The sequence below is a fragment of the Podarcis muralis genome, chromosome 17 (assembly GCF_964188315.1).
Source record: "Podarcis muralis chromosome 17, rPodMur119.hap1.1, whole genome shotgun sequence".
NCBI lineage: Eukaryota > Metazoa > Chordata > Lepidosauria > Squamata > Lacertidae > Podarcis > Podarcis muralis.
In genome coordinates this window covers 24,455,959-24,600,137 of record NC_135671.1, presented here as the reverse complement: position 1 = coordinate 24,600,137, position 144,179 = coordinate 24,455,959, and positions in this window count along the sequence as shown.

The following is a 144,179-nucleotide window of genomic DNA, read 5'->3' as shown; positions in this document are numbered from 1 at the left end:
TGATGGAGATGGAGATGTTGGTGGCAGGGATATGGCATATGTTCTTGCAGCACATACTGGGTAACTTCCAAAGAGGACTTAGTTCTTGGTCGATTTAGCCTTCACAACATCAGTGTAGATGATGTAGAGACTCTCCTGTCTTTGTTAAGATTGCAAAACACTTCCCAGTCCCCAAACACCCAATTATCAGGAAGTCTGAGAGTTATTTTCATCCCCCCTAAAGCACTTTCTGATGTTCAGCTTTTATTCTCCTTACTAGTTTCAAATGATTATTATTTCTGAGTGCTGAAAAATCTTTGATCTGATTAAATGAAGTATAAGACCATAATCTACATCAAACCAAGGGTCCCACTTTTTGTCTCTGGCGCACTGAGGAGCAACTTCCTAGATAATGGACTGCAGTTCAGCTTAAAATTGATCTGTGAAAGCATGTCATATTGCAGTATCACCAACCTAGTCAAGCAGCTCCCTAGGGAGAAGCACACTTCATATCCCCCAACGTTCTTACCTTTGGATCTGGGACATCAAAATGCCGGGGGCTGAAGCAATGGGGAGGAGGAATGGTGGTGGTACCACACTCCTCCTCTCCTCTGCAGCTTCCTCAGCACTGACCCAGCGCTGCCCACCCTTCCCACTGATTTCTGCTCAAAAATCTGAAGAGAGGCCTGCATCATTTTGTTGCATTAATGAGAGCAGGAAGACCCCCACAAGCCCAACTCTTGAGCAATATTTGCTTTTTCTCTGCATCTTGGCATTCCCAGTTTATTGGCTTTCATGTGCAGCCGAAATTACACTTGCATGTGACATTTGCAGTGGGGCAAACCACTGTTGCTCATCTGAGATTGGAATCGGGAACGTCATTCCTTGCATACAAACTTGGTTATTAAATTTTCACATGACAGCTAGTAAGTTGGAAAGATCCCACTTATGATTGATGCAGCCGTTCCATGTTCCTCTGCTCGTGGTCCGTTATGGCAGAAAATTAGCACTCAATATCATCCATTATGCGATTTTAAAAAATAGCATATGCTGTCTCTGGATTCTTGGTTTATTCATCACCACACAAACTAGATATTTTCCTTTTTAAGAGCTGGGGAAGATTGGAACAGGACTGTGTCCTTTCATCATTGTGCTGTGTGTCTTTCCTCGAGTGAAAATGGCAGTGCTACCTCGGAGGTCCGTTCTTAACCTGAAACTGTTCTTAATCTGAAGCACCACTTTAGCTAATGGGGCCTCCCACTGCCGCCGCATGATTTCTGTCCTCATCCTGAAGCAAAGTTCTTAACCCGAGGTACTATTTCTGGGTTAGCGGAGTTTGTAACCTGAAGCGTATGTAACCTGAAGCGTATGTAACCCGAGGTACCACTGTAAAGAATACAGTTAGTTATTTGTTGGTTACATTTTACAATTTAGTAGCAGATGCCCAGTATAAGCTCTTTTCTGAGTTGGAGAGTATTAGCAATGGACTCATCATTATGGTGGAACAAGGATGGTGTGCTTCAAGGACCCCTAGAATGGTGAAGTCAGCAGACCCTCCAAGTGTTCCTATTTTCCAGGGATAGGCCTGGATTTACAGAAGCCATCCCAGTTTCTGATTTGTTCCCAGAATGTCCCACTTTTCCTTAGGACATCCCTATTTTCATCGGAGAAATGTTGGAGGGGGACGTCTCTATTTTCATCAGAGAAATGTTGGAAGGTATGGCAGTGCCCTTTATGAGCCCCACTTACAGCCACAGATTGCAATTCTATGCAGAGGAGGCTGGCACATTAGGGCAAATGGGGCACTGTGCCCCATTTGGTCTGTCATCAGCCAGTTCCTACCTGCCTGCCTTCTTGCTTACAACCAGTCAAGGAGGGAAAGCTCTGCCAGTCACCGACTCTGGCTGTTGGTCTCCCTTCCTTCTGCCCTTCCATTGTCATTGGGTGCCAGCCACTGTTGACCATCTGCACATGCTAGCAACCCCTCGAGGACTGCCTCTCCCCATCTGAACTGACCCGGATCCTGCGGTCATCATCTGAGGCCCTTCTTCATGTGCCCCCTTCATGAAAGGTCTGGAGGATGACAACATGAGAACGAGCCTTTTCTGTGATGGCTCCCCACTTGTGGAATGCTCTCTCCAGGGAGGCTCACCTGGCACTTTCGTTACATATCTTTAGGTGCCAGGTGAGAACATTCCTCTTTTCCCATATCATTGGCTAATTAAACAATCTATGGTCTGTTAATCTGTTTGCGGGGTTATTGTTTTGTTTCTTATTGTATTATGAATGTTTGTGTTTTTATATTGTAATCTTCACTGTGATCTCATTGAATGAAGGGTGGTATATAAAGCCAATCAATCAATCAATCAATCAATCCAATCAATCAATAGAACAGAACCACCCAATGTAAATGGCAGGTGGAAATTTTTGTCTTTATTTCGACTGCATTCCCAGATGTGGGACTTTATCTTTCTCCAGAAGAGTTCATGGCAACCATTCACTTCTATGGGAGAAGTAAGACCCTACAAGTAGCAGACTGAGGAGGTCAATTCATACGTAGAATAATAGAAACATAGAGCAGCAGAGTTGGAAGGGACTCTGAGGATCATCTAGTCAAGAAAGGAGATTCCAGCTTAACATCAGGAATAACTTTCTGAAAGTAAGAGCTGTTTGACAGTGGAACGGACTCCCTCAGGAGGTTATGGACTCTCCTTCCTTGAACATTTTTGAGCAGAGGCTGGGTGGCCATCTGTCACGGATGTTTTTGACTCCAGCTCCCATCATCTTTGGTTATTGGCCATGCAGGCTGGAGCTGAAGGGAGTTGTCATTCTGGAAGTCACCAGGTTGAGGAAGGCTGGAGTCAGCAATCTTGGGCTAGATGGAGAAATAGTCCAAAGTATGTTCCTATGTTCTCATAATTGCCACCTGTGTGTGAACCCAGCCAGAAGTGTAGAAGGACAAGATGCCATTCTGAGCTCTCAGCATAGGCACTGTTTGTGCTCAGATACAGTATTTGTTCCAGGGACACCTCACCTCTAGCCTGTTGTTGCAGAGCCACCCAAAGTGTAATAAGCTGGACCCGGCCTCCCAACAGTCAGCTTCAGATCACCTCCACCAAATGACATTGCCTTCCCCTTTCACAGGGATATACAAGGGGGGAAATGGAGAAGTTGGTCAGTGCATATCAGCACCAGCCTACCATTACTAATGCAACTATATAAATAATATGAGGCATGAAGCTCATTTCTATTTTCTTTGCTGCACGGTCGTTTTAATGATTATGTTGTGTACACTGTGGAGGAGAAGCTTCAAAAACTCCCATTTTCTCATGATTTTACTGAGCGTTCAAGTGTATATAATAGCTGTTTCCCCCCCTCAGCATCTGTCTCCTGCACGTTCTCTCTCTCTCTGTGTATATATATGTGTGTGTGTGTGTGTGTGTGTGTGTGTGTATATATATATATATATATATATATTACATTCTCCCCACTTTTCTCAAATTTAATCTTCTTTCAGCATACACAGATCCATCTATTTTCATTGCCTTTCAGCTTTCCCCCAGCTATTCTAATGATTGTAACTAAGAACGTAGTTCTTAGAAGAGTGGAATGAATATTATGCTTGTCTTTGCTTGTGGCCTTGATACCCATGTCTAGCTTTACTTTAATAAAGAGACACAGAATGGAAGGTGAGTAGGAACTAGGTGGTTTTGTAAATGCTGCTGTTTTCCGAGTTGCAAATGCATGCGACCAACAGCTTTCCTAGGCAGTTGTTCATATGTTCTACACTGTTTTACAGGGATGGTGAAGTTGTGCTCCATCGGGTGGCATTGGACTACAACTCCCATCATCCCTGACCACTGGCCACGTTGACGTGGGTTCATAGAAGCGGCACTCCAATAACAGGCATACACTCCAACATTTCCCCAATGAAAATAGGCATGCCCTATTCAATGATGATGCTGATGATGACAACAACAATAACACAACAACAACAACAATTTTTATCATTTATACCCCACCAATCTAACTGAGTTGCCCCAGTCACTCTGGGCGCTGTCCAACATATTGAAAACATAATAAAACATTAAAAACCTTCCCTATACAGGGCTGCTTTCTTTTAAAGGCTGAATGGTTACTTATCTCCTTGGCTCAGGGGTCGCATAACAATGTTAGAATTCCTGCTCCATGATTGCAGTCATGGGATTTTTGTCTATCACATGACGGTGTATATTTTGACTCCACAAAGTGGGAAGTGACGGAGACAGGATGTTTGTGTTACTGTGTTCCATGAAGTGGGACTATTGTCCTTTGTCTTTTTCTCTTTGCTGTCTGATGCTAGAGAGAGAGGGAGCCATGTTGCAGTGCTCTGTGTGTGTTTATATGTAAATAAAGTAGATTAGCCAAAATGCTGAGTTGCTGAGGTCTGTCACACGAGATGTGCAAACTTTGCGGACCCTAAGAGTGCCGGTATCTGTTGGCATCGGTCGCTGTGATGTTCGGGCTGAAAAAAGCCTTTGAAGCTCCCGAACGAATGACCAGGAGGGAGGGAACATGCCAGTCGGGCACATGTCTCTGCCAGGGTCCTACTCGAGTGTAGGACGAGCTCTTAACTCCATATCCTCCAACATTTCTCAAAATAGGGATGTCCTAAGGAACAGTGGAACTTTCTGAGATCAAATCAGAAACTGGGAAGCAGAGGCAGAGCTAGCTGCTCTGGCACTCGGAACGCTGCACATGCTGGGCACATGGGGGTGGGGTGAGCATCCCAGGGGGTGAGACACCCATGGGGGCAGAGCGAGCCACCCATGGACGGTCGAGCGAGCTGCCCATGGTGGGCTGCTTTATGGTGGGAGGGGGGAGGGAGCCGCGCCACTTTGCCAGCAGCCTTCCTCCCTTCCCTCTTCCTTTTGACAGCTCAAAAGGAGGCTCCCCCCCCCCCAGGAAGCAGCCTGGGAGTGGGGTGGCAACGGCGTGCCGCCCGCCCACAACTCCCAAGCCTCCCCTGAGCTGTCAAAATGAAGGGGAAGGCTGCCAGAAAGGCGGCGTAGCTGCACCCCTTCCCCTGACAGCTCACGGTAGGCTTGGGAGTCGCGTGCCAAATGTCACCCCCCTAAGTGATGACACCCGGGGCGGACTGCCCCCTTCCTCCACCCCTGTAAATTCAGGACTGTCCCTGGCAAATAGGGACAATTGGGTGGTACAGGTAATGACTACAGTAAGAATATGCTTCCCTCTGGGCAGTTGTAGGGTTTGGGCCCAGAGGGATAGTGCAAGTGACCAGGCAGCAGTGAGAGTGAAGAGTTTGCTGGAGGAGGGCTCCCGAGAGATGGGTGGGCTTTTTGGCTGGGCTCCAGAGATGCGGGAGGGGAAGCCCTATAGAGCTGGCTCCTATTTTTACAAATTGGGGAAGTAGGGATGATGTATGGCAATTTGTTGTGCTTGTCAACTGAGGCCCATCTCTATGCCCCCCTTCCCAGAGAGGTTCAGAAGGTGGCAACAAGAGAACTGGCCTTTTCTGCGGTGGCTCCCCAATTGTGGAATGCTGTCCCCAGAGAGGCTCACCTGGTGCCATCATAACATGTCTTTAAATGGGAGGAAAAAACATTCCTCTTTACCCAAGCCCATGGCTATTAAATAATCTATGGTCTGTGAAAGTGTGGGGGAGAGGACTATTATTATGGTGGTTATTTTACCATGCTGTCTGTCAATATGCGTTTTACTATGTTTTTATCGTTGATGTTTTATAATGTGTTTCTAATATTGTACACCGCCCTGAGATCTTCTGATAAACTGAATAAATAAACATTTAATGTTACTGTGTTTTATATTGCAAGTCACCTCAGTATTATTTTTGTAGGGGGTGTCTAATAAGTTGTTTAATTATTATTATTAATTATTATTATCAATATCATCAAATGCAGCAAAAAATGTTTTCTACAAATACAGTGGTACCTCAGGTTACAGATGATTCAGGTTACAGATGATTCAGGTTACAGACTCCGCTAACCCAGAAATAGTACCTCGGGTTAAGAACTTTGCTTCAGGATGAGAACAGAAATCGCGCAGTGGCGGCACGGCGGCAGTGGGAGGCCGCATTAGCTAAAGTGGTGCTTCAGGTTAAGAACAGTTTCAGGTTAAGAACAGACCTCTGGAATGAATTAAGTTCTTAACCCGAGGTACCACTGTATCAGAAAAATTGTCATTTAAAAACATTCATATTTGAATCGAAAGCATCAGCCAGAGAACACGATCAATCATGGTTTGACCTTTGTCATTTTTCATTTACTATTCGCCTGATTAAAAAAGTAAAAACAAGAAACAAAAAGTTGTCATCATGCCGTCAAGTTGACCACAGGTGGCGATGGGGGGAGCATTGCCTGGTTACGAATAAAAATGAACCGTTCATGAACTCGAAAGAGCATGAAGGTTGCTTGAGCAGACTTGTTTGAGGAATACCTTCAAATGGCAAATGCATTCATCAAAAGCAAGGGCAGTTTATAAACAACTCACAAAAAGCAGGAGGGGGGCACATTTGTCTGACAACGTTATCGGCGGTGAATAATTGGATTATCTCAAGAGAAAAAAAGGGTATGAACTTGAATCTAGCTTTGCATGCAAACTGTTGCAAACTCCCACCCACCCCCTTGACCAAACAAAAACAAAGAAAGTGATGTCATGCTCTGTTCCTAATACAGAGAAGCATTACAAGATTCATATACTGAACCAGCGAATTGCAAACTTTGGCAACGTTAATTCTGCTTATTCTCAGTTTAACTTTGTATGCATTCACAAGTGGGCCTTTGTGCTTGCTAAGTGAGCTTCTATGTATGGATAGCTTAGAACCAGCCGATTTTGCGGGTAAATGTTAGCCCCTTCATTAGGAAGAACTTCCTGACAGTAAGAGCTGTTCGACAGTGGAATTTGCTGCCAAGGAGTGTGGTGGAGTCTCCGTCTTTGGAGGTCTTTAAGCAGAGGCTTGACAACCATATGTCAGGAGTGCTCTGATGGTGTTTCCTGCTTGGCAGGGGGTTGGACTCGATGGCCCTTGTGGTCTCTTCCAACTCTATGATTCTATGATTCTATGATCTCAAGGAAACTATCTTGCTTGTGAAGTGATTGACTGGATGGCACCAGCATCACAGCTATTGGTTGGGTGAGTGTCTTCTACATTTGGGTCTGTTTACTCTCAGTTGCTTCTTCCAAACATCTAGCAGTTTCCTATCATCCAGATCTAAACCCATCTCTCACCCCTGGGTTAACTGGGCATAGAGGACTGAATTTCATTACAGCACTCTCTGACCATCCAAGTGTCCCCATTTTTCTGTTTTTGTTGGAAGCAACCCAGAGTGGATGGAGAAACCCAGTCGGATGGGTGGGGTATAAGTAGTAAAATAATAAGAATAATAATGGAATAAAGGTAAAGGTAAAGGTACCCCTGCCTGAAGGCCAGTTGTGTCCGACTCTAGGCTTGTGTGTCCATCTCACTCTATAGGCCGGGGGCCAGCGCTGTCCGGAGACACTTCCGGGTCACGTGGCCAGCGTGATGAAGCTGCTCTGGCGAGCCGGCACCAGAGCTGCACACGGAAATGCCGTTTATCTTCCCGCTAAAAAGCGGTACCTATTTATCTACTTGCACTTTATGGGTGCTTTCGAACTGCTAGGTGGGCAGGAGCTGGGACCGAAAGACGGGAGCTCACCCCGCCGCGGGGATTCGAACCGCTGACCATGCGATCGGCAAGCCCTAGGCACTGAGGTTTTACCCACAGCGCCACCCGCGCCCCAAGAATAATGGAATAGGACGTCCTTATTTTCATTGGATAAATGTTGGAAGGTATGCACTCTGCCATGGCTAGTACAGTGGTGTGGATGCAAAACAGGAGTAACTTCCAGGAGAAAATATATTTTTGTACATGCACGTTGCAGAATCATGATGAATGCACCAATGTTATGAGCCTAGAGAGAATCCTTGCAAAACCTGCATATCCACCCTCATCCCCCAAATGTTCACCAAGATGGCTCATCAAAACTCAAGTCAATTCTAAACCTAACCTAAGGAGTCTGCCCACCCCTTAAAAGTGATGTATTTACAAAGAAACACAGGAAACAGGAAGTGTGACCTTGCTTGTACTTCTGCATCCCCCTGTATTATACAATGCCCCAAACTACTATGATCTGGGCATTGTTTTAGGGATTACATGAGGAATTGGCATAGAGAGTAGCTTCCCTCTGTGCATTGGATTGGATGTTCAAAATTATAGGCGTAGGGAGGAGATCAAATAAGACTCGGTCATTAGCACCAATATTTGATCTGCAGCTCTGCCAAGAGAAGACACCAGGAAAAGCCTGTGATTTGAAATGGGGGATTGGTATGCAGTCAAGAAATGGCTCTTGGCAAGGATGGAGAGAAACATCAGATTCTTGGAATATTTCCCTCGGTTGATGGCGATGGCCATTTGGGGTCAGCTGTTGGCAGGCAACAGACTTTTGCTCATCGCTGACAATCTGGCTGTGGTGGCAATTGCTCGTAAACAGGCAGCACGCTCCAGTTCAGTAATGTGCCTGCCGAGGCTCTCTTTGGTTGCCCTGTTTGTTAGATCATATCCAGATTCAGCGTCTCGGAGAAGGTGACAGATTCATTTTTATTTCAACTGACAGTAGTTCAGCTTTCTCACCTTCAAACATGGATATGATGGATGCTGGCTATGTCCCCTTCCTCCTACCAGACTCCTTTTGCCTTCTCACCCATTGCTTCCAAGGCACTATGCTTGCCTCTGAACACTGCAGATTTCTTAGCCTTCAACATTCAAAGGTGTATGAAAAAATGCTATACACACACACACACAGAGAGAGAGAGAGAGAGAGAGAGAGAGAGAGAGAGAGAGAGAGAGAGAGAGAGATATGCTGATGCTGGAGGTTTCTGACAAAAACAAACGGGAGCAGAAATTGCTTATTTGTTCCATGTCTGGACTGGAAATCAGTCTAGCAAATACAATCGGTATTTGCTGTTGTTGCTTTCAGTCTGCAAATGATAACTTAATTGATTCCAGGGGGCTCTCCCCCATTTGAATTCTGTTTCCTTTGCATTGAAATGAATAGGGTGAAATAACATAAAGAGAACTTAACATACAGAAATTAAGTGTCTGTTACATAGTTAATCACATACGTAGAGTATGTTATGTAATTTTGCCACAGCAAGACAGCAAGGGAGGAGATGAAGTGCAGCAGAATGGAATCAGTGTTGCATGCGAAAAATGCAGGGTTGAATGGAAAATGAAGCCTTCTTATGTTTCCAATGACATGCAGTTGGGGGTTGGTTTTTCAGCAGTTATGATTACAAAGAAGGGTTTTCTTTTATAAGGTTTGGAAGGTTTAAAATGACTGTGGAGGTGGCGGGGGCTTTGTCTGTTTTACTTTTCTTTTGCTGCTGAGAAACACCAGTTTCTAATTGTTGTTGGAGCTCTGGCAGCCCATCGCTTCTGCCTCGTTCAGACAATTTCAGAAGTAAAACTCATTGTGTCTGGAGCAGGTTTTCTACAAGAAACACAAAGAGGCAGCAGGGTTGTAATAATAATAATAATAATAATAATAATAATAATAATAATAATAATAATAATTTATTTGTACCCCGCCCATCTGGCTGGGTTTCCCCAGCCACTCTGGGCGGCTTCCAAAAAACAAAGATGAAAAATAAACTAAAATGTCACATATTAAAAACTTCCCTGAACAGGGCTGCCTTCAGATGTCTTCTGAATGTCAGATAGTTGTTTATCGCTTTGACATCTGATGGGAGGGCGTTCCACAGGGCGGGCGCCACTACCGAGAAGGCCCTCTGCCTGGTTCCCTGTAACTTGGCCTCTTGCAGTGAGGGAACCACCAGAAGGCCCTCGGAACTGGACCTCAGTGTCCGGGCAGAACGATGGGGGAGGAGACGCTCCTTCAGATATACTGGACCGAGGCCGTTTACTTTGTAAACTATTCGAAAAAGGGGAAGAGGTCTGTTGCAGGGGGTTTTTTGGCTCCCCATTCAGACAGGTTTCGAATCCTTCCTGTCAGTTTGTCTAATTCTACATAGTCCATTAATTTCAGGAAACACTCTTTCAGGTATACAGGGCCGAAGCCATTCAGGGCTTAAAGGTCAGCACCAACACTTTGAATTGTGCTCGGAAACATACTGGGAGCCAGTGTAGATCTTTTAGGACTGGTGTTATATGGTCCCGGCAGCAGCTCCCAGTCACCAGTCCAGCTGCCACATTTTGGATTAGTTGTAGTTTCTGAGTCACCTTCAAAGATAGCCCTACATAGAGCACATTGCAGTTGTTCATGTGGGAGATAGCAGGGGCATGTATCACTCTGGTGAGACAGTGCACAGGTAGGTAGAGTCTCAGCCTGCATACCAGATGGAGCTGGTAGACAAGCTGCCCTGGACGCATAATTTACCTGCGCCTCCATAGACAGCTGTGAGTCCACAGCTGTGAGACAGCTGTGATGACACAGTGACACCAGGTGGAGAGTAGGTGGGCATAGTTTGGGGGAATATGGCCTTATGGGCCAAACAGGGACCCATGCCAGTCCATTTGTCCATGGCACAAAGGTTTTCACTGCAGATGTAGGAGTCCTAGGAGGGACTTTCTGACCTAGGGAGCAACAACAAGATGAGTAGAATCATTTATCAGAGCAACAGACCTTCAGCCAGATAAAGGTAGTAAAGTTGAAGGAGTCAAGTTCTTGGTCAGAGCCACAAGAAAGATGCAAGGCTTTGGTTTATTTCCTTCACAATATTCTTTTAGCATTGTTTTCTAGAGGGACATGGACAAAATTACTTAGCAGGCCTTACTTTGTTAACGTTAACCACTCGGTCATTTCTCTCTGGCTGTAAAATAGGGATTAACAGCCCTTTCTACTTAAGAGCTACTCTATGAGAATACAGTCATCAAATACATCGCTGGGTGATGTAGAGATACAGCAGTGTGGGAGGGATGCATATAAATACCTTGGAAGGCCTAAAGTAGGTTTTGGCTGCAAAGGACAACTATTTAATTGGGGATTAAGAGCAGACATCTGTTAATCCTCTGCATAATATATCCTGATTTGCCAAGTTAGGCAGAATAAACTTTTATTAATGGCATCTTAAAGCCCTGAGGCCAGTTATAGCATGACTTCACATGTGCCGCATTATCATTCCAATGATGCCTAAATAATCCTTACATAAACAATGCTTTTCCATGCCTCAAATACAAATGAAAGCAATGCTCATATATGCCACCCCCACTTTTCATCCTCCCTTCCTCTTCTTCTTTACTCTGGTGAAACAGCGGATGGCATGAGTCACTGCTGCCTACCAGGTTGGAGAAGGGGAGGGGTGAGATGGTGAGGAGCTCAGCATAACGGAAACATGCCACTTGGCGAGTCCGATTGCAAACTTCTTCTTTGGCGATCCCTCGTAGCCGAGTAAGATTGTCTTCCACAAACATAGTTTTAACAATGAGTCTGTAAGTGACTGTGGAGGCCAATTCTGGATCCACACGTCCTTCCACAGTGGGAACATTGGTTTCTGGGTGGGAGTTCATCACAGTGTGGAGTTCGAGTGTCTTCAAAGTACATGACACCTTTGGTAAAGGCTGTTCTCCAATTGGGGCGCTCGCGGGCAAGTGTTGCCAGCTATTATCTGAATGAGTCTGTAAGTGACTGTGGGGGCCAGTTCTGGATCCACATGTCCTTCCACAGTGGGGACATTGGTTTCCGGGCGGGAGTTGATCACAGTGTGGATTTGCCAAGTGTGCCTTCCTCTTAGCACGTTTCTCCCTTCCGTCCTGAGTTTGAGCATCTTCAAAGCTCATGACACCTTTGGTAAAGGCTGTTCTCCAATTGGAGCGCTCGCAGGCCAGTGTTTCCCAATTGTTGGTGTTTATCAGGCATCCGCACAACATGAACAGTCCAATGAAGTTGATGTTGAAGAATTGTTGCTTCAACACTGGTGATCTTTGCTTTTTCCAGTACAGTGACATTAGTTCGCCTGTCTTCCCAAATGATGTGTAAATTTTTTTGGATTGCAAACACACAGGCAGAGACATTGTGTTGACCTTACCACTGCCTTGCCCCTCCCCCTATCTGTCCTCACATGTAGTGGAAGTTCAGCTGAAGGAAGGTCAGGGGAGCAGTGCAGCCCCACACCATCCATGACTGCTCTGGTGGGATATTGCCAGATTGCTATTCTGTCGCTGAAGTATCCTTCACACTAAGGGCTTAACTTGAGGTTATAAGACAAATATGGCGGTGTCCCTGTCCTTTGCCCCATACTCCCTGCCACATATGAAGAATTGGCACTTCGCATTGCCCCCATTTTGTGGCTGACAGCCAGTGATATGGAATGAGGTAAACAATGTATAGCAGGACACTATCTGATCATATAGGGACGCGGGTGGCGCTGTGGGTTAAACCACAGAGCCTAGGACTTGCCGATCAGAAGGTCGGCGGTTCGAATCCCCGTGATGGGGTGAGCTCCCGTTGCTCGGTCCCAGCTCCTGCCAACCAAGCAGTTCGAAAGCACATCAAAGTGCTAGTAGATAAATAGGTACTGCCCCGGCGGGAAGGTAAACGACATTTCTGTGTGCTGCTCCGGTTTGCCAGAAGCGGCTTAGTCATGCTGGCCACATGATCTGGAAGCTGTATGCCGGCTCCCTCGGCCTATAGAGCGAGATGAGCGTGCAACCCCAGAGTCGGCCATGACTGGACCTAATGGTCAGGGGTCCCTTTACCTTTACCTATCTGATCATATGTAGTGGTTTACCTAGACCAGCCACATCCAACTCCAAAGAGACATTGATCTACTCCCAGCATATAAAAAAACCTGGCAGTGATCTACCCACTGTCATTGCCAAGAGTTGTCAAGCTTTTTGAGGGAGCATTGCCCAGAGAGAATGAGAATGAATGAAACTTTATTTGCGTCAGCCATCGGCCATAGCAACAAAAGAACATCGGGATGTACACAGAACAAAATAAAAAGTCGACAATATAAAACACAGTTTAGGGTTCTGAATCAGCAATCAAAAAGTGGACCTTATTCTGATTGCCTCAGCTAGAAACTGTGCAACCTTTGCAGTCATCTGCTCCTCTTGATCTGCCCGGAGAAAAGACACCGTGGCAGTGGTTGGGCGGCCCAGAATGGACAATAAAAGAGGGGTGACAATCTCGTTCCTCAGGTCTTTGTAAAGAGTGCACATCAGGAGGACATGCGCCACTGATTCAGTGCTGCCATCTCTGCAGGGGGCATTGCCCAGAGTTGTTGAGCTTTCGGGAGGGGGGGGAATCGACCTGCAGCACCCCAGTGATCGACCGGTAGATTGCAATCGACCTGTTGGACATGCCTGACCTAGACTACAGAAGGAGATCCTGTGGCCTTCTAGATGTTGAGCCCCAAAATTGTTGAGCTTTTTTTGTGTGATTGCCTGCTTGCTGCCCAAACCCACACCAGACCCCAATAAAGAGCCACCTGCACACTTTTTTAAAAAATAAAGAAAAGAAAACTTAGGACTTTCAGCTAGAAATGAAAAAACAACAACTTTGGGTGGCCAAGTTGTCCCCCCCCCCCCCGACAAAAAGGGGGAAAGGACATGTCTGGGATTTCCCAGACGTATGGCAATCCTATACTAACTGCAACCATCTCCAAACAATCGTCAGGGACAATGGGAGTTGGGGTTTCAAGAAGAACTCAAGTGCCACACATTCCCCACCCCAACCTAGATCTTAGGAGGAAGAGAGAGGAAGGCAGTGGCTCCATAAATTATTGGAATGTCTTATTAAGCCAACATGGTGCCCTGCCAATGTTGCTGCCCTGGTCATTCCTGACCATTAACCAGCTCTGGCCAGGGCTGTTGGGAATTGGAGTCCAACAACATCTAGAAGGCATCATGTTGGTATGAGGGACACGACTGAGGAAGAATGGTGGAGATCCCCCCCCCCCCGAACCTTCCAGAGAAGAGGAAGGCAGTATAGTGGTACCTCGAGTTACAATGCCTCAGGTTCCAAACACTTCAGGTTACAAACTCTGCTAACCTGGAAGGGTTACCTCCAGTTGAGAACTTTGCCCCAGGATGAGAATGGAAATTGTGAGCCGGCGGCACAGCAGCAGCAAGAGGCCCCATTAGTGAAAGCATGCCTCTAGTTAAGAACAGTTTCAGGTTAAGAACGGACCTCCGGAACGAATTAAGTTTGTAACTAGAGGTACCACTGTATTGATTTACAGCAGTGGTTTGAGGAAGGTCACAGTTCAGAGACAGGTGAACAGAAGAGTTGGAAGGTGATGGGAGAAGAGAAGGGGGAGAAAGAGACAGAGCAGCCAGCTGACATGTTATCACTGGAAAGCATTCCCGACCTCCCTTCTCCCAGAACCCAGCGTGGATTGAAAAAGGGAGAGCAAAGTTATCAGAGACAATTAGTTCCTGGTGGCCACTGTAAGGGGAAGTGCTGTTGCTAGGGAGGGAGAGAGGAGGAACTCAGTTGGAGCAACACCATTAATCTAAGAGGCAGCAATCCTAAGCCTCTCCCTGTGAATATTGAATAAAGACTCGGTAAGAGCTTTGTTGTCTACTTTCCTTAGCAGTCTGCTGTGAGGGGGAAGGATCAGAATTCCCTGAAGCCTGACAGTTGGCCAGCCCTGCTTTAAGTCCCCAGAACTATCCTGTGTGATCCCAAGTATGCCCTCTTTTCCGGGTGCCGAGAGGCAAGCAAGGTGGAAATGTGCAAATCAAAGTCAGTCATTTATGAGGTTCCTCAGAATGACCATCACCTGGGAGGTATGCTTCAATGGAGTCTGCCTCCAGCTGTACAACTGAAATGACATTTTGTCAAAGTTCAGCATTTGAATTTCAAAATACCCATCTTGATGTCAACAATGGAAATCTTGGAGAAACTGGCTGAAGTTCAGTATTAATATAAAGAGTGAGGCGATGTTTACTGATGCAAATATTCATAAGCATCGTTTATCAAGAAGCAGTAACGTGAAAGAGTAAGAAATCGTTACTCTGTGTGGTTTTCTATGTTTTACTGATGTGGCTAACTCAAGGTTTCTGGAGGAAAATGATATTTCATTGATCCATCATTACACATTGGCTTTGCTAATGAACATGCTCTCAACTGACAGTTGCAGCCCTTTACAATCAGATCTCTGTTAATAATAATAATAATAGTAATAATAGTAATAATAGTAATAAAAGTAATAATAAATGCATTTCTTACCCACCCTTTACTATGAGGTCCCAGGGTGGCATGTAAGAATTTTAAAATACAATTAAAACACATTATAGTCACAAGAGCACAGTGGGTCTTAAGATTATGTCCAAGTCCTGGATAAATAGGTAAGTTGTCAGCATAGGAAAAAACTTACACAAAGAAGGTTCCAGCTGCACCTCTGTGGGAAGAGAATTTCACAGCTGAGGGGCTGCCTCAGAAAATGCCCTCATTGGGCTGCAACCTCCCCCCAACCCCCCAACCCCCCTCTAAGGGTGATGGAACAGTTAGAATTCCTGCTCCATGATTCCAGTCATGGGATTGTTGTCTATCTTTTTTTTTTAAAAAAAAAATTTTTTAATAAATTTTCCATTTTAACAATCCAATCAAATCACATTAAGTATTCCAAATTATACAAATATATATCATATAGTCCAAATATTCTGCCAAATTATAAATTTTTGTTGGGGCTTCCCATGCTTCAAGTTCAGTGGGGTTCTAATCATCTTATGTTTCTACTGCCTTGAGTTTCCAATAGTTCCTTCTTTAAATCTTCCTGTTGTTATCCTTTATTCTTTTGTGGCCTCGGAGTTGTTTCCACAGGCGAGTTGAAGTAAACAATAATGTGCTTCTGTGTGGAATTTATATGACTCTCCTTTTTTTTTTTTTTTTTTTGCAGCTGGTAAGTCTATTGTTTGCAGAATGTCCTCACACGTTGGTGTTTATGCCGAATCAATCCAAAAGTCCTTCTCTAGTGGCAGACGCCATCTTTTCTCAGTTCCAATGAAATAAAATCTAGGCATTTGCTCATTAATTTTCTCAGACAGGTTGCATCAAACATTAGTCTTTCCAGGGGAGATTTGCCAAATCAGACTTGAAATACAGATATAATAAGAAATTAAGAGCTCACCTCCCCCATGACTATTTATCTCTGCAACACGGTCTTTCCCATAATGGTGGATCCCGATTAAAAAATGTGTCACATCACCCTTCTCAGAATCCGTCCAAAGTTTTTGGGTGTCTCTCCAGTTTCCATTGAAATGAGGCTGCATTTTAATGTTTTAATGTTGTATTTTAATCTTGTTTTTAAGTTCTATTTCAATCAATTTGTTTTTATATCAGTTGTTAGCCGCCCTGAGCCCGGTCTTGGCTGGGGAGGGCGGGGTATAAATAAAAGTAATTTATTATTATTATTATTATTATTATTATTATTATTATTATTATCTGAAAACAAAGGGGCACCTTGGTTGCCAAAGATGTCCCCACCTCCAGCTTTCCTATCTCATTATGTCTGCTCAAGCCAGCATGGCTAATTGTCAGGGAGGATGAGAGTTGGAGCCCAACAAGATGGGGAGGGCAGCAGGCTGGGGAAGGATGGTATAGATGCTGGTCCAATCTACCTTGATGGTTTATACCCATAAGAAACAAGTCTTCCAAAATCTTACGGCAAAAGACCAAGGCTTCCCAGGGTCATTACTAAATAATGCTAAAGATGGTGGGTGTGTTTCTTGGCGTTTGAGGTGAGGGGAGGAAACAGGTAAGCAAGACTTTGGAGATGTAGCTGTAGACATGAAAGTTCTTGCCTCCACTCTAAAGTTTCCCCAGTGCTGGTGGGGCCAGCCCTGTACTTCTACCATCTCATTCCTACCTACCTCTTCTGCATGGATAGATCCAGCTCTCTTGCCTTTTCTTCTGGCTATCTTCTCACTGAGTCGTCTCTTCAAAGGACTTTACGGGAAAGAAAACAGCAACCCCCCCCCCCCGGCCTTCTTGTGGGAAATGTGGGTCGCACATTTTGGGAGCCACCGTAACAAGTACGGGAGGGGCAGAGGTGGCGAGAGCTGAACTCAGGCTTTTACCTGGAGAGCTGTTTACATGTAAATGTTTGTTAGGAAGAGAACCCCAACAATGTTTCTGCTGATGCGCTGGAGTTCAAAGCTTCCTCTGGGTGTACTTTTAATTCTGCAGCCAGAGTATTAGCAATATTAAACTGAAAATGTCATATAATGTCAAGTCTGAAAATGTCACTGGGAAGAGTGGGGGGGAGGGGGAGGGGGGAGAGGGAAATGCTGGTGACCCTCACCATCAGCAAATGAAATAAATATGCCTCACTGGTACTGTACAGTGGCTTTGGGGTGGGTATAATTTTATACATTTTGCCTCCTATTAATTTTCATGGCGTCGATGGAGAAATATTAGAACAGCAAGAGGGCTAAAGACAAATTAACTCATCAATTACATGGATGGGACGGTGGAGACCGAGTTTATTTCACCATTTCCAATTGCAATAAAACCGTAATTACCAACTCGTGGAATCTTCATGGAAATCTGCATTCATTACCACTTAATTTGAAGTCAGCGACTGCTGTATTTTTAACTTTTCTCTCCCTCCCTGATATTTCATGCAGTGGGGCCAAGATCTTGGCTGGAAAAAAACAGCTGTCCTTTCTGGTCCCCACAGTGTCATTAAAATAATAATAATAAAAAACTTGTCCTAACAAAATGTTGCCCCTGACACCCTGGGTTTGGATATCGACAGCACAGCTAGAGATGAATATGGATACACCGTCTTCAAGGTCATTATGAACTTCTTCTTTTTTACCCAATCGCTGTACACTTGTATCTGTCCCTAGAGCAGTTAAAGGCTGCCATCTCTACAGTCAGAATGACACATTGAGCCAATACTTGGCCACCACCTAAACTTGGCCCATGAATCTCTTCATACTTACTTTCACCACCCATAACACTGAAGTGATGCAATGTGATGGAAGGGTCTGGCAAGATCCCAATGTGAGCTGACTGTGTCGTCTGGAGGATCTCCCTGCCCCCCCCCCCAGAATCCTTTGCAGTATTGCCTCGGTGGTCAGGTCAAAGTAGAAATGGTTCCTTGCAATGCAAGGAAACCACATTTGGAAACCACGGTCCTAGAAATAAATGTGTGAGAATAGGATAGCTTTTGATTCTCCATAAAACCTCACTGAAGCAATGTTTCATTACTGAAACATCCTGCCTCCCCCCATATAAACCATCCTGGACTCTGCTTTCATCGTCTGAGGCCCTTCTTCATATGCCACCTCCATGTGAGGTCCAGAGGGTGGCAACACAAGAAAGGGCCTTTTTTGCAGTGGCTCCCCATTTGCGGAAAACTCTCCCCAGGGAGGTTTGCCTGGTGACTTCATTATATATTTGTAAGCACTCTGTTTCCAGTTCTGTGCGAACATCAGCAACATATACATGAAAATTGTGGTGACACTGTTTTAGACTCTGTAGCTGCTGCGTATCCAAAGCAAGCGTGGCAAGTATCTTGAAAGCATGGTGGAATCTAAAAGGTTTTCCCACTTGGCTTTGATGTGGAATTTCTGCAAAAGGCATTATTTTTATCTGTAAGCCACCTTGAGCCCTGACAGGGATAAAGGCGGGATATAAATAAAGATATCATCTTCATCATCAGCATCAGTGAGTCATCAGTGTCATGTAGAGAGAGACCAGACCACAAAACCAGTAGGAACCTAAGGCTGACTGTTAGAGTGAAAGACAACTCCATAATGTACAAGGAGGGTTCCGATAGGCTCAGTGAAAATGGATTGAGCAAGTTGCATTTCAAGGATTGTGGCTGGGTGAAGAAATGATGAAATGAAGGGTGGCAGAAGGTGACTGGCCAGAGGACATCCCTATTTTGAGAAATGTTGGAGTATATGGAGTTTATGGCATGTTCCCTCCCTCCTGGTCTATCGTTCGGGAGCTTCAAAAGCTTTCTTCAGCCTGAACATCACAGTGACCGATGCCAACAGACACCGGCACACTTAGGGATCCTCAGAGTTTGCACATCTCGCATGACAGACCTCAGCAACTCAGCATTTTGGCTAATCTACTTTATTTACATATAAACACACACAGAGCACTGCAACATGCCCCCCCCCTCTCTAGCATCAGACAGCAAAGAGAAAAAGACAAAGTACAATAGTCCCACTTCATGGAACACAGTAACACAAACATCCTGTCTCCATCACTTCCCACTTTGTGGAGTCAAAACATAGCACATCATGTGAAAGACAAAAATCCCATGACTGCAATCATGACGCAGGAATTCTAACAAGGACAACATGATGTATCTTTTCCCTACATAGAATATGACCTAATGAAATGTTCTCACAGATTCCTGCATTTCAGGGGGTTGGACTAGATGACCCTTACGGTCCCTTCCAACTCTACAATTCTATGGCTCTTTGAATTCTGCCCTGTAATGCACTGCTGAATAAAGTCTGGCCAAGTGGGGATTTGGTGCGAGCCTCCATTCTGGAGCACCCAAGGGAGATTTCTCCCACAGTTTCCTCCTCCTCCTCCTCCTCCTCCTCCTCCTCCTCCTCATATTTAGAGATCATTTTGGAGAACTACTCTCGTTGGAATTGTTGTCTAATTTGCACCGTGGGTAGGTGGGTTTGGAAGGATAAATCACTGAAATGCTGGTTCAGGCACTTTTAGGTCAAGGAGCCGATGGGGTGGGTTCCAGCCCCCTTCCCTTTTATCCCACGTGATCCTGATTCTTTCTATATTTGCATGTGCTAGAAGATGAAAGCATTTATTGGCTCTTTTTGAATTTTTAGTTCTCTGCATCATATATCTCTGTTTCATTGCTTCCAGAAAAGAACAAACCATTCCACTAAATGGAAAAAGAAGGAGGGGGGGCAGCTTTGCCTTTAATGATGTTTTTGGACTGAACCCATGATTGATTTTTGTCTAATCCGCCTTCTTGGAAAGCCCATGTTATTTTGCTAGCATCACAGAATTTGACATCATTGTGGCTCAGTAGTGCCTCATCTATGAGTGATCACTCACATCGGATTCACCAATGAGAGCATGTTTACTGCCTTGTAGCTCCTGGTAGTGGAGACAAATAGTGCGTTGCTCCAGTGAAAAATAATTCAGCCCTTTCAAGCCACCACTATCTGTAAATAACATCTAGGCTTCCCTAAACTTCTTACCACCTCAGCTCAGCACTCTTAATCCGTAGTTCAATCTTGTTATTTCTTTTCCTCGAAAAACAGAAATTACAAGTGGAAGTGATTTGATACCACTAAAGGGTGAAAAGAGAGAGCGAATAATGGATCAAGGACACATATCATACTGCTGCAATGTTAAAGCTCAGCAGTTTTCAGCCTTGTTAGTACCTGGGCAGAAAACTACCTGGGATTTTAAGTAAGCTTCTCTTAAGCCTCCTTAAGGAATAATCAGGCTGGAACTGCTATCAACCCATAAAACAAACATTAAGCCAAACACCTCTGTTTTTTGGATGTGCCATTTAACACATGCGCCTCAATGCAGTCAGGGTATCCTATCTAAGATTCGATTCTATGCCCATTTATTAGGGAGTGAGCTCCATCGAATGCAGTGGCACTAACAACCAATGGGTTGTATATAGGGTTGCAATGGCAGAATGGGTTATGCCAGAGAAGATGGCCTTGTCTGCATGTGCATCAGAATTAGGTGGTAACAAGGAGAGGAAGAACCCTGAGGTAGTAAAACGAGATGCATGATTTTGAGCTTCAAGGGTGAATGTGGTAGCAGTGGCGGGGTCACTATTGAGGGGAAGTGTGTGGAACAGGTCTCGGTGTTTCGATTTCTGGGAATGGAGTTGAGAGATGACCTAACCTGGGGAGAAAACAGTAAAGACCTGCTGAAGAGAGCACAGCAGAGGTTATATTTTCTGAGAATCCTCCAGAAAAATAATCTCTCAAAGGACCTGTTGATGGCATTTCACCATTGTACTATATTACCATTGTACAGTGGTACCTCGGGTTAAGTACTTAATTCGTTCCGGAGGTCCATTCTTAACCTGAAACTGTTCTTAACCTGAAGCACCACTTTAGCTAATGGGGCCTCCTGCTGCCACTGCGCCACCGGAGCATGATTTCTGTTCTTATCCTGAAGCAAAGTTCTTAACCTGAAGCACTATTTCTGGGTTAGCAGAGTGTGTAACCTGAAGCGTATGTAACCTGAAGCGTATGTAACCCGAGGTACCACTGTATTAACTTATGGTCTGTGTGTGTGGTTTGGGAGCTGCACGGTCAAGGAAAAAAACAATGCTGTCCAGAGTTGTAAAAACTGCGGAGAGAATAATTGGGTGCATTCTTCCCACCTTGGATCAAATCTATGCTTCCAGGTATCATAAGAAAGCTGCAGAGATAGCGCAGGATAGTGCGCACCCTGGAAATGATCTCTTTCAGCTTCTGCCTTCTGGAAGAAGGTACAGGGTTATAAAGACGAGGACTAGCTGCCTGAGAAACAGTTTCTATCCAAATGCTATTTTGGTTTTAAACGCAGTGTAAGGTAGACTTTACCTTACCTTAAGGTAGACTCTGTGGGAGTATATTGTATTTAATTATGGGGTATCAGAGTTTTTAGGGGGCTAACCAGGCTGGGATAGCTGGGATAGCAGGCTTGTTGGTTTTTGAATGTCTGGTGTAGATTTTTTTCAATTCCATTGTTCTGTATTGGACAATGACAATAAAGATTATCAAATCATATTGTATCGTATTGTATCGTATTGTATCGGGTTGCAATGGCAGAATGGGTTATGCCAGAAAAGATGGCCTGGTCTGCAGGTGCATCAGGTTTAGGTGGTAACAAGGAGAGGAAGAACCCTGAGGTGGTAAAAAGAGCTGCATGATTTTGAGCTTCAAGGGTGAATGCGGTAGTGGTGGCTAGGTCACATTTTTAAGAACATAAACACACCTGCTGTCCAAAACTAGCATTGTGAGGTATTGCCTCGGATGGAACCTTTCTCCCCTACAAAAAAGTATCCCCAAGTTTTCAAAATGTAGCCTACTTCTGAATGGTGGCCTCGTGACTTTTCCCAGCTCGCTGCAAAGGGAAAGTTTGAGGAATCCAAGGCTTTCCCCCCCTGAAAGGATGCATAAATCTTCCGAAATGTTTTGCATTTGATGTCCTGGGATAAAAAAGGGAAATGGTCGTATAAGGGTCAAAGCTCTGTAATTTCTTTTCTCCATTTACTGGCAGAACATTTTCCTGTCACAAGATCATATCTTTTACAGCACTGAATTATATTCGGAAATCAAACCAGTAGCTGATGCAGTCATGGGGAATCCAGATTAAGATGAGTCAGTGTTTGGAAACACTGTTTCGACAAATATGACTGAATAAAGTGATTGAGTTTAAAAATAATAAAGGGGACTTCGTGAGGCCGGAAGTCAAGGACTAACAGCTAATATCTCTCTCTCTCTCTATCAGATTTAAGCCACAGAGCTTTAAAGAAATAATACATTTTGACAGCAATCCAAGCAGGTCTAAGCCTATTGATGAGAGTTGTGCACTTTAATGCTGGATCATGACCTTTACATTTAATGGCATGATCAATGCACCTATTTTCATACAGTCCCCCCCCCCCAAAAAAATTAACTTTTGTTCAGGGTTTTTTGCAAGCACCTGTAGTTTCCTGGCATTAATTGGCTTCAGATTGTTGTTATTTGCCAGAGTGCATCAACAAAAGGTAGAGAAAAATGGGTTGCATTAAACCGAACATATTTAGCTCCCCCTGCTTCTCTCAAGCAGAAATCTCCAAATGTACTTACTTATTTACTTCCCCAAACCTTTATTAGGCATTACAAGTATAAGCCACTGAAAAACATCCATATATAAATTGTTAAAATATATACAAATGAACAGCCATGTAAAATATGTAATAACAAGGATTTTCATTGGAGTTTCTTCCCACTAAATAGTGCCATTCACCGCTCTAAGAGATACTATTGATAAAAACTCAGCCACCCCTGCAGTTTCTTCCGGGTTAATGTCAGACATATAGAATCTGATATTTTCATTGTGCTGTGATGCTAGACTACCGAAAAAAGGGGGGTAGCACGCTTTTGCATAGCTGGTTGTACAATGCACAGTAGAAAGGGATGTGTTCTACAGTGTCCAGCACATTCAAAGAACTTCTGCAATGTCTGTCATTTAAATATCTGAAATAAAAGTGATCCTGTTATCTGTTGTATTTAAACCATAGTATTTAAACCATTTAAACCATTGTATTTCAACCATAGAATTTTATTTACAGCTGACTTGATGTTTTGTTTTTCAACGTCCCTTAATCTGGTTTGAATATTGCCATAAATATATTGCTCACTTGAGTCCTCAAGTAAGTCAGAAAGCAGACTCAAAGGTTGGCAACGAAAATGGCAATGCAACCAGTATTCTATAGTGCTAGCCCTCACCCAGTATTCCATCGTGTGTAATCTCCAAATGTGCTTCAAATTTTTAATTTTATGTTATCATTTATTAAATTTCTATACCGCCCTTCATCCAAGGTGGTTCTCTCCCCCTCTCTCTCCCTCCTTCTCTCTCTCTAACATACCATAATAACAAATGAAACAATAACCTCCACAGAGTATTATCATTCAGGTGAAAGTTTCTAAGAACTTAGGGATACGCACAACATCTCTGAGAAATGTTGTTAGATATCAGAACTGTTTTTTTGCAGTTGATGCCACCTTCAGAATTCCTTATCTTCCAAATGAGACAGGATTTATTTATTTTTGCTGGAAGGTGATTGGCTGTTAACACTAGGTATGGTTAGGGATCTGTCTCAGATCAGCTGTTCAACCGATACGTGCCCTTCCTTGCCTGCTCAACATCAATGTGAGATGATGGGGGGCATCAGAATAGTGTAGTGAATAGTGAATTTGTAGCTGTGAGTGCTTTCCAGTGAATCCCTCCCCTCCTCACAACACCTGCCAATGGTGACAACAAAAATAAGTCAATTGATACCCAGTCTTCCCTCTTCTCCTGCTCAGTTGTCTTAAGGTGATGCATGCTAAAAACATCAAAAAAGCAGCAGCAACAACAACATCAGTTAAAAACCACGAAAAAGCCAATACATTTGAAACAAAACAAAAACTATACAAAGTCTCACGGGAAAGACCCATTTGTCCAGCTGGGCATACCTCTTGGACCAGTAGTGCCTTCAGCAGTTTCCAGAAGTTGCAGATAGTGGGCATTTGTTGTATCTCAACTGGAACGCTATTCTACCAAACAAGGGCAACCATTCTAAAAGCCATGCTCTGAGTTAGTGCAGAGTGGGCCATCTGTGATCTACGGAACTTGCAGGAGAAAATTTCCTACAAACCACATGTTCTGCAGTATGGAATAGGTTTAAAAAAGGCACAATTCCAGTCAGTCAGAGAACTCAACTCTAATAAGAAACTAGATGATCCCTGGCATTTTATGGCTCCTGTTGGCAGAAACCGAAAATGGAATTGCTGGAAGTGGACAATATCAGGGAAAATATTTCACCAGAATTATGAAGACGAAAGTTTGGACAGGCCAGTGGCTGCAAAGATAAATTAAAATTAAGTAAAGGATTAACATCGGACTGGTTTATTGACTAATTTTTAAAAAAGCAATGTGATATGAGATGATTAGCACTCCACAAAATTTAGAGCATGGGAAGTCACCCAAAGATATATAATTTGGCAATATACTTGCCCCCCCATTGTATAGTAATTCAGAATATTACAGTATGGGATGTGGGTGGCGCTGTGATCTAAACCACAGAGCCTAGGGCTCAGGAGGTCAGTGGTTCGAATCCCTGCGACGGGGTGAGCTCCCATTGCTTGGTCGCCTTTCACTCCCCTTCAGGAGTCTCAAAGCGGCTAACAATCTCCTTTCCCTTCCTCCCCCACAACAAACACTCTGTGAGGTGAGTGGGGCTGAGAGACTTCAGAGAAGTGTGACTGGCCCAAGGTCACCCAGCAGCTGCATGTGGAGGAGCAGAGACGCGAACCCGGTTCCCCAGATTACGTGATTACCGCTCTTAACCACTACACCACACTGGCTCTCGAAAGCAGTTCGAAAGCACGTCAAAGTGCAAGTAGATAAACAGGTACCGCTCCGGCAGAAAGGTAAACAGCGTTTCCGTGTGCTGCTCTGGTTCATGCCGGCCACATGACCCAGAAGCTGTACTCCGGTTCCCTCGGCCAGAGATGAGCGCTGCAACCCAAGAGTCGTCCGCGACTGGACCTAACAGTCAGGGGTCCCTTTACCTTTACCTTTAATTCAGAATATAATGTGGTTCTTATTGGATTATTAAATTGGAAAACTCAATAAAAGGGTTGGAAGGAACCACGAGGGTGATCAAGCCCAACCCCCGGCAGCGAAGGAATCTTTTTGCCCGACATGGGGCTTGAACCTGTGACCTGTGCTCTACCAGCTGACCCCTATCTCACCACATTCTTCCTTCCAGTTGCATGGAAAAGATGGCACCGCAAGTATACAGAGCAACTTGTATAGGAGGGAGGAGGTCTAGCAAGCCCCAGCAGGAATGCAGAGCAGCATTTCAGTGTCAGGAAGAAGAAGAAAAAACATTTTAAGCTGTTGTAAAGAATTAATGGAATACACCTTTGGTGCTATTCACATCCAGTTCAATATTACTAGTGTATGTTGTGATGAACTTTGAATATGTAGATATTTATGGCCGTTGTAAGGTGCATGAGTAGGGCAGAAAGTGTATTGTTTCTGGGACAGATCTCCGAGGAGAGAAAAGTGTAATTTAAGCAATCACTTTGGATCCAAGAGAATTTTGCATGTGAGGCAGGTTTTGTTTGATAGATTTCTTTTGGTGTCAGAAAGCTACCGTTTGCTTTACAGTGTGGAGGCCAGGAAGTGCCATCAGCTCTTAAGTTACAACTGCGAATGGGGCTGAGAATCATGTTTTATTCTTCTCGGAGTTGCTTATAAAGCAAAATCAAGAAGAAATGATCTGGTGTCTTCAGTCAATCACGGACTAGTAGCCAAAATTACTCCATATTTTGACATATGACTTCCCTTCAGCCCCTTCCAGTGTCTTCCAGATGTTACCTTCAAGAGATCATCCCAACAGCTGAGACCCAGTCGGGACATAAAGCTTTCAATGGGTGACACAAATAAACCTAGAATGGCAGGAAGATAAATTCTCCCAATACTTTACTGGCACCTATTAAATGTTCTTCAAGACCACTAACTCGAATGGGACAATGTTTGCTTGATCTGACCACAGAAACTTTTGCGTTAGCATAATTAATTCTGGGATTTTGTAACATTTGAACATCTGCCAGTGTGGTGTAGTGGTTAAGAGCGGTAGTCACGTAATCTGGGTAACCGGGTTCGCGTCTCCGCTCCTCCACATGCAGCTGCTGGGTGACCTTGGGCCAGTCACACTTCTCTGAAGTCTCTCAGCCCCAGTCACCTCACAGACTGTTTGTTGTGGGGGAGGAAGGGAAAGGAGATTGTTAGCTGCTTTGAGACTCCTGAAGGGGAGTGAAAGGCGGGATATCAAATCCAAACTCTTCTTCTTCTTCTTCTTCTGATTTTGTAATGCTACACACACACACTATTTGTTCCATTCACAAAGAAAATTTTCATCCCTGACTCATCTCATACAGCCAAGGGCTGCATACCACAGACAAAAGGAAGTACTTCTTCACACAATGCATGGTTAAATTATCAAATTCACTGCCACAAAGGCAATGACTAGGGTTTCCAGATGTCTGGAATTTCCTGGACATAGCCAGTAATTGGCCCTCATATGAAAAAGAAAGAAAGAAAAAACCTCAGCTCTGAACAAAACTAAAGAAAGCTCAACAATTTTGCCCCCCCAAAAAACAACAACAACAAGATGCTCAGCAACTTTGCAAAGATAAGCACAACATCTTTTGTGTCCAGATTTCCACATTTTGAAATATGTCAACCCTAGCAGTGACAGCTGCCAACTTTGATGACTTTAAAGAAGGATTAGACAAATTTATGGTGGATACTTCAGTTGACAGAGCATAGTACTCTGGTGCTGTGGGTCTGAGCCCCACATTGGCTGAAAGATTCCTGCATTGCAGGTGGTTGATGTAGATGATACTGATGGTCCCTATTCTATGATAAGTGGTTGCTAACCCTGATGACTATGTTGCAGCTAGAGTGCTGGGAGGCTACATCTGCAGCTCCCCCTGCCACCCACTCACTGGGCAAGCCGCTCCTGCATTGCCCCGATCCTTTTAATAGGTGGGTTTCCTTGGCTCAATTCAAGGTGCTGGCTTTGACCCTCAGAAATTCTAAAGCAGCAGATGGGCACTGGTTCTAAACCATGCTTTCGGCAGAATTCAGGTGCATAATGCAGATTTATGAAAAGAAACACACCAATAAATAAATTTTAGAAAGGTGCAAGGTTAGACGCGGATGCACAAAGCCAAAAGAAGAGAAGAGAAGAGAAGAGAAAAGAAAAGAGGCTACTCTAATCAAAAAATTAATAAAGAGTGGGGATGCATTAAGGAATACATGAAAAAAGTCAGTTCTGGAGTTGAAAAATTAATATGCAAAAATTTAAAAGGCGCAAGGAATTAGGATAATAATATATCAAGGATGGAATAACAAATATAGTGAATAATGCAACAACAACAAAAATAATAGTAGGTAAAGAAGATCGCACCCGGGTGGAGGGAAGTACTGGGTTGTGGGGGAGGGAGGTGAAAGGATTAATTGAAATTGTTAAAGATTGGTATAGAATTTAAGAGATTTAATTTTTTATAATGATCCTATAAGGAAAGCAGAAAGCAGCAAGAAATATTAAGTAAAGGTATTGGAGAGGAGATCAGCGTAAATGAAAACATGAGACTTATGGTTTTGTTACATATGATTTTATTTTGGAGTTGTCTAATTATTTTGGAGTTGTTTGTTGTAAAGAATGTATATTATGTGAATAAAATAAAATAAAAATTAAATCAAAAAAAGGGGGGGGGGGAGAAAACCAGGACTCCTGGTGCTCTGCTCTGCTCCCACTTCCTTCCTGCCCAGGGCAGCCCTGCCCTCTGCCTACCCCTCAGAGCCATCATGTCATGTGGGACTGGCCTTCGTCAGCCGCAGTCTCTCCTCTACCCCTACCTCTTCCGCTCTCCAGCAGGCTGCTACTAGCTGCCCAAGGAATGCAGCTGGCACCAGCAGCCATGGAGAGGCCGTGAAGCAGCAATGGGACACCCCCCACTGCTATCGCTCAGGACAAGCACTGGCTCACCCACCTCTGGAAAATAGGGACACTTGTGGGGTATGACAATGGAGTCCCCCATCGAGAATTCCCTAGCCGATCCCAATAAGATTGAAGTCTGTGCCTATCAGCTGATCATGCCAGGCCTAGTTAGGCCACAAACTGGAGGACCCAGATAAGTGGTCTTGGAATACAATATATCAAGAATCACTTCCATCACGATGAATCTGCCCAAGAACTCAGCTTTTGTTGTGGGACCCCCGTCTGGGTTCCCCGCCCCCACCACCAAATAATAATAATAATAATAATAATAATAATTAATATTAAAATTTTATTTATATCCCGCCCTCCCCAGCCAAAGCCAGGCACAGAGTGGCTAACAACAATAAAAGTAACACAGCATTCTAAAATCAATTCATTTTAAAATCAATTCAAAATCAAATTAGCAAATGAGTAGGCAGAAAAGGGCTTGCTCCGTATTCTGTTGGCTGGTTGATCAACTGACTGATTGATCTAGGTAAGCAGTAAAGACACGACACATGCACCTCGTTGAGCCAAGCAGTGATGACTTACAAACAAACAAACAAACAAACAAACAAACAAACAAACAAACAAATCCTTTCCTGTTCAGACTTAGGATTTCTTTCAGCATTTAATTGTTGATGGTGCTGTTTCGATTTGTTTTAATATTCCTATTTGTCTATTGTCATGTAATGTTTTATTAATCACCTTGAATTCCTTTTAGAAAGCAATAATTCTATTTATATATTTCATTTATATACTGTTATCCGTTAAAATCGCGGAACAGCTTGTGCGCTAAAACAGAGCAGTGAGACTGTGGGAAGCCAAAACAAGAAATTATTACAATTTGGAAGACAATTGGACTTTTTTATTTTAGTTTTTTTATTTTTATTGGATTGGATTTGATATGTTAATTGGATGTTCTTATTGGAAAATTAATAAACGCTTTAAAAAAACCAAAACAAAACAACAGAGCAGTGACCAAACAACTTAAAACAGGTCTTCTTTAGAAACAAGAAACAAAAAAACACTCATCGTCTCAGTGCATTTTATTTTATCAACTTGAGAATCTATTGGATCGATTTGTTTTGCAAACCACCCTGGGATTCATTTTAATGAATGGTGGCTTAGAAGTGCAGCAAAAGCTTCGTATGCCCCACACATTTAAAGCATTCTCTGAGGGTCCTAAGAGTTGTGAGGAGACTTCTATTCTTCTCCCAAAGATAATGTTTTCAGAGAGGTTTAACAACAAACCCCTCTTCACATGGAATGATGTAAAGGGAATAGAGGGTCTGCTAATAACTCTCAACACCCTTAACAAACTACAGTTCCCAGGATTTTGGGGGGTTTAAACCATGCCATGCAGTGAAATTTTTCATAAGGGAACAGTTAGGGCCAGAGGTGCCCACTTGCAAGGGCGATGGGGGGAGCACGATGTCACCTGTGTGAACATTGCCCCTCTCTCCCTAAGCTGGGCAGTAGCTTCCTGGGCTTTGGGAAGAAGGTGTCAGGCCCTCTAACAGGATGCTAATGCCCTGCTGCCTCCTCCCCAAAGCTGGGCAGACTTTAGGACCCCGTCAGAGCATCATATATCCCTCCCTAAGCTGGGAATGCCAGGGACTCGGGTGGCACTGTGGGTTAAACCACAGAGCCTAGGACTTACCGATCAGAAGGTCGGTGGTTCGAATCTCCGCGACGGGGTGAGCTCCCGTTGCTCGGTCCCAGCTCCTGCCAACCCAGCAGTTCGAAAGCACATCAAAGTTCAAGTAGATAAATAGGTACCGCTCTGGCGGGAAGATAAAGAGCGTTTCGGTGTGCTGCTCTGGTTTGACAGAAGCGGCTTAGTCATGCTGGCCACATGATCCAGAAGCTGTACGCCGGCTCCCTCGGCCAATAAAGCGAGATGAGCGCTGCAACCCCAGAGTCGGTCACGACTGGACCTAATGGTCAGGGGTCCCTTTACCTTTTTTAAGCTGGGAAGAAACTTCCCTGGCTTTGGGAAGGAGGAGCTAGGTCTCTGACTTCAGAGTGATAAACATCACAATACAGAAATGAATGTGAACGGAACGGGTTGGAGTAAAAGGTACACACTACTCTAATTTACCAGGAACATTTAGGGGGACTAGCCTAGTCTTCCTGGTCCATTGACCACATGCTGCTGGGTTTAAAGTGGTATGCATGGTATGCTTTTATATGCGTAGTGCAGCCAAAGCAAAAGAAGCAATTAAAGGAACAAAACATACCATACATACCAAGGTATGCTGTAGCACTTTGTCCACATGTAATGCAAGGTGCTACAGCATAAAAGGCCTTATCTTGGGTTACGATTCAGCAGGTATTTCCCAATGGCAGGACCATGAGGAGTGCCCTCGCTGGAGCTCTCAGGGGCCAAGGCAGCACACAGAGAGATTCTTCAGGTATTTAGGTCGAAGCCCAAATAATATCAACAATGTGGCTCATTACTGTGTTTGTATCTGATTCTCATTTGTAATGCTACATTCTGCCATTTTGTAATGTTTGGTTTTATCGTTCAGGGCACAATGTTGTAACCCATGTGGAGATTCCTTTGAAAATGTGTAGCAGTATAGAAATGATTGAAACAAGTGAAATAAAATAAAGAAACAAATCTTCGCTGTGATTTATTGCAGAGATAAGCTATTTTACATAGTGAACAAGACCACTTGTCTCCCTCATAATGTCTGCTCTGATTGAGAGCTGCTCTTCGAGGTCCCAGGATCGGATCCTGCTCTCTCCTGAATACTAAAATTGCGAGACTAAATTTGGGGCCACAACAAAGTATTTTGTGTGCTTGACCCTTGAGATTGACCATAGTCCCTGCCCATAATACTGAATGCATGCATACATTTTGGATAGTTGAGGAGCATCTATATTCTCCTCAGATCTATATTGTGTGTTTTGTTGTGTTGGAGTTGTATTTAGCTGTTGCAGCTGAGTAAGCCTATGAAGGGCCTCTATGTGGGAAGCCAAAGTATTTCAGTGCTATTTCCAACTGCTTTCAGATTAGGGGACCGATTTAGCTCTAGTTAATAACTCTATTAACTGGGATATGGTTGCTGTCCTTTTATCAGCTCGGCAACACTACAAACCCATTATGAACAACCCATCAGTGACATAAATCTCTTGATGTAGTAATACACAGAATGCTTTGTCTCTTAAAAAGAAAAGGGGGAAAACAAAAACTGCTGCAGAGAGACAACACCTCAGCCTTCAATTTCTCATCGACAAAAGCTCACCTCAGGCCATGCAGTGGTTAATATGGGCTGCCTTTTCTTAATCTCAACTCGGGAGCTGATCAGTTGGCAGCTTTCAGATTTGAGACTCAGTTAAATGCAGCATTCCAGATAACAGGGGTTTTTTTTTGGGGGGGGGGGAGAGCAAAATCAGGCCAGGCCCGTGCACCCTTTGCAGGTGGCTGGGTGAGGAAGGATTCAGACTTGAGGGGGGGGGGGTCTGTCAGAACACAGCATGGGAGCAAAGATCTAAGCTCCTAACTGTACCACATATGCAGAGTGCCAATGTCTTCCTTGTTGAGTCCCAAGAGCTTTGAAAAGCAAAAAGGCCTTTCATGTGTAAATGGTAAATCCCTTCATTTTGTCAGAGTGGGTGCATTCCAAGCTCCTCTATTGAGCAGCAAACAAATGAAGTCAGCCACCAAAGCGTTAATTACAGGAGATGCGTTGAATCTCATCCCAGGCTGCCAAGTTCATCTTTTGGCCCTTCACCTCTTCTCTCCTCTTTGCATTTTGGTGCAGCAAGTTCAAATCCCAGCTGGGTATTTTGGTGTCACAGTGACATTGTTTTCTGAAACTCTGTGTTCTTGCTGCTGGGAGCAATTTTATTGCTGTGGGAGGAGATGCGACCAGGAAGGAAGAAAAAAGCAGGCAAAGCACAATGTCACACTGCTCAATGAATCATAACTAAGAGTTGGAATGGAAAAAGGAGAACCAGCATTTACTGGATCAGATGAATTCAGAAGGCAGCTGCTTGGGAGTTCTATGGAATAAATTAGGATTAGGTGAAAGGAGTTGTGGGGTGAATGGATATGCGAGCTGGCAACAGCAACATTGTTATGTATGTCAAAATTAATATTTCATTTAACTTCTCCCAAGTTGCGTATATTTCATGCAGTTGGATGAGCCATTGAAACTACAGTTTTCAACTACAATTTACAACTAAAGTTTGTCTTGGATAGGAATCAGTAAGAGGAAGCCCCTGGGCCAAATCTGGCCGAATGAGGGATGCTAATCCCTCCTTCACCATCCTCTTGCCAGCCTGGAGACAAAAGAGGCGCAGAGAAATTGGCCACTGTTGCCAACAGACCTTGCTTACTTTAGGGGGCAGATGTTGAGACTGTCCATCGCTCGCTTGCCACAGGGCATTCAGGAAAATTAATGCTGACCAACTGATACAAGGCAACAAATTAAAATACAGCTGTCTGGAGAAGGCAGGGTGATGGGAACACAGCAGCTGTCTTCTGCGTACTCATTGCCTTGCTGGCTAGAAAATGGCTTGTACACAAACAGGTAGTGCAGTTGTAGATCCAACATAGATCTGCTTTCATGGACCCCTCACTTTTGACACCTGGGTTATAGAACCAGTTTCAGCTAACAGGGTGTGTTTGCAAAAGTTAGCACAAGGACTCCTGCTAAAGGAGCAGGCCTTTCACCTCCTCTCTCCCTGTGTATCCCCCAAATACTACGTGGAGCAGAGCTTTCCAAACTGTGTGTCACAACATGTTAGTGTGTCGGCTGCAGTGTGTAGGTGTGTCGCATGAACGCTCCCCATGCTGAGGCTGGAGGTCTCTTCACTCGTAGCCAAGCAAGATTGTATTCCATAAAAATGGCTTTAACAGTGAGTCCGTAAGTGACTGTGGAGGCCAATTCTGGATCCACATGTCCTTACACAGTGGGAACATAGGTTTCCGGGCAAGAGTTGATCACAGTGAGGGTTTGCCAAGCATGCCTTCCTCTTAGCACGTTTCTCCCTTGTGTCCTGAGTTTGAAAACCACTGGTTTGCTAGTAAAACTGAATTAAAGGTAAAGGTAAAGGACCCCTGACAGTTAAGTCCAGTTGCAAACGACTCTGGGGTTGCAGTGCTCATCTCGCTTTACTGGCCAAGGGAGCCAACGTTTGTCCGCAGACAGTTTTTCCAGGTCATGTGGCCAGCATGACTAAGCCACTTCTGGAGAAACCAGAGCAGCGCACGGAAACACCATTTACCTTCCCGTCGGAGTGGTACCTACTTATCTACTTGTACTTTGATGTGCTTTTGAACTGCTAGGTTGGCAGGAGCTGGGACTGAGCAACGGGAGCTCACCCCATCGCAGGGATACGAACCGCTGACCTTCTGATCAGCAAGCCCTGGGCTCAGTGGTTTAGACCCACAGCGCCACCCATGTCCTTAAAACTGAATTACTGTGTCATAAAATGATGCATGTCCAAAAAGTGTGTCACCAACTTGAAAAGTTTGGAAAGCTCTGCCCTGGGGGGGGGGGGGTTTGAAAGAAGCCACAGGATAGGGTCAGGGAGGAGGAGAAAAAGTGAGATGGTTCCTTCTGGCATGCAGAAATATTTGCACTGATGTGACAATCATATTCATGTGACACTGAATTCCAAACATGTGTTACAGGACCCTCCTATTCTCTTGACTGTAATTTGTTTTAACTGATTGTAGTACAGTCATACCTCAGGTTACAGATGCTTCAGGTTGTGTTTTTTCAGGTTACGGACCTCTGAAACCCGGAAGTACCAGAATGGGTAACCTCCGGGTTTCGGCATTCGCACATGCGCAGAAGACCAAATTGCATCCCACACGGATGACATTCGCAACCCGAGCGTCCACTGTACTGTATTTTAAATTTGTTATCACAACAACAAATCAGAGCCCATATCGTGTACATTTGAGCTACCTGACTGCACAAAATATTATTTAATTGTTGTTGTTGTTGTTTAGCCGTTTAGTCGTGTCCGACTCTTCGTGACCCCATGGACCAGAGCACGCCAGGCAAAGTACTATTTAATACAAGGGACGCGGGTGGTGCTGTGGGTTAAAGCCTCAGCGCCTAGGACTTGCCGATTGAAAGGTCGGCGGTTCGAATCCCCACAGCGGGGTGCGCTCCTGTCACTCGGTCCCAGCACCTGCCAACCTAGCAGTTCGAAAGCACCCCTGGGTGCAAGTAGATAAATAGGGACCGCTTACTAGCGGGAAGGTAAACGGCGTTCCGTGTGCTGCGCTGGCTCGCCAGATGCAGCTTGTCACGCTGGCCACGTGACCCGGAAGTGTCTCCGGACAGCGCTGGCCCCCGGCCTCTTGAGTGAGATGGGCGCACAACCCCAGAGTCTGGCAAGACTGGCCCGTATGGGCAGGGGTACCTTTACCTTTACCTTTTACTATTTAATACAAAACACAGTATCTCCAACATGGCTCCCTCTAGATGTTCTTCGATTATAACTCCCATTGCCTCTGAGCATTGGCCAGGTTTGCTGGGCTGATAGAAGCAACTTTTGCCGCGACTAGTTTTGGGAAGTTTGATTTCATGATACCAGGTATTAAAGTGCACAAAGGGAACCTGTAGTAAACTGAGGAAGAAGAGGCGGAGGACAGCAACATATAACTCATATAAGGTTCATTATTGACTACTATGGGTATTAAAACAATGCTGCTCTGAGCATATTTTGTCTCTGTAATCTTCAAAACAAAGGCTCATAACTCAGGGAATGGAAGACATTTATCCCGAACAAAGAAAGAGCTGCTTGTCTCGGAGCATCTGATTTTACGAAGGCGAAATGTGTTTTGATTGAAAAATGCTGGCGTGTTCAACATGAAACATTTAAATCCAGCCCAGTGCTGGTCTGCCTGCCTGCCTTTTGTCCAACAAGCACAATCAGCACCGATTTTAATATAAACAGGTTCGTTCTGTCAGCAGCGGCTGCTGTCACCTGAGGATACTCTCTTTTAATATGGAGCTGGCAAAAAACTAATTTAACAGTGCTTGGTGGTCTCTTGGCTTTTATGCAAGCAAGCAGGTTACATGGGCAACTGACATCATAGGTTGGGAATCCCTGTACATGTAGAGGTTTTGGGTGTATGTCGCCCCCCCCCAAATTAAAAACATGGGCGGCATAATAAACAAAGGTCCAGCATGCCATAGTATAGTGGCCAGCAAGATGGAGTGGCACGAGGCATCATTGCTTACCTGGCTCTCCAACATGGAAGTGTTAGAATTCCTGCTCCATGATTGCAGTCATGGGATTGTTGTCTTTCACATGACGGTATATGTTTTGACTCCACAGAGTGGGAAGTGACGGAGACAGGATGTTTGCGTTACTGTGTTCCATGAAGTGGGACTATTGTCCTTTGTTCTTTTTCTCTTTGCTGTCTGATGCTAGAGAGAGAAGGAGCCATGTTGCAGTGCTCCATGTGTGTTTATATGTAAATAAAGTAGATTAGCCAAAATGCTGAGTTGCTGAGGTCTGTTACGCAAGCTGCGAAGACTCTGCGGATCCCTAAGTGTGCCAGTGTCGGTTGTCATTGGTCACTGTGATGTTTGGGCTGAAGAAAGCTTTTGAAGCTCCCAAACGAATGACCAGGAGGGAGAGAACATGACAGTCAGGCATGTGTTTCTACCAGGGTCCTACTCAAGTGTAGGCTGAACTCCTGACAGGAAGTCACTGCCAATAACTGAGTGGGAGAGGGGAAGCAGAGGGGTTCCAATGTCATAGCCTCCCTTTCTTAGGACAATAGCTCCTCTAGCTCCCTGGCTGAATGGATGTTGGAGCTTCATCATCAGACGGGCCAAACTGAGGGCATTTTGGGGACTGCCAAGAACCAGCCAGGACCCAAAGAATCATAGGCACTTCTGTTTTCCCCAAACCACGGGGAAATTTGGATGTGTATCTCAATATGTCTAAGCTTCTCCCTTTTTTCTCTCCTCCCCCTGCTGGAGGTATGACTACATTGGAAGCAATGGAAGAGAAAATGAAGAATTTTTTAAAAACTGAAACTGGAAATGCAGAGGAATGCGAAGGTTCTTCTGCCCTGTCTTCTGTTCTGCCAGCTGAACCTAGCAGAACATGGCATGAGGCAATTAAACCTCTGTCTGTCCCATGCCATGTCCCTATGTCACACACTGAAGTCTAGCAATCTGCAATTGGTCCTGGGTTTATTATTTTTATTGATGATGATGATGATGATGATTAGCCATCATTCATCCAAAGATCACAGGGCAGTGCACAACATAAAAATACAAAATGGAAACACAAAATACATAATAAAACAAAAACAAATAACCCACCACCTCCCACAAGCACATACATTATTATTATTATTATTATTATTATTATTATTATTATTAAAATTGATGAACTGTGTGAATTAAGTAATGGTGCATGGATGCTCAGCAGGAATGTTGAATACAGAGAATATTGAATACAAGAGTATTCAAGAGACTGAATCTGTTTGCTGGCCTTTCTAGATGTGTGCAATCTGCCAAAATTCAAGGAAGCCAGAAATCAAAATATCACCACGTTTGCCCAAATGCACTTGGCATCAAGCCCTTATGTTTGCTCTGTTGTGGGCTTTTTCTTTTGCTGCACAACTGAAGAATTATCTCATTAAAATGGAATCCAGTCTTTTTGTACCAGCAGCATAATACAATGACACTTTAGACCTTATGTGCAGGATGCAATCTAAGCACATTTAAAAATTTGCCAGGACCCTATTGAACCACCAACAAATGCATATGGTAGTTCTGTCTCTCTAACGGAACCTACCCACTATTCGACCGATAGTGTTCTTTGGGTTTTAGTCAGGGGCCTTGGCGTGGTGTTCAACTAAGTTTACTCAGAGTAGACACACTGAAATTAATGGGCCTAACATAGTCAACAAGTTCATTACATTCAGTGGCTGTACTCTGAGTAAAACATAGGTGTTTTTTTTTTAATTAGTTTTTATTTAAGTTTTTTTGTGTTACAAAACAAAGAAAGAAAGAAAGAAAGAGGGGAAAGTATATCTTTTGTCTCCCCTTTCAATTCCTAGTCTTTTTCACAGATTGTTTCATTTAGTGAGAGACACTTCTGTCATAGACATCTTGCATTTTGGGGGAAAGGGTGGAGGGGGGGAGAGAGAGATGGGGAATTGTTCTTTCATCCTATTGCCTATTATTAGTGTAGGCAGGGCCGTCTTAAGCATATCTGGCGCCGTGGTGCAGAGCTCCCTCTGGCGCTCCCTTCCGTCGATTTTCCAGAGTTTTTTAGGGAGGACGGCACTGCCGGCGGGGCTGGAGGAGGTGGCCAGTGGCTGGAGGGCGGCTCCTCCAGCAGGGAAGAGGCAGAGGCTGGACACGGTGTCTCCCGGCTCAGCTGGCTGCTTCGTGCCACAGTGGCAACAGCAGATGGAGGCTCTGGGCGCGGTGCTGCTTCAGCACGGCATGGCGGAAGCAGGTGAGGGCAGCGTGCTGATGCTGGGAGGCACCGTGTCCAGCCTCTGCCTCTTCCCTGGTGCCCTCGACAACTTGGCGCCCTGGTGCCCTGTGCCACTAGCCTCTATGGGGAAGACGGCCCTGAGTTTAGGGGGTTTGTGTCAGCATCACGCTGGCAGAGTGAAACTTAGTTGAACTCCACCTATGTCTTAATTCTTCATTAAGGAGAACAAAATGTCTCCTTTCCTTAAACTCAGCTAAGGAACTGATACCTCTGAAGGTTCCGCTGGACTGATAATAGAAGTAGGACTCAATTGTTATCGCAAATGAGCACCAGCTATTTAAAATGGATGATCAACTGAATTCGCAATGCATTTCTTCTTCACATGCTCTGTGGAAGCAACTCTCTTGTTTACTTAAACGTCTAGTTTTCGTCGCATTTTTGGGATGTCCTCGAGGCCATTTGGATGAATCATTTAGCACTGTGTATGCACCGTGTTAATATTTATAAGATCTCTGTTATTATAATGAGGGGTTTCCTCTGTGCTTTTTTGGTTTTGCTTTTCAGATCAAATTGTGAGGGGAAATTAAACTGGCGCCGCTAGATAAACATTTTGGCAGCCAGACCTGCCAACAGCAGACTCGTCTTTGCAGTGTCACTGTGGTGCTGCGGTTTTGAGATGGCGCACTAGAGGAGAGGGGCTCCAGCACATTGGGCGAGCACATGTGCAGAATGTACAGAGTTAAACTTCAAAGTCTGCCATCTACCATCTGAGAACCTCTGCCTGCAGAGCCAAGAAGCATCATTGTGCCAGAGAAGAGCGAGTCTGTTAGAAATGGTCTAAGAGTGATTTACCGTATTTTTCGCTCTATAAGACGCACCAGACCACAAGACGCACCTAGTTTTTGGAGGAGGAAAACAAGAAAAAAATATTCTGAATCTCAGAAGCCAGAACAGCAAGAGGGATCGCTGTGCAGTGATAGCAGCAATCCCTCTTGCTGTTCTGGCTTCTGGGATAGCCGCGCATAAGACGCACACACATTTCCCATTACTTTTTAGGAGGGAAAAAGTGAGTCTTATACAGCACAAAATATGGTAAATCTATAGTGTGGGCTTCCCTATCTTGAAATCCTCCTCCTTTTATGCGATGCACTCAGAGTACTTTCAACTTTGCCCCCTCTTCCTATATTTTGCACCAGTGGTGTATCTAAGAAACAATTCTTCATATTGGGCAGCTCTTGTGTAGGAGGAGAAGAAGCTAGCAAGTTCAGACTTCCCCATATTCTTTGTACTGTGGCATAAACCTTCGTTAAATATATAGTTTATATAGTGCATAATCTAATATCAGGGGAATCAATGGTTGTAGTTATGAGGTCTAAAGCTGATCAAAGGTTTGCTAGGAGGAGTGGAGGGGGGGTGGAATCTGCGCTTTTAGCTTTCATGTGAAAGTTAACACGTAGAGCGTTTTTGTGGCAAGAAACAGTAAGCTTGAATTTCCCTTTTATGCATTCGGTGGCAGGGAGGAAATGGAACACAGTGAAAATTAGGTGTAGCTCAAATAGCTGCTACAAATGCTTTGCTTGATTTTACTGATGTATGCAATCAGTCATATAAGAGGCTTTTGACTTCGCTCTGTTCTTCTCCTTTAATTATTCAGACGACAGAGGCTGCTTTACTTTTACATTAGATAGAAGAGAGAACGAAACTTCTTTTTAAAATAAAAATACCCAAACACCACATGCACAAATCAATTAATGGAAAGTTGAAAAAGAATCAAACTGTTAGAATCTCTGGTTGTTTAAGTAGTCCAGCTATTGCGGCTGAACAGAGGACGACAAGCTGTAGATTGAAAGGACTAATGAAGAAAAAGTCCCCATGAGTGGCTGTTTTGACAGCTTGTTGAAAACTCAGATAGAGAAAGATGCTCCGGCGCCCGACTTCTTGACTCCGTCCCTCACTGACACAGGGTGTCAAAATGGTTGTCCTTGAATCTGGCACACACAGCCTCCTATTCAGACTTCAATTCAGAGATGAGTGGCACTCTGCGCACCGGATGCTCTCGCTGGAAGAACACAGAAGTGATTTTTGCCTCACGCTCCCCTGTGCCCCCTGAAAAGCCGCTCTGGAAGTTTCGGGAACCCCAGAACAGTGATGGAATTCTCTGAAAATGTTGGCATTGAGCTTATCCTCATGCACACAAACACTTTTAAAAAAAACACATCTCCCTCTTTTATCTCTACGAGAACCGCGTTTGTTTTTGACAGTTCTGCCAAAAAGACGAGCAAACCTCGCACATGTTATAGGCATCATTAGATGTAGACTATTCTCATACTGCAAATAAATGCACTCTAAATTTCGTAAAGTATCCAGGACATAAACGTACATACAGCAATGCTTATCATTGTATAAAAATACTAGACCTTCAAAGTTTCCCGATTTTCAGGAATTTACAGAATTGGATTTACAGAAGCCATCCCAGTTTCTGATTTGATCTTGGAATGTCCTACTTTTCCTTAGGATGTCCCTATTTTCATTGGAGAAATGCTGGACAGTATAGAGTTATGCAACCCACACAAGCCAAGAAGAGAAGTAACTAAACAACCTTTAGAAGACACCTGAAGGCAGTCCTGTATAGGGAGGTTTTTTAATGTTTAACCTTTTATTATGTTTTTATATACATTGGAAGCCATGCAGAGAGGCTGGGGCAACCTAATCAGATGGGCGGGGTATAAAGAATAAAAGTATTATTATTATTATTATTATTATTATTATTATTATTATTATTATTATTATTATTATTTAATACACCCCTATTTTCATTGAAGAAATGTTGGAGGGTTTGAAATACTTGTGTAAATTAGGCTGCAGAAATTTTGTCTTGCTTGTTATAGTAAGACAGGCCCTGGTTATAGTAAGACCTCCATCCCAGTCGTCTTCATTTAGTCAGCAATCAAGTATCTGCAGGCAGATATCAATCAAACAAATGGGTGCAGCCTTTCCAGAGTTTTCCAGGAATAAGGACTGACTATTGGGGGGGGGGGTTTGAAAGAATTTTTATTTGATTTTATAAAACAGATGATTATAACAATACTAACTACATAACCATATATTGAGATTTCTCTGAATCTCCTGACTTTCCACCCCCCCCATGGGTCCTAATATCAGCAACTTTGACTGCATATTATTGCATAATCCATGTATTATAACTCTCCATATTATCCATAATACCGATGACTTCGTAACTTATAAAGTAGCACTGTAAGTGTTGGCCGCTAAGAATATCAGGAGAAAAGAACTAGATAAAATAGTGGTCAATTGCAAAGGTGATTCGGACATGTAAGCTGGCACATTCTACCTGAGAACCCCCTGCTATTCTATTGTATGCAACAAATAATCTCTAGGAGATGCGACCGTGGTTTATTGTATTTGCATTGCCTGATGTTTTTATGGTTTTTATGGTTATTGTTGCTTCTCTTTTTGTTCCCTTTGTGAATGATGCCATGGCCTTTGGCTAGTGCAATAAAGTTTATAATGATGATGATATTATGCATAATATTTGTTCTGCATGCACACAAAAGCTTATACCAGAACAAACTTAGTTGGTCTGTGAGGTGCTACTGAACAATTTATTTTTATTTTTATTATTTTTATTTTGACTTGACTGCGTCAGACCAACATGGCTACCTACCTGAATCTAGATACATAATATTTGTTGCATTACAAGTGTTATTAAAATCCTGCCCATGTTTTTATCTGCTTAGAGTGGTCTCCTAAATAGATTGTAATTTTTTCCCATTCTTTCTTAAAGTTTTTGTCTTCTTGGTTTCTGAGCTTTCTGGTCAGTTTTGCCTTTTCGCATAGTCAATCAGGTTAGTTTGCCATTCTTCTAAGGACTGACTGCTAAACCACTCTGAGAATTGCCACTTACCATGCCCGATTACCAGTGCTGATGGTTTGTTATCTGGTGTGAACATGGCTAAGCAGGGGGCTATTACCCTGCCCACACAGCCATTGGAGGACTCAGCCAGTGTGGTGTAGTGGTTAAGAACGGTGGACTCGTAATCTGGTGAACCAAATTCACTTCCCCGCTCCTCCACATGCAGCTGCAGGGTGACCTTGGGCTAGTCACACTTCTCTGAAGTCTCTCAGCCTCATGGTGAGCTCCTGTTGCTCAGTCCCTGCTCCTGCCAACCTAGCAGTTCGAAAGCACGTCAAGGTGCAAGTAGATAAATAGGTACTGCTCTGGCAGGAAGGTAAACAGCGTTTCCGTGCTCTGCTCTGGTTTACCAGAAGCGGCTTAGTCATGCTGGCCACATGACCCGGAAGCCGTATGCCAGCTCCCTTGGCCAATAAAGCGAGATGAGCGCCGCAACCCTAGAGTTGGCCGCAACTGGACCTAATGGTCAAAGGGTCCCTTTACCTTTATCAAGTGTGGAGGAGAGGATTATGATTATTTTACTATTAGGCTGTCCATCAGTAGGCTTTTTACTACGTTTTTATCATGTCTTCATCACTGATGTTTTGTAACGTGTTTGTCATGTCGTACACCACCCTGATAAAGGGTGGTATATTAATCAAAATAACAGCAGCAGCAGCAGCAGCAGCAACAACAACAACAACAAAGTGGGGGAAGGGGCTACGTATTTAAAGGAAAGGGTACTTTTAGTAACATCCAGGAGCAATCCTCTACACATTTATTTGTGTTGGAGAAAGTGGAGAGGGCTCTAGCTGAGCATCCCATCAGTCAGGCAGGAGTTGGCTGAACAGATTCCAAGAGAAGAAACGGGCATAGATTAGGATTAAATTATATAAGAAAATCAAAACAGAAAAGACCAAAGAAACTCCAGGAGGAAGCAAAAGCAAAGTTCAGCCTTTTAGCAGAATTCCTTTCCTTTCCTTTCCTTTCTTTCTTCTTCTTGTTTTATTTTTCATAGATTCTGTTTTCAATAGCAACAGCAATCCAAGCAGTTTTTATCTGAGACATTAGCCTGGCCCAGTAGGTGTCAGATTAGATATACATTACTCCATTATCTCTGCATAGTACTCTGCATCAAAGGGTCTGTGAAGATGAGGCTCGCAAGGGAAGGAGAATAAATAAAGGATATCTCTTTCTGGTTTTGGAATAGCGCTTTTACCATTAAGAAAAATCAATAACTGGATTGACTGCATTCAGTGGGGAGTATTATTGTTTCCCATAATGTATCTAATGCATATCATTACCAAAGTAATCACATTATTATCTGCCGCTGCCTTCCTACTTGCTTGGCTAGATATAAACCCAGAGCTATTTGTAAAAGGTCCTTTCTCTCTCTCCGCCCCCCCACCCCCTCCTCCTCCAAAATAGCTGCAAATTGTATTTCTTTCTTGCCTCTTTATTAGCTGCTTGAACGGCTCGGAACCTCTGCGTTCAAATTAAGGAGATGGCATTGTGGCGTCTGTTTTACTCACAATTTTCTATACCAGAAACTCTTGTCGATTTAAAAACTCGCCTCCTCCTTGTGTTTCATCCCACGAAGCTGCTTTGAAATGGAGAAGGTGTTTGTGTGTGTGTGGGGGGGGGGGTGTAAACAGGGGAAGAGATTCTTCGCTGATGCCGATCCCATTAAAAGGAATGGGGCTTGCACTTATTTACATCCAGACTGAGCCGTAAGAATGTTAGGGCAGAACAACAAGTTGTGCAGGATGCAAAGTTCAAAGGTGTATTCAGACATGAGGAACATTGCATTAGTCTTCCAGATTTTAATGCTAGTGTTTCTGTTGTGTTCCCAGTGCTGGATTTACGTATAAGCTAAACAAGCTGTAAAGGTAAAGGTAAAGGTAAAGAGACCCCTGACCATTAGGTCTAGTCTCTCCCCCCCCCCCCGAAAAAAACACTACAGCTTGTTTAAGGGTGGCGCTGTGGGTTAAACCACAGAGCCTAGGACTTGCCAATCAGAAGGTCAGCAGTTTGAATCCCCGTGACGGGGTGAGCTCCCGTTGCTCGGTCCCTGCTCCTGCCAACCTGGCAGTTCGAAAGCACGTCAAAGTGCAAGTAGATAAATAGGTACCGCTCCGGTGGGAAGGTAAAGGGCGTTTCCGCGCGCTGCTCTGGTTCGCCAGAAGCGGCTTAGTCATGCTGGCCACATGACCCGGAAGCTGTACGCTGGCTCCCTTGGCCAATAAAGCGAGATGAGCGCTGCAACCCCAGAGTCGGCCACGACTGGACCTAATGGTCAGGGGTCCAGTCGTGGTCAGGGGTCCAGGTTTTGTACTGTGGCTGCAGTACATTGTTTATTGCTTTCATTTTATGGATCAATGGTCTCGTTAGATAGTAGAATTCATGTTAAATTGCTGTTTGAGGGGTTGTTTTTTAAAAGTCTTGAACATATTAATCCATTTTGCATTACTTTCTATGGGAGAGCGTGCCTTGGTTTTGGAACGCTTTGGTTTTGGAACGGACTTCTGGAACGGATTAAGTTTGAGAACCAAGGTACCACTGTATTCATTAGGTAGGTGCTGGAGAATGCTGGTTGGAAGGACACTGGGAAATATGTGATGTGCTAGAAAACATACTCTTTGCTCTCTTTTGCTTTTCTCAGGCTTATTTTTTCTGAATTTTCAGTGTAATGGGCTAGTGTTTACTAAGGGTGCTCGGAAAGGGTGGTTCTTATTTTCTTCTTTAAATACCCATTTAATTGGAACCCCTGTGGTTTCTTAAGCAAGACAAGAAAAGAGCTGAATATTGCATCATGATGAGTCCATGATGAGTCTGGAATCAAACTGACATACAGAGAGAGCGATCCAGGATTCAGCTATGTATATAGAATTCCATTAAAATTTCATCGTCATACTTTACACAGAGGGGCAAGGGATTTCTTGGTTGCTGACCACACTGAACCACAAATTAACTAACAGAATAATTGTTATTCACTGCTGGACTTTTAAGCCTCTCGTGTACACTGCTATATCACTTTAAGGTTATAAAGAAGCTACATTAATCACAGTAGGGCTTGTTTCTGAGTAAACATGCATAGGATTATGCTTAGTTTTCCAGTGCAACTAGGGATGGAGGGGGATTTTTATTTGCATTTTAATGACAAAATACCTAATTTGCACTTCTGCAACCAATGGGTGAACTGAAACACAGCTATCATTGAAAATCTGTGCCTCTCTGACTTTAGTAGATTTTCCAACCAAACAATATGGACAAAAAAATGCATATGTTGGGGGAAAATATGAACAAAGTTTTATGCTGACCACTTAGAGCTTTGTTGCAATTAACCAGTATACAAATGTTGTTAGTTAGATAGACAGACAAACAAACAAATAAATGTATATTAGAGAAAGTAACTTAGAAGCACATATTATATTAGAGGGAAGTGCTTGCAAAAAATGTATATATTAGTCAAAAGTACATACAAAAAAGTGTTCATACTAAAATGCTGGTGACTTTTCATGAGGGTTGAATTGCAAATTCTACACACACAAACACACACACACAAAATTTTTTATCAAATTTTCTGTTTTACAATTTAAAATACTCATTTTACTTCCTTCTTCTCTTTCCATGGTTCATTTTACGTATCATAAATCCCTCATATCTTACAAAAACTATGTCATTCAATATTCCATTATTGCATCCATCAAAACTTGTTTGCACTGCTGAATTCATCTTAATGCTGCCAGCTTTTTCAGCTGTATTTCCCATGCATCCAATAAATGTTTTCCAATCTTCTTTAAACACATGCTCTTCTTGTTCTCTTATTCTATATGTTAAGTCTGCGCGTTGTTCGTATTCGATTATTTGCAAATTCCTGCAGAAATGTGGCAAACTAAATTTAAGAAGAATGAGATACACAGAGAACTGAACTTGGAAAAAATTGTTTCCCCTCTCCTACTTGCAAGCAGTAACAGCCGCCGGGTGTGGTGAAGCGCTAAATTGTGCTTTGCGCATGTGCAGAAGCGCTAAATCGAGCCCCGTGCATGCGCAGACGCGGCGCTTCTGGATGCGAATGCTTCGAGTTGCAGACATGCCTCTGGAATGTATTACGTCTGCAACTTGAGGTTCCACAGTATGGGGAAGTTGTGAATGTTTGATATTTTATTATGTTTTTATATGTGTTGAAAGCCACCCAGAGTGGCTGGGGCAACCCATTCAGATGGGTTGGGATTAATAATAATAATAATAATAATAATAATAATAATAATAATAATAGATAAGGGCAGGCACCCCCACTTAAGCAGTACATGAAGAATCTCACCAGGCTAAAGTCTGAACTAGGACATTTCCCCCAATATACTTTCTTCCAGAAAATATTTTATTAGATTATAGGAACCCAGTTATAACTAAAAGGCCAGTGAGCATTTACTGTGCAGGGAATCTATATTCTATATGAATATGCATTTCGGCATTCACTTTTATGCAATGGATGTAGCCTATAAAACTATTACTGTATACTTTCCCTTTATTTAAAGGGGAGACAGGTATCGGAGAACTGAGAGCTATACAGAGAAGATAATTAGATTCAAGTTTTGTCCTCTACTTATTAGTTTGTTTCTCTCCCCTTGTTCATCATTAGATGCATTTCTTTGTTAGGATTATGCATGCATGCAAATTCATTACTGCGTGGTTTCTGTATTCTGAGGCTTGTCAAAGATCTAATTTATGTGCAAGACTGAAAGCTGTTTAAATGGATAATACGCTGCCTTCATGATACATACCACCCTCTTTATGGTCCATTAAGTTCAGACATAGGCTGTATAAGCAATGTAGCAATTATTTCTTCCCAAGAACAACTGTACGGTTTTCTCTACAAAGGACAGCAGATTATTTCCATGTGCTATTAATCTCCAGGTGTGCTACAGATATTGAGGGAAGCACAGATCAGAGAATTGACTTGTTAGTTTTCATTACAGAAACTTCTAGATGGCAAGTGGAAAGCGACAGTGAGGGGACGGCCATCTTTTGCAGAACTTGCTTGCTTGCTAATGGGCACTGATGATCAGCTGATGTTTCTCTGCGTAGCTGATTATCCTTCTTTGATGGCTCTTGATGCTTAGATATTTCTTTAACGAAGGTGCCTAGTGGCTTTTAACTAGGCTGGGACATACAACACATGCTTGAGTCAAGGCTTCGAAGAAACAGTTCAGGAACGGCAGCGTAGCAGCAAAGAAGACAGAAGCTGGCTGTGCAGTTGAGTGAGGGACAGAGCCTTGTGGACTCCGATATGCTGTTTTGCTTTGAGGGGAATGAATGTTGCAGTAAAATGGCCTTATTTCGCGACGATGGCGTGCACCTTTCCGACTGGGGGAATGATGTATGGCTGGCTGACATTGCAGAGGGCCTGAGGCTTTGGTTACAAATGTGAGGGTATATGGCGGTGAGCCTTTGGGGCTCTTGTGGCGGTTAGGCATTGTTTGACCTTGTGTGGGGGAGGGGAGGTGTGGCCATCACCTGCCCCTCCATGCTTAAGGGTATTCCGTTAAAGGAATCTGGGGGCGTTGATCTAGTCTGAAGCCTGGCTGGGGGGGGGGGGCTAAGGCCTTGACACGACCCCGACGGAAACACCAGGGGGAGCTTGAGTTGGTTCGCATTGACAGGGCTCCCCCTACCGGTGGCTTACCCTTACTGGAGTCAGATATAGTCAGGTCCAATCAATGCCTAAGCCAATACCGCTCACATTCTGTAATTTCAATAAAGTTGTGGCCAAAATGTGCCCAATAACATAAACCTAATATCCATGTCCTTGTGTTAGTTATTTCCAATGAGGGGGTGGTTGTGGGGTCTCGACACGCAAAAAGAAGCCTAGTGTCTACCAGATGTATTGGACCACAGCTTCCATCAGCCCTGACCAGAATGGTCAACGGTAAGGCATGATGGGAGTTGCAGTCCAAAAGATCTGGAAGGCCACAGCTTACCCTCCAACATTTCTCGGATGAAAATAGGGTCCTTGAGTCCCTGTCAGGGGAAAAGGCGGAACAACAACCACAACCGCAATAATAAAATAATAGAAACAGTGAAGGTGATCAGGAGCATACCAGACATACCAAATCTTATTGGGACTTACTTTGCAGAAGAAGAAGAGTTTGGATTTGATATCCCGCTTTATCACTACCTGAAGGAGTCTCAAAGTGGCTAACATTCTCTTTTCCTTTTCTCCCCCACAACAAACACCCTGTGAGGTGAGTGGGGCTGAGAGACTTCAAAGAAGTGTGACTGGTCCAAGGTCACCCAGCAGCTACATGTGGAGGAGTGGAGACGCGAACCCAATTCACCAGATTACGAGACTACCGCTCTTAACCACCACACCACTGTCAGATTTACAGTTACCTTCGAAGAAACGCCATGGAATACAGTGGGATTTACTTCTGAGTAGACAGTGTCAGGCTCCATTTACAAGAAAGGAATCAATGCTCCCTGTGTTTCCTGAGAAATGGCTGGCTACGGAAGCATGGCAATAAAGAATTGAAACCTGATTGGTGATCTTTTCCTTCAAGATTATAGGAATAATTTCATATGTCAGCTTCACCATTTCCTTCATTTGGTGCAGGGATTTTATTTCCCGTATAAACAGGAGTCCATTTTTGCACCTACACACACACACACACACACACAACTTTTAATTGTTCTCCAAAACATGCAGGGGAATTAAAAGGGAAACTGGGACAATTCTGGGATCAAATCAGAAACTGGGATGGATTCCGGGGCTGTCCCTGGAGAATCGGGACCCTTGGTACGCCACAGGTTGAGGAAGGCTGTTTTGAGGAATTCTAACAATGCTGCCTTGCCACTCCACCATGGTCAAAATCTATAACACGAAAACAAATCACTCACCACCAATGTTGAATGTCTAACCTGGGGAAAGGTAAGCAGGTCTCGTCCCCTTCCTCAGAGGGGAATTCACACTGACTTGAACAGGAATTTTATTTGAGTTAGAATTGCAGAAGCTGTCCCCTCTCTGTGGATAATTGTCCTACAAATCAATAGGAGACTGAGAGGAAAATATTCTACTAATTAATTGGTGCCAAAGTCCACAAAGCAATTTAGAATGAGGGCACAGTGCTCCCCAAAAGGCTGGATTTTTGCCTGTGAATATAATGACAGCCTTTTGGGAAACAATAATGAGGAAATGAAATAAATTAATAAAAGATCAGCTTGATAAGGTAAGCAAAAATAAAATGGTTGGAGCATATGTGTACGTGTATACAGATTTATTTTTTTTTAAGTTATGCATCATTGTGCTGGTATAACATATATGAGTTTCCTTTAATGCTTGGGTTTCGGGAGATGAGGCAGGGGAAAAATATTGACTCCTGACGGAAGAATTTTGTCACTATGTATTACCATGGTACCCAACAGGAAAATAAATGACAGAGATCTGCTATGTATGTTCTGAGATATGTGCCAAAATTGCCTTCAGTTTTCTTCAGTGAAAATGATTTATTTATTTAAGCAGCACTTTTTACGTATACAACCTCCCAGAATGGTTTACAAAATGTCGCTGACTCATTCATTTTTACTTTGTCTTTCCCCCCCTGTTAGATATGGAATTGTGGGTAACGGAACAGGGAAAAAGGCAATATTGGCTCATTGTCTTGCAATGTAATTGAAGAAATATCATTATTTGCATTTATTCATTGCACACCACAAAAATGTCTCAAAATGACTTGCGATTACAAAACCAAATATGGTAAAAATGCATACCCTCCAACATTTCTCTGATGAAAATAAGGACATCCCATTCCATAATGATAATTTTACTATATATATACCCCACACATCTTACTGGGTTGCCCCAGCCACTCTGGACGGCTTTCAACATATATGAAAACATAATAAAACATGAAACATTTTAAAAAAACTTCCCTATACAGGATTGACTTCAGACGGCTTGGGGGTCAGATAACTCCATACCCCCCGACATTTCTCCAATGAAAATAGGAAGGTCCTAAGGAAAAGCGAGACATTCCAGGATCAAATCAGAAACTGGGACAGCTTCTGTAAATCATGGATGTCCCTGGAAAATAGGGACACTTAGAGGGTGTCCCTATACATGTAAAAAAGTGGGGATGGAGAGAAGAAAGAGAAAAGAATATGGAGATTATTGACATGACAAAAGAGGGGGAAAGGCAGAGATAGGTGAATATTATTTTCTCTAGTATGTGACATTTTGCATGTTTCTTCCCATCAACCCATGCCATTCTCTTTCCATATTCATCTTTGATTTAAAATCTTAAAATGCACAGTTAAATGTGTTTCTCTCAAACTACTTATTTGACAGTGCAATCCTATGCAAATTTTCTCAGAAGTCCCACTTATGCTGAACGGGACTAACTTCCATGTAAGTGTGTACAGAATCACATCCTCATTCTCTCTCTCTCTCTCTCTCTCTCTCTCTCTCTCTCTCTCTCATAATACGTATCTAAATGTGAGCTATGAACCATTTAACTAGCTGAGAGCTGGGTCACAAAATCTGGAGGAGTGTGGTTTTCAGTGGACAGCTATGTTCTGATGGGTACAATTATCCCCACAACTCCAGAGTTGGGACTCATGGGATGTGAATTTGGTGTAAAGACCACAACTTAATTTACAGGCATCCCAGCTCCTGCCAACCTAGCAGTTCAAAAGCATGTCAAAAATGCAAGTAGATAAATAGGTACCACTCCAGCGGGAAGCTAAATGGCGTTTCCCTTCACTGCTCTGGTTCTCCAGAAGCGGTTTAGTCATGCTGGCCACATGACCCAGAAAAACTGTCTGTGGACAAACGCCAGCTCCCTTGGCCTATAGAGCAAGATGAGCGTGCAACCCCGGGGTCGTCTGTGACTGGACCTAATGGTCAGGGGTACCTTTACCTTAAAGAACAGCAGCAAGGCATAGCAAGCAACAGTGGGCATGGAAAAGAACATGCAGGTGTCTATCTCTGGATCAGACTCCATCACCCAATTTAACTAAGCTGAGGTTCTCATGGTCAACTCTCCATGAAGATGAGCTGAATAGAGGTGGCTATTTCTCCACTCTGCTTTCACTGTCCTTCATTCAGGCCTCATGAACCAAACATGGCATTGCTGAATGGCAATGCAAGGTGATTGGTCAAAAGTCCTTCACAAAGGGGTGTCTCCTCATGGTGTTTGCACCATGTCCAAAATAGTTTCCAGCACATCCTGAATATCACCAGAAAGAGCCAGCCCAAGCTCTGTTGCCTTCTGCCATCTCCTGATGACAAGATCCAACAAACCTTGCTGCAGATCTTGCAAGGAAATGTTCAACTCCTCAATGCAGAGGAGGACGCCAACAGTTTTAAACGGATGTGGCAAAGAAAAAAACAAAATAGAGGAATGCGGCAAATCAGCCCCACCAGGAGTGCAAAATCTAGTGCATAGCTGTGTTCCAATCTGTACATTCGTATGAGAGGTCATTTCATACAGGAATTCACAAAGATCGAATCCTTCGCACATTCCTCAATGGAGATTTGAGATTTCAAAGGAGTACATCACCTCTCAAATGTCAGTAGCTACATCTTTGTTATATATAGCTATAAGGTATCAGGATATCCTTGAGGCAAATCTGCCACCCTAGAAAAGAATCCCTCTGTGTCAATAGCCTGGCAGTGGTGGAAATTCACAACAATAGGGGTACATTTTAGACTGACAAAGGTCATACTGATATATCTCCTTTTTTAAAAATAAAATACTGGATACTTCGGGAAGAATGTTCACCATTATTCATGTGATGGCAAATGTCCCCCGCTCTTCCCCCATCACCCAATCCTGTCAGACATTTACTGAAGACTTAATAATCCCAAACAGAATTGGTTGTGTCTGTGGAGAAGAACACGCTATGTTGTGGCAACTGAAAACAAGGGAGATTTCAAAAGGCAGTATGGCAAAAGGAAGCTTTGGGTTGACAGGAAACCCTTTGGCTTGTGGAAGGTAAGGCATGGGCTATCTAGTGATTTAGGTCATTTGTTTCTCGTGCAGAAGAACAAGATGAAGGTTGACTCTTTTATATATATAATCAGCAGTGAATGAGCAGCTTGGACAAAGAAAGCTGTCTTATATCGAGTCAGATCATTAATCCATCTAGCACAGTAGAAGTGTTAGGATCGTCCTACTCTCGTATAGGACCCTGGCAGAGACACATGCCCAACTGGCTTGTTCTCTCCCTCCTGGTTGGTCACTCACGAGCTTCAAAAGCTTTCTTCAGCCCGAACATCACAGTGACTGATACCAAGAAGCATCAACACACTTAGGGATCCATAGAGTATTTGCAGTTTGCATAACAGAACGCAGTAGCACAGCATCTTGGCTAATCTATGTTTATTTACATATAATACACTCGGAGCTTTCTGCCTTAGGTCCTTCCTTTTTCTCACCAGACAGCAAAGAGAGAAAGAACAAAGGACAATAGTCACACTTCACGGAAGACAGTAACATAAACATCCTGTCTCCGTTACTTCCCACTATGTGGAATGAAAACATGCACCGTCATGTGATAGACAACAATCTCATGACTGCAAACACTGACCAAGAATCCTAACACTGGCTAGAAGTGGCTGTCCAGTTTTTCAGATGGGCTCTCTGCCAGCCCTACCTGGTGATGTCAGAAGATGAACTGAGACCTTCTACTCATGAAGGAGAGAGCTGCAGCCTCTCCCCTAAGTGGATGCTCATTACAAGAGGTTGTCCAATACGGGCAAAGGTGGATTGAGTCGGAACCACCACATATAATGCACAGCATACCCTCCAAGTGTCACGATTTTACAGGGACAGTCCCAGAATCATAAAAGCCAACCTGGCTTCTGTTTTGATCCCAGAAAGTCCCCGTCCCCCCCCCCCCCCGCCAGTGCTGCCTCGGCTGAGCTCAGGGAGGAGAATGAGCTGGCGCTTGTCCTGAGCTTTGGCAGTGATGAGGGACCATCCTATTGCCTCTCCATGGTTGCTGCTGCCTGCCTCCTCCCTTGGGTGTCTTGTAGTGGCTGTTTGAGAGCAGGCGAGGAGGAAGAGTAGAGGCTGTCACTACCGAGGCGACGTCTTGCATGATGCACTGGATCTTAGGGGCAGGCAGAGGGCAGGGCCACTCTGGGCAGGAAGAAAGGGGGAGTGGAGTGGAACCCAAGGAGTCTTGATTTATTTTTATTTTTAAAAAATGCTTTCTGCATCTGCTTCTAATCTTACCTCTTTCTAAAATGCATCCATTGGCATGTGTTTTTGTAAATATACCAAAGAATAAAATAAAAGGGGGGTTAAAGGGTTTCTCGGGACGATGGAGGGTGTGTGTGTTGTGACCCAGTGGTGTAATTGTGGTGGCACTTGCCCTTCTTCAGAAAGAAAATGCTCTTTGGGTTGGGGGGCCAAAATTGAGGGGTTGAGGAGGGTCAGTTGCAGGGGAGCAAGAAATGTCCCTATTTTCATTTGAGGGATGTTGGAGTGTGTGGCACAGATGCATTTGAAGCAGATTTCTCCTTCATCCTTCAGTGGATAGCATGGACTTGAGCGAGCAGGAGACGAAAGGGTGGAAATCTTTTAAAGTGAGTTGGTATTAAGCTATAAATTGGTACTACGCCATTGTTGTTATTCTAATCCCTTTATTATCGCTGCTCAAGATCTGAAAGTAGACCTTTTTGAAATGATATTTCAAACCCTTCCTTATGCATACCACAAAAAAAATATGTTTTTCCATTATGGGGAAAGGCCTTCTATTTAATTTCTTTCCTCTCCAAGTAGTCCATTGATGTGTTTTCCTTTGTGCCCAGACAGAAAATGGCAGTGTCCTAATTCAGAACACAACATCAGTTCATTGATCAATAAAATTAATCCATTTTTTTAAAAGAAGAAAGGGGGTTTCAAAAAGATGGATTTGGAGGAGAATCTGAAAGATTGCAGGTATAGCCTTGTGATATAAAGCTTTGCCTTGTTGATGTGAATTGCTAGCAAATTTCTATGTTTTTTTTTCTCTTTTTCTTTTTATGTCACTTATAAGGAAAACCTCTACAAGGATCTATTGTTAACAATCCCACTGGAGATTTAAGGAAATGCCAAGCCATTTCACTGTGAGGCTCAAGGTCAGGAAAGCAGCACCTGAGGTTTTGCTTGCAATCATCATTTCTCCAGAGTTCATTTCAAGCCCTCTTTGGGGGGGGGGGGGCTCTGTGTCCCTTTGTGGCTTCAAATAGTTTGGATTGGGGCTACATAGGGAGCTGCCTTATATTGAGTCAGGTCACTGGCCCAACCAGCTCAGACCATCTACACTGATGGGAAGCAGCTGTTCAGAAGGTCAAACAGGAGCATTGTCCAGCCCTACCTGTGATGTGTGAAGAGGTGGGCAACCAAGATGATCAAGGGTCTGGGAACCAAGACTTATGAGGAACGGTTGAAGGAGCTGGGCATGTTTAGCCTGGAAGAAGAGGAGTCTGAGAAGGGATATGATACCCATCTTCAAATATCTCAGGGGCTGTCACATGGAAGAAGGAACAAGCTTGTTTTCTCCTGCTCTGGAGGGTAGGACATGAACCAGTGGCTTCAAGTTACAAGAATGGAGATTCTGACTCAACATCAGGAAGAACTTTCTGATAGTAAGAGTTGTTCGACAGTGGAACTCTCTCCCTTGGGAGGTGGTGGGCTGTCCTTCCTTGAGGGTTTTAAAGCAGAGGTTGGATGGCCACCAGTTGTGGATTTCTGCATTGCAGGGGATTGGACTAGATGACCCTCAAGGTACCTTCCAACTCAACAATTCTATGATTCTGTGACTCTATCTGGCAATGCCAGAGCTTACACATAGGGCCTTTTGAATGAAAATCGGGTGCTCTAACACAGATAGCTTGGTTCTCAAACACCTTGGTACTCAAACAACTTGGAACCCAAACACTGCAAACCTGGAAGTAAGTGTTCTGGTTTGCGAACTTTTCCCAGAAGTTGAACATGCTCCGTTTGGAGTGTTATGCTTCCAATTTGAGTGCCACACTTCCGTTTTGAGTGTTACGCTGAGGTCTGTCTGTTTTTACTATTTATTTTTTGTTTTTGCAGCTTTTTTGTTTTGTTTTTGTGACTGTGTGGAACCCAGTTCAGCTACTGATTGATTGATTGTGCGACTGCAGTACATTGTTTGTTGCTTTCATTTTATGGATCAATGGTCTTGTTACATAGTAAACTTGATGTTAAATTGCCTTTTTAGGGGTTGTTTTTAAAAGTCTGGAACGGATTAATCCATTTTTCATTACCTTCTATGGGAAAGTGCACCTTGGTTTTGGAACACTTTGGTTTTGGAAGGGACTTTCGGAACGGATTAAGTTTGAGAGCCAAGGTACCACTGTACCTTATACCATTCTGAAGAAAGCCTCTGTTGAAAATCTGAGGAAGAGATATGCTATGTAGTACTGTACCTAAACATTAGAAATAGCTTCCAATATTGCTACTGATGTCTTAAGGCATGCAGTGGGCTCAAATGTGTCTGAATTCAAGTGAACACTATTATATGCATATAATCACTCACCATTTCATATCTTTACCAATTCCCAAATAGCTAGAGGAGATTCACTTGACTTTGAATTCTTCTTTCTAGGCATTCATTTGTTCATACACCAAGGTGTCAAGATCTCCACATTTTCAAGCAGCATAGATCTTTACAGGTTACCTTTTTAAGCTGAAGTTCGATAGATGAGGCAGAGCCGTGATTTATATGTGAGTTTTGTTTTTGCAACAAAAGCCATTCTCATACTGTATGAGGAGCAACTGCCAAGATGCATTAATCAGACCTTAATTAACAAGGAAGAAAGGTGATAATTTACATTTATTCTGGATTGACACATTGTACTTTATTTAGCAAATGAGAGCTGTCAGGTGCTACCAATGAACCTTAGATTGAAGACTGGGGGTTGGAAATGTGTCTTCTGACTGCCGGAGCCTTTGTAGGAGGGAGACTTCGGCGTGTTTATACAAGGATCATTAGACATACCTCATGCTAAGCTTTCATGAATCTTTGAATACGTAACACTCAAAGGTCATCAGGTATGAAATATTTTATAACAGCACACTGTCATCATCTGTGAGAAAAGGTGATTTATCAAAACCCCAATTCACATATTGCAACTGGAGAAGGAGCCAACTTTGCACGGAATTCCTTAAATGTAATAATTTTTAAAGGGAGAAGATGCGGGACCTGGATCTTGGTCAATATGCCAAAGGATAAGGGGAGAGAAGGAGGGAAGAGAGAGAGGAAGGAAGGCAAGAGACACAAAAGGCCTCAATGGAATGATGTGTGAACTCATTCTAGTCCACCTCCAAACTGGGTTCTAAAAAACAAATCAGTATTCGTCAAGCTCAGAAAATTGCTTCGTTCTTTTGAATCCAATTCAGAGTCTAACTCTGACCTTGTTCTGCCCATAATGTTGCCCTCGAGGCTGCATTCAGACAGCACTTAATTCCATTGTTTCCTTACCTGGAGATTCTCACTTTTAAGTGACCTTTCACATTTTTGGAAATCTAGTGGAATCTGGTGGATGTTTGGTGCTCATTTGTGTGCTAACTGCTCTCAGCAAAAGACAATCTGTTTGCAACCCTGTTAATCTGGAAAATCATGGGACGAAATGTGGGGTGGTATCCTGTCATTTTCGTGAATGAGTTATGGTGGAGCAGGGGGAGAGGTGTGCATGCACATAAAGAGTGGTAGCATGTCCAGTGGCATATGCTGTTGTGTCACACCACACCTGCTGGTGTGAATGAAATTGAGCACAACACGGTGGTATATTGCAGGAAAGAAAAGAAAAACCAGTTCCATCTTGGAACAGTGTAAAATGACCATTCGTAACTGGGATAGAAGCTCTAGCTCAGGCATAGGCAAACCCAGCCCTCCAGATGTTTTGGGACTACAACTCCCATCATCCCTAGCTAACAGGACCAGTGGTCAGGGATGATGGGAGTTGTAGTCCCAAAACATCTGGAGGGCCGAGTTTGCCTATGCCTGCTACAGCGTTATAACCAGAAAAACAAACACAATAATCCCCACAACAGAATGCACTCTGAGTGTGCAGCTGTGTCCAATCCCTCCAGCACATCATACATGGGCAGTCATGACCCCCATCCACCCATGTGTCTGCCTCACATCAAGCCAATCCACCTTCTAAACACCACTTCTCCTTCATCACCCCATGGTTCCCCTATCTCCCCTTGTCCTGCTGCACTTCATTCCTAGGTAAAGGTAAAAGACCCCTAGATGGTTAAAACCAGTCAAAGGCAACTATGGGGTGTGGCACGCATCCTGCTTCAGGCCGAGGGAGCCGGCGTTTGCCACAAACAGCTTTCCGGGTCATGTAGCCAGCCTGACTAAACTGCTTCTGGCCCAACTGAACACCATGATGGAAGCCAGAGTGCATGGAAATGCCGTTTACCTTCCTGCCGGAGCGGAACCTATTTATCTACTTGCACTGGCATGCTTTTGAACTGGCTAGGTTGGCAGGAGCTGGGACCAAGCAATGGGAGCTCAACCCGTTGCAGGGATTCGAACTACCGACCTTCTGATTGGCAAGCCCTTGGCTCTGTGGTTTAGACCACAATGCCACAATGTCATTCCTAACCACCCCTTTAACTACACAGAATATCTTCGTTATTTTTCGCAGGTGGTCACAGTTCAAATCCTGCATGTAAATCCATCTGACTATTATATTTCTCCAAATATTCTACAAATGGATTCCTCACATCCCCGGAATCTGTTTGGTGGCTTCTTCCATTCAGGCTTTTGAAGGATTGGACTATAAGTGTTTTAGCTTATTTAGCATGAAAAATGATACATTAAGTAATTATATATATTTTTCATCTTCAAAGGTCTTGACTAGCATTAGTTAATTAATCCTCAGAGGGTAGATATTTCAGTCCATTAATTGGCATATTAGTTTCACCCAAATCTATTCCCTTACCATGAAGCCAGTTGGGAACAGTGTGTTATAAACAGTAAATGAATGGTTGGATTAATTAATCTGTAAATTAAAAGGGGGCAGGGGCTTTCATAGTATTCAGCTACAGATACATCTTAAAATGTTGACTAACAGCAAAAATCATACTTTCCCCCCATACATACACATATAGGTGTTGACTGTGCGGCATAGTTTAGTTGAAAGCAGTGATTTTCATTTGCACCAGTAAATACAATTATTAAGCAATTAACCAACAGGCAGTTATGGCTGGTAATTATCTTTGTTTAAATAAACACAAATTAGTTGTCTAACAATAGAATTTTGCTACTGGCTCAGCAAATTATTACATTCTGATGCTCATGCACCAGAAACCAGGGTTAGTGAAACTGACAGAATGTCGGTGGATTTAATAGGTCACCCCTACAGGTAATTCTATACAAAAAGTATTTTTCATTATTACCTTCAAAAGTAAATGCCTTCTGCAAGGTGATGAATATTTTGTCAGCTAAAATTGCTAGTCTTTATAATGCATAACATTCTTAGAAAATGAGGATTTAATTAGTAACCAATTAGTAAAAAAATTAAGCCAATTACCAGACACAATTTTATGTGTTAAATGTTAATTAAAGCCAGGGGTATTTTTAATAAAATTAATATGGAGAAAACAAATTATGAAAAAGAACCAGTTTAACCTAATCTATTAATCTATTAATCAAGAACAGTGCTAGCTTCTTGGAGATAAATATATTGCAACTGCTAATTTAATATTCAGAGGTTCAGCACATAAGCAAAACCTTTACGATTTAGTATATCTTTCACTACAATAAATGAACACAAATAAAATCACACAGCAAACTGGAATTTCATCTCAACGATCAAGATCTCCATTGAAGAAGACATCTGACATACAGGACTGTAACAGACATAGGACAAGACACAGGTAATCTGCACCATCCTGGCCATTAGGAGACCATCCACACAACAGGAAACAGGCTTCTGATATGTAATAACATTTCACTGCAAAGCTATGGCAAACCCACTGAACTCTTCTTTTTGCTTTGACAGGAATGCCTGCATGATAAAGTCAGTGCAAGTTGGGGTGCTTGAAGAATTATATATTGAGAAAGCTTCATGTATTCAGTCTTTGGAAATCCCTGTACCAAATGACCTGATCTGTGCCTCAAACTAATGTGCCCATCTTGATAGAGTTATCTACTGGATTTTGCAGTTCTTAGCAGTTAAATTGTATGAAGACAGACATTTAAACGCGCACGTTGGGAGAAAATATACCTATGCATATGTCTGTATGCTGCTAAATCCCATTCATAGCAGGCCCACTGAAATTTACGAAGCTGAGTTAGTTGTGAGCCCAATGCATTTTGGGGAAAATCCAGCATGCCCAGCAATCTCCATAAGACATGTTGAACAAAGGATAGAAACAATGCAAGGAGACCTTTGCTAGCAGACCACGGAAAGAGGAGGTGGAAAGGAAGAGCAGGCTTAAATAGCCTGATTACTTCCATCCTTTTGGGAACTCCTGCCCAAGACTCCCTCTACATGGAAGAAACAGTCGTGTTTTCTCCTGTGTGGTGAATCCACCCCTTCTGAAAGGCACGAGCGCCATACTTGCTGCCCGCCTGGTCCCCCTCTTCATCCCGCCAGGCCTGTTGGCAGCAGTAACAGTCTCACAACCTCTTCTGTTTTAAGCTCTTCACAGCCATGCTTATTCTCCCATGTGCCTCTGGGCCCATGTGGGGAACACACTCTGGGGAATCAAAATGGTGGCAGTGTGTGTTTGTGTGTGGCTGCCAGGAGCTGTGCTGTGGCGGTAGTGCACCCGCTGGGAAAAACAGAACAAAAGTAAAGACCCTCTGGCGGGCAACCACTGAAGGGTCTGTAGAGTCATCATGAAGGCCCCAGACTTATGCCTGTCTACACGGCATCGCTTCCAGAATCACTGCCTTTGCTCATATGACCCCAATCCACAAATCTAGAGCCAATAAGCGATAGACATTTTCAAGTCGTAGGAAGATAGATTTTGGCTCCTTTATGTCAACAGCTATTGTATAACTGAGCATTTACTAGAGCTGGTTGGGAGACTTCCAGCAGACACATTTTCTAGAGGTGTTTTACAGCCCAAGAGAAATAGCTCCTCACTGTGGAGAACTTTATGTCCTGGACATCCATAATGTGCAGTCTCCTGGAAAATGTACTGAGAAGAACTGGGAGGCTGTGGGAACATCCTCCACTCCTCTGTGATTGCAGTTCCCATTGGAGACATACTCAGGTGCCATTTGTTATCATGCGAGAGCAGTAATAATCACATTGCTTAAGATGACGGACACAAATCACTGGGTTTGCTTGAAGCTATCTAGCTGTGTGGCCATTTTCAAAAAGCTTGTGATTCAGTATCTCAGCCAAATTGGTGTATGGTTCATTTGTGAATGACTGAGCTGACCTTAACCACTAAGAAACAGGAAGTAGAAATTGATTGCAGTGAAAACAGAACTTTGAAAATAATAAAAGGATCAATACAGTATTCCTAATCTTTTTTCAGATTAAGGTTATACTACTACACAGCAGGGTTTTTTTCTGGGGGACGCAGGGGGACGCATACCCCTAAACATTTTGTGAATCTAACAGGAGAAGAAACTAAAACTGTCAATTTCAGTTTTGTCCAGTTCTTCCTTTCCCTCAATCTCAATGAAGTTCAGTTCTCCATTTGTGGTCTCCCCCCCCCCACCCCACCCCCAAAAATCATCATGAAAATTCATCAATGAATTTCTCCTGATATACATGTTTGTATACAATTTTAACTGAAAAACACATTTTTCCAAAATAATTTCCCCCTAATATAATATATTTCAATGTTATGTTGACTAAGAAAAGCATGATCATGCTTAATTTACTCCCCAAATATGCAATTTTTACACATTACTTGGGTGTGGGACTGCACTGCAAAATTCAGAGAAATGTTAAGTTTGGAGAACGGTTTGTGCATTGCTTCAGGAGCTGTGAGTTAGGTGAATGCACCTTTAAATGCAAACTGGATCAAATATCTCCTCCATCCCTTCACCCCAATCTCTTAACCCATTTTCAGAATGGGATTAGCCAGTTGTAATTAAGGCCTGAGTAGGATCTCTCTCTCTCTCTCTCTCTCTCTCTCTCTCTCTCTCTCTCTCTCTCTGTGTGTGTGTGTGTGTGTGTGAGAGAGAGAGAGAGAGAGAGACTGTGGCTTAGCTTATTTGGCTCCATGTTGAGTATCTTCCAAATGATAAGTAGTCAGGATTGCATCAAACACAAGAAAGGATTGGGATACTTGTCTGCATCCATGGAACAAGATTCTTCTCACTGGATCAAAACACTCCATTCTCACCCCTAATAAACTTTGTTATAACCACTTCACACATGACTGTCTATTCAGGTGCACACCCAAGATTTAAAGATGTAAAGCGGGAATGAGATAAACACATGCATTCACAGAATTCAGTAATAGAAGTGGCTGCAATTCCCTGCTCCCACTCCGTGTTGAATAGACGTGATATAAGGCCACAACACATTGCATGTGGCCTGATTAACCCCAGGAAGATCCATTTCGTTGAGCCAGTTTATGGCCAGACAAGAGTTTATATAGATAATAACTAGAGAAGTACAATGATTATTGCCAGAAAACACTTTATATTAATTCTTCTTCATTTCCCTCATACTCCTGGCTTTTGTATTAGCCTGATGTTGAGCACCTAAAGACCTTTTTTCCCTCTGTGTGTGATGTTTCTATGCTTGTAGACATAAAGCAGATTCATCTGCCTTCCCCTATTCATCTAAATGTGAAAGGGCAGATGGTGTCTCCCTCCTATAGCTTAATAAAAAGACTCCAGTCTCTGGGGCTATAAATCCACTTCCTCTTGCCAGCATGATATTCAACCCAAATTTTATTTCAAGGCAATTGTTTCTGGTTTACAATGTTCTGAGCCCCTTGGTGTTATATCAGTGGAGGTTCTGTATTAAATATCCTTTCTGTTCTTATCCTTAGTATTAGTTTATCCCTGTCAGAACAAAATGGAGAAGCAACAATATTCCTCACAGAATATTTCCTCTGCATGTAGTGGTAAATTTCATTCTTCACAAGCATGTGGAATTTGGCCTGTTCTCTATCTACCTCCACTGGCAATAATGTTACATGGCATGCTCAAAAAATAAGCCAGGGTAAAGCTTTGTCAGATGCTCTTTCTTGAGAGCTAGGCTTCGGGATGGAGCTAAAGGGGCAATGGAACTGCCCCCAATATGAACTGAATGAGAGAGCCCCTCCACACATAGGAGCACTGTGTATGCACCAAAGCTTTCACACCAACTTCCCCAGGCTAGATGTTTGGTGGCAACCCCCATCAGCCCCAGTCAGTATGGCCAGTGGTCATGGGAGCTTCAGTCCATAGCATCTGGAGGGTACCACGCTGGAGAAGACTTCTCCAGACTCCAGTAAAAGAGTGGTGTTAATGTCAAAAGACCTTCAACATTCTGGACCGTGTGTTACAGTGTTTCATGGTCTGTATAGTTAAAGCTATGGTTTCCCCAGTAGCGATGTATGGAAGTGAGAGCTGGACCATAAAGAAGGCTGATTGCCAAAGAATTGATGCTTTTGAATTATGGTGCTGGAGGAGACTCTTGAGAGTCCCATGGACTGCAAGAAGATCAAACCTGAAGGAAATCAGCCCTGAGTGCTCACTGGAAGGACAGATCCTGAAGCTGAGGCTCCAAGACTTTGGCCACCTCATGAGAAGAGAAGACTCCCTGGAAAAGACCCTGATGTTGGGAAAGATTGAGGGCACAAGGAAAAGGGAATGACAGAGGACGAGATAGTTGGACAGTGTTCTTGAAGCTACGAAGATGAGTTTGACCAAACTGCAGGAGGCAGACAGGAGTGCCTGGTGTGCTCTGGTCCATGGGGTCACGAAGAGTCGGACATGACTAAACGACTAAACAACAACATCAGGTTACCTGAAGGATTGCCTGCCTCAACAGGTGTCTATCCACATACTAAGGCCCTTCTTCAGGTTCTTTTGTAATCTGAGATGCAGTGAAAGGGCAGATGGTCTGTCCTGAGTGTGTTGTGATCTCTCCATGTAGACCTGATGTTCACTTGCATCACTCTCCTTTTAGAGATAAGCAAAGACTCCCCCTCCAATCACTTTAGCTTACTGGGTGATTTTATGCTGCTCCAATTTTATTTGGCTGCTGTTAGAATTTTTTGTTTGTTTGTGTATTCATGTTTTATTGTATGGAGATAATCTCACAATACCCCCCCCCCGCAAGGGCGGGGTAAAAACAAAAACAAGTCACTTATAACTTATTAAATTAATAATGAGTAAGCAGTACATAAGGGGACGCGGTTGGCGCTGTGGGTAAAACCTCAGTGCCTAGGACTTGCCGATCGTATGGTCGGCAGTTCGAATCCCCGCGGCGGGGTGAGCTCCCGTCGTTCGGTCCCAGCTCCTGCCCACCTAGCAGTTCGAAAGCACTCTTAAGTGCAAGTAGATAAATAGGTACTGCTTTATAGCGGGAAGGTAAACGGCGTTTCCGTGTGCTGCGCTGGTGCTGGCTCGCCAGCTGCAGCTTCGTCACGCTGGCCACGTGACCCGGAAGTGTCTTCGGACGGCGCCGGCTCACGGCCTCTAGAGCGAGATGAGCACGCAACCCTAGAGTCGGACACGACTGGCCTGCGTGGGCAGGGGTACCTTTACCTTTTTAAGCAGTACATGTAAAAGCTTTAGAAGCATTTACACATCATAAATTTCACTGGTGTCATGCACAATGTGTAGAAAACAAGGCCACTTCTAATGCAAGTCTTCCAAAATAAACAGAATCATGTGTCTGATCTAATTCGATAACATAGTACACTCCTAAATTCAGCAACCCCATTCACCCTTTCTTATTAGGATGTGAAGTTGTTGTGTTTTTGTTTTTGTTTTTGTTGTTTTGCTAATCCAGTTTTCTCCAGGAGGGTCTGAAATAAAAATGTCAGTTTCAGGAGTCGAATCATTTTAGTTATGCCTAGTATGTCCATGATAGAAAAAGTTTGTGACACCACCTTTTAACATCTTGTGAAATGCTCATCCAAACTGGGCCATAGTTACCCTTAAAATTCATTTAATATTTGGGTTATAAAAGTACTTGATGTACTTATTAAAAATTTCCTCTCTAAATAGTCAAATGTCTTGTGAATATCCAAGGTCAGAATTATCAAGGAAGAATTAGACTTGATTCTTTTACAAAATTCAATAGTACTCAACACTTTTCTATTTGGATCGGTGATACAAGTTGAGGTTCTCTTCTAGTACAAGTTCACAGGATGCAAAGGCTTGTAGTTTCCTAAATTTCCTAAATTCCTAAAGTTTTCAAAACCTTAAATTGCCCTCATTTGGGGGTATAAATTTAACTAAAAGTCATATATTTCATACCATCTATGATGCCCCTAAGACACACAAACCTACAATTTCTATCTTAGAGTATGGCGAATATTCAAATATCCAGATGACTGTTTAAGATGATGGCTACTTTGTGGGATTTCGATGAGCCAGCAGCTACTAGATGTGGACTAAACCATTTATACCTTAATAAAACCTCTTTCCATGGAACTTTTCTGTTGGCTTAATTAGTGAGTTCATGGGTCATATGAACCCAATCGCAAAAGATCAGGGAGTGATTAGCCCCAGAAGAAGAAGGAGGAGAAGGAGAAGGGGAAGAAGAGGAGAACCATATTACTCCATTTGTTTCCCAGGGGAGATTTCTGTTCAAACATTTTTATCAATGACAGTGCTTCCATTATTTCAAAATTAAAGTAATAAATATTTTTTTAAAAAGCTTCTACAGGGTGTAGCTATGTGACCATGGCACCTCTAGGGCATTCAAAAGTTGTTTAGGATTGTGACATAAGAAAAGTCAATCAAACTCAAAGGTACTTAGATGTAGACATAAGAAAGCATCCTTGTGTGATCTGTGAACCTCCTTGCGTCCCATTCATGCCTCACTTCTGGAAATGCTAATTTCTGGATACTTCTTTCTACTCTCTATTCAAAATACCACAGATGCTTTCTTCTGCTTCCTCAGTGGTGCTTAGTTGTGTGGCCTCTGGTGGGAGTTCCGAACCTAATGCTATCAGCCAAGCCTAATGCTGTTCACCACTGATAGTTGTCTCATATTCCATGTGACAAGCCAAAAATAGTTTCGGCTGTTGAAAATCCAGGGAATTTTCAGGCCTCACTTGTAATCCACTAGATTCTACCAATGCTACACTCCTGCCCAACAACATCTATTTTTTTGTGGTCTTCACCCCATAACCTCTAGATTCCATCAATTGCTAAACTGGATTGGCTCAGAAAATAAGCCAGGCAGTTTCAAATTATTTCCTGACCTGTTCCAAAGAAACTTCCCCATCTGTAGCAGCTTTACCAGTATTATATTTTATGGTTGCTCCTCCCCCCCCCCCCCAAGTGTGGCATTACCATCTTTTCACTGTCGGCCACACATGTCCTTTTCCTTTCCCACACTGTTGCTCCCACCCTAACCTGCTCTGTTCAACCCGTTCTTCAAGATTGTGTAAATGGGACCTGCCAATCACACACCTTCCCTGCCAAGTGTATTTGCATACTATTGAGTCAACTAGTTGGAAACAGCTTTGAGGAAGTCTCAGATTTCTAGACAGATGCAGCCTCTGGCAAAATGGGGACTATAAATTGGACAATGAGAATGCGCTGTGTGTGTGTGTGTGTGTGTGTGTGTGTGTGTGAGAGAGAGAGAGAGAGATATGCATGGATGAAAGATATTTTCTCCATTAACACATTAGATCAATTCTAACTTGCCTGTCTCCTCCTAGAATCAGTCACAGCTTTTGCTCCCGTACTATTTATTGCCAGCAGCTGAAATGACACAGAGGGTGCCAAGAATAAAACCATAGACTTTATTGCCTTTAGTTGCAAGGAAGCTTTTAGGTGTGAGGTGTAATCCTGACTCACCGCCTCCTCTCTCCCCCCCTCTTCTTTTTCTTTTTCTTTTTTTCTTTTTTTTAAAAAAATCCATCTTTATTGTCTTTGGTCCTCAGTTTTATGAGCAGCAAAGGGGAGAGATGCAAACAGAAAGCTATTAAACTATCCATATCTTCACCAAACCGTATATGCTCGACAGCTATATTTCCAATGGAAGGTTTTAATTGTTCTGCTTTCATTTCTTGCAGTAGATTTTTACAGGGCAGCTATCAATGCGGCTAGAAGTTAAAATAATGGGAAGGGGGGAGCAGGGCGGGAGAAAATCAATGTAACCCCAAGTAGCTTTCACTAGAGTCCTTAATTTATATAGTTTGTTTTTCTCTTGGATTCCATCCACTTTTGTGCTTCCCTGTCCCCTCCCTACCCAGCTACCCTTTCTCTCACTCTTCCTCCCTCCCTTCCTACCTCCCTCCCTCCATTCCTTCCTCCCTCCCTCTGCTGTAGGTATTTTTAAATTCCAGTCATCATACAGTGAGAATTTGCAGGTGCTTCTTTGAGAACTTTTTCCCCTCTAGCTGGCTGGTGAAAGGACAATGCAATTAATAACAGATGGTATGGAATGACCACGTCCTTGAGAGAATGCCTTATTGGCACCTCCTGCTAATTGTATCACATATAACACAACTAAAAGCATAATAAATCTGAACTGGGGGACATTTTATGCAAGTGCTCGCCTCCTTTTCCAGACGGTAAATTGCTCAGCTCTTGAAATATCTATAACCTTGTGACACCCGACTTGCATTAGCTTAATTGCCTTTTTTCCCCTTTCCCTCTCTCACTCTCTGCCTCCCTCTAGCTCCCTCTGCCTCCCCTCTCCCAAACCAAATCTTCTTCCTTCGTCTACCTGTTTTGCTGCTGGAAGAAGTCAAGAAGTGGTAGGCGTTTTTGTGGCTATCGAATTTTGTCAAGCAAGAGCTGATTTGCAGCCGCAATGGGAAATTGGTATTTTTAAAAAAAAGAAAAGAAAAGAAAGAAAGAAAGAAAGAAAGAAAGAAAGAAAGAAAGAAAGAAAGAAAGAAACATCCTCGCCCTTTATGGGAAAGAGGGAAAGGGAGAGAACAACTAACTGCTGATTGGATTTGGTAAAGCATTGGTCCAGGCATTCTCTTTGTAGATACCTCCTCTTTGTTTTCAAATGCTGCTTCAGGCAGTTCAGCCAAGACTATGTGTGCTAACAAGCCTCTGTGCCAAAGGCATCATTTCTCTCCAAATCAGTAACGGACGACTGTTATGGAATCGCTGATATCTGCTTTCTCTTCTGGCGTGTCACCATCTGGCAATTAGAAAGGGCAGTTTCCTTTATTTGAGAAGTAAGGCGGAGATGATTGGAAATCTGCCCATGAGGTTTCCTCCCTGTGCTAGATATGCAAATAATATTGGCTTTATGGTCCTTCTCGCTGATGAAAAACAGACTGGGTTTTCCTAGAAGAAAACATCACCTATACCAGCTTCGTTTCCCAAACCAAAATCCTTCTCCTCATGTCAACATCTGTCCTGCTCCAAGTCTGAGGAACCCTTCCTTTCCCCATCAACTGATGTCCCCAAATTGATGTTTCCCCATCAATTAAAATTGGAGGGGAAACATTATTCTTACTGCTGAAAGGATTTACTTGTAGATCAGGGTTTAGGACCAGTGTCCCTGCAGATGTTGTTGGACTCCATCTCACCTAAATCCCAGCCATCATTGCTAATGGTCAGCTATTATGAATCTGAAGTCAAATAAAATCTGTGTAGTGGTGGGTTTCCTGACCATGTTTTTGGGGATGGATGAGTATACATGACCCAAATCCTCCTCAGCTGAGCCCATATACTGTATTTCTGTATGATTTAGTGTGCAATGCTATAGCAAGATCTGCCAGGATGAGGATCCAGCAGACCTCCAACTGAGACCAGAGGTTCCCAGCGCACCTAGGCTATGCAAATATTGAAAAGAAATGCCATGTTCGGGGTGATAGCTCAGGGGAAGGCACATAGCTCAGTGGTAGAGCATTTGCTTTGTATAAAGACATAAAAAGGTCCCAGGTTTAATCTGTAGCATCTGCAGAGAGGGCTGAGAGAGACGCCTGTCTGAAACCCTGCAAAGTTACTGCTATCCAGGGTAGGCATTACCGTAGCTGCCAACTTACAGATTAGAAAATAAGGGACCAGCAGCCTCGAAAATAAGGGATCAGCAGCCAAAATAAGGGATTTTCTGGGCACAGGTATGTTCAACTTCTGAGCCCCTCTGAGCCAAAGGCAGAAAGCCCAGCCAGCAGCCAAATGAAGCCTCATCAATAAGGGACAGCAGTGGGACATGGCGCTGGGATAAGGGACTGTCCCGCCAAATAAGGGACACTTGACAGCTATGGGCATTACTGAACTAGATGGGCCAGTGATCTGACTCAGTGTAAGGAATCTCCCTGTGTGCCTGTGCACAGTTCTCTGTTTAGTACAGAGGAGAATGAAACCCTACAGCTGTTTTGGAACTACAATTCCCATCATCCCTGACCACTGGTCCTGTTAGCTAGGGGTGATGGGAGTTGTAGTCCCAAAACAGCTGGAGGGCCGAGTTTGGGGGTGCCTGACTAACAGAGTAAGCCTATACCCAGTGCTGGATTTACGTATAAGCTAAACAAGCTATAGCTTGGGGCCCCACTCTCTTGCCCCCCCCAAAAAAGTTAAAGGGGAAAAAATTGGATGTACATTTCCAAAATATAAGATAAAAAACAAATCAAATAAAACCTAAATACAGCAACAGTGTTTTGTAGGTTCCTATTTGTTATGTGCAAATGGCTTTAGATACCTATTAGGTCCATAAATTACCATGTAGCATATATTCAACACAAAAACACAGTGACAATTTGTTGTTGACAAAGGACAGCTGGGCATATAAAGAGCCCCATTACCTTCAGTAGCATAGGGCCTCATCAAACTGAAATCCGGCCCTGCCTATACCTGTTGGGTTTTTTCTACTACGTGAAGCTTCACACGAAGTCAATTAAGAGTTGGCCGAAAGCCAAGGATGACTGCCTGGAGATATGGGACCTTGGATACAGCTCTACCATTGGTTGAGGTCTCACACAGGCATGATGACTTATGACCTTACTGACTGGATAGTTTGTTGGTCAGTGTGGTGGTCAGAGACTCATGTGGAGTTTGTTAAGAGAGAGCTAGTTAAGATCCGTATCTGTTCATGTATATAGTAACTTGTAGAGTCTGCTGTAAATAATAAACACCTCTAAGTAACCAAGTTGCTAGTAGCAGTGTCTTGTTCCTGCTTCGTCCATCCTGCCTGCAACTGATTGCTTTCTGGAACTCTGCATATGCTCTGCTATGGTCTGGCTAAGGTCCTGCAATAGGTCAAAGTTGCGAAACACCAATAATACCCACATTATATGGAGGGGTGAAGGTGGGGTTGCTGCCCCTGTAGGGTTGTCATTATGTCCAATGAGTGCACAGCATTGGAAGAGGAAAACCGTACATTCACAAAGCACCAAATCAGCATTAAAAATCTTATCATGCCCCCATGTCTGATGCCCTGCAAACACCATCAAGCCCTACCAATCCACTGCTGTATCTGTCCCCCTGGTTCTCAACAACTAAGCTTCCTATGACGAGAAGCTTCTGGGTGACCGTGTTTGTATGATATGAATTATTATGAATTAGTATTATTATACAAACTATTATATATTGACAATCTGATTTTGCAAATTTCACTAGGTAACCTGGCTGGTGTGTCAGTAAACAGAATTGGAAGGGAGAGAGTTATACACTCTAGCAAGGGTGAGGGGAACCAAACATCACAGAATTATAAAATTTGTTTCCTGACTGTTAACTCCCCGGAATCTGCATTGGATTTCCCACCAGAGATGTTCATCTGGGAAATCAATACCAATGATGCATCTCTCAGCCAAGTGCCGTCACGTGGTTCTCAGTCCCATGCTGTCTTATTAAGACAGATACGAATTCAATTTGAAAACGCAGTAGACAGTACATATAAGAAGGCTATTTAGCTGTCTGAAGTCTTCTCGGTGAACTAGGGACTGAGGAAGACCAGCTTGATCCATACTTCAGATTCATAATTTGAAACCACACATCCACCAGGCGCAAAAATTAATTATTCCTGAATGGACCATTCCCACAAATATTAGGAAGTATAGATCATTCTCTTGGCTCCACTTCATCCCCTTTCTGCATACCACTACACCGAAGTAAAGGGCTCTCAGCCAGACGACGTCTGAAGGTTTTGTTTACACAAATTGATATTTTATACACAAATAATAATAATAATAATAATAATAATAATAATAATAATAATAATAATAATTTATACCCCACCTATCTGGTTGAGTTTTCCCCGTCACTCTGGGTGGCTCCCAATTGAGTGTTAAAAACAATACAGCATTAAATATTAAAAACATCCCTAAACAGGGCTGCCTTCAGATGTCCTTTAAAAATAAGATAGCTGCTTATTTCCTTAACATCTGATGGGAGGGTGTTCCACAGGGTGGGCGCCACTACCGAGAAGGAACTGTGTCTGGTTTCCTGTAACCTCACTTCTCGCAATGAGGGAACTGCCAGAAGGCCCTTGGCGCTGGACCTCAGTGTCTGGGCTGAACGATGGGGGTGGAGACGCTCCTTCAGGTATACAGGACCGAGGCCGTTTAGGGCTTTAAAGGTCAGCACCAACACTTTGAATTGTGCTCAGAAACGTACTGGGAGCCAATGCAGATCTCTCAGGACCAGTGTTATGTGGTCCCGGTGGCCAATTCCAATAGGCCAAATACCTATTATCAATGAAATCAATGAAATCAATGGAAGTCAATGAGTCCACGGAACTGCTATTAGCAGAAAAAATACCAGCAGCAATCAAACCTGTATTGCAATATGCTCGTATGCTCATGAGTGGCGAGGGGGGAACAAGGAGCAGCTTCCCTCTGCCCCCAGTTTGTGCTTCAGGTCAGCCATAATGCTTCCTCAGGAATAACTGTTCCTATAGCAGACCTGATTTGTCAGATGGGTTAAAACTGCTGACCTCTGTAGTGTTTCATGAAGCCTTCACATCTAAATTGGGCTCCTAGCCACTGATGTGCCCAAGATCTGTGGCTCCTGTGGACTCTAACTATCCTGGCATGCTACCATTGCTGCATGTATTGTGAACGAGGGCCTCCTTTAAACATGAATCCAAATAATTTCAGCCAACCTGGCATCACTTTTCAATTGGACCTCACTGGTTTCCCCACCGACAGTTTTTATAATCAATGAAAGAGGTCAATGTGGTAAGTATACATGCCAACGGCACAAATCCCTTTACAGTACAATTCATTACTGTTTAATTTGTCTTGTTAGCATTGCCATAGTTAACACAGCATGGAAAAATGGGGTTTAGCAACAACAAATGCTAACACACACACACTGCTTTCTTAAAGCGCACCCTTGCGTCTTGCTATGAAACGTGCCCCCCTCCATTGTGCATTGGCAGGAGAAACAGGCTTTTGTTCCCCTTCCCATCAGCTGATGGGAGGTACAACTGAAGCCTGCTGGGTTGGCTGCATGAGACATTCATTTGCTGGGTGTTAAAGGTGAAGCCTCAGGTGCATTAAGGCACAGCGCAGGGTTCTTTGTAAGCCCTGCATGGTGCTTTGACATCCCACCTTCAAGAGTTCAAAGCTCCCAGTCATAGGATCACAGAATCATAGAACTGTAGGATTGGAGGTCACCTGACCTCATGGTGATATCAGACGATTGATATGAATAACTAGTATGAATAACTACAGGATCTGCTCTAAGGTTCTTAGATACAGTGGTGCCCCGCAAGACGAATGCCTCGCAAGACGAAAAACTCGCTAGACAAAAGGGTTTTCCGTTTTTTGAGCCGTTCCACAAGACGAATTTCCCTATGGGCTTGCTTCGCAAGTCTTGCGAGTTCTTGTGAGTTTGTTTCCTTTTTCTTAAAGCCGCTAAGCCGTTAATAGCCGCTAAGCCGCTAAGCCGCTAATAGCCGCTAAGCCGCTAATAGCCGCTAATAGCCGCTAAACCGCTAAGCCGCTAATAGCCGTGCTTTGCAAGACGAAAAAACCGCAAGACGAAGAGACTTGCGGAATGGATTAATTTCGTCTTGCGAGGCACCACTGTATCAGGGGCCGTACTAAGGAGGGCTGCTCTGATGAGGAATGATGGGAAACTCCCCTGCTCCTGATCAGGATCCTGAATCTTCCCAGGAGCAGTGGGACAGTATAGATTTGGAACAGCGGTTCGCAGAGGGACATAGTTCAGAAGACAGAAGTTGGGAAGAACTGGGTGGTGAACAGCTAGGAGAAGAAGAACCGGGAGAGAGAGAGAGGTAACAGACTCTGGCTTGCTAGAAAGTGCCCAGCTGATCAGTCCAAGGTCACTGAGATTAGATAAGGTAGCTGCGCAGAAGGCACAGGGGTTGTGAGATCAGGTTGCAAGACGAGGAAGTGACTCGGGTGACTCGGGGGGGAAGTAGGTGGAAACCTTAATAGGTAGCACCTTTACTCAAGAATGGACTCTTTGTTGTGATCATTAAAATCTCTTTAAATGGTAAGAGACTATTTTTGCTTTGTTCTGCTTATCCATGGCCAAAGGGAGGGAGGAAGCCATTTCCCCAAAGCCTAACATTAAATGAATTTTGAGAATTCTGACACATTCTCCTCATGCATAATAGGGTTCTATTTTTCCCTCTCTTGTTTACTTTTCCTATTTTACTTTATGGTACTGTTTTATATACATTTCTACTTTTATAAAACAAAAAAAAAATAAATGGAAATCTGCTCACTATTCTGCAGCATCAGGCTTTATAGACCGTGAGCTTAAAAGTTAGTTTGGTGCATATAAATCTAATACTGGTATCCAATATTTGGGGAAATTATGTGTTAAATGTATAAATTAGCGAAGATAACATTACAAATCCAATTTTTTAGGGGAAATTGCTTGTAACAATATGCATGTTATGCAAAAGCTGAATACAGAAATATATATTTGGAGAAATGCACACTGATTAAATTTTGTGAGTGATTTTTTTTTTTTTTTTTTTTAAAAGCACTGACAGACTGATATGGAAATGGCAAACTAAACTGAATATTAGAAAGGTGGAAAACTGATTGAAGATACAATTCACACCTTCGTCCCCCTTAGCTACAGGATGTCTACCTTTGAACACATGACTGACACAGGCAAGGAGGGAAGGGGACAGAAGGAAGAGATCTTCCTTCAACCCCATGCCTAACACTTCATCTCCCCACACATACAGAGGTACTTGTGTGGGGATGGAAGGTGCCATAAATGTTTGAGAATTTCACCTCTGGCGGATTCAGGTTAGGAGGTTAATGGAAAACACACTCTTTTGGGTAGGTTAAGGACAATAGGTGATACCTCTGGAGCAAAGCAGCCATGCATCACGTGAGATAGAGTATGGGTGACTTCAGTCTTACAGCAACTTTTATTTGAAGTCTTAATTAAACTTGCAAATGATGCCCAAAGGTGTTGCAGATGCCAAGGATGCTGGGGATACGAGGCAAAGGAAGCTCAATCGGTTAAAAGAACAAGAAGCCATAAAACTGGGTGGAGAGAATGCTAGTTGTGTGTCAAGGCACCCAAGCCACCCCCAGGAGAATAAAAACAAAAGGACAAAGAATTCTAGGTTAAATGTTAATGGGCAAATTTTAGACCACAACGTTATTGGTTACAGAATGTGAGAGGTATTGGCTTAGGCATTGACATCAACAGACTATATCTTTCAGGGTCAGCACATGCAGGTATGGGCAGGATTCATTGTAAGGGGGGGTGCTCTGGCGCTCCCCGCCACCACAAATAGGGGCTGGAGATCAGCCGAGCCTGGCGCTGGCTGCCGAGCACATAGAAGGTGGAGCTGGAACCGTTGTAACGGAGGCTGCTGCTGCTCGCCCAGTGACGACTCTCTCAACTCTCATGGCATAGCTGTCAACCGTCCCTTATTTGGCTGGAAAGTCCCTTATCCCAGCGCCATGTCCCGCTGCTGTCCCTTATTGATGATGTCCCTTAAATTTCGCGGGTTTCAAAGGAAGCAGCTCCTCTCCCTCCCTCCCTGCCGGCTGGGGAGGAGGGAGGCTCCAACTGTGTTGCTTGGCTGCGTTGCTCACCCAATAAGAAGTCTAAGAACGACTGGGGGGTGGATCTTGCATGCCTTGTGCCGATCAAATCGGCTGCCTTGCCTGGGGACTCGACTTTGCTCAGTGCTTCCCAGTGGAGAGGTGACGGTGGTTTTCCGTGCTGCATCCCCTTTGCCGGGTTGCTGCGCTGTGAGAACCACCGCTTGAGGCTTCGTTTGGCTGCTGGTTGACTAAAATCCCTTATTTTGGCTGCTGATCCCTTATTTTTGAGGCTGCTGGTCTCTTATTTTCAAATCTGTAAGTTGACAGCTATGTCTCATGGAAGCAGTGGCTCCAAAGTGCTCAGGGTCGAGGCGAAGGCTCCTGAAACTAGGGGAAGGCTCCAAAGCCGGGGAAAAAGCCTTGCGGCAGAGGGCTGCAGGACAAAGCACTACTCACAGGAAAAGAAACGGCTCCTGCCGGCAAACGGCGGTGCTTAAGGGGGAAAGCAGCAGCCAGAAAAGGCAGGCAGCAGCAGGCACGGCAACTAAAAGCAAAGGGAGAAATTAAAGCAAAAGAACAAGCAGGCGCAAGTGCTCCAGAGCAGGCAATGCGGCGATAAGATCTCCGACAAACAGGAACAGCTGGTAGGTGGGAAAAGAGGGAGAACCCTGGCTGCACCTGTGTTAAATAGGGCAGGCCACGCCCCAGAGCCAGCCGAATGGCTGGCCAGGGGGTGACGCAGCTGGGGATTCCCCCAATCATGCGGGGGCTGGGCTCCAGCCGCCACGTGCGTGGTGGGGGCGTGCAGCCCGCAACCCCATCTCCTCTGCAGGGCGGAAGTGGCTTTGCAATAAGTCTGGAAGGGTAAACCACAGTAGGGGGCCCCCGCCGATGCAGATTGACTCGAGCCCCCCCTGGGTTCCCGCTGGGGTCGTGGCATGGCCCTAGCCCCTCCCCAGGCTTCGGACAAGATCCAGACCCCCAAATTCCTTTAACGGAATACCCTAGAGCACGGAGGGGCAGGTGATGGCTGCACCTCCCCTCCCCCCCCCACATCACTATTCCAGTGCCTAACCGCAGACCTTACAAAGCTGTGATGATTGCTATGAGGTAGGTGAAAACCAAGTGGCCAGTGCCAATTTGCTTAAGGAAGCTGAATCAGTTAAAAGAACGAAAAGCCATAAAACTGGGTGGAGAGAATGCTAATTGCTGCAATAAATCTGTGGAGAATAGTTCAGAATTACTGTAAAAGAAAAGAAGGACTGGAAAGATCCTAGGAACACAGTCAATAGAAAGCTCCAAAAACAATAACCGAATTCTTTTAATAAATCTCAGCTTCCTAGGCTGCAGCGGTTTTATTTATGCGTTTATCGTTGAGTTTGTTTCCTCCTTCCCTCTTGCATATTAATTCAAGCCAGATAACAAATGCCTATTATACAGGGCTACAGAATTAAATCCAAGCCAGGGAATTGGTTTTGAGTACCAGAATAGGGACGCGGGTGGCGCTGTGCGTAAAAGCCTCAGCACCTAGGGCTTGCCGATCGAGAGGTCGGCGGTTTGAATCCCCGCGGCGGGGTGCGCTCCCGTTGTTCGGTCCCAGCGCCTGCCAACCTAACAGTTCGAAAGCACCCCCGGGTGCAAGTAGATAAATAGGGACCGCTTACTAGCGGGAAGGTAAACGGCATTTCCGTGTGCGGCTCTGGCTCGCCAGAGCAGCGATGTCACGCTGGCCACGTGACCCGGAAGTGTCTCCGGACAGCGCCAGCTCCCGGCCTCTTGAGTGAGATGGGCGCACAACCCTAGAGTCTGTCAAGACTGGCCCGTACGGGCAGGGGTACCTTTACCTTTTTACCAGAACTAGACTGAACAACTTCTTCTTCTTCTTCTTCTAAAGCATAATAATAACCAGTACCGGATTAAACCCCATGCAGGCCTCTAGGCAGTCAAAATCTCAGCCCACCTCACAAAAATCTCCTGATAAATAAAACACAGGTGCAAAGAATGATGATGTATCCTCAGATGCTCCGTGAGCCTCAACAGCAGAGGCCGATTCAAACACCTCTTTCAATCCACTACTTACCTGTGAGGAACATAAACCGCAGAAGCGCCTAACCTTGTTGCTTTGGATTTCCTGGGTCTCTTTTGTTTTAAGCCTTTGCCATATCTCCATGAAGTTCTCCGGTTCCCTGGGCAAGGATTGCTATTTTAGATATGTTTGTTGGTTTCTTTTCCCACCCCCTTCTCTGACTGACTCACACACACACACACACACACACAGCCCTTAGATGTCGAAAGAGGTTGAAATGTATCACTGTTAAACTGCGGCAAAAAAAGTTCCCTGCTAAAAAGATTTATGACGTTGCCTACAAGTGATATAACACCCTTTTGGAACTCCGCTTCCCAGTATGGGGTAGAGGGGGGTGGTGAGGGGTAATAAAGGGAGGCAGGCAGTCAACTGCAAGGGAAAAAATACGGTGTGTACATTGTTGCAAAAGGTTTTGAAATATCAGCTGAGCTATCCCCTTTTCAGATTTATTAGTAGAATGCAGGCGACAGTACACTGGGAGGGGAGGAGGGATGAGGCCCTGCTTAATATTATTTATAGACTGGCTTTGGCTTATCCTTCAAACTCTGTAAACTTTTGCCAATATGCTACTTCTCAAGCACATCAAATGTTGTGCATCAGCAACAGTCTCTCTCCCCCCCCCCCAGCCCTTTGTCATCATGAAATCAAATATTTCTAACATAACACAATTTAAGCCTAATTAATGCTGGCTTAGGGACACGGGTGGCGCTGTGGGTTAAACCACAGAGCCTAGGGCTTGCCGATCAGAAGGTTGGCGGTTCGAATCCCTGCCATGGGGTGAGCTCCCGTTGCGCAGTCCCTGCTCCTGCCAACCTAGCAGTTCGAAAGCACGTCAAAGTGCAAGTAGATAAATAGGCGGGAAGGTAAACGGTGTTTCCGTGCGCTGCTCTGGTTCGCCAGAAGTGGCTTAGTCATGCTGGCCACATGACCCAGAAGCTGTACGCCGGCTCCCTCGGCCAGTAAAGCAAGATGAGCGCCGCAACCCCAGAGTCGGTAACAACTGGACCTAATGGTCAGGGGTCCCTTTACCTTTTTAATGCTGGCTTCCCCCCCTCTGAATGCATCATGTTCTATCCAGTGTTACTTTTTTAAAAAAGGTAAAGGACCCCTGACAGTTAAGTCCAGTCGTGAACGACTCTGGGGTTGTGGCGCTCATCTCGCTTTACAGGCCGAGGGAGCCGACGTTTGTCTGCAGACAGTCTTTCCGGCTTTTATATATCCCACCAAGCAACTACTGAGCATGCAGTAGTTGATTCCTCTATGGCTCTGCATCCCAGTGTGCCCAAAGATGTGCATGAAGGTTGGCTGTCTCCTCACCCACCCACTCACAGCAAAGGTAAGGAGGGGACCACAAGGGTTGAGCGGAGAGAAGAAAACACTTGGGGAAGAAGTGCCCCAAGTCAGAGGAAGAGTGGGAGGCTAACTCAGGCAAGGAAGACTGCAGACACCACAAATCCCTGGAGAAATTGTATTCCAGATTCTCTGGGTACAGTGAGGTTAGTTCACTGAGACATATAGCAGACTGGAGCTGATATGAGTGCAGGTTGGGGACCAAAGGTGGCAGGGATGCCAACTTGAATAAAATATTGTGAGGACCCAGATAAGCCTCACCCAGCATAATCAATCACATGACACAGTGCACACACACCATTTGAATGGGAATGCCCATCACTTTTTTTGGGGGGGGGATGGTTCCCTCAAATATTTTTTGTGTGGGATACGGCCCCTAGGAGTTGGCTCCTATGAAAGGTGAACAAACTACCTTTCCGAGCACAATTCAAAGCATTGGTGCTGACCTTTAAAGACCTAAACGGCCTCGGCCCAGTAGACCTGAAGGAGCGTCTCCACCTCCATCGTTCTGCCTGGACACTGAGGTTCAGCTCTGAGGGCCTTCTGGCGGTTCCCTCCCTGCAAGAAGTGAGGTTACAGGGAACCAGACAGAGGGCCTTCTTGTTAGTGGCGCCTGCCCTGTGGAACGTCCTTCCATCAGGTGTCAAGGAAATAAACAACTATATGACTTTTAGAAGACAGACATCTGAAGGCAGCCCTGTTTAGGGAAGTTTTTAACATTTGATGTTTTATCGTATTTTTAATATTCTGTTGGGAGCCACCCAGAATGGCTGGGGAAACCCAGCCAGATGGGAGGGTATAAATAATCTATTATTATTATTATTATTATTATTATAATTATTATTATTATTATTACCCAAGAAGGAACATGACATGTCAGCCACCAGTGATAGTGCCCCTCCCATAACACCCCATACTTCTTGTCAGCATGTGACAGCAGCCACACCCTAGGAAACGGCTTTGACTGGATGTCCAAACCAAGCGAGGGTTGTTGTTGTTGTTGTTTAGTCGTTTAGTCGTGTCCGACTCTTCGTGACCCCATGGACCAGAGCACGCCAGGCACTTCTGTCTTCCACTGCCTCCCGCAGTTTGGCCAAACTCATGCTGGTAGCTTCGAGAACACTATCCAACCATCTCGTCCTCTGTCATCCCCTTCTCCTTGTGCCCTCCATCTTTCCCAACATCAGGGTCTTTTCCAGGGAGTCTTATCTTCTCATGAGGTGGCCAAAGTATTGGAGCCTCAGCTTCACAAGAGTAGCCAATGTATTTTAGTGTTTTGTTGGAAACCGCCCAGAGCGGCTAGGGAAACCCAGCCAGATGGGTGGGGTATAAGTAATCTATTATTATTATTATTATTATTATTATTATTATTATTATTATTGGCATCAAACCCTCATTGAGTTAGGGACTTCTCCTGCATGCAAAGACAGGCTCCAGCAGATTGAGTGGACACAACCAATAGTGGGTCCAATGGTCAGCAATAATAGATTTCTATAAATCACCTCATGTCCTTTGTCAAAAAGTTGATGAAGAAAACATCATCATTCAAAATGCAGGCTTGGGGGAATTATAAGGTTTGCAGAAGTGTAGACTCCTGTTTCAAAGTCCCATGGGAACTGAGGAGTGAGCATGTGTAACGGGCATGGCGTGCTGCCTGTTGGGAGAAAAGATACAGAAAATGGTTGTGGGGAGTATGGAATGGAGTATCCCGAAAGAAGTCCTATCTGGAGCCCTGAACAAGAGGACACCATATTGCAACCTTTCACTGCATGTTTCACTTGTTGCTATTATAACCAAGCTGCCGCAACAGCAGTATTTTACTTCCAGCCCCTGAGCATCATTCTGCAAAATAGAGCCCCCACTGAGAATACACATAAACACAATGCTTACTCAGTCTGCAGTGCAGCAATGGGAAGGGGAAAACTATTTTTAAACAAGCAAGAAAATGTAAGGAGCCTTTCAGATCTATATATAGCGGCTGTCACAGTTAAGGATTTGCATGCATACTGTATATGAGTGGTAATGTGCATGAATTGTATGCAGAAGGTAGCTTCTCCAGGGATGATGTGATGTGCCTGAGACCGTAGAGAACCACTGCACATTGACCTACATCCGGGTAACCAACATGGAACCCTCCGACTGTCATTGAACTGGAGCTCCCTTCATCCCTGGTTATAGGCCAAGCCAACTTATGGAGGGCACCAAGCTAGCTATCCCTGAAATAGACAATGCTGGAATAGAATGACAATATAGCCTGACCTGGTCCAAGGCAGCTACTCTATTCCCCCCTTTTAAGTGACCTTAGCCATGCATGGCTATCTGCCAGTGTGGCAAGACCTGATTATTGCAATGTGTTCTGTGTGACGCTGCCCTTGGACCTGGCACAGAGACTCCGGGTGCTACAAAATGCTACAGCTAGACTGTTAGTGGGAGCAGAGTATCCTACCCTCCAACATGATGAATCCCAAAACCGGGACACGCTTCTTTCCCTCTGTGCTACCACGCAAGATCACAGAGCACAAAAATTGCCCTTTTGGGGGGGGCTGTGCTCTCGTAGCATCCCAAAACACATGGTTTAGAGCACTGCATGAAATTGTGCCCCCCCCCAAAAGTGTTTTTTCGGGTTGAGATTTCATATGAAATTGCACAAGAATCATGGCGCCCAAAATGGCAGCTATGCTCTCATAGGGAAAAAAAGGGATGTCCCAGTTCTTCTGGGACACTTGCAGGGTATCAGAAGCACATAATTCTGGTGCTCCAAAACTTGTGCTGGTTGGCTTTAGGCTACTGGGCCAGATTCAAAGTTTTCATATTCATTTGCATGGCTTTTAATAAATTGGATGCAGGATACCTCAAGGACTTACTGACTCCTTATATTGCTGCCCAAATGCAGAGGTCTTTAGATTCAGGTTGGTAGCCGTGTTGGTCTGACGTAGTCAAGATAAATAAAAATAAAATAAAAAAATTGTCCAGTAGCACCTTAGAGACCAACTAAGTTTGTTCTGGATTAAGCTTTCGTGTGTATGCACACTTCTTCAGATACACTGAAACAGAAGTCACCAGACTCTTATATATAGTGGGAGGGTGGAGTGGAGTTTTTCCTCAGAAAGACTCTCCTCCCTGGAAGAGAGGGGAGTGGTTGTGGGCGGGAGCCCGAGCTCCGCCCCTAGCAGGGGGCATTAGCCCCCTGCCTCCTCCTCTCACCTGGCTGGCGCCCACGCCCCTCGGCAGGCACCCAACCAGGTGCCTCCGGGGGGGGGGGCGTGTACAGCAGCCTTTTGCTGCAGCGCCAGCCTCTCCTCGGCCTCATTCTTCTCCGTCGTCCCGTCGATTGACTCAATGGGTATGGTAAACCTGTTGACGACTGTTAAAGACTGCAATTAGTCCTACAGGAAAAAGCAAGGGATAGTATGCAGAAGACCAAAAATAGCTTTAGCACATGTAATGAGACAAGAATCCAATATCTCTGTTCAGACCAGGTCTCTCCATAGTATTCAGTTTAGTAATAAGTTGTAATTCAGCAACTTCTCTTTCAAGTCTATTACTGAAATTCTTTCGCAATAAGACAGCTGCTTTGAGATCCTGTATTGAATGTCCTGGGAGATTGAAGTATTCTCCTACTGGCTTCTCTGTCTTGTGATTCCTGATGTCAGATTTATGTCCATTTATCCTTTGGCGTAGGGTTTGGCCTGTTTGTCCAATATAGAGAGCTGAAGGGCACTGCTGGCATTTGATGGCATACACAATGTTAGAAGATGAGCAATTAAATAGGCCTGAGATGGTATGTTTGATGTTGTTGGATCCAGTGATGGTGTTGTCTGGGTGTATGTGGCAGCGAAGTTGGCATCTGAGTTTATTGGAGGCTCTGGTACCAGTGTCCATGTTAAGTCTGGTTGCTGTATTATTGTGGGTGAGGAGTTGTTTAAGATTGGGTGGCTGTCTGTAGGCAATGCAAGGTCTTCCTCCCAGCGCTTGAGAAAGAGAACTGTCTCTGATGTCCTTAGTTACTATTAGTTGCCCCTCACCCCATGCCTCAAAGGCATGGCCCATATCTACCAGGAGCCATGTGTTCAGAATTGTGGGCCCAATTTTATGCAGTTCAGCTCAGGTTAGACAGATCCGCTTCCTGTTGAATTTCCAGAGCCTACTGAAGACTTATTATTATTCCAGCAGGCATTGTAATTGAATTATGATTTTATAATTTTAAGTGATTTTTATTTTCATCGCATTGAAGGCTTTTTTCTTTTTCTAAAAAAAAGCTAATGGGAAGACTTGAGTGCTGCACTAAGTTAAAGTCCCTTAGTGGTGTACTGCCAACAAAGGTCCGTATAGTTAAAGCCATGGTTTTCCCAGTAGTGATGTATGGAAGTGAGAGCTGGACCATAAAGAAGGCTGATCACCGAAGAATTGATGCTTTTGAATTATGGTGCTGGAGAAGACTCTTGAGAGTCCCATGGACTGCAAGAAGATCAAACGCATCCATTCTTAAGGAAATCAGCCCTGAGTGCTCGCTGGAAGGACAGATCGTGAAGCTGAGGCTCCAGTACTTTGGCCACCTCATGAGAAGAGAAGACTCCCTGGAGAAGACACTGATGCTGGGAAAGATAGAGGGCACAAGGAGAAGGGGGCAACAGAGGACGAGATGGTTGGATAGTGTTTTCGAGGTTACCAGCATGAGTTTGACCAAACTGCGGGAGGTAGTGGAGGACAGAGGTGCCTGGCGTGCTCTGGTCCATGGGGTCACGAAGAGTCGGACACAACTAAACAACTAAACAACAACAACAGTGGTGTACTAGCTGCACTAGTATGATAATAATAGCAATAGTAATAGTAATAGTAATAGTAATAGTAATAGTAATAATTTATACCCCGTCCATCTGTCTGGGTTTCCCCAGTCACTCTGGGCGGCTTCCAACCAAATATTAAAAACAATACAGCATCAGACATTAAAAACTTCCCTAAAAAACAATACAGCATCAGACATTAAAAACTTCCCTAAAAACTTAGTGTAAGGTTACCAGATTTTTTTCAATGAATCCGGGGACACTTTTCAGCTTCAATGGATTTTGTATGGGGTAAAATTTTGTATGGGGTAAAATTTTGTATTGGTAAATCCTGGGACTGTCCCTGGGAAATGGAGACACCTGGGAACCTTACACTAGTGGAATGGCTTGCACAAGAAGAAGGTGCAGGAAGCCAGCATGGTTCTTGTGACTGGTTGTGAAACAGATTGCTCCAGCCCCAATGTTTCCTGATGCAGAACCAGTTGCACAACAAAGCTCTGCTAGCACAACTGTTGAGTTGGATTTCGTACTGTGCAACCATTATTCTTGCCCTTATGCTAGCCCAACAATGCCTGTGCTGGTGGTTAGAGACTGCTGAATCTGGGCCAATGTAATTAAGCAATATATAATTTGCTTACACACACACACACACACACACACACACAGACACACACACACACCAAACCAACACAGACATAATTGTGCATGCTTGTGTTTTTACTTTGTTTCTTCCAGTAAATGATTTTTGTCTAGGATCAAAGTGGTAGTGGATACAACTTATTTCTAGCCCTTAACCGCAGCAGTATGTGCTTCCAGCTGTGATTGTTAGGTTCTTTAGATATAAAGTCTCAAAGGAATTACACTACTTTGGGTTAATAATGTGTTTCCTGCCAAGAAACACCACATCTCTTGAACATTAACACTGGAAGAGAGAAAGAAAGAAACTAACTAACCCAGTTGCACGGGGAAATGGTGCTTGCTTTTAGCTTTAATTTTCACGCTTGTAACATTTGTTAAATTACCAAAGCCATCACAGAGACCTGGAGCATAATATCACATTTCAACTTATGAGTCAGTTGACAGTTGCAAAAAAAGAAGGAAAAAAAGAGTGCTCATGCAATCTTGGACTGGGGTATTACAACACAATTATAATGAAAAATAATGCTCACATGTAAAATGTATTTTAATGAGAAATGTGCAGAGTGTTTTACTGGTCATGAGAGCTTACAGCACTTACTGGAATTGGCATATAAAATAGTTACAACGCAAGCTGGTTTTAGACAACTCTACCTGAATGTATCTGCTTCAGTCTCTATAGTCTTTTTACTCTAAGGCTGTGATTGAATTTTAGGATATAAATGGGGCGGTTCCCTAGTATTTGTGGGAAAGGGCCATAGTTCAAGGACAGAGCTTGCATTTATGAGATCTCAGGTCCAGTCCCTGGCATTTCCACTAATGTAAGTACAAGGCAGTGAGAAAGGCCTTTGCCTTAGTCACTGGGTAAACATTGTCATTTATGGTAGTTGAAACTGGGCTGATGTCCTTATGCACTATAAGATAACAGTGTACAACCAAGCCATAAATGTGCATTGCAAGTTCCCAGTCATGTGGAGAACATATATATGTTTACCTGCTCATGTGTTGGTGACCTACTGCATACCCTCCAACATTTCTCTGATGAAAATAGGGATGTCCTGGTCTATTATTATTATTATTATTATTATTATTATTATTATTATTATTACCCTGCCCATCTGACTGGGCTGCCTCAGCCACTCTGGGTGGCTTCCAACATATATGAAAACATAATAATACATTAAACATTAAAAAAAACCCCAAACACCTACCTATACAGGGCTGTTTTCAGATATCTTCTGAAGGTTGTATAGTTACTTCTCTTCTTGGCTTGGGGGTTTCATAACTCCATACCCTCCAAGATTTCTTGGGTGAAAATAGGGAGGTCCTAAGGAAAAGTGGGACATTCTGGGATCAAATCAGAAACTAGGAAGGCTTCTGTAAATCTGGAACTGTTCCTGGAGAACAGGGAAACTTGGGGGGTCTGCTATGCCACACTGAATTCGTGAATGTCAAGGGGACAGAGCTGGTGGTACATGGTGTTGGGATGAGGTCAGCACCATGGTCCCACATTCCCTTCTCAACGTTTCCTTTGTACATGTGGATAATGACTCAGATCTCTATTGATAGTGCCTCCAAACTGGAAGCAAGAAGAATTACTGACAAAAGAATAAAGGAGGATGAAGTTGATGGACTATGCAGAATTAGATAAATTAACAGGAAGGATTCAAAACCTGCGGGATCAGAGATTCTTAGAGGACTGGAGTTAAATATATGAATTATTTGAAAAGTAATTGTGATGAACAGATTACGGTAGTAGGACTGCAAGAGGTTTTGTAAGGTCGATTATCTGAAATATTACAAGGAAGACTATGAAAAGAATTATTAGTTAAGGACAATTAAATGCAATATAGAAATAAAGAAATGCAGAATAAGTTATAAAGAATGGAAAATCATCAGAGGTGTTGACGGAAGTCTAAAACATTGTATAAGATGAGAAGATATGTTGTATGACTGTTGGAACGGATATATTAAAAAATCAATAAAAATGTGTGTGTGTGTGTGTGTGTGTGTGTGTGTGTGTGTGTGTGTATTAGTGCCTCCAAACAGGAGGGTGGCTGGATCAGTTCCATAGAAGTTTGACAAAACTCAAAGCTCACTTAGCTGGAAACTTTCCATGGCTTTGTCCACCTGGGTGTGCAGATGTTGAGGCTCTGCTGCACATGACAGTGTGCTGCCTACTGCAGCGACGCAGCAAATGCCAGGTCAAGTGTACAAGTTCCTAGTGGCTCTTATGAAACTAAATGCAGCTGAAGGCCTGAAAGCAGTTTTTGTAATGTCAGAGGAAGAGCTGACCTCGTGGAGAGAGTCTGTATAAATGAGACAGGCAGAGAGGATCTCTATAAGGTAAGTTTTCATTTTAATTATACAATAGACAGACATCTTAGCCAGTGGCAGATGGACATTCACATTGATGTTCCATCTGCTGTAATAGGGAAGGAAGGTTGTAGATTGACTCTACAGGTGTCTCTGCGCATTTTCCCTTCTAGCTGAAGGACAGTTTGGAGATGATTATGATATATGACATGAATGGTTGGGAAATTCGAGAACTGGAACCCCATCCATTTTGAAATGATGTCAGCTGCAATGCATAGAGAGAAGTCTGCTTTCTGATGCTTATGATCCAACTATAGTCACATACTGACAATGTTCAGTAGAGTAGAAAGGCAGCCATCACGTACCCTCCAAGCGTCCTGATTTTCCAAGGGCAGTCCAGGAATTATGAAAGCCAACCGGGCTTCTGATTTGAACCTGGAATGCCCCTATTTCTCCCCGCCACCAAGCTCAAAGAGGAGGATGAACTGGCCCCTGTTCCCAGTGGGAGTGGTAGCAAGGAAACAACCTGCGGCCTCCCCATGGCCTCTCCATGGCCGCTGCAGCTGGCCTCCTCCCTTGGGCAGCTCATAGCAGCTGCTGGAGAGTGGGTGAGGATGAAGAGGTTGCCACTGCTGAGGCCCAGCCCTATGTGATGTGCTTTAAGGGGCAGGCAGAGGGCAGGGGTGCCCTGGGCTGGAAGAAAGTGGGAGGGGAACGGAGAGAAAGGAGTCTTGATCTTTGTCAGTGTGCATGCACACGAAAGCTCATACCAATAACAAACTTAGTTGGTCTCTAAGGTGCTACTTTTTATATGCCTGTTGTCTTTGTCCATGGAGTTTTCTTGGCAGGGATACTGGAGTGGCTTGCCAGTTCCTGCTCCAGGTGGATCACGTTTGGTCAAAACTCTCCACTATGACCTGTCCATCTTGGGTGGCCCTGCACGGCATAGCTCATAGCTTCTCTGAGTTATTCAAGCTCCTTCGCCACGGCAAGGCAGTGATCCATGAAGGAGCCGTATAGTTAAAGCCATGGTTTTCCCAGTAGTGATGTATGGAAGTGAGAGCTGGACCATAAAGAAGGCTGATCGCCGAAGAATTGATGCTTTTGAATTATGGTGCTGGAGGAGACTCTTGAGAGTCCCATGGACTGCAAGAAAATCAAACGCATCCATTCTTAAGGAAATCAGACCTGAGTGCTCACTGGAAGGACAGATCGTGAAGTTGAGGCTCCAATACTTTGGCCACCTCATGAGAAGAGAAGACTCCCTGGAAAAGACCCTGATGTTGGGAAAGATGGAGGGCACAAGGAGAAGGGGACGACAGAGGATGAGATGGTTGGATAGTGTTCTCGAAGCTACAAACATGAGCCTGACCAAACTGCGGGAGGCGGTGGAAGACAGGAGTGCCTGGCATGCTCTGGTCCATGGGGTCACGAAGAGTCGGACACGACTAAACGACTAAACAACAACAACAACAACAAGGTGCTACTGGAAGGAATTTTTTTATTTTGTTTCTCCCGTTGCTCGGTCCCAGCTCCTGCCAACCTAGCAGTTCGAAAGCACGTCAAAGTGCAAGTAGATAAATAGGTACCGCTCCGGCAGGAAGGTAAACGGCATTTCCGTGCGCTGCTCTGGTTCTCCAGAAGCGGCTTAGTCATGCTGGCCACATGACCCAGAAGCTGTATGCCGGCTCCCTTGGCCAATAAAGCGAGATGAGCGCTGCAACCCCAGAGTCGGTCACAACTGGACCTAATGGTCAGGGGTCCCTTTACCTTTACCTTACGGCAGACCAACACAGCTACCTACCTGTAACTAGAACTACACTTACTGTGCTATCAAACTGGAAACCTGGACTCCTGACATTAACCTTCTGAACCTCCCCCCCCCCTGCACAGGCCCAGCTGCACTGCTAGCCTCATCACCAATACCACATTACCTCAGCGGTCCCCCCCATGTTGACATTCATGCACTGAGCATTGGTGTCTGCAAAGCACCTGCTTACTTGTACATGAACAATGCAGTTGGGGCCTCCAATTGCCCATCAGTCACAATTCCATGGAAAACCAACGCTTAGATGTAAAACAGGCTGTACCAACTCGGGAGATGGGCAGACAATGACTAGGAATGTGGAGCTACCTGTGTTCTACTAATGGGAGCCTTCATGTGCTGTAGATGCGCATGCATGTACAGTTTTCCACTTTTCAAAATCTGAGCAATTTCCATCTTCTTTAGGTGTCTTTTAATTCTTTAGGCAGTATCAGGAACATTAATCTGAACTGCCCGTAGCATAACAAATACAATGTCGTCGTTTTTCTTGCAGTAAAACGATATCTGTAGGAGATGATGGGTTAGAAACAAAGGGTTTTTGTTCCACAGAATGGAAGTTCCTTATTTTGGGGAGGAAATGATGGATGGCTTACAATTAGAAATTCAAGGTAAAAAAGAATGAAAAGGTAATGATTAGAAATGACAAGATGGGTAACTTATTTGTTTCAAACCACCAAGCCCAAGGATGCTGCAAAAGTTCAGAATTCCCCTGAAAACTAGCGATGAAATTAGTCTTGTCAAAAAGAATTCAAGAGTGTAACAACCCACTTAATCTTCATTTAAAAAAACACACACACATACCCACAGAACTAAAGCCCATTTCAGAAATTCCCTCCATGCATTCAAATAATTTACATTATTTACTTACTTACTTATTTAAAGGATTTAAATAATCCTTTCAGCAAAATCCACACGGTGGCTAACAAAACTTCCCAATCATAAAACAACTTTAAAGCACAGAAAACTATACGAAAACAAAAGTGGAATCATTAGATCGGGATTAAAAACAGCAAACCCGGCCAAGATAAAACACAAAGGTATTTGCCTGGTACCAACAAGTAGCACCAAGCAGGTCTCTCTGATGATCAGAGTTTCATCACTGAGAAGGGCTTTTCCCCAGTAACCACTACCTGTCACTAAAGTCACTGACAACCTGGACTTGGGTGGGGAAGAGAGGGGAGGTGTCACAGGTAGGTCTACCTGGCACCCTTGCTGACATCTTTTTGCCACTCCACACACACACACACACACACACACACACACACACACACACACACATGCCAGTGTCCAGGGTCAGACACTGGGGTCTCAAATTTCAGCAGTGCCCTGTGCGGTGCCCAAATTCAGCATCTCCCATCTCTCACAAACCATTCGACAGCAGAGTTTTGTCATCATCTCCCGCCCTGCCCCAGTGCCCCTGAGGGTTCACATCCAGTGAAAACAAACAGTTCACATTCCCCTTAATCTGCCTCTGAAGTACAGTGGACGCTCAGGTTGTGAACGTGATCTGTGCGGGATGCACGTTCACAACCTGCAGCATCCGCAACCCGCAGCAGCACATCTGTGCATGCACTGGTTTTGATTCGGTGCTTCTGTGCATGTGCAAAGCACAATTTAGCGCTTCTGCGCATGCGCAACCGCCGAAATCCAGAAGTAACCCATTCCAATACTTCCGGGTTTCGGCTGTCTGTAACCCAAAAAAAACGCAACCTGAAGCATCTGTAACCTGAGGTATGACTGTAACTCTGCTCCCGACAATGATTACATTTATAACATGGTATAACACGGCCACACCACCACTTTTTTCAGCACAGTATTACACAAGAAAGCAAACTGTCACATGTAACAGAATTCATGGTAGGCGCTTGCAGGTTTTAAACACTAGGGAATGATTATTTTCCAACAGTTTCTCTTTTCTTAGGTAAACATATCCAAGTTCTGGGCAAAAGCCTTGTATTTCCTGTAAATGTCATTTAGCATATAAAAAGCTCCCAGACTCTGACAGAGTTAGGATGAGATACACAACATGTAATTCCTAAAAGTGCCCAGTGCCCCATATATATTTATATGTGTCTAAATCATTTTATCATCCACTTAATAGCAGAACAAATTAGTCATACCCTCTGATTTGGTACACATTATGCTGAGACATGCCCACGCTAATATGCTTTCTGATAAAGTAAATGCTTACCCTGTCAAAGTACAAATCTTATTTGGACTCTAGTAAAGTCAAGGAACAGAGAGCTGAGTCTGCAGCAGGACTGCTTACTCAAAGCGAATTTGAGATTTATTAGCAGATTTCATTAAATATATGGTTGCCCCGAGCAGTCAAGGTTGTGAAATTGGGATGCAACAGCTAACCAGCCTGTAGGAAAGGAAAGGAAGGGAAGTTTGCTTGGATGAAAAACAACACGTCTGACAAATACAGGTACCAAATAATACATAAACATGCGTTGCCTAATGGGGGAGAATGGCTATTCTCAAACCGAGCCCTGATTCAGCTCCTTATTCTCTGAGTCCAGTTCAGATTATGATCCACTGTTTTTAGTATATTTATTTTTAAAGAAGATTAATAATATACCAACTTCCAGGCATTACTAAACTAATGGCCCCTGTTGAGACTGGGATAGTTTTACAACCCACTTTATTCACTGCATTTATTAATTTAAAGGATTTATAATATACCACCTTTCAGGCATTACTAGCATCTAAGCATAATAAAATAAAAACTTCAAAAGCAGTTGAAAGCCCAAAGAACCCTGTATATGCAAGCAAGACAAAATATGCAGGAATAGTCGACCACAGCAAACTATGGCAAGTTCTTAAAGAAATGGGAGTGCCTGATCACCTCATCTGTCTCCTGAGAAATCTCTATGTGGGACAAGAAGCTACAGTTAGAACTGGATATGGAACAACTGATTGGTTCAAAATTGGGAAAGGAGTACGACAAGGCTGCATATTGTCTCCCTGCTTATTTAACTTATATGCAGAATTCATCATGTGAAAGGCTGGGCTGGATGAATCCCTAGCCGGAATTAAGATTGCTGGAAGAAATATCAACAACCTCAGATATGCAGATGACACAACCTTGATGGCAGAAAGTGAGGAGGAATTAAAGAACCTTTTAATGAGGGTGAAAGAGGAGAGCGCAAAATACGGTTTGAAGCTCAACATCAAAAAAACGAAGATCATGGCCACTGGGCCCATCACCTCCTGGCAAATAGAAGGGGAAGAAATGGAGGCAGTGAGAGATTTTACTTTCTTGGGGTCTATGATCACTGCAGATGGTGACAGCAGCCACAAAATTAAAAGACGCCTGCTTCTTGGGAAGTCGCCCCCATGTATAAGACGCCCAAATATTTGGGGGGACTCAAATTTAAGAAAATGGGGGAAGATGGAACAGAGTTTCTGAGCTTTTTTGGGGGGGGATTACCCAGGGTTGTTGAGCTTTTTCAAGGGGGGGGTTGCCAAAAATCCCTCACCCTCACATGTCACAAAATCTGCATCACGTCTGGCAGAAGCTGCCAAACGACAGTCCAATTGCCGCAGCTTCAGCCAATCAACACCACCCATTGACGCAGCAACCAATAACATGCACAGTAGCCGCTGACAGCCATGGCAGCAACCAATCAAACATCCACCCTATGCACTACCCGTTTATAAGATGACCCTCACTTTTTAGCATGGTAACTCTCGGGCTTGCTACCTTTCCCCCATGGAGCAGGTGAGGTGCTTTCCATTCCTTCACTTAATGCAAGAAGTGACTCAGCTAATCCTCACTGCGTCTCATACACATGGAGGTCCCCACTGCCTTCCACAAAGACACATTTTTCTGAGGGGGAATGCTAAGAGTTGGACAGAGGGCCTTCTGGCGGTTCCCTCACTGCGAGAAGCCAAGTTACAGGGAACCAGGCAGAGGGCCTTCTTGGTAGTGGCACCCGCCCTGCGGAATGCCCTCCCACCAGATGTCAAAGAGAAAAACAACTCTCTGACTTTTAGAAAACATCTGAAGGCAGCCCTGTTTAGGGAAGCTTTTAATGTTTAATAGATTATTGTATTTTAATATTCTGTTGGAAGCTGCCCAGAGTGGCTGGGGAAACCCAGCCAGATGGGCAGGGTGTAAATAAATTATTATTGTTATTAATTACTACTACTACTACTAGTACTACTACTACTACTACTCTGCAGTGCATACAGCACTCTACATGGAGCCTATTATTACCTATTATTATTATTATTATTATTATTATTATTATTATTATTATTATTATTACTATTATTATTATTATTATTATTATCCCCCACCACAAGGGGCTGGCTAAGCTTCTGAGGCAGCAACACTTCTCCTTTCTCCTCTGTTTTCACTTCCTCCACTTCTGTAGCCACAACATTTTTCCTCTTGAGAAATTAGGCTTGGGAACAGCCTAATGTTTGACAACTTGACAGCGAAGGGAGAAAAATTAAGCAGCCCATTTGCTAGCCTTGACAACTGGCACTAGCATATTGGTCTCTTCCACAACAGCTGACCTGATCATTGCTATGGGAACCAGCAGGAAGCAAAGTGCCACACAACAGGAGCTGCTGCTGAGTGATAAAGGTTAATACACAAAATGGATGAACAAGTTAAGAGCTTATTATAAAATTCTTGTGGCTTGGGAAGTATAGCCTGCCTCTGAAAAGTTTTCCTTTAAAAAAAATAAAATTAAAGCACTGAACAAAACTCACGAATTAACAGAAAAGAGAAACTGTCACTGCCCTCAAAGTCTCTTGTTTGATTCTTTGTATATTTTGTTAGCTTTTCACAATAGAATGGAGGCTCAAGACATCACACACACACACACACACACACACACACACACAGAGCAGAGTAAAATCAATAGTGTGAGGAATGACTCAAACAGCTTGTATTTTCACAGTGGTAATCAAAAAGTAATTTTAGATCCAATAATTTGTATTGATTGTTTGTGAAACTGTAACCCATTATGCCAGAAGCCCAGTTGTGTGGTTATAAATATGTGTACCATTTTGTTGGGCTTGTCCTTTACTTATTGAGTTTTATTTTCTCGAGAAGAACCTTTGTTTTTAATGTTGCTAATACACGGGGGCAAGGTGGGGAGCCATTCTTTCTGTAAACCCTTCCAAGTCTAGCTATTCTCTGCTATTTCTTTGTTTGCAGGAAACTCTGAAGAGGCAGGCAGCTTATGCCAGCATTCTGCCAAATACTGTTAAAATGTTGGCGTAGCGATCACGCGCATGACTTCTGATGTTCTGCAATGTATGCTGGAGTTGATAGAAGTCCATTCTAAAGGCAGCAGGTCACAAATTGCATATGCAATCGATTAGTGAAGAGTTCTGATGGACTTCTTGAAATTGTGTTGAGTAATGAAGAAGATTCAGAGTGCATGGCATATTGTAAGGCAGGGTAGTCAACATGGTGCCCTCCAGATCTTGCTGGAGTACAACTCCCATCATCCCCACTAACGGTTGCCTATGCTGGTTTGTTGATGAGACCTACATTGGCTTCCAGTACATTTCTGAGTACAATTCAAAGTGTTGGTGCTGACCTTTAAAACCTTAAACAGCCTTGGCCCTGTGTATTTGAAGGAGTGTCTCCACCCCCAACATTCAGCCTGGACACTGAGGTCCTTCTCCAAGAGCCTTCTGGTGGTTCCCTCACTGTGAGAAGTGAAGCTACAGGGAACCAGGCAGAGGACCTTCTCGGTAGTGGCACCTGCCTTGTGGAACGCCCTCCCATCAGATGTCAAGAACATAAACAACTATCTGACTTTTCGAAGATATCTGAAGGCAACTCTGTTTAGGGAATTTTTTTAATGTTTGATTTTTTATCATGGTTTAATATTCTGTTGAGAGCCGCCCAGAGTCCCTGTGGAAACCCAGTCAGATGAGTGGGGTATAAATAATAAATTTATTATTATTTTACTACTACTATTACTACTACTATTGAGTCTGGAGGACACCACATTGCCTACCCCTGTTGTAAGATGTTGGAGGTCTCACACCATGAACTCTACAGGGCCTAAAATCTATATTTTCTTCTCCAACCCAGTGGCTTGGCAGACAAGGGTGTTGCTGCCTTCATCTCTGCTGTGCTTCAGGACCATCAAGAGTGGGCAGCCAGAGGACACCATGACAACTACCATCTCAGCAGTGGCCAGGTGACAAAAGTGATTGATAGGTTTCAAAGTGACCCTTTTATTGTTTCTGATTCTGGTCTATCTTCTCTTCACTCAGATACAGACTGAGCTGCTCTCAGACGCCTCATCTGTGCCTTGCTAGGTTGCTTCTCGTTGATGTGGCATTTCCTCAGCGTAATCACGGTTTGGGTGTGTTAGCTCCAAGATGGAAACTCGGTGACATTGGCGGATGTATGTTGCCGCGTTCATATTGCTAAATGGTTAGTTAATGAATTTTGGAAACAGAATGTTATAGAAATATCGGGAATTGTGGGTAGGAAGGTGGGAATATCTAAATTAATGGTTCTTATTAGTCTGAGTAGCACCGCGTTAAAAACAAAAGAGGAATGTAAGTGGGTAAAATTGATGGTAACTGCAGCCAGACAGGTTATAGTCAGTAACTGGAAAAATGAAGAGCTAGGGGTGAATCAATGGAGGAAAAAACTGAATAATATTATGAAACTCCAATATTTTGGCCACCGCATGAGAAGAGAAGACTCCCTGGAAAAGACCCTGATGTTGGGAAAGATGTAGGGCACAAGGAGAAGGGGACGACAGAGGACGAGATGGTTGGAGAGTGTTTTCGAAGCTACCAGCATGAGTTTGACCAAACTGCGGGAGGCAGTGGAAGACAGGAGTGCCTGGCGTGCTCTGGTCCATGGGGTCACAAAGAGTCGGACACGACTAAATGACTAAACAACAACAACTGTGAAGATACACAGAATGAAAGGGTTTAAGGTCAGTGAGAAAGAGGAGGATTGGTTTGAGAAGATATTGAATTATTTGGGTAGGTTTGAACAATATGGGGCAATTAAAATGTTAAAAGTTAAATAAACCTTGTGGATGGATGAGTGTTAACGTATATAAAATTGTACATATGGTTGATTTGAATATGTTATTATTGATTATGTATACCCAATGTATCAGCCGCCTGGGGGGTTTCACTGTTTGTGTTTTGGGTGTTGGTTAAAAAAAGAAAAAAAGATATTGCTAAGTGGTAGGTGGCTGGGTTGTGCAGTAAGGGGCACAAATCCATCACCTTCCCCACTGCACCACCTGAGAAAAATGTCTCTGCATAACTAACAAGCAGGCTAGTCATGAAAGCAGTTATAACTCTGCCCAAAGAGAACCAGGCAAGGGCAGGATTTACCTTCTTAAACAGAGGGAAGAGATCACAAAGAGTTCCTTCACATCACCTTCAATTAATAAAGCTGGTCCTAGCGAACCCAAGACTAGTTAGCCATGTCCTGATGTTTTATTCTGAGTGTGGGTGCAATCAGTATTTCATAATTCTTGCTTCTGCTGAAGAGAAATAACAATAAATCTTCCATTTTAAAGCTTCAGATCTCAAATTATCGGAATTTTTAAAGTGTCGCGATTTTGGACTCGGTTGATAAAGTATAAAGTTCAAGGATCTAGACTTACACGTTACGCGATTAAATTAATTTGCATTTCATTTCACCTGTAAGAGACGGATTCTAATAAGTTGTACTGAATTTATTAATTTGTGTTTTCACGCTGGATGTTTTGCTTTAACAAAGAATGGAAATCAACGCACATTAAAACATTTCACCTGTTCTTTTTGATAGGATTTGATAAGTATCGTAAAACGGGACAAATAATTTAGTGTCATAAATAATTATTTCTTTCAACCTCAATAGAAAACAACAATGGCGACAAGGATAATCATATTCAGTTTGTTTTATTAGATGTGAGAAATGGTGATAAGGATGAAAATAGGGAGAATAGTAACAATGGCAGCATGGTGGGAGTGCATCTCTTGCAGTTTCAAGATCCCACCATTCTAGGTTTCCATTTCAGCACAAATGAGCACCTATCGCCACCATAAAATATTCTGTCCTGAGTTTCCAGTCATTTTATTCCCTGCATTATTATGATGTGATCAATGGTGATGCTACAATATATAAACACGGCATGATTTAAGGGTGTGAGCCTCCATGATGAATATGCAAGAGAGCGCTAGCTCCAGCTTATAATCACAATGGGCTGCTCTTGCTGCTTCAGCAGAACCATCTGTTTATGTTAAACTGCTTGTTCTCCTTTTCAAAGGTAGTCTTTATTGATGACCTTCCCAGCAACACCTTTAAGGTCAGATAAGCAAGTTAAGGGGACAGTAATTAGGAAATGGATCTCTTGACTAATAAAATTCTACAGCTTTGAAGATGGTGCCTTGATATTTCACTTACCTCTATTAGAAACAATTGTTACTGGCAACTTTCGGTGATTTGCCAGTAGTCAGTTGCAATTTGTAACTCTCTTCTTCTCTCCCGACCCTATTCCCCTTAACTGTTTGCACTGTCTCCTCCGAAATGGATTAGGCACATTGATTCTTTCTCCGCTAGGTACATTGAACAAATGTAATGTTTGCCATTCAATATGCATGCATTTATAATTTTCTGCAGCTGTGCAGAAAGCAAAAGATGCAGATTCTGGCCAATACATCACCTTGTGGTGACATTTCTATGTATAAAAAAATCTTGCATGGAATCAGGCCACTGTTAAGCCCCTTGAAGTTGACATAAGAATTACATTGGGAAAAGCTTCTTCTTTCTTTGGCTCTGATCACTCGTAGCCGAGTAAGATTGTCTTCCGTAAACACGGTTTTAACAGTGAGTCGGTAAGTGACAATGGAGGCCAATTCTGGATCCACATGTCCTTCCACAGTGGGGACACTGGTTTCCGGGCGGGGGTTGATCATGGTGTGGATTTGCCAAGCATGCCTTCCTCTTAGCATGTTTCTTCCTTGAGTCTTGAGTTTGAGTGTCTTCAAAGCCCATGATACCTTTGGTAAAGGCTGTTCTCCAATTGGAGCGCTCGCAGGCAAGTATTTCCCAATTGTTGGTGTTTATACTACATTTTTTTAGATTTGCCTTGAGACAGTCTTTAAACCTCTTTTGCTGACCACCAGCATTACCCTTTCCATTTTTAAGTTCAGAATAGAGTAGTTGCTTTGGAAGACAATCATCAGGCATCCACACAACATGACCAGCCCAACGAAGTTGATGTTGAAGAATCATTGCTTCAACACTGGTGATCTTTGCTTCTTCTAGTACAAAGGTATTAGTTCACCTGTCTTCCCAAGTGATGTGTAAAATTTTTCAGAGACACCGTTGATGGAATCTTTCAAGGAGTTGGAGATGGCATTTATAAGTGGTCCATGTTTCACAAGCATACAGTAAGGTTGGTAGTACAGTAGCTTTGTAAACAAGCATTTTGGTTTCCCTGTGAATATCCTGCTCTGAAACACCATTGCATGTATCTGGAACAATGCAGATGCCAACATCTCCACAGGTTCTCTTTCGTTACTCTAGGAATATTAAAAAATACCCACCCTCGTAGTTTGTTCCATGTTCATATCACCCAAGGTGATGCTCTGCTCAAGGGGCTAGGCATTATTTTTGTTATATAAAACACACACACACACACACACACACACACACACAGAGGTGGGAGTTTAAAATATCCATCGCAATATTCCTTTAGGTACCAGACACACCCCATAAAGAAAAGTTGGCACAATGATTGATTCTCCCAAATCTGCAAAGCCATTAATCTTTAAGTTGAAAAATGGCCATGCAATTAGTTCATCTAATTAAAACAAAACACTGAACTTCTTCAAATTAAATATTTAAATTCTTGGTCCAGCAGTCATTCTTTTAAGCAGTCTATGGCATCCATTACATTGCCATTGTCTTCTAGTTTCCCAGATGTCTGAGATGAAAACTAAGTTTTCAGTAAACTTTGGAAACCAAAGTTTGGAAACTTTTGTGAACTTACTACATTTCCCAGGGTTTGTAGCACTCAGGACTAGGATTGGCCCAGGAAATTTTACTTCTCAAGGAAAAGCCCCCTCCCCAATAAAATTCCATGAGCAAAAGCTGATGGTATTGGAAGTGGAATCTTACTTCTACAATGACAATGGGATAGCGTCTTCTGGTATACCTGAGAGCAGCAGGCTAGCTTACAGAAGATATAGGAGTCTTAACACATAACTCTGAGCTACAACAGAGGGGATTAACAAGAAGCAGGGGGAGGGTCACAATAAATGGCTGTGAGGCTGCCACTGCTGCCGAGCAGAATTTGCTGCCTGAGGCAATTATTTACTCCATTTAATGGTGGGGGCATCCGTGCCTGGGAAGTGCTGCTCCTGATACTGGGGAGATATGGAGATCTCATAGAGAGGCCTCCCTATTCCTGCAGCCATTTCTAGATGATGGAGAATGCAAGCACCATTATGGATCAAGCCCAATTTTTGCTGCAGTCTCATCTTGTAATGACTTGCAGGTGGAATGTCTTCCAAGCCTGATGATATGGATTGCTGAAGGGTCTTGCTAAGCGATGTGGAGAAGGAGAAGAAGAAGAAGAGTTTGGATTTGATATCCCGCTTTATCACTACCCAAAGGAGTCTCAAAGCAGCTAACATTCTCCATTCCCTTCCTCCCCCACAACAAACACTCTGTGAGGTGAGTGAGGCTGAGAGACTTCAGAGAAGTGTGACTAGCCCAAGGTCACCCAGCAGCGGCATGTGGAGGAGTGGAGACGTGAACCCAGTTCCCCAGATTACGAGTCTACCGCTCTTAACCACTACACCACACTGAAGACATACGTCAATTTAACATTTATTCTGGGAATCAATAGATACAGTCAGTGCAAAATCCTAACATCTTTAAGATCTCCATGTAAGATATATTAGGGTTGCCATACGTCCAGAATTTCCCGGACACACCCAGTATTTCGCCCTCGTAAACAGCGTCCAGACAAAAATTGTGTAAATGTCTGGGAAACCCTGGATGTATGGCAGCCTATGTCGGAAGTGTCGTTTTTGTCAAATTTCATTAAAAATAGCTCAAAAACTCTTTCTCTCTCTAAAAAAACTGAAGAAACAGCAGAGAACTTAAACAAAGTATTCCAATAATACACAGTCACATATGTTACATTAATACAAAGTTACTAATACATATATAGGTAAAGGTAAAGGGACCCCTGACCATTAGGTCCAGTTGTGACCGACTCTGGGGTTGCGGTGCTCATCTCCCTTTAATGGCCGAGGGAGCCGGTGTACAGCTTCCGGGTCATGTGGCCAGCATGACTAAGCCGCTTCTGGCGAACCAGAGCAGCGCATGGAAACACCGTTTACCTTCCCGCCAGAGCGGTACCTATTTATCTACTTGCACTTTGACATGCTTTCAAACTGCTAGGTTGGCAGGAGCAGGGACCGAGCAACGGGAGCTCACCCCATCGCGGGGATTCGAACCGCCAACCTTCTGATCGCCAAGCCCTAGGCCCTGTGGTTTTACACACAGCGCCATCCGCATCCCAATACATATATAAATCAGTATCCATTTATTTTCCTTCTGACACACCCTCCCTCTCAGCCTCTGGGCTCTCACCTGAAGAAGTCTCACAATGTGAAGAGTTCCTGGAAACAGCGGGCATCACCCTAGACTCTCACTCTAGTCCTGTTTTTTTAGGCAGGCCCAAGGTGGATGGTTCTTCCTCAGACTGCCCATGGCTTTGTCCCATTCAGCTGAACTCTCCAGACCCAGTTCCAGGTACAGCAGGTTTGTTCAGTTTCCTAGTGTGTCCAAAGGATGGGGAAAGGGCCTCCCCTCCACTCACAGCTTTTTCTTCACCCACTGTCCCCTCTTCCAGCATCTTGAGACTGGTCCTCCTTTTTTTGCCTTAACACCACCCAGTTTAATTTTTATCGACTTCCTTCCTTCCTTCCTTCCTTCCTTCCTTCCTTCCTTCCTTCCCTCCTGTTGAGATGTTTGAGTTTCAAGTCGAATGCAACTCGTACAAGTAGTTAAACAGGCATCTTCATACCAGTGTAATGATGGAACAAAGAAAACAATTCTTCTTGAAAATTAGAATCACACAGCATGCTTGGAAGAGAGCGGGGGTGGCGGGGCAGGGAGATTCTGATAAAATAAATTCTGTAAGCCTCTGATTTTGCTGAAAGATAAAGAAAATACAATAATGCATTTTCCCAGAATGACAGCTAGTGATATCTCCAAATGGCTTTCACCAGAAGAAAGCCAGAATACCGCTCCAATCAATACCCTGATAGTCTGTAATGTAAAGATTAAGATCAGAATATTTAAAAATTTAATACTTTACCTCTCCATATAGCACTTTGGAAGTCAATATCATTGGGAACCCGGTCCATTTCCCTGCTTTGAATGCATTATACATTTAAGGATTCTAAATAATTCATCAAGTCCATGTGATTAAAATGAAAAATGTAAGTCCATCTATTATCTTCTACAGCTGCTGCTTGGATATTAGTTTGCCTAACTGCTCAGGGTTCTTTCCTCCTGTACTTAATTGAGACTTCAATAGATGGATCACAGAAAAGACGATCTGGGCACAGAGGAGCCCCTAAAAAATAAGAAAAAAAATGCAGATGCTGATTTTAAAAGGGATTTATATGCAAACACAAACTATTGTCCAATATTTATGTTTATGGGCCACCCTTAAAATGAGATTACTTGCCCATAAAAAAGACATTTGAATAGAATAAAGATAATACTGTATTAATTTCATTTTTCAGTGCCGGCACTATGAAATTAAATACAGAGGGAACCAAAAAAATAAAATAAAAAATTAGCAGATTTTTACATTATCATTTGCAGTATCTTCTCGGGGTCCATTTCCTGCACATTCACCTGCTCTTCTTGGTGCTGCATTCATGCCACATTCACATGTCAATCCAGCATCCTTCGGACACCCTTGCTGCATCCACTAAAAGTGCAACCCTGCAGGTTCTCCCCCACCCCTCAAAAGGCTAGTAACTCAGTACTAGAGAGAGGAGAGGTGGAGACACCCGGTCACCCTCCCTCCCTTTTCAATTATTGCAGGGATGAGGAACCTGTGGTACACCCAATGTTGACGGAAGTACTCCAATTTAAATCAGTCTTGGCCACCATGGCCAATGGTCAGGAAACAAAGTCTCACAACATCCGAAAGGAAACAGGTGCTCACAACATCTGGAGTGAGCACAGGTTCCCCATCCTGGGCTTGCAGTATCTGGAGTGCTGCTGCTGCTGCAACCTGGTGAGTGTGAATTAAAGGACAGAGCTAGTTAGAACAAGGGTAGTTGCTCGTTTCAGTGATGATTTGTTTAAATATTTACCATGGCTTTCTACTTATTTAAGCAGGGCATTTTGTCCCAATAGGTAAAAGGTAAGATGGGTGCCTCTCCTCAAAGCCGTTGAATCACACCTCAACACTGTAAATAGGTAGCACCCTTCACTGCACTTGAACTTAGGACATTCTGTCTTGTTAAAATAGTTTCCACTGCTCCCCGCCCCTCAACTTCTGCTGCCTGAGGCAGTTGGCTCTCCCTGCCTAATGGTAGAGCCAGCTTTGCTTCTAAGATGCATAACTACTACCTAAGCATATGCATCTGAAGTCATACACAGTAAACCTTTGGATAAGGTAAAAAAGGTAAGGGAAATGACCCCATTAAGTCCAGTCAAAGGCAACTATGAGGTGCACACTCATCCCTCTTCAGGTCGAGGGAGCCGTTGTTTGTCCACAGCTTTCCAAGTCATGTGGCCAGCATGATTAAATCACGTCTGGTGCAATGGGACACTGTGACGGAAACCAGAGCTCTTGGAAACACTGTTTACCTCCCCACCGCAGCGGTACCTATTTATCTACTTGCACTGAATGGAAAGTGTAATGCTGGTGGTCAACAAAAGAGGTTTAAAGATTGTCTCATGGCAAATCTTTAAAAATGTCATATAAACACAGACAACTGGGAAACACTTGCCTGCGAGTGCTCCAATTGGAGAAGAGCCTTGACCAAAGGTACCATGGGCTCCGAAGATGCTCAAACTCAGAACAAAAGGGAGAAATGTGCTAAGAGGAAGGCACATTTGGCAAACCCTCACCAAGTTCAACTTCCATCCAGAAACCAATGTCCCCACTGTGGAAGCACGTGTGGTTGCAGAATTGGCCTCCACAGTCACTTACAGACTCATTGTTAAAACAGTGTTTATGGAAGACAATCTTACTCAGCTACGAGTGATCACCAAAGAAGAAGAAGAAAGAAGCTTTTGAACTGCTAGATTGGCAGGAGCTGGGGGAGGGCAATGGGAGCTCACCCCGATACTAGTTGCTGAAGAGTAACAATAGAAGAGGAGTGTGGCCTTTATATGTTGCCCTTGAGCTTCTCAGAGGCAGTTGTGGGAAACAGGATGGTAGACAAAGCATTGGTCTGGCCCAGTTTGGCTCTTCTTATGGAGTCCTGGGGCATGGTAGCAGATGTCTCCAAATGATAAGATAAATAGTGCTGTGTGACAGTGAACTAAAAACACATTATGAATTGTGAAGATTTAAATAATCAAGAGAGAAAGAGAGAGAGAGGCAAAAGCTTTACCTAAAAAAAGAGTGTCTGTGTTATTTAGGAGAGCAAATGAATGTGAGGCAATCTCATTCTCCTCACAGACACAAGCATCAAATGAGACTAAATTCATTGAGTCAGTTATTTACTGTGAATTATTGGCTGAGCTCTAATAAGCTGTACACTAATCTATGCTCCTCTAGTCATAGTTCATTTTTGGATTTGTCTCCTCTACATATTTTAAATCATCTTCTCTTAGGAGTTACATCTGCTGCCCTGGGGAATGGAGTTGGGGGCTATACAAAGGCATGAATGAATTTCTAAAGAGCTTGAAATTCCCTTCTTCCCATTGCTGCTATAGCTGCAAATGCCTCTTTCCCTTTGTGTTTGCAAAATAGGCTTTATTTAATAACTAACCTATACAGTAATGAGATGGAAATGCGTGCTGAACTGGTAGATTAGATGCCAGGAAGAAAGGTCTGCTTTGTCCTTCAGATTGGAATTGAAATAGGATGTGACTCATCCTACAACCACAGCATGTATTTTAAATCAATTACTACATCATCAAGTCATATTAAAAACTGTGTGTCATCATTAAGAACATTGTCTTATGACCTTTGTGGATGAGAGGACGGAATTATAGGTAACAGGGCAGGTCAAGTTTTTTCTTTTCTTTATGAAAGTATTTCTATTGAATTTTATACATATAACCCAAATAACTAAATAGAACATGTGTATTTTCTGTGGGAGGTAGGCTATTCTTCAGAACAGTAGCCCAGGGGCCAAATGTGTTTTACCATATAAACTGACTTCCTTAGAAGTGGTCAGAATGCATCTAGTGGTGAGGGGTCCCCCCCCCACTGTTTTTCAAAAATCACCTTTCAGCGCTTACTGGGACATGATATTCAAAATCCAAAAGAGAGTTGTAGCAATCCTTACCCAGACTTTAAGATAATTTCATTGGGCTCTTTGACCTTAAATGATAAGAACAGGAGATGGTCCATACTGGATCAGGCCACAGGCCCATCTGGTCCAGCATCCTGTTCTCACAGTGGCCAATGGGATTCTCTGCAGTTGTGATTTCCAGCAACTGGTACTCAGAGGTATATACTGCCTTCGACAATGGAGGTTGAACATAGCAGCCATGGCAAGTAGCCATTATTAGCCTTGTATATTGTGTGCTAAGATTGGTTTTTCAAAGCCGTTCCTCAGGATGTTCGTATGGCACACAAGATTCTGTGTCACAAGGAAGTTACAGAAGTCATTCCCATCCAGCCTCACATGGGAAGCTGATTTTTATCAGGCCAGACTGTCAGGGAGCCTCCTGCCTTACCTGACATGAGCCAAGATGGAAATCCAGAACAAGAGGGAGAGGAAGATGCAGGGAGAGCAGATGAAGATGCTGAGGAGGAAGAGGGGGAGAGAAGCCCTGTCAGTGAAAACATGCAGGCAGGCGGAGAGCAGGAGAGGGAGACAGACCAATGGCAGGAGTTAAGTTCAAACTCAGGCAATAAGGCTGTTTATGAATCTCCCCGTGAAGCAAGACAAAAGGCAGGAAAGGGGTGGCATATTCTGTGCTGGAGTCGTAAAGGTAAAGGGACCCCTGACCGTTAGGTCCAGTCGTGGCCGACTCTGGGGTTGCGGCGCTCATCTCACTTTATTGGCCGAGGGAGCCAGCATACAGCTTCCGGGTCACATGGCCAGCATGACTAAGCTGCTTCTGGCAAACCAGAGCAGCGCACGGAAATGCCATTTACCGTCCCACCAGAGCGGTACCTATTTATCTACTTGTACTTTGATGTGCTTTCAAACTGCTAGGTTGGCAGGAGCAGGGACCGAGCAACGGGAGCTCACCCCGTCGTGGGGATTTGAACTGCCGACCTTCTCATCAGCAAGCCCTAGGCTCAGAGGCTTAATCGCGCCAATGTCCAGCTCTGGTGAAGATTGATTATGAGGATGGTGGAATTTCTTTTGTAAATAGCAATAAAACCGAAGATTATAAAACTGTCAGTGTCCAGCCTTCTGTATGGAAAGAGCTACCGTACATCCTTGACACAGACTATTTCTCTGGCCAGTTAAGTATGGTCTCCTTGGAGACTAAAAGTGGATTTCAAGAGTCTTGGGCTGGTTTCCCCCAACGCTTTTTCATCACTTTCCCATCAGATCCTTTTAACTGGAGAAGCCAGAGATTGACACTTGGAACTTCTGAATGAGTGCTCTACCAGTTCTTCTGAACAGTGACAGTTCTTCTGAACAGAACCAGATGTGTGGGCAACACATCAGGGTTTTCAAAAGAGGGCCATATCAAACAACTGTAGATCACAGCTATGAAAGTGATTTCAAGCAACCTCCCACTTTTCTCTGAGGAAAATAGAATACCCTCCAACTTTTCTTCAATGAAAATAGGGACGTCCTATTCCATAACAACAACAACAACAACATAAAACATTAAGCATTAAACAACTTCCCTATACATGGCTGCTTTCAGGTGTATTCTAAAGGTTTAATAGTTACTTACTTCATTGGCTTCGAGGGTGACCTAACTCAATACCCACCAACATTTCTGCCATGAAAATAAGGAAAGGCTGGACATTCTGGGGTCAAATCAGAAGTGGAGAAGGCTTCTGCAAATCTAGGACTTTTCCTGGAAAACAGGGACTCTTGGGGGGTCTGCATTTAGGTTCTACGTTTAAGACTGCCACCAAATCAGGAATGAAATGGAAGGGTCCTCTTTTGGTAAAGCGTCAAAAATTTAAAAAAATGCTGAAATAAAACACAACAGTTTAGATTACGCTATAAAGAATTCTTGGAGAAGTTCCTCCCCTCTCCAACGCTCAAGAATGAAAGTGAGGAGAGCCTAGGGTATAAGGCAAGGATGGGGAACCTCAAGCCTAGGAGCAGAATGTGGACTTCCAAGTCTCTCAACTAACCCTCAACACTCTCATCATACCATGTCCCCACCCCAACCATAACCCATCAACAACCCTGCTTGATACATTCATTGCTTTAGAATAGATCCTAGTTTCCTGGCCCAGAGAACAGGATAATGCTACTGTTTCTGCTTGTCATTCCTAAAGACAGTGCTTTTTTCTTTAAAAAAAAAATGTTTAGGAGTACTTTCATTTTCCTACTCATATTGAAATACTGCCCCTCAAGGAGGCCAAACTTAGATTCAAAAAATGCTTAGGGGCATACGTACCCCTGCGTCCCACCAGAAAAAAAGCTCTGCCTAAAGATGTCACAAGTGCACAATACACCACTGTACAATGAGGTGCAATAAGCAGAGGGAACATAGGTATCTAGAGCTAGCTCCTGCCCAGGGCCAGATTTACGTATAAGCTAAACAAGCTATAGCTTAGGGCCCCACTCTCTTGGAGACCCCCCAAAAAATTAAAGGAAAAAAACACCCCTGGATGTACATTTCCAAAATACAAGATAAAAAAATAAATAAAACCTACATACAGCAACAGTGTTTTGTGTTGTGTAGGCTCCTATGATGTAAGTCATGGGCCCCGCCTGCTAGCCTGCTCCCTAAAATATCACTGGTTAGATACCTATTAGGTCCATAAATTACCATATAGCATATATTCAACACAAAAAAACAGTGACAATTTGTTGTTGACAAAGGACAGCTGGACATATAAAGGGCCCCATTACCTTCAGTAGCTTAGGGCCTCATCAAACCGAAATCCGTCCCTGCTCCTGCCCCCCTCACCCCACATGTTTCCCTGGTCCAGAGAGGCATGATCTTGATTCAAAGCAATTTCTGTTTTTTCTAGGAGTGGCACAAGCATCTGATAAAACCTCTTCAGGAAAAAAAGAAAACATTTAAGAACCACTGAGGGAAGCTAACATAGTTTTGATGAGCCAGGCAACATTTCTCAAGAAAGTGTCCCACATCCCAAACTATACAAGTCCTCAGTGGTACAGCAGGGGAGTGTTCAGCTTCTAAAGAGATGGGAACAACAAATAATTAAACACGCAGGAAGACGATGCAGGAAAGGGGTGAGAGGGGAGCTGTGTCATCTATCAGTAATGAGGCCTTCAGCCCCATCCACCAAGAGTCCATGATGCTCACATCATTCCTCACCGCATTCCTCACAGCATGCAAATGGCATTTGATCGACGCGCTGGCAGGGATTACATTTTCACTTGTGAAAATTACTGCTGCAAATGACTACAGAAGTGGGAGAAAAGATGAGAAATTGGGGCACCAAAAAAAAAAAACCCAACAAAAAACCTGGAACGAGAAGAACAGAGACCTACATTAAGAGCGTTGCTAATGACACACCGCATTTCAAATAGTCTTTATTCCCAGATTGAAAATAAAGCAAAGTGGTTTTAGGAGAAAGGACCTATTTCGAGCTTAACTGTTGGGTGCCTTGAAAGACTTCTCCTCTGATTGGCTACCACCCTTTCAATATTGGAACATGATTTTTCTGCCCCTCTGAGGGTCCCGCTGAGCCACTCAATTCAAAATTCAAGGCTGTCATATGTAAGTGAAAAGAAAATGTTAAATATCACGAGGTTCATTTCTTCAGGAATTTAAGGTTGTCACAGTGATAATGTGGATGAACATACACCAATGATAATGATATTAGCACACCTACCTTCTTAACTGGATTCTGCACTACCTCCATGCCCATACAGAGAATCAGAAGCATCACTGTTGTCCTGGGAGCCCAGTAATGGGCAGCTAAGACTTTCTCATCTTCTGTACTTTAGTTAATTCCTGATAATATTACGTAAATCACCTTTCCTTTCTACATTATCATTTATACCTGCGGAAGAGACAATTCTATTGTCACCCTGCTTTAGGGTCAAGATGTAAGATAAAAGGTAAAGGGACCCCTGAGCATTAGGTCCAGTGGTGACCGACTCTGGGGTTGCGGCGCTCACAGTGGCGTAGCGTGGGTTGTCAGCACCCGGGGCAAGGCAAGTAATTTGCACCCCCTAACCCGTGGATTTGCGCCCCCTAACCTATGGATTTGCCCTAACCCCAGATGTTGCGCCCGGTGCGGCCGGCCCCCCCTGCACCCCCCACGCTACGCCACTGGGCGCTCATCTCGCTTTATTGGCCGAGGGAGGCAGCGTTTGTCTGCAGACAGCTTCCGGGTCATGTGGCCAGCATGACTAAGCCGCTTCTGGCGAACCAGAGCAGTGCACAGAAACGCTGTTTACCTTCCCGCCAGAGCAGTACCTATTTATCTACTTGCACTTTGACATGCTTTCGAACTGCTAGGTTGGCAGGAGCAGGGACCGAGCAAAGGGAGCTCACCCCGTTGCGGGGATTCGAACCGCCGACCTTCTGATCGGCAAGTCCTAGGCTCTGTGGTTTAACCCACAGTGCCACCCGCATCCCTTGTAAGATACCCAAGATGTAAGATACCCAATAGTAAAAGTACAAAAGTTATTATTATTGTATACATTTTATGAGTGTTATTTCTAATCATATATTTTTTGGGGCCTTGTCAACTGTCAATGCATGGAAAGCTATTGGAAATAGCATTCAGAACCCTAGGGCTTCCTCTGTGGCATCTCTCCATGGGAGGTATAGAGGGAAGCAGTCTTAGAACAGACCTTTTCTGTCATTGTTCCCTGTTTGTGGAAGGTTCTACCCCTGTTGATACACCTAGAACCATTTCCATTTTTAGGTGCCAGGCAAAAGTGTTTCATTTTATCCAGGTTTCTGCACCTTAGTTTGGAGGGTTTTAGGTATTTGTAGCCTCTTTTAATAGAACAGAATGTGTCACACCTGCTAGAATGTGTGTGTTTCTAACTTTTTATTTTGTTTTGCTTTTTATACTTGCTTTTAGTTTTTGCACTACTTTATGCTATCACAAAGTTTGTTAGTAGCTTTGGGTTACTTTTGTGAAAAGAATGACTAATGAGCATGGCAGATTCTCACAAACCAAACAATTTGTGGATGATCACATATGCAAACCAGAAATGCAAAGCTGATAACTCAGAACAAAATACTTTGGCTCTACATGACTGGTGTTAAGCTCCTGCCATAACATCAAGTCACTCAGAGAAGTAACATTTTTTTTGAAATGTTTAATGGGGATTTATCACATTGGCTGGAACTTATGTTGGCAAATGTACACGAGGAGAGTTCTGTATGAAGTCAATAAACTAATGAAAAGAAGGCTTCAAGTGTGACATGGAGATCATCCACTTATAGTTCAAATGGGCAGGATGTGGGAAAAAAAAGAAACCATTTTAATTTTTAGAGTGAATGGAAGTGTAATTCTTGAAAGCTCCCCTATTTTCTTGCAGGCCCTTATCAATCCCAGAAAGCAACTAGCAATGTTAATTCCCAGTGTTAGCATGAGAGTTCGGTTTTAGGAATTTATTTTAATTCTTCTTTTATTCATTCTTTTCAAATGAGGATAAAACCCTACAGATTTCTGCCAGCCACTTGACAGTAGATTGACACAAATGATCCTGCTTAACTTCAAATCTCCAAACATTCTGGCATATTTCTAGCACTTAAAATTGTCCCACTCCAAACTTGCTCAATTTTTATTGATGTGCCATTATGAAGCCACTATTACACCGTGAAAATAAAGCATGAAAGGCTCTAATGGTTAACTCTGAGCTGTAAAGTAGGTACTCAAAGAGGAGATAGTATGATTCCCAGTGCAAAATGGTACAGCTTCTCTCCTGCCTCCCCCTGCTTTGCTTTCCCTAGGAAAATATAGCAGGATAATCTCCCAGTTCAGAACAAAAGGCTATATACACACAAGAAAAGATGGGGAAGAAAGGTGGAACCTAATTCACACCTCCCAAAGCAACAGGTGAACTGGAGCTCAGCGAACCTTTGGAATTTGCGCTACTCTGACTTTTGTGATGAGATAGCCCGTGTAAGGGAGGGCAGGGAGGTACAAATATTGGGGAACAGCGTGCATAGTGATGCATCAATCTGTGAAGATAGCCTTACATTATGAAAAAGCACATGCATAAACCCCAGAGCCGGGCACGACTGGACCTAATGGTCAGGGGTCCCTTTACCTTTAGGCATCCTTTAGTCAAGTATTTATGCTCAGAAGCATTTGTGGTTATAGCAAGATGGCCTAAGAGCTGCTCACTAGCAAAAGAGATTACTAATGTTATTGTACAATTTATTACCATCCTTTTCTTCTGCTTCTGAGATGTTTTGCCACAGTCCCAAAATGTACAAATTACTGTGATTACATGGAGCACCAACAACAGCATTCTTTTTTTTAAAAAAAAAACTTTATTTTTTCATTTTCTGAAAAATATTTATAACAAACAAATACTCATATATCCTAACACCCCAAGAAACATTCCGTGCATGTACAATTTACACGATCAAACACTGAGCAGGTTTGCACTCTAGTTTAGAACTGAGTCAACAGCAGAATTCTTGAGTAGCCTTTTGAATTATTGTCCATACTCGGTCTTCCCTCCAGATTCAGAACCTTAGTCTGCACTTTCATGTTTCAGCAGCATCACTGACAGTTGGGAAACACTGGCCTGCAAGTGATCCAATTGGAGAACAGTCTTTACCAAAGGTGTTGTGGGCTTTGAAGACACTCGTACTCAGGACAAAACGAAGAAACGTGCTAAGAGGAAGGCATGTTTGGCAAACCCTCACCGTGATCAACTCCTGCCCGGAAACCTATCTTCCCACTGTGAAAGGACGTGTGGATCCAGAACTGGCCTCCATAGTCACTAACGGACTCACTGTTAAAATCGTTTTTATGGAAGACAAATGGTCCGCTACAAATGATCACCAAAGAAGAATCTTTATACCTGGCCTACTTGATCTGTCCTCAGCAACCCCAGCAGCAAATTCTCATTTGCAGACTCCTGCTTCTCAGGCTCATATACTTAACTCAGCTTTCTTCCCTGGTGATATTTACAAGCCATTTGGTGTCACAGATCTTCAACTGATGGTTTAAGAACCTTAGAAGAGTCCTGCTGGTATGGGAATTACAAATGAATTGAACCAGTGGTAGTTGTCCATGGGAATGGAATGTGTACAGGGCGGGTTGATGGATGATATTTCTGTTTCTTGATGTTAATTTTTCTTTTAAAAAAGATAAAGATATATTTTATATTCAGAGAAATTGGATGCAATCCTCCGAGGGGGTGAAGCCTACCAAATACATGCCATTCCACCACCATTCCCCGATGGAATTTTAGGGATATACCTTCTTCACTCTGGAAGACAGAGCCCTCTCAATTGTCTTGCAAAGGAGGAAGCCTAAATTCATAGGAAAATAAAAAAATAAATAAATATTTACTTCAATGTTCTTGGAGTGCCATGGGGAAATAATTCACTGTGATTAAAACCTAGATCTGTCTGTCAAAATTAAATATACCTTCATCTCCCCACTCCCTTCTTATTCAGGCGCAGGGTGTTTCCTTAGTTTCATTTAAAACACACATACACCCCTACCTCTCAACACCAATACATTGGTTGCTTTAAAAATGCAACATGCAGGAGTATCTTAGTCCATAGAGCAAATTGGGACTCTCAGAAGGTCTCTGATCTGATTGAGGCACCTTATTAATGTCACAATCCAACTTGGGAGTGTGAAAATCTCACCCTCATATATTAGACTCATAATTTAAGAAGTACACAGGGCTGGTATAGACCCCTAACCGTTATTATCATCTCTTGTGGACTGACAGACTATTTTCCAGGTCACTCTTCCAAGTAAATGTGTATAATAATAATAATAATAATAATAATAATAATAATTTATTATTTATACCCCACCCATCTGGCTGGGTTTCCCCAGCCATTCTGGGCGACTTCCAACAAAATATTAAAACACAATAGTCTATTAAACATTAAAAGCTTCCCTAAACAGGGCTGCCTTCAGATGTCTTCTAAAAGTCTTTTAGTTCTAAGTGTGTGGGAAAGGACCATAGTTTTAGTTTTTTGAAAGGGCTCCTGAACTTTGCTCTGAAGCCAAGATGAAATGTGTGCTGTTTTCTGGTAACAAGCCTTAGGCCTGGTCCGCCTCCCAGTGTCCATGCGGAAGCGTTCAGATTCCAGTTGCCTTCTTGCTGTTTGCCAGTCTCAGCCTAGCACTTGTTACTAAATTCAAATCCCTTTCATCTCAAGTCAATGATGGTTTCTGGCCCTCTGATACTAGTTCAATCTTTGTTTTAATTAGACATAATATGACTTGCTGACAAGGTGCCAGCTTTCCTGGAGTCTTCCCAATCTCTCCCAGACTTTTGTTTCCTCACTTTGCCAAGATCTAATGCAACACAATTAAAATGTGGAGAGAGGGCTGAAGAGATTATAGCTTTCCAAGTTCATCATCTGCATCACATCCCGGGGAATTGTTTTGGCTACCTGGCAAGATCGGGAATATTTGATTTAATCTGTTGCTAGGTAAATGGTGCAACTGTCTGACAGGAGAAGGATTGAATTCTTGTTGTTCATGTTTTGTGGATCTATTATCAGGGCTGGCAAGCCCAAGAGGCTCAGTGGTTTAGACCACAGCACCACCGGCATCCACAATGACAACATGCAGAAGGCTGAATAAGCATGCAGATATACTGTGGGCCCTCGGGTTACGTTACCTTCGGGTAACGTAACTTTCAGGTTGTGAACACGGCAAACCCGGAAGTGTATACTTCCAGGTTTCACCACGCACGCATGTGCAGAAGTGCTCTATCGCACTGCGCCTGTGTGCAGAAGTGGCGCCTCATGTAGCAGACTTTTCGGGGTACGTAAGGACCCCTGGAACGAATTAAGTTCATATCCGGAGGGTCCACTGCACTAGCCATGTTGGCTTTTTATTACTTCCAGTATCAGAAGCAGTATGAGGCTCAATACCAGTTGCTGGAATAGTGAGTGGGATAGTACTCTTGTGCTCTAATTTAGATATCTGGTTGGTCGCTTGGCTCGATGGAGCCTTGGTCTGTTCCAGCAGGGATCTACTCAAGTTCTGATTTCCTTGTCTCTGTCGTTAGATCACAGTGGCTGTTGTTGTTCCTGCTTCTTAGACCTCTGGAACATTTATTCTACAAGAACATAGAACAGAATATTTTGTATGTGAATAAGAAGGAACACATTCTATGCACAGACACAATTTTCCATGCACAGAAACATTTTTCACTTGATTGTCTTCTTGTCATGGATATCACTATAACTTATCTGCATTAATCACTTATCTTGTAGCAAACATAATTGAGTTTTATGAATAATGAAAGTCAGAAAATAATGGATTCAGCAGAGTTTGTTCTTTTTCCTTTCTGACTATCAACAATTCATAATATTTTTCCAAACCTATTCATTTTGTTTCTGAACTATTCATGAAGGCTCTTGGCAGTCCTTTAGATTCTTCATATTTTAGCCGCTGCAATCAAATGTTCATTTTGTTATCCCCACTGTTGCTTATAAAACACCTTTATTTCATATATGCAGATTGCTTACAAGGTTTAGTACCACGTTTTTTGACTCAATTTTCAAAATGCATACATGATGCGGTTAATGTGAGTTGAATCACATTATAAATATATACAGTGACTGCACAAATGCCAGTCACTGTATATATTTATCTGACATCACGGAAAACAATAGCAACATGGAGACACATACACATTTTCTGGTCAATATGCAAAGTCTCCAAGAGAACATACATACATTCATAGATGTTTGTAGATTTCCTGATGCATAGACCAAATGAGATGTCAGAAAATATGTGCACATGAAAGTTTTGTATTAAGCGTGCTCTGTGTTCTCATTTGCAGGATGACTGTGCTTAGTGTTCAAGACACATCAAAGAACATGCAGATACTGATAGCCTGGAAAAGAAAAAGTGTATATTTCCTCAGCTGGGGTAGGAAGCCTGTGGCCCTCCAAATGTTGTTGGACTCCAACTCCCATCAGTCCCAGCCAGCTGTAGTTCAACAACATCTGGGAGGTTACAGTTTCCCCACATGTGCCCTAGGCAATATGCACGGTCTTCAAAAGATGACAGATGTAGTTCCATTTTGGAAAAGGATAATAGATGTATCTGCCTGAATTTCCTTGGTTGTAAGTTTTACTGTTTATACCCATAATCATATTACTGAACACAGTAAACTACAGAGTTATTTTTGTAAATGCTCACCAGAAGCTTATGATTTGGTTAAGCAACACATTTGCTTATACCCCATTTTCACTCCCACTGCTTTTGCAAAAGAAAAAGGCTTATCTGCTGGAGTGGAACACTTCTGAAAAAGAAAGATCCCTTATCTTATTTTCTGAAACAAGGGGTGGTTGGGTTATTAGAGTCAAGATGGAATTCAGTGTCACACTAAGATGAAAGTCCAATCTGCTCAAGTATTTCAGCTTGCCAGGCAGAACGATCTCCCCTGCTCCCCATGTGCTGCTTCTGGGGGTTCTCCTGTGAATTATGGGAGGTGGGGAAAGAGGGGGAAAGCCCCATTATGCAAACAGAAATCTTTACACAGGGCTTATGCTGATATGGCCCATTTGGTGAATTTTATATGAATAAGGGGCAGACAGCAAAATAAAAAGTATAAGATAAAACATAATATAGTGGTACCTCGGTTTACGAACTTAATCCGTTCCAGAAGTCCGTTCTTAAACCAAAACTGTTCTTAAACCGAGGCGCACTTTCCCTAATGAGGCCTCCCACTGCCGGTGCCCTTCCACCATTCGTTCTCCGTTCTTAGATCGAGGTAAAGTTCGCAGACCGGGACACTACTTCTGGTTTTGCCGAGTTCGCAAACCGAATAGTTCGTAAACAAGGCTGTTCTTAAACTGAGGTACCACTGTATGTTATACAAATGGGATCATGCAACACAATGTTGCAGAGTGGAGTGGTTCTGTTTAGGTTTCCACCCAAAGCATGCCATTCCCCTTTCAACTTGTTTCCCCTTCTAATCAAGGTAAAGGTAAAGGACCCCTGGACGGTTAAGTCCAGTCGAATTTGACTATGGGTTGCGGGGCTCATCTCTGCTTTTTATTTATCTACTTGCGCTGCTATGCTTTCGATCTGCTAATTTGGCAGGATCTGGGAGAAAGCAATGGAAGCTCACCCTGTCGTTCAGATTCAAACTGCCGACCTTACGACAGTCAGCGTTCCATGTCCACTGACCATGCCCCGTTATTATTGGGCTGTTTGGTCCCGTCACTTCATATTGGGCTTTTTCTTCCACTGGGAGGGTGGTAGATGCACTAGTTTTCAGAGCTACTTACATTAATATCTTGGACTATTTATCTGTAACTATTAATGATAGTAAAGGGGGAAAGAAACGCAAGAAAGCGGCTTTGCTGTTTTTATGCAACTTTCATGTACACATTATAAATAGGTGATCATAGCCTTTACTTTGTGGATTGTAATGCAGCTGTGGTGCGTGAGGTGTTTGGGGAGGGGTAGTACATTGGGAGGTGATGTGTCATGATCCTTCTGGGGTACTTTGTCAAACTTTGGTCCCCAACCTGCATTCAGTTCTTACCTGAGGCTCCAAGAAGAAGAAGAAGAGGAGGAGGAGGAGGAGGAGTTTGATTTTGATATCCTGCTTTATCACTACCCAAAGGAGTCTCAAAGTGGCTAACAATCTTCTTTCCCTTCCTCCCCCACAACAAACACTCTGTGAGGTGAGTGAGGCTGAGAGACTTCAAAGAAGTGTGACTAACCCAAGGGCACCCAGCAGCCACACATGGAGGAGCAGAGACGCGAACCCGGTTCACCAGATTACGAGTCTACCAGTCTGAACCACTACACCACACTGGCTCTCTAGAAGCATGTAACAGCAGCCATATTTCAGGAAATGGTTTCGACTGGCCGACTAAACCAGGTGAGGGTAGCTAATAGTTTTCAAATGCTTGGCAAGTTAGGGACTTCCCATACTTGTGAAGGAAAGCTCTGGCGGATTGAGTGGACAATACCTATAGTGGGTCCAACGGTGAAGAAGGCAGTTTCTGGACGTGCTGTATAGAGAAATGAGGGGCAGATGGGGCTCATCAATCTAGGAAGGCAACCCATCTATGAGAAGGAAAACTCTGTTCCTCAACCTCATCTTCAGGAGATGAAAAGGCTAAGGGGTAAACCCTACACAAATCCAGAGTGGAGTTCCTAAGATGGTTGGATGGTGCCTTGTATGACACCTTCTGGAAACTCCTGCAGCCAAACTGGTGCCAAATATGTATTGCTCTCCTTTCTTTGGCCCACATCAGTCTTGCCGTCTGGGACCTCCGTACCTACTTTCTAGGCTTGTGCTCCAGAGAGGTCACTTTGTTGCTGCTAATGCAGCAGAAACAATGCAGGAGGCAGCAGTTGTGAGTAACCGATCTCTGCAGCCACAGCAGGCGCTGTGATTCTCCAGTGGTTTGACTTCATCTCCACAGGTGCACTTGGGTGTCTCTCGAGACGGATGGATGCCAGCAACAACGGGAATGCAGCTGGGGGAGTCATTTTGACTACAACAACAGCCCGCAGGATCAAGCACCCACTCCTCCTCCATTACTGCTATTTGGATCAAATTTAAGCACCCCCTCCCACATGGAAATCCTGGTGTCATACACAGTTTATTCTATAATACCATGACAATAGTTCCAAGTGCTTCTATTCCTCCCTTCATGTTGTTCTGTCCCTTCGCCCTTCTCAATCTGTCTGCTTCACTTTCTGTAAGTTTAGAGTAAAATATTCCTCCAGAGCCCCAGAGAGTGAAATTGTGTGGCGGCGCTGAGATTTCCCTCCAGGGGAGTGGGCACAATACATGACAGCCTGGGATGAATGAAGTGTTCTGCTCCAAACAGGATTACAGTAAGCCACCATTCAGTATCCGAGGGGGTTTATTCAAATAAGAAAATGCCCTCTCTGTACTAGGGATCATAAGAGTAGTAACTCAAATTAAACAAAGGGGGTTTAAATCACATTTTAGCATCATGTTGTGTGTCTGAACCTGCATCTTGGAGGGTTTTTGCAAAATCAGAACATCCATCACTCTAGATCTGCCACACTTGTGATGTATTAGAGCAGACTTACCCAACCTGGTGCGGCCAGATGTTCTAGACCACAACTCCTGTCAGTTCCAGATAGCATAGCATATGGTCCAGAATGAATGTAGCTCTAATCCAAAGCATTTGATGAGCACCAGATGCTGGGGGATCCTACATTTGAACATTTTAACTAGGAGTGGTTGGGTCATTCTTCTTCTGATTCATGTCAATTTGTATGTGTTCTGTTGAATACATGTATTATCGCAATGTATACAATGTATATTTTAGCCTAAAATATGTGTTTTAACACACACACACACACACACACACACACACACACACACACAAATTTATTATTTATACCCAGCCCATCTGGCTGGGCTTCCCCAGCTACTCTGGGCGCCTTCCAACAAAATATTAAAATACCGTAATACATCAAACATTAAAAGCTTCCCTAAACAGCACTGCCTTCAGATGTCTTCTAAAAGTCTGGTAGTTGTTGTTCTCTTTGACATCTGGTGGGAAGGCGTTCCACAGGGTGGGTGCCACTACCGAGAAGGCCCCGGTTCCCTGTAACTTGGCTTCTCGCAGCGAGGGAACCACCAGAAGGCCCTTGGAGCTGGACCTCAGTGTCTGGGTAGAATGATGGGGTTGGAGACGCTCCTTCAGATATACTGGACCGAGGCCATTTAGGGCTTTAAAGGTCAGCACCTTTATATATATTGTTACAGTTTTCTGCACATTCTGCACATTGGTCTAGGAGGAGCAGATCAGGTCAGTTTGCATCAGACTCCATAGAAACCAGATTCCTCGAGCATCCCTAATTTCAGCCCCTAGGAAAATTGCTGCTGGTGGTTCCGCATATTAGTCTCTTTCTCAGCGGTTCATTGGAATCCACCCCAAATCGAAGTGTTTACTGAAACCCAGGCAAGTGTGGCCCTGTATGCTTCTCCATGGATGACATTTGGAGAGTGAGTCTTCATTACCATGATATCATTTTGCCGTTCTCAAACTACTGATGCTTGAATCCCCCCCCCCCCAAAGCATTATGGTTGCATTCCTTGTCCTCATTTAGATATATCAGCAGAGCTCCCTTTGACTTTCAATCTGCCCAGGGGTAATTAATAATCAATTGGCCAATTTGGAGTTTACACACTATATCAATACGCAGAGAGGTTCTTTCCTTTAGCTAGAGTATTATAGGCACATTATTCATATTCTGCAATTGATTTCCTTTGCTTAAATCTTGCCAGTGGTGCGTGCGCGTTGATCAAAATATTGCAGTAACAGTCCTTGCCTGTGCATCTGATCAGCTGTCCTATATTTTGACAGCTAGATTTGTACTTCTAAAAAGTGTTAAGAAGACTGGATTTTAATTTTCATTCCACATTGTCTCTTAAGATTTAATTCCATTCTTTCCAACAGTTCTGTCATTTTCTGGAAAAACTACTTGAAGCGGGGGAGTGGAATTATTTGTGCCCTGTTGTGATTGATCAGCCAAAACTATTTTAAGCTTCATTTTAAAGACTTGGACCAAATTGTATCTTTCGGAAGGCAAATGTTAATGGCACTGCTGGGTGGAATAGGCAACGTAAGAGCATGGAAGGAAGTGGGAAGCTGTTGTTCAGTGCTGGAACAAAACCCTACACTAGAGGTCAGCAACATTGAAAAATAAACCCACACACAAAATGTAAAATACATTTACTTTATTTTATTTCTTTAAAAATATTAGTGGCACTTACTCCTAGCTAAGGATATATAGGATTTTGTGTTATCAAGTTATCAAGTTATCAACCATGTTGTGAAAGCAAGAGATGGATGGGTTAAACATATTCCAACTTTTACATTTTGGATTCCCATTTTCAGCTATTTCAAACCTGCATGGGAATGTATGTAGCAATATAAAACAATATGGATATGTTAAATAGCTTCGTTGTTGTTTAGTTGTGTCCGACTCTTCCTGACCTCATGGACCAGAGCACGCCAGGCACTCCTGTCTTCCACTGTCTCCCGCAGTTTGGTCAAACTCATGTTCGTAGCTTCGAGAACACTGTCCAACCATCTCGTCCTCTGTCGTCCCCTTCTCCTTGTGCCCTCCATCTTTCCCAACATCAGGGTCTTTTCCAGGGAGTCTTCTCTTCTCATGAGGTGGCCAAAGTATTGGAGCCTCAGCTTCAGGATCTTCCCTTCCAGTGAGCACTCAGGGCTGATTTCCTTAAGAATGGATAGGTTTGATCTTCTTGCAGTCCATGGGACTCTCAAGAGTCTCCTCCAGCACCATAATTCACAAGCACCAATCCTTTGGCGATCAGCCTTATTTATGGTCCAGCTCTCACTTCCATACATCACTTCTGGGAAAACCATAGCTTTAACTATACGGACCTTTGTCGACAAGGTGATGTCTCTGCTTTTTAAGATACTGTCTAGGTTTGTCATCACTTTTCTCCCAAGAAGCAGGCATCTTTTAATTTCATTACTGTTGTCACCATCTGCAGTGATCATGAAGCCCAAGAAAGTGATATCTCTCACTGCCTCCATTTCTTCCCCTTCTATTTGCCAGGAGGTGATGGGACCAGTGGCCATGATCTTAGGTGTTTTTTTGATGTTGTGTTTCAGACCATATTTTGCACTCTCCTCTTTCACCCTCATTAAGAGGTGCTTTAATTCCTCCTCACTTTCTGCTATCAAAGATTTGTCATCTGCATATCTGAGGTTGTTGATATTTCTTCCGGCAATCTTAATTCCGGCTTGTGATTCATCCAGTCCAGCCTTTCACATGATGAATTCCGCATATAAGTTCAACAAGCAGGGAGACAATATACAGCCTTGTAATCTTAGCACGAAATGTTCCTTTCATATCTCCAGTTTCCTTGAACAGATCTCTGGTTTTCCCCGTTCTATTGTTTTCATTAAATAGCTATAATACATAAAATTATTAGCTACTTATATTCTTCTTTTCCTTATTGTGAACAGAGGTTAAGTTGCATATGATGAAATTACTCAAATGGATTATTTGGCTTGGCAGGGTAAGAATCTGCATACTTATACAGATCTATTTATGTTGAAATGAAAGCAGGCTACCGACAGTTCAGTTTTGCTATTTTAATAGCAAATAATAATTTTGTTTATGGGCATTTGTAGTTTCAGAGGGGGGAAGTATTGGTTTGTCTGTTTTTGTCCATTAAAGGCTGCAATCCTATACCCATTGAGAGAGGAATCCTAAGCTCTCTAGCAGAACATGTTGGGATCTGTTGTTACCAGAAGCCTCCTTGGTGCAGCAGCAGCAGAAAGCTCTCCTCTCATCACAAGCACAAGAACCTGTATTATTGTTGGAATTCCTGATCATGATTGCAGCCATGGGATTTTTGTCTGTCACATGACGGTGTATGTTTTGACTCCACAGAGTGGGAAGTGACAGAAACAGGATGTTTGTGTTAGTGTGTTCCGTGGAGTGGGACTATTGTCCTTTGTTCTTTTTACTCTTTGCTGTCTGATGCTAGAGAGAGAGGGAGCCATGTTGCAGTGCTCCGTGTATGTTTATATGTAAATAAAGTAGATTAGCCAAAATGCTGAGTTCTGTCATGCAAGGAGCACAAACTCTGCGGATCTCTAAGTGTGCCGTTGTCGGTTGGCATCGGTCGCTGTGATGTTTGGGCAGAAGAAAGCTTTTGAAGCTCCCCAATGATCAACCAGGAGGGAGGGAACATGCCAGTCAGGCATGTGTCTCTGCCAGGGTCCTACTCGAGTGTAGGCTGAACTCCTGACAATTATAACAAGTCAAAACACCATTGCATCTAGCTCAGTACTGTCAATAAAGACTGGCAGGAGGTCTCCAGGAATTCAGGTTGAAATTCCTTCCTCCCCATAGCAGAGATGCTAGACATGCATGTCCAAAGTCTGTTTGGGGGGCTTAATCCTGCCCACTGGTTGCTTTAATCTGGACCCTGTGGCAGTTTATTTCCTGGGGTAAAATCCCCCAGAAAGCTTGACAACTTCAATCTTAACAACTTCAGGGTAAAATTGTAAAAAAAAAGTTCAACAACTTTGGTCAGCCCTCAAGCACGTTCACTTCATCAAATCTGGCCCTCTTTGAACCTTTGCATGAGAAAAAAAGTGGTACAGGTACCCTACTTTTCTATATACAGTTGTATTAATGAAACTTTTGGGCCAAAGGAAATGCAATAAAGTATAATCGGTGCTACTTTTTCTAGAAAAAGAGGTGCTGGAACTCATCATGAACGCCTCCCTTGTTCTCTTATAATGGCAATGGCGCTCAGCTGAGAGGTGCTGGAACTGAGTTCTGGCAAGTTCTGGCTGAAAGAAAACCCTGAGTATTATAAGAATTTTGTCATTTAGATTAAACTTCATGATGTTGTTGAGTTTTGGCTTTATTTTAGAATGAATGAACCCAGGAATTGGCAAGGACCCACAGGCTTAAATCCATTTTAATACAAGAAAGTATTTAGCATACAACCATGTTTTGTGAGGTTTTGTGGAAAATAAGTACCGTATGTGATTTAAGACAAGCAAGCAAATAAGACTGCAGTCCCTTATTCACTTACATTGGAGTAATCCCCATTGATTATAGTGGGATTTACTTCTGAGGCGATAGGCACAAGATTGCACTGTCAGTGTTTTCCTGTTTTGTGTTTTTCCAAGGGTTCAGATATCTTCTTAAATACAGTGTGTATGTTGTCCGCAATCTTTTTCTTCTTCGTTTTTTTTTTTTTAATCTGTTTCAAACTTTGGATTCCATTGGTGAAGTGATTAGAATTGTTCAACTGTTTAAACAGCTTTAAGATGTAAGGACAATTTAGTCATAATGAAATTGCTCACTGTTTCAAAGTACCTAATTAGAAATTAAGATACCTGCATGTCTTGCCTCCCCACCCCAAATCTATTTCAGCATATTTTAATCTTTGTTATAGTTTCCCCTTAAATAGCATTACTGAGCACATGGTGAAATTCATTGTTCATTCATTGCCAATTTTCATTTATGGCTGAAATGAATATTTTCCTCCAATTATATTTTTTAATCATTTTCAATCTCCCCCATTTCTTTTATAGAAGAGAATATTAAGTCTTCAGAAAATTCCTGCTGAGTGATAAAAACTGGGATTGGATTAATAACACTGGCTGATCAGACCTTAGTTATTACTTTCGTCAGTGTTACTTTCCTTTTGTGCCTTTCGCTTTATTGTCGCTGACATTGATTTATGGGGAATAAAAGGGACAAACTTCTTTTTAAAGACATGAAATTCTGTAAGGGCATTGGCATCTTACAGACTGGGAACTGTCATGCTTTTCCTTTTAAATTTATCATCGACGTGAATGATGCCATTCCCCCATGTATGGGAGGGGGCCAGATTGGCCACACCTCTCCACTCCTGGAAGAAGAGAAGATGCTGTATCTCCCTACGGGAGAATGTTATGGCCTGAGGGTGATTTGGCCCAATGAGGAAGAAGAAGAAGTGTTTGGATTTGATTTCCCACTTCATCACTACCTGAAGGAGTGTCAAAGCGGCTAACAATCTCCTTTCCCTTCCTCCCCCACAACAAACACTCTGTGAGGTGAGTGAGGCTGAGAGACTTCAGAGAAGTGTGACTAGCCCAAGGTCACCCAGCAGCTGCATGTGGAGGAGCGGGGAAGTGAACCCGGTTCACCAGATTACGAGTCCACTGCTCTTAACCACTACACCACACTGCAAAACTGGAGTGGTTTTGCAGAGGCAGCAGAGGGATGGAGAGTACGAGAGGGTTATTTATGTATTCCACTACTGCTGCCTGTTAAGTTGTGGGTGAACATATCAGATGACACAGCGATTCTTCAAACAATCTTGTTTATTCACAGGCCAGAACAGAACTGAACTGAAGGGTTCAGCCAGCCTGCTTATATAGAGCTCCACTAGAACGCAACAGTAACCACTTTCTGTAACTATCCAATCACTGAACGTCACTTTCAATCCCTTATTTGCATAGGTGGACCTGAGTGAAAACTATCTACAGTATCCCCCTGCTGGCCCAGGGTGAGAACTTCAGTACATAACACCGCCCATGTTTTATTGGCCCCAAAATGGAAAACGAGCGAGGTCCCAACTAAAGAAGAAAGGCAACTTAAACTGACGGAATATGCACAACTCGCAGACTTAACATATAGAATAAGAGAACAAGAAGAGCATACGTTTAAAGAAGATTGGAAAACGATTATTGAATAAATGGGAAATAACTGTGTACACCTGAAAATGGCAGTGGCATTAAGATCAATTCAACAGTGTAAACAAAGTTTTGATGGATGCAATAAAGGAATACTGAATGGTATAGTTTTCGTAGAATATGCAGGGATTTGAGTAAAATGAAGCATGGAAAGAGAAGAAGGGAAGTCACTGATACATTAAGGATGTAAAATGAGTATTTTAAATTGTAAAACAGAAAATTTAATAAAAATTAGAGGGGGGGGGGATTTGCAGCAGCACAGGCCTGCTCCGGTGCCAGTGGAAACCAATTAGCATTACAAAGCCCAACTATATGTGTAATATGCAATCTTTTTCTTATAGTTGTAAATCACAGTACTCCCCCCTCCCATTGAATAAACCACTGTAAACATTGTGTGAAGACTCCCTGGAGAAGACACTGATGCTGGGAAAGATGGAGGGCACAAGGAGAAGGGGGCGACAGAGGACGAGATGGTTGGATAGTGTTTTCGAGGTTACCAGCATGAGTTTGACCAAACTGCGGGAGGTAGTGGAGGACAGAGGTGCCTGGCGTGATCTGGTCCATGGGGTCACGAAGAGTCGGACATGACTAAATGACTAAACAACAAAAAACATTGTGTGCCATTGCAATTGATTGCTTTGAAGTCATTTCTGTACCAGGTAATGTAATTTTTAGGCCCCCAATTCCCCACTCCCTGACCTGTCCCATATTTTTCCTGCCCTGCCCTGCCCTGCCCTGCCCTGCCCTGCCCTTTATTTTGTCTGACCAAAGTTGGCAACCCTTGTCAGTGCTATTTTCCTAGAAAAGGAGGTACCAGAACTCAGCATGAATGCCTCTCTTGTTCTCTTACAATGGCAATGGTGCCCACCTGAGAGGTGCCAGAACTGAGTTCCATCTTTGCACAGGCTTCAGAAGAAGTATGGCATAAAAAGGACCTCGTTGTTTCTCAGCTGTAGTTCTAGAACATCCTTTCTTATCCCCAATATGTGGTTATCAGGTTTCAAGGGTGCTTTTATCTACTGTCTTCATCTCCTGCTATCTGTGATTTCTTTCTAATCTAAAAATACTGTGGTTTGATTCCTGAGTTTATATATGCAAAACGTCAGTTTTACATTACGTGATGGCACTGCTAGTATCTAACCACACAGAACCAAATTGCAGCTATTACACATTATAAACTCCTAAGAATACAACCAGAACCTTCCTTGAACTCTGAAATGTCTCCTTAAATGTCATGTACAGCAAGATTCTGTCAAGCGTTATTGTAAGGGCCACTTCTGTGTGACAGGGCTGTGTACTGGCCACAAGATTAAGTTCAGACTCTGACTGGGTTATTTGTAAAAACAGCCTGATTTAGCTTGGACAAATTCAAAGACTGCCCAGTTAGGCTCAGGGTCCAAGTCTGCTTCATACCATCCCTCCCACAATTGAATATTGGGAAACTTTTTTAAAGACTATAATGTTTCTTTCCCCTTTTGACAGAAGTAGTTGAAATTTTCAGGCATTCCAGTCCTGCCAGAGTGAATAACATCTGCCAAATTACAGGGGCGCATGTTCAGAGGCTACTGTATTAGACACCTTTACATTTTGATTTTGATTTTAAAAATAAAATAAATAAACTTTGGGGTGGAACTGCAGACAAGATTTCCCTTTGTGAAGTTAGGAATCCTGCCCAATTTCAGAAAGCAGTAGATTTCCTACAATCAGCGCCATTACAGTATAAGTGTAGGAATTACTTATTCTCCTGTAGCATTTTGTATGAAAATTGCAGACATTGGAGAGGTGCTCCAGGATAAGCAATCTGCCAGATAGGTCCAGGGTCTTTCCTCCTAGACACCTTTAAAGTTGAGTTTGTGGTGGGATCAACTAAGGAATTCAGTTTCTAGGTAAAACCATTACCTCTTACTAGCCTCACCTGTTAGTCACTGAGGCTTTAGCACTGCCTCAGTGCCCCCCCCAGCATCCTCCTTAAGCTTAGAGACATATATTTTGTTCTTCCACAGCTGCTCCCTCTCCCAAAGCACTGGAATTGCAGCTGGCTAAAGTATTCCCTCTGATTACAAGCTAGACCTATCAGTCACTACAAATTTCTCTCTTTGCACCCTCTCCTCACTCTGTTGATCTTCCTTCTCCCATCATTATTCCATCCTGGTGTTGGGGGATTATTGGGGACACAGGTGGCGCTGTGGTCTAAACCACTGGGCCTCTTGGGCTTGCCGATCAGAAGGTCAGCAGTTTGAATCCTGGCGACGGGGTGAGCTCCCGTTGCTCTGTCCCAGCTCCTGCCAACCTCACAGTTCGAAAACACACCATTGCAAGTAGATAGATAGGTACCGCTCTGGCGGGACTGTAAATGGCATTTCCATGTGCTTGGTTTCCATCTGTTGTGCCAGAAGAAGTTTAGCCATGCTGGCCACATGACCGGAAAGCTGTATGTGGACAAACGCCGGTTCCCTCAGCCTGAAAGAGAGATGAGCACCACAACCCCATAGTTGCCTTTGGCTGGACTTAACCGTCCAGGGGTCATTTACCTTTTTTACCTTTGTGGGATTATGGTGAATTTAGAGACATTGGTCAGTCGCCAGCTAGCATGTTCCGTCAGGGCCCAGGATTTCTGTTTGTGCAACGGGAGAGGAGGATGAGTTCCATTGCACATGCACCAATCTTTGTGCTGATGGAACACATTAGTTAAATACCACTCATTCCTTTCACTGTCAGGAGATCATTGTTTGCAACCTTTTTTCATGTATTGATCACTGAGGTGTCATATATTACTTCAGGGATCCCTGCTTTGACTCTTGTTGCATCACGGAGACCCAGCTTCGCCTCTGTCAAGCCCAAAAGTTACTCTGAGGCATCCCACTTCACCTTGAGATTTGGGATTTGTATAAATCCAATGCGCAGCCCTGCTATTTGACCAGAATTTTCCTTTTGTGATAGTAGAATCAGTGGACTTCAAATGCTGTTTTAATTATCTCAAGTTTTGTGCATTGAAGCTTATGTTAATTTCCCCAGTGTGTTTTCTAGTTTTTTTTTCTGTTCCCCTCCTCCCCTTTGAGGAAAAGCATTTTTATTATAAAGTTTCCTCCCAATATTTAATTGTATTCTGGGATTGCTCTAATGTGGGAGGGAAACAGTGGTCACGAGAACACAAAAGCTGCTTTACATTAAATTATATTGGAGAGGATGGCACTCATTCAAAGGATGGTAACTTGGAAGCAGGAAATTCTGATATTAAATTTACAGCAACTGCTCAGATATTTAAGACTCAAATTACAGAAATGCTGTGTGTGGATCTAAGCCATGAAGACCACTTCTTTCTTTGTCCTTGTTTAGTGCTACCTCATGTCTTGTGTTTATAGGTTTTTATGGAATTGAGTTTAAGATGGCCCTTTTCTTCCTCAGTGTCTCATGTCCATCTTTGGACATACAGTGGTACCTCGGGTTACATACGCTTCAAGTTACATACGCTTCAGGTTACACACTCCACTAAGCCAGAAATAGTGCTTCAGGTTAAGAACTTTGCTTCAGGATAAGAACAGAAATTGGGCTCCGGCGGCACGGCGGCAGCAGAAGGCCCCATTAGCTAAAGTGGTGCTTCAGGTTAAGAACAGTTTCAGGTTAAGTACGGACCTCCGGACGAATTAAGTACTTAACCCGAGGTACCACTGTATTGCCTATTCAAGTCTGGATGATATTCCATCTGAAAGGGGAAGTGGTTTCCATGTGACCAAAATTGAACACAAATAATCGTTTGCTTAATTGAAGAATGGAATGCAAAAACAATGACCTATTTCTGAGGTAGAGCTGATATGGTGTGGTGTCTAAGAGACAGTGCATCTCTAGTCATGTTTACTCAGAAGTAAGTTCAATGAGACTTACTCCCAGGTGTCCATTATAGTCGGAATCAGGAAATGCCCAATGTGTATCATAGGAGTCATCAACCATTTGGGGCCCAAGGACACGTGCCAAAAATGGGAAAACTCCCATGGGGGGCAGATTCTCCTTCCAAAAAGCAAGTTGATAGACAGGAACCAAGAAATGCTCAGTACAAAAAATACCTGTGACTTTAGGCAAGCCATTCCTCTTGCTTTCAGTCCCTTTAGTGACAATCTAGGGTGATAATGACATAAATTGACTTGCCTTACAGGGTTCTTGAAATGTAAGGATTGCAATAAAATAATGTGTTGAAAGCAAAAATGTTGTCACTACTCTAAAGTTCTATATAAATGTCATTCTACTATAGCTGGGTTTCAGATTATAAATTGTCAAGTATTGAGGCCTTTTAAGACGACACACAGTCATACATATTGACCATTACTGCTCATTTATGGCCAAATATTATTTCCCTTCAAATTTATCCAACACTTGCCTCAAGATCGAGCCATTTATTGCTCCAGGCAGGAAGGTAGGCTAGCACGGAAGCCTCCCTGTCCCCGCTTTTCTATGGTCCTAGAAGTACCTTCTCTTTATATTTGGAGATACTGGTCCAGTTCTCTCAGAATCCACACCCCAGCAAAGTACCACCTTCCTTGCCTTATTTATTGGCCCTTAAAAGATAGGAGTTAAATGCCTTGACTTGACTTCTGCAATATCACTTCTATCACGAGGGACCAACTGCTGAGCCCTGTAATCCCATGACATAGCCAGATGGATGAGAGATGAGAAGTTTGGGGTCTGAATTTATACCTTGAAAGACCTACATTGGCTCCCAGTACATTTCTGAGCACAATTCAAAGTGTTGGTGTTGACCTTTAAAGTCCTAAACGGCCTCAGCCCAGTATACCTGAAAGAGCAGCTTTGTTGTTGTTTACTCATTTAGTCGTTTCCGACTCTTCATGACCCCATGGACCAGAGCACGCCAGGCACTCCTGTCTTCCACTGCCTCCCACAGTTTGGTCAAACTCATGCTGGTAGCTTCGAGAACACTGTCCAACCATCTCGTCCTCTGTCGTCCCCTTCTCCTTGTGCCCTCCATCTTTCCCAACATCAGGGTCTTTTCCAGGGAGTCTTCTCTTCTCATGAGGTGGCCAAAGTCTTGGAGCCTCAGCTTCAGGATCTGTCCTTCCAGTGAGCACTCAGGGCTGATATCCTTAAGAATGAATAGGTTTGATCTTCTTGCAGTCCATGGGACTCTCAAGAGTCTCTTCCAGCACCAGAATTCAAAAGCATCAATTCTTCGGTGATCAGCCTTCTTTATGGTCCAGCTCTCACTTCCATACATCACTACTGGGAAAACCATAGCTTTAACTATACGAACCTTGGTCGGCAAGGTGACGTATCTGCTTTTTAAGATGCTGTCTAGGTTTGTCATTGCTTTCATTATTCTGTTAGGAGCCGCCCAGAGTGGCTGGGGAAACCCAGCCAGATGGGCAGGGTATAAATAATAAATTGTTGTTGTTGTTGTTGTTGTTGTTGCAGCAACTTAAATACAAAACCAGAGATTGGTGGTATATGCATCAGACAGAAAGCTGGATCACACAATATTTTTCGCTCAATAAACAAACTGCTCTTGTCATTCCAAAGCATGTGGACAATGTGCGCATTTGTAAATAATGGGTAGGTATGTTTTGTACAATTTGTATGAAATGGATGTAGTATATGTGAAATAACTCTGAAAAGTTTGCATTGGGCCACTGCAAGATGAAAGTTGTTAAGTCTTCAAATAAGTTTTGTTTGGCTGCTGGATTTTTTTTATAGCACTACCCAGGAAATTAATTTATCAGAATAATGTTCCATTTGGCCCTTGTGATTCAGAGTAAATATCATGCTGTGAACCTGTTTTCCATTTCCTTTTTGTAAACAAGATGGTGTGTGGGTTCTTTTTTTAAAGGCAAATGTTATATCAGGATTGTTTACTGCAGAATTCCCTTCTGGAGAAATATTTTGCAGGTTAATAGCTGATTGGTTACCTGTGGGGAGGATTATTGATAAGGGACTACTTTGTCCATGATGCCAACAGAATCTTTTAATCTTCTTATTAAAATTTCACAAATTCCTCACCATCATCCTTTGTTCAGATGGATTTTTCCAGAATGTCTCAAGAGAGCTGATAAGAGACACTTATGAGACACTTATAAATGCCCATGAAAATAATATTGTGGTGATTAATATTGCACATTTGGAAGCAATAGGGTGAATAAAAAATGACTCTTTTTGGAATAAAAATTGTCTAGTCCAAAAATATGGTTCAAAAGCTTTACTAACAGAACTTGTTCCAAAATAGGCACTCAAAACAATAATGTTACATCCAAATAGTTGCATAACATCATATGCTTGTCTAAGCATAGCTTCAGACAGAAGTGAATACAAAACTCTGCCCACACACAGCCAGCATTCCAGCTTGAGCCTGTGTTCTCCTAGAGAGAGACATTAACAGCATCCTTTCTCTTCAGGTACCTCAGAGAGAGAACAAAGACCAGCTCACAGAAAATGGAGATTTGCAATGGAACACACCCCATGTGATCTAATGTTAAACACCTCATGACAGAGTAGCAGAGATACCTTCTAAGTTAATTATCAACCTGCTAAGCTCTCTGCAGCTCATTTGTTTAGCTACAGTGCAAGTTTCCACGCTAGGCATTTAGCAGTATACATACAGAGCTATACAGAGTCATTTTCCATTTCAATGTACAATTAAACAATCATACTTAACAAGCAACTCTGTTCTGAAGGGTCTCTGAGGCATGGCAGGTGGAAAAAGCCATTGCCTGATGGCCAGCACAAAGTCTCACTCCCCTCAGATTCAAGGAGTTATGGGCAGGGTGAATCTACTACAGATTATCCTGGTAACAATAGCTAAAGGTCATGCTTAATAGATTGCTCCAATTTCTTTAAAAACCAGAGTTCATCTCAAGAGCCACACAGAAATGTCAATAACCTTCCTTGAATGGCTATGACAAATCTATATGGAATCAAACAACTTTATATGTTTTTTCACACTTCTGTCTACTGATTACCAAGGTCTTCACTCACAGAATCTGAGAAGCAATTTAATTTCTCCACTTAATTAAAGATCAAATTATTTGTCACTTCACACTCTGAAATGTACTGCTGTGAAATAGATATCTGGAGTTGCCCAATGAGGCACTGAAGGAGTACAGGAGAGGCAGGGTGAAGCTGGGCAGAACGAAAGATGTAGCAAGTACCCACCGACTTCTTTTCCTGAAGTGAAAATTGCATGTTCAACATTGCAGTTAAGTGCCCTGGGCATGCAGCAGGCTTGTGAACACTACTGAATGCACACACACAAAAGCAGCAGCTTAATTGTGAATTATGTTGAGCAATTGGGTATGCAAAGCGAAACAATGCTTTAGACGCATTTCAGAGGGTTTGACTAGATGTTCCTCAGAGTCCCATCCAACTCTATGAGTCTATGAATCTATGATTCTGTGATGTGCAATGGAGCATCACCAATATAGCAGCTCCAGAAGAATATCTGCATTAATTTACACAATTGTCTGTGCTTTTGAATGGGGACCATTGACTATTGCCGATACAAAGCATACAGCATGTAAGAAAGTTCAGAACATTTTTTCCCTTTCAAAGAAAAATCCTCAACTATCTTGCAATGCATGCCCCCCTCTCCTTGCACCAATCCTATTGCAGACTCAGTATAGCAATTTGGGTGGGCCCCAGTAGGGGCCAGCCCAATCTGGATCAAGCTCCTGAATCAATTTGGTAAAGGTAAAGGGACCCCTGACCATTAGGTCTAGTTGTGACTGACTCTGGGGTTGCAGCGCTCATCTCGCTTTATTGGCTGAGGGAGCCGGCGTACAGCTTCCGGGTCATGTGGCCAGCATGACTAAGCCACTTCTGGCGAACCAGAGCAGCACACGGAAACGCCGTTTACCTTCCCACTGGAACGGTACCTATTTGACGTGCTTTCGAACTGCTAGGTTGGCAGGAGCAGGGACCGAGCAACGGGAGCTCACACCATCGCGGGGATTCGAACTGCCGACCTTCTGATAGGAAAGTCCTAGGCTCAGTGGTTTAACCCACAGCGCCACCCGCGTCCCGAATCAATTTGGAGTCCAGCCCTAATGTTTACTTAGAGCAGGGGAAGGCAGTGCTGTGTGCCACTTTTGCCCTGCCAGTTTCATTTTTAATTAGGGTTTTAAGACCCTAATAATTGCTCTGGAAATGCTCTGGAAAATTGCTATAATTGCTATAAAAATTGCTCTGGAAATGCTCGGGGTGGGGGGGAATGTTTTAAAGCTCAATATGGAAAATTTAATAGAGTTCCAATTTCAGCTCTACAGCGCCATCTGATATCACAGTGTTACAACGCATTTACAATGTTATTTTTTTCTAATGTAGTTGAATCCCTGGTGGCGCTAGCAGAATGGTGTTGCTTTCCTGGCTTTCCAACACTTAAGCATCACTGCTGGTTACTGAGAGGGAGTTTGAGAGTTGCCAGATATCTCCCACCTTTCGAGGGGGATGAATGGTTCCATGGCAGGGGAGCAAATATTAGGCCCTGCTTTTATTTAAATGTTTTTCAAGGTGCACTTGTTGAAAAATTCAGAATCATGCCATAATGGGACCGAACAGACTAAACAAAACAAACGACACATGCCAGCAGCAGATGTATCTGCTCGTCCCTAGCAGAAATCACCCAAGAAGTTCCACAAGTCTTATCCTATGACTTTGGGGTTTCCTTTGAAATCCCTTCAAGGTTTGTCCCAGGTAGGAACCTCTAAGCTCACCTTGAAATGTTGCTTTAGGCAAAGCATCAATGGCAACTCTGGTCCCATTCCTTATCAACTTCATCCAGTGACAGGAGAGTCAACAGCCTTGATTTCCCAACAGTATAACTATGTGGGGATGAAAGACAGATGACATCTGCACTGAACCAACTGCCCAGCTTAGCCTAAAGTACCCCCCCCCCCCAATAGTTCAAAGAAATGCACAACATCCCTGGAAAAAACAGTGCTTATCTTTTTGATTCTCCAGTATTTCTCAGATGTTCTGCTGAGGAAGGTACCTCTACATTTACTCTGAAAGTTCTGTTTAGGGAAAATGTGGTGTTGAATCGAAATGGTAGTGCAACTATTTGTTTGTACAGTATGATCATTACTAGGCAAAAAACCCTGGACTGACCTTGGCGCTGCAGACTTTATATAGCTTTCTAATGGCATCAAACTTATAGATTTCATTACAACAACAAAAGACCGTTATAGAGCTATACTGTAAAATATACCAGTTCAAAAGATAATGCGATAGAGTAAGCTTATCAAGCCCAGTCCATTATCAGTGTAATGCAAAGAATGATAACCCAGAGGATCTCCTTTGTGATGAGGTCATAAAATGTGACGAAAAGACATGGCTGTTTTTATTGCCCCATTGATTTTACCTTTTCACTTTTCCATCCAAAGATGTCTATAGGATTTTATGTTTCTAGAGTTACTAACCGAAAGCCTGTGTGTGCAGGCCTGGGCGGTGGGGGAAACTAGCTACATCTTGGCAGCCCATTCATCTTGCAGCTGGCTCTAGAGGATACTCAGCAGACTCTGAAATCACCTGGGCCAATATGGTGCAGATTGCATTTGCTGTGGAGGCCCACTGCCTTTCCAACCTGAAGCTTACAATAAACAAATAAAAATAGATTATCAGCCAAGAAAATCTGTTTTTTTTCTTAATGTTTGATGTTTTATTATGTTTTTATATTTTGCTGGAAGCTGCCCAGAGTGGCTGGGGAAGATGGGCAGCAAGATGGGCAGGGTAATAATAATAATAATAATAATAATAATAATAATAATAATAATTCCATAAACTGGGCCCAAAATTCAGGTTTTGGACACGCATAGCAAATTTTAAACACACATGCTACCATTCCAGAATTAATTTTAGAACTTATCCCAGTCAAATCAGAATTCCGAAAGGGTGAAACATAGAACACTGAGATCCCCACAGATCAATCAAATGCCTCAGTCTTGGATTTTGCAACTTGCCTGGTAGCCATAGGTGACTGGGAATTTCATACAGGTGGGAATTTCATACAGGTGAATAAGCTGGCTGATGAAAAGGGGTGTATTGCTCTGTCTCTCCTCCACCACCCAGCTCAATTTCAGTGCAAACCACTTTTCTTCAAAATAAGCATGAAAAGACCCTGATGTTGGGAAAGATGGAGGGCACTAGCAGAAGGGGACGACAGAGGATGAGATGGTTGGACAGTGTTCTTGAAGCTACCAGCATGAGTTTAACCAAACTGTGGGAGGCAGTGGAAGACAGGAGTGCCTGGCGTGCTCTGGTCCATGGGGTCATGAAGAGTCGGACACGGCTAAACGACTAAACAACAACAAAGCATGAAAATGCAGAGTACTTTTAGCAGGCTGTGTGTTTGTTTGTTTGCAGAATAGTGAGCTTATTTACAAGACTGATATATCCCTATTGGCGGTTGCTCTCATATGGCTCCCTTGGATACCAATTGTTTTAAAAGTCAGTGTTGGGTACTGGTAACATTGTCCATGATTCACATTTTGAGTCACAAATTTAAGAGAAGAGGAAACCAAAGATGAGGTGGTAAGGACCATGAGTATGGACTGAAGGCACACACTGCTCTTTCTTATGTTAAGATCATTAATAGGCAGCCAAGAGAGGCATATCTCTGCTTCTTCTGAACTCACAGACCTAGAGAAACAAAGGGATAAGGAAAAACAAAGAGACATGAGCAGTGCCGGATTTACATATAAGCTAAACAAGCTATAGCTTAGGGCTCCACTCCCTTGGGGGACCCCAAAAAAATTAAAGGAAAAAAACCTGGATGTACATTTCCAAAATATAAGATAAAAAACAAGTTAGAGCTTAATAATTATTTCATTTTTAATGTACTTCTTCTTAATTGTATTTCACTATTAATATACTTCTTAGTTGTATTTCAGTTCAACAATTACTTTGATAAAATACATATTTTGTTATGTGCAAATGGCTTTGGATACCTATTAGGTTCATAAATTACCATATAGATTTTATTCAACATACACACAAAAAACCAGCAACAATTTGTTGCTGACAAAGGACAGCTGGACACATAAAGGGCCCCATTACCTTCAGTAGCTTAGGGCCTCATCAAACTGAAATCCGGCCCTGGACATGAGATTTTGTGGGCCCTGACTGACTTGGGAGGAGACACTGAAATCATGCTTTGACTTGAAGGGAGCCCCTGAATCACACCTATTCAGCTCATTACCTGGGCCACACACAGAACTCTGATGAGCATCCCTAATAATAAAAATGCACATACTAGTTAAAATAACATAAAATACATTATATTAGTGGCGATTGCTTGGAAAAAAATGTGTAAATCAGGCAAAATTGCATACAAAAAGTTTATGTTAGGGAAAATGCACACGAAAATGCTGGCAATATTTCGTGAAAATAAATAAATCACAAACCGATGCAGAAATGTAGGAAACTGAATTTAAGATTTGAAACCATGACAAACTGAGAAAATGTTAAATCAAGAAAATGGCCCACCCCCTAGCCCCTCTCTATGGTAACTTTGCATCTGTGACCAATTTGAATATCTGGGGAAGAGAGAGAGAAAATGGATGTAATAAAGGCTTTTATGAGTTTTAACAATTTAACTTCCTTTAATTGGATCTAACCTCTGGTTCCTAGGAAGATTACTCACCTGGTAAATTAAATTCAACCAGTCCAACACCCTTCAACACCACTGAGAGGATCATCAAAGCTCTCTTACCCTGAACTGAGTGAGGCTTCTAATGAAAGGAATTAGGCTATCTTTTCCCACCAAGCCACCGGGTCTTTAGCAGCAACTTGTGTTATGGAAATTGCTCTAATGTGCAGGAAGCTGAAATCTCATTTAGCATTAGAGCACTGCTTTTGACCTGCTATGTGGAACAGCAGTTCTTGTAAATTAGAACTTTATAACTTATGCGGGGGGGAACTAAAGAGTGATAATTATAGGCTTTTATTGTAAAAAACTTTTATTAACATTATTACAGGTCCCTATGATAACTTTCATTTTAATTTGATCTCTTCACCTACCACACTTTTCATGCAACCGAAGACCAAGTGTGGAACGTTGACCCTATAAAATGTAGGATGATTGCCCAAAATGAAGAATGTAATGCAAGGAGAATAAAGAATGTAAAAACCAGGCAATTTGCCTGGCTTCATGTGAAGGTTACCTTCCCTCTGTTTTGTTCTTCCTTTCAACATGATGGTGTTTCTGATCCTGGCCAGTTCGGTAACAAGCAGGAAGTTTTTCTGGAAGTTCTGGGAGAGAAGTCTGCAGAATGATCATGGTCCCTCCTGGCCTTAAAAATCAATGAAGCTATTAATCTCTCTCAACAATTAATGACCCACCTCTCCAGTCTCTGTTTTGTCCAACTCACCAGCCGTGAAGTTGTCCTCCCTTCCTACTAGAGCCAATTCATGTGAACAGCATGCCCTGGCAAAGAGTCAATACCTCTGGTGTCCGAGCAGCCTTATTATCACAGTGACCAGATAAAAGGATGTTGGGAGACAAGGAGTGTGATCGGCTCCAGATTAACAGGCAGGAGCTGGATCGAATAGATGCGGCTGCATGGAGTTGACTTCCTGCAAACTTGATCGGCACCTTCATACAACCATTGAGCTTAGAGCAATGGGGGAATCTGATGTTTTGCAACAGCTCGTGTTGAATGTTTAGAAACAGCACTGATTAAAAACACAGGGCTGTATTCAAGTTTTAGGGCAGATGTATTGAAACAAATGATCCTCAGTTAGTCACATTTAGGGGAGTGTCTCCACCCTCATTGTTCAGACCGGACACTGAGGTCCAGCTCCGAGGGCCTTCTGGTGGTTCCCTCACTGCAGGAAGTGAGGTTACAGGGAACCAGGCAGAGGGCCTTCTCGGGAGTCGCACCCGCCCTGTGGAACGCCCTCCCATCAGATGTCAAGGAAATAAACAAATATCTGACTTTTAGAAGATATCTGAAAGAAACCCTGTTTAGGGAACTTTTAATGTTTAATGCTGTATTGTGTTTTTAATATTGGGTTGGAAGCCGCCCCAGGTGGGCGAGGTATAAATAACAAAATTATTATTATTATTATTATTATTATTATTATTATTATTATTATTCATTTCAGTGGGTCTTCTCTGAGTCATACCAAGTCCTAAATATGAAAATAAAGGTAAAGGGACACCGGTGGCACTGAGGTCTAAACCAATGAGCTTCTTGGGCTTGCCGATCAGAAGGTCGGCAGTTCGAATCCCCACAACGGGGTGAGCTTCTGTTGCTCTGTCCCAGCTCCTGTAAACCTAGCAGTTTGAAAGCACGCAAGTGCAAGTAGATGAATAGGTACCGCTGTGGTGGGAAGGTAAATGGCATTTCCATGCACTCTGGTTTCCATCACGGTGTCCTGTTGTGCCAGAAGCGGTTTAATCCTGCTGGTCACATGACCTGGAAAGCTGTCTGTGGACAAATGCTGGCTTCTTCAGCCTCAAAGTGAGATGAGCGCCACAACCCCATAGTCGCCTTTGACTGGACTTAACCATCCAGGGGTCCCTTTACCTTTAAGTAAACAGTGTTTCCGTGTGCTGCTCTGGTTCACCGGAAGCGGCTTAGTCATGCTGGCCACATGACCTGGAAGCTGTATGCCGGCTCCCTTGGCCAATAAAGCGAGATGAGCGCCACAACCCCAGAGTCGGTCACGACTGGACCTAATGGTCAGGGGTCCCTTTACCTTTAAGTATGAAAATGAAAATAACAAAAGGATTGCTTAATCCATATATGCCCACTCAAACACTTCATTCTGTGGAACTAGTGTTTTTACTAGTTCCCTCTGCACTTGTACAGAGTCAATCTTTTAGTGTGGAACGACCTGTCCATTAATAACAGGTAGGCACTTTCACTGCAGCTTGCTAAAAACTTTTTTGTTTAGGTAAGCCTACCCAGATATGTCAGGTTATCATGTATTTCAATCTGTAATTTATTTTTATAATGCAAGTGTGGTATTCACTGCTGGTCCTATGCAGAGCAGACCTGTTAAAGTTAATAGGCATGACTAAATTAGGTTCATTAATTCCAATGGGTCTATTCTCAGTATTACTTAGTTAAATACAATCCTATATTTTTTTAATGTTGATTCCATTTTTATTGACATTTTTAGGCCAAACTGTTTTTAGCTTATTCATGATTTTAATGCCCATTTTATACTGCATGCATATCACCCAGAGGTTTTTATGATTAAGTGCTATACAATTCGGCTAAAAGAAAGCAGCAAAAAGCCAGCAGCATCAGGTGGATCCATAACCCACAAATCATCAAATAAATCCAAGGATGTACTAGCCAATTCCTAAGGGCTGCAGATTGGGTGGGAGAGATGTCTTAGAATCTAAAACTTAGATGAAAATCTTCAGGGGGGGCTGTGCAACAGTCTTGGGCAGCGTTAGGCCACCTAAGGCCCGTGGGCCGGATCCGGCCCAATTGCCATCTAAATGTGGCCCATGGATGGTCCAGGAATCAGTGTGTTTTTACATGAGCAGAATGTGTCCTTTTATTTAAAATGCATCTCTGGGTTATTTGTGGGGCATAGGAATTCGTTCATTTTTCCCCCCTTCAAAATATAGTCCAGCCCACCACATGGTCTGAGGGATGGTGGACCGGCCCACGGCTGAAAAAGGTTGCTGACCCCTGGTCTTGGAGCTACAATGATGAAAACCTTGCTCTGAGATAAGGAACCTGTAAGCTGTTTCGTTTCAATGGCCCTCCTTTTGAAGCTGGTTGCGGGGGGGGGGGGCGTAATTTTAGTATGAGAAAGCAACTGAGAGGTGCCAGGGCATGTACAATGAAGAACTCTGACTCAACCATCTTCTGAAAATGATGTGATGTTTACATAGGACCATCACTGTTGTGGTGCTTTACAGTGTACGGTAGCCCAATCTTTCCCAAAAGGTATTTGAAATTTAACAATGTAAATGACAAAACAGAAATAAGGACATGCTTCAGTTTCCCAGATGTAAAATGTAACCAATAATTATGTATCTAGTAGGCCAAGATGAGGACATTAAGGTGCTGTGACTTTTTTGTTCTTAACATACTTCAGAAATCTCAGAGCTGCTAAAAAAGAAGAAGAAGAAAAAAAGATAAGGAACCTGTAAGCCTGTAACCAATTCTGCTTATGCGTCCTTTTTACATTTCTAAAGGCTTGGCCTACTACATGCATGTTGTCATAGAAATATCCAGCTCAGGGCTGGGGACTACAACTCTCAACATCCCTGACTATTGCCCATGATGGTGGGGCTGGTGGCAGTTGGAAAACTAATGGGAGAGCAATATCTGAGGGAGTGATAAAGCTGTAAACCAGGGGTCAGCAAACTGTCCCTCAGACCTTGTGGGGGGTGGTGGACTATTTTTTGAAAAAATAATAATGAATGAGTTTCTATGTCCCACAAATAACCCAGAGATACCGTATTTTTCGCTCTATAAGACGCACCAGACCACAAGATGCACCTAGTTTTTGGAGGAGGAAAGCAAGAAAAAATAAATTCTGAATCTCAGAAGCCAGAACAGCAAGAGGGATCCCTCCGCAGCAAGAGCAGCAATCCCTCTTGCTGTTCTGGCTTCTGGGATAGCTGCACAGCCTGCATTCGCTCCATAAGACACACACACATTTCCCCTTACTTTTTAGGAGGGAAAAAGTGAGTCTTATAGAGCAAAAAATATGGTACATTTTAAATAAAAGGACACATTCTACTCATGTAAAAACACGCTGATTCCCAGACCGTCCACGGGCTGGATTTAGAAGGCAATTGGGCCGGATCTGGCCCCTGGGCCTTAGTTTGCCTACCCATGCTGTAAGCCCTTCTATCTTATTCTCAGCATGCATATATGTGTAAATAAAACTATGCATCACAAAGAAAAGTCTGTCTCTGGTGGCCATCTCAAGGAAACCAAGCCCAATGTATGTGCTAGAACACTTGACCTCACCATCTGGAAACCAGGCTATGCCTTACGATATTCTGCCTACTTTTGTAATGATGACTTCTGTAACCCGCAGTTTAGGAAATGAGTGCAGGCCAGGAGGAGAGGGGGAATATGCTGTTCAGATATATGTGCTCTGAATAAAGGCTCAGGGTGCCACACCCCTCTTTCAAACTGATATTGGCAAGGGGTTCTGCCCTAGCTTCTGTTCTGTTCTGTAAAATGGAGGTAATTATGGTCTTCAGGTTGAAGGGCCTGTAATGTGGTAGGTTCCCTTTGGGTTTCCTGCTAGAAGAATTTATAGCCTTGGAATTAAAGGAAAAGGTTGTGCCCCTCAGCATGTCCAAGCTTATGATGAATTGTTGAGCATTCAGATCCATAGCCTTCTGCAGCTGCTTTGCCCTTACATGTCTTAGCAGGCCAAAGATCACTCTTGCTGACTAAAGCCTTTATTTTAGGATTCCTCTGGGCATACATCTGACAGAATAATCAATCATGATTCTTAACATTTTTATTCCAGTTATACCATTTCTGCCAAAAAAAAGGTCCTGTCTATTTGCAGAATTGCTCATGGATGAAACTTGGCTACCGTTCAGTCTTATCCCACATGGGATGCTGAACTAATTATATAAGACGAGAGAGAGGTTTTTTTAACCTAGTCTTAGTGGCTAACCACAGTAATTGAAGAGATAGGCAGAAACACAGGAAGTAGGGGTGAGAATAACCTTCATCATTATCTTGCGAGAAACTTCAGAAATAAGGAGAGTGTGGTAGTTACCATGTTACTAGACCGTTGATTCTGACATGCTTAGACAACTTGTGAGGTAGCACTTGCAATGAAAGATTATTTGGAGATATCTAGTGTTTCGAAGCATGGTAAAAGTCTTCTCCAAATGAAAGAGTGAACCAGAGAATCCCCCACATCACTCATTTACTGTCTTTTGGACACAATTTTAAGCTTTGTCCTATAAAGGTCCCAAAGTTTCTGGTCCTACTTATCTAACAGTTGAACCACATATTCTCCTCTGTTTTCCTGTGACTTTAAGAAAAACTAGATCAATCAACTAGACTGATCTCCCAATTATATCAGTGATATAGCAAGTCCTAACAGCATGAGGCCTTTAGTATATATTCATGGTGGTTATTTCCCAGTTGTGGGGAAAATGAAGTCTGGTGAATTCATATACAGTACTTCCATTTAAATATCAGAATAATCAACAGGTTAAGTGCATAGAGGGTTGGACTTAGTCTTGAGTTCAAAGCCCTTACCTGTGTCCTCAATGGGTGGCCTAGGACCCATTAACACTCTCTCTCTCTCTCTCTCTCTCTCTCTCTCTCTCTCTCTCTTTCATCCATTAGACTTCAGTAGCCGACCTCACAGAGTTGCTGTGAGAATCAGTGAGATGAAATTATATAGTGCAAGGAATGACTTGGGTGTGTCAAAAGCATATTTCATATTTGTTACTAATGACAATGATAACCTTATTGGAGTGGCTTTTATGACATCATCATTATACTCCTGTCCTCCTCGATAAAATGTAACCACGCCGAGGCTCGCACAAGTGTAAATAAATTTGCATGCCATTGCTTTCAGGGAAAGAAAAAGAAGTCCAAGCAAAACTCAAGCTGACACCAGAGATAGCTGCCCAGCACGGAGGTCATCATCGCCTAATTAGTTTTGCTACATTGCCACAATAATTTTGCCTGACAGGACACTGAATTGAGTCTCAAAAAAGCAATCAGCAACTAACAAGCATGATGGGCATTAGTTACAGCTAGTGACAGAGTAATTAGCAACTGACTGTGCCACTTTACATGAAAGACCTGGAGACGCACAGCTTTCTTTTCACCAAAGGCCAATAACGCTCGTGCTTATAACAACATAGGAATGCATGATATTTCTGGAGTCAGGGACACCGGAATTCCACCCCACCACCCATTCACAGAAAGTTATCCATGCTTTTGGGACTATTTGTGTAAATCAGTTTTTCTCCACTAACCCTGATTTGAGGGAGCTATATGACCTGGGTTTGATAATGGGATAATATATTCATTTCATTGTGTTATGTGTTTACTGACTAAATCAGCCATGGGCAGCCCTCCAGGTAGTTTTACTGTATTCAGACACATGTGAACAATAAAAGAGAGTGCAACAATTATCCCCAAATACTTGCTGTAATAAAGAACTAAATACACACAGAATTCCAAGTGCATGATGTTATTGGCAGTTCTATTTTCAACTCCTTTCCTAATGATTCCTAACAATGAATTTAATTTTTTTAACAACTTTGAAGCTTGGGTCAGCATTTTCATTTGAGCTCTGTACTATGACTCTAAGTGCTTTTTCTCAGTCAGTTATTGCTAATTCAGATCACATGAATGTATACGTGAAATTTGGGGGGGGGGGGTTGCCTCCATACTTTCGCTGAGAATGGGCCCACTGAAATGAATGAATATGATTAAGTTAATTCAATCAATTTCAATAGGTCTACTTTAATATGCATTTTTTGCACACACTTTTCCATTATCAACTCATTACTGTACAGTCTTTTAGGGTTTTTTTTTTTTTTTTTTTTGCTGGGAGAGCTGTATCGCAAATCAGAGAAATGTGAAATTTGATGGATAGCTTTGTTTTGTTTGGGAAGTGTGGATTAGATAGAGTTGAAAACCAGCATGGTAGAGGAAACTTCTCAAGTGAGAAAATGGCAGGATTATATTGGTTTTCTCCCACTTAAAGAGCTGCACATAAAACACACAATGTGCTTATTGTTTGAATAAACACTTGGAGAGTTCCTGCAAGTTATTCCCCCTTTTTTGTTCTTCCTTGTTACTCTGGAGATAGCTGTTATGTACTGAAGTCCTCACCCTGGGCCAGCAGGGGGATACTGTAGATAGTTCAGGTCCACATATGCAAATAAGGGATCGAAAGTGACATTCAGTGATTGGATAGTTACAGAAAGTTGTTACAGTTACGTTGTACTGGAGCTCTATATAAGCAGGCTGGCTGAACCCTTCAGTTCAGTTCTGTTCTGACCTGTGAATAAACAAGAGCTGTTTGGAGAATCGCTGTGTCGTCTGATATGTTCACCCACAACTTAACAATAACCCTTTGTTTTCCAACTGTGGACATCATCAACCATCAACCCACTCATTAATGTACCATGACTACAGGACACTACATTTATCTTGACACATTTTCCTCACAGATTTCTCCATGTGCCTATTCCTCTGGACAGAAGAAATAAGCGTATTTCAACAATGCAGCCCACAGTCACACGTGTTTCTTTCTTGCTGTTGAAAATAGTTTGTACTGCGCTGAACTTAACAGCTGCTCTATCATTGATTAAAATTAGGGTAAATAAATTACAGTGTGTTGCATTTAAAAAATGCTAAGCACTATAATGGGATTAATTTGTTTCATCCATTCAGCCATAATTGGGGGTTGGAAGGTATAATTTCACTTTTTATTTTGCATTTCCAGCTGATATTAATTTTCTGTTTGAGTTGCAGTGCAACCAAGTTTCTTCAAACACTAATGGCACTGAGTTAGAAGCTCTGATTCTATCATTTACATACATATGACCCTTATGGCAGGTGCCCTGCAGTGACTGTATTAGTTACTGGTTCCTGTTGTTAACTTTATTGTGCAGAAAAGTCCCATCTAAACTTACTGGAGGTTTATGCTGCTATTCCTGTAACATGCCTAAACATCTACAATTATCTTTAAAACTCTAGAAAGTACCAAACACTTACACACACACACACACACACACACACACACACACACAAAATGTCAGCATTTTGAGACTTTCCTAGCAAACATGCTTTGGTTCTGACAGCAATATCACGTATCCTTAGGAGTGGGGAAGAAAATCTGTTCAGTTGGCTTTTAAAGGTGAACTCAACGCATTTTCATGTGCCTTCCAAAATAATGCATGAACTGAAATGCAGCCATCTTAAAAAACAAACAAACTCACTTCTCTGAATTTTTCAGTGCAGTTTTCTAGCAGAGTAATGTGTCTGAAAATGTATGCACAAGAGTAAAGTGTGCATATAAATGCATATATTAGTGAAAATAATATACACATTTACAATGTATTGGCGAAAATGGTGTATATTAGGCAAAATATTAGGAGACATTCACACAACAGCCATATTTTCTAAGAGGATTGAGCGGGTGGTAGCTGAACAACTCCAGGCACTCCTGGAGGATGAGGGCCATTTGGATCCCTTCCAATCGGGATTCAGGCCTCTTCATGGGACTGAAACTGCCTGAGTCGGGCTGGTCAATGATCTCTGGCAGGCTATGGACAAAGGTGAGAGCTTTTTCCTAGTTCTGCAGGATCTCTCAGCGGCCTTTGATACCATTGCCCATGACATCCTTCTGAACCATCTAGAGGAGCTGGGGGCACTGTTATAAAGTGGTTCTGCTCTTTCCTCCTTGGCTGTGTTCAGAAAGTGGTGGTGGGGGATGAGTGTTCAGACCTCTGGGCTCTCACTTGTGGGGTGCCTCAGGGTTCCGTCCTCTCCCCCATGCTTTTAAACATCTACACGAAGCCGTTGGGAGAGATAATTAGGAGGTTTGGGCTGGGTGTTCATCAATATGCGGATGATACCCAGCTCTACCTCTCTTTTAAATCAGAACCAGTGAAGGTGGTGAAGGTCCTATGTGAGTATCTGGAGGTGGTTGGAGGATGGATGGCGGCTAACAGATTGAAGTTGAATCCTGACAAGACAGAAATACAGGTGTGGAGGACTCTCTGGTCGTAAATGGGGTAACTTGCCCCTGAAGGACCAGGTGCACAGCCTAGGAGTCATTTTGGATTCACAGCTGTCCATGGAAGTGCAGATTGATTATTTGTCCAGGACAGCTGTCTACCAGCTCCATCTGGTATGCAGGCTTAGACCCTACCTTCCCGCGGACTGTCTCGCCAGAGTGGTGCATGCTCTAGTTATCTCCTGCTTCACTACTGCAATGCGCTCTACGTGGAGCTACCTTTGAAGGTGACTTGGAAACTACAACTAATCCAGAATGCGGCAGCTCTACTGGTGACTGGAAGTGACTGCCAAGACCATATAACACTAGTCCTGAAAGACTTACATTGGCTCCCAGTACGTTTCCAAGTACAATACAAAGTGCTGGTGCTGACCTTTAAAGCCCTAAACAGCCTTGGCCCAGAATACCTGAAGGAGCATCTCTACCCCCATCATGCAGCCCGGACACTGAGGTCCAGCTCCAAGGGCCTTCTGGTGGTTCCCTCCCTGCGAGAAGAGAAGTTACAGGGAACCAGGCAGAGGGCCTTCTTGGTTGTGGTGTCCACCCTGTGGAACGCCCTCCCATCAGATGTCAAGGAAATAAACAACTATCTGACTTTTAGAGACATCTGAAGACAGTCCTGTATTGGGAGATTTTTAATGTCTGATGTTTTATAAATTTTTTATGTACCGTAAGCTGCCCAGATGGGTGGGGTATAGATAATAATAAAATTCTTCTTCTTCTTCTTCTTCTTCTTCTTCTTCTTCTTCTTCTTCTTCTTCTTCTTCTTCTTCTTTACGTCTGCATCCATGGTTAGCAGCTTTGCCTAAATCAGACTGAAGGAAGTCATTTTCTGTTTTGAGGGGGGGGGGAACTAACATGGGAGGATTAATTAATGGCTTCTTTTGGTTCTCTTCACCCTCCTTACATTTCTGGCCATCTAATCTGTAGACATGTCAGTATGGTGTGTGTGTGAATGGGAACTAGACTTTTGCTTACATATATATTTGGCCTGGCTCCCACTGTCTCCTGGATTAAGGTCCTGGTTTGCTGCTTTCAAGAGCTGTCCATCTGTGCTGCTTATGTGCAAGGAACTTTGAGATTGGTAGTTCTTTGGAGTGCAGGTCTGTCCTTGGGCTCTGCCCTTGGGCTCTGCATTGCATCCATTGAGAAGGAGGAAGTCTTGGCGTTGGGATGCTGTTTTCAGTAGCAGCTTCAAGTCATTCATAAAATATCATTCTAGTCCTAGTAGCAGTGACCTTTAGCTTTTTGGCTTGTGCTCTTTGTAGCCTTTCACTCACATGAGCTTTCAGGAAGACAGCTGGAGAGGAAAGTCACTGTGGGCTTTTGAGCATCCTTAAGTCCAAGACCATCAAGAGAGCACCAGTTTCTGCAGTCCACAGTGCAGGAGGGAGTGAAGCCATGAATCTTTGATTGCCTGTATGGGTCAGAGTCTCCATTTACAGCTGAGCAGGCTGGGTATTTGAAAAGGCATGTGCATCATCAGAGGTCAGGGAGCAAAATGTAAATTTTGAAAAGCCCAAGCAGTTTCTAAGCACTGAAGTCCTTTTTTTGCCTTGTGACATTTTATAGATGAGTAAAAAAAAAATAAAAAAATCTATACAACTATTTGAAGAATAAAATAAAACCTTGCTTGAAATCAAGCTCTGTCCCTGCTGGCAAGCTTTGCCATTTGCTGCCACTCACAGAGGCTCTTGGAAATTGTAAACAGTAACTTAGGCTGTAAGAATGACTGGCAAGAATAGGCAGCTGACACCAGTGGGAACAAGTTATTCAACCATGTTTTCCCACTACAAATACACATTTTCATTACATTTCATACAGGCTGGGTGACTGTGTAGGCCACCCACAGTCTGGGATGTAGTTCGTAGTGGAACCATTTTGCTATCTAAGGAAACAAAGCAGGGCACAGTTCATCTATTTCTCTGGAAAACACACACTGATGGTTTCATAATAGCTGTTTACAAGAGTTAGCCATAATTCAGATGCAGTGTTTCCCAAACTGGGGCCTCCAGCTGTTGTTGAACTACAACTCCCATCAACCCTAGCTAGCAAGACCAGTG